We start from the raw sequence: 144179 nt of genomic DNA on the forward strand, positions 1-144179 counted from the left end.
GCACCTTCCTCTTTTAGCCTTAGCTGGAGGCAGCCTGTGTGTGTGTGTGTGTGTGTGTGTGTGTGTGTGTGTGTGTGTGTGTGTGCATGCGTGTGTATGTGTGTGATTTCCAAGTGTAAGACAGAGGGAGCTGGAGGAGGCTCTCCTTCCTGTGCAAGAGAGGCTAAGTGGCTGCAAGTCTGCACTCTGGAGTCAGTCTGTGGACGTGGCCACTGTACAAAAGCCAGCTCGTCAGCTTACCCCTCGGCCTACAATCCTTCAGGGACTTCCTGCTTCGGTCAACGTAAAACCCAGCACCCTCGCCACAGCCTACCAGCCCCTGCCTGCATGGCTGCCCTCCCCAGCTCTTCCAGCCCTGTCTCTGCACAGACTCACTCTCCAAATGTGGACATTCTCCTTGTCCACCCGCCCTACCCAGGAAGCCCCTTGCTACCTCAGGACCTCGGCACATGCCAGACCCTCTTCCTGGAATAATCTCTCCTACCACTCTCCACCCCTCCCCCCATATCACTTCCTTTTCATTTGTCTTCTCTCATGTAAAACGTCATCCCCTTTGGGGAAATGTTCCCTTAGCAGCCACCACCCCCATCTAGGCCAGGCCAGGCCAGGCTTACCTCTTCACGCTCCCGTTACGCATGGTACCCTCTCGTCTGCAGCACACACACGGTGACAATTTCACACAGACTGGCCTGTTTCACTTGCTTCTGCCCTGGAGACTGCTCAGCGTTACATCACGGCACCCAGCAAAGTGCCTGGTACACAGGAGACACTCCCAGCTCCTTGCGAACCCACCAACAAACAAGATTTCCTTGTGACCTGTGTGGAGTCCACACACCAGTGAGTGTACTCACTACTCACTTGTTGGCTCCTGACACAGCTGGCCCAAACTGAGGCTGCATTCGAGAACTCTAGTGACAAAGTTAATAGAAGTGATCATTGTAAGCGTAACTGAGGTGTTTTAAAAACAGGTAGCAGTGTGGCATTGGGTGCCAGGCACTGAACTTTGCAGAGGGACGTTCCCTCAACTGGAGGTGCTTTGAAAACAACTGAAATGTTGAGGAGACTCACAGCCAGGCCAGGGGAAGAACACCTGAGGGACGTGACAGGTACTACAGTGAATACCGCAGGTTCGGGGCGCCACGTCTGGCCGCCTAACGGTCTGTCCACTGGGATAGGGCAGGCATTTGCACAGTGCTTCCAATTGAGGCGCCTGGATCATGGTGAAAGTTTGCAAATGAAGATCTCAACCCAACAGAAGGAGAGAAAATTCCAGAGGCTGAAATGCTAACCCACATCACCTGTGCTGTGTGGAGCACCAGAGCTCCACTGGGCCTCATTTGCACATCTGTGAAATGGGGTGAAGGTGTTTTCAACCTTATAAATTATTATGAAGATAAAATTAGAAGTGATGTTCTCTTGGGCGCCTGGGTGGCTCAGTCGGTTGAGCATCCGACTTCGGCTCAGGTCATGATCTCACGGTTCATGAGTTCGAGCCCCGTGTCGGGCTCTGTGCTGACAGCTCGAAGCCTGGAACCTGCTTTTGATTCCGTGTCTCCCCCTCTCTCTCTCTGCCCCTCCCCTGACCCCCCTCCCTCTCTCTCTCTAAAAAAATAAATAACATGAAAAACAAAAGAAGTGATGCTGTCTTAGTCCCTTCGGGCTGCTATAACAAAAAAACACCTAGACTAGACAGCTTACAAACAACAGAAAGTGTATCTCTCACAGTTCTAGACACTGGGAAACTCAGATCATAGTACCAGTGTACTTTTTGGGAAAGTCTTCCTGGCTCCAAGAGTCTTGTACTGTGTCCTGACATGGCAGAGGGGGGGAAGGAACTCTCTGAGGTCTCTTTTATAAGGAAGCGCACTGGACCCATTCATGACAGCCCTACTCTCATGACTAATCACCTCCCAGAGGCTCACCTTCTTTTTTTTTTAATTATTATTTTTTAGGTTTATTTTTGAGAGAGAGAGAGACAGAGAGAGACACAGAGAGAAACAGAGAGAGACAGAGAGACAGAGAGTAAGCAGGGGAGGGGCAGAGAGAGGGAGACACAGAATCCGAAGCAGGCCCCAGGCTATGACCTGTCAGCACAGATCCCGATGAGGGGCTCGAACCCATAAACCATGAGATCATGACCTGAGCCGAAGTTGGATGCTTAACCGACTGAGCCACTCAGGTGCCGTCACCTTCTTTTCAAATTTGTTTTTAATATGTAATTATTTTGGGTAGAGACAGAAAGAGACAGACCACAAGCAGGGGAGGGGCAGACAGCGAGGGAGACAGAATCTGAAGCAGGCTCCAGGCTCTGAGCTCTCAGCACACAGTTCGATGCGGAGCTCGAACTCACAAACCTCAAGAACATGACCTCAGCTGAAGTCAGACGCTTAACTGACTGAGCCACCCAGGTGCCCCCCAAAGCTCACCTTCTAAGACCAGCACGTTGGGAATTATGTTTCAACACATGAATTTTTGTGATACGTACATCCAGACCATCGCAGAGGCAAACAGAATCTCTCTGCAAAGCACCTTGTGCAGGAAGGGCTGGCTCACAGCTATGGTCTTACCATCACTTGTGTCCCATCAGGGACCTCAGATGCTTCTGAGACCCAGGCCTGGCCCTTGCTCATTGGGGATCAAAGTCGCAGCAGCAATAGTGGCATAATGCACAGCACTGGGGTTGGGGACAGGTGGTGAGCCAAACGCTCACCAACCGCCAAACCTCTGAGTGCTTTCTCTTTGCTTATTAGTTTTCGGACTTTTCTTTCCATAACGACTGAATCAAGCTCAGTCAACAGTTATGCTTTTTCAGGATATTTATCTCAAAACAGCCAGAGAGAAAAGGCACGGGGTCTGCACCACACGCTTAAGTCTTTGCACAGATGGCGGGGGGCTCCAGTCTGAGCTGCTGTCATGCTGCCTCCATTGCTTTCTCAGTAAATTTGCTTCCAGGGGAGTAGGTGTGAGAGCCAGGGGTCCCACTCCGAGCGAAATGTCCCTAAGTGTGCTCTTTGCTCTCATCTCGTGTTCACAGACACCTGTTGTTCTCATGTGAATATTCAAGGTCACGCACCCACCCCTCTGCATTTTTGGTGGATGTGTGCCAACAGCTGAGAGCCTCCTGATGGCTGCAGGAATGAACGGCAGGTCTGTTGATTGCAAAGATACATCTTTTTGTGAAACCAGGTCTGGTTCTTTTAAGGCCGTTACTGAATGGAAATGTGTTTGCCGTTCACCAGGGTGTCAGGCGTGGAACGTGCGACAGCAATCAGTTAATATGTTTATCTCACTTTAGAGTACACAATAGAATTAAGAACGGCAATTTTTTCAGGAGGAACAAATGGCATTAGTGCTCCTAAATACAATCATAAGGGTGGCCCCTGGGTGGCTCAATAGGCTAAGCGTCTGACTCTTGATCTCAGCTCAGGTCGTGGTCTCATGGTTGTGACACGGAGTCCGTGTGGGGCGTTACGCTGAGCGTGAATCCTGCCTGGGATTCCCTCTCTCTCTCTCTGCCCCTCCTCTGCTCACATGCCTGTGTGCTCTCTCTCCCTCTCTCAAATACATACATACATACATACATACATACATACATACATACATACATACGTACATACATAAAGTAACATAAAATAATTAAGTAAAATGAAGTAAAAAAGTAAAATAAAAACTCCAGTAATAAGAGTTACAATGTCTGGGGTACACTAAGTCCTCGGTTGGTGCCGGACGCTGTGCACACAGCTCCTCAGCTCCTCTTGTGAAACCACAGTCCAAGGAGCCGCTGTATCTGCCTGGGTCGCCTGCTCACAGACATGGCCTGGGTCCACGGGCCCAGCTTGGGCTGACCCATGGTCAACTCTCCCATGCCTGCTGCACCATCTGGCTGTTTTCAGACATGGTCAAATGTGATTGAACGGAACACCCTACATAAATACTTAGTCATGGGACTTTAAGTTCAATTTTTGTTGGTGATTTTCCCCTGCTTGATGCATTTTTCAGAATTTTGCCCTTAGACAAGTGTACGCCTTGTTGTTGAACAATTAAATGTGCTTACGAATTTATGACTCCTCGCAGGAACATGTGTTGAGAGCCGTGTGTGTGCGTGCTATTTCTAGAGGGTGAGTGCAGCATGCCAAACCCGCGTGCTTCTCTCCAACAAGATTCTTGTGACCAAAGTCCAGAGACTCAGACGCAGGACAGCGCAGCCAGAGAGGAATCCCGTCGGGCCAGCGTGCTGGCCCCAGGGCTCTCCTCTGTGCCTGAGCCAGCCCGGCCTTCCTGCAGCTCAGGAAACTGCCCGCTGGGGTAACAGGAGGAACATGCTCATGGGCTCACCGAGCTCCCCCTGTGCACCCCTTCCTGGGAGGGCTCTGGGGGCATAAACAGCTCCTGAGTCACGGCCCCTTCCGCAGAGGGCACACACAGCAGCTGAGGGGTAAGACGCAGACAGAGGGTAGGGCTGAGCCATGCGGGGCTAGGAGATCAATGACACAAAGACCTGTTAGCCTCCAATTGTTTGCTGCGTGATGAGCCCCGCACCCCATGTCACCTCCCTTTATCTCACTTTGATCTCAGAACAACCTCATTAGGAGGTGATTAGTTGTGCCCCTTTCACAGCTGAGGACACAAGGCATAGAGAGCTAAGCAACCTGCTCCAGAAATGCCATCCAGCTTCCCCGCCGCATAGCCAAATTCAGACCGGGGCCTGAGCAAAGGGGCCACATACGGCCCACAACACGCCATGCAGCCAAGGGGTCACACGGCCACGCGGGGCAGTGCAGAGAGACGCGGTCCCTCTGGGTCTGGCAGAGCATCTCAGCGAACACCGGAGAAGATGGGGTGAGTGACCCTGAGCGACAATACCGCACACCCGTCCTCTCCCCACTCACGGGCTGTCTAGCCCTTGCCTTGCGGCTGCCCTCAAAGTCCTTCATCATTTCTCTGTCAACCGGCCACCCCAGATAACGCCATAATCCTCCCTAGGCAGGGTGCCCAGCTCTCCCCTGGATCTCTCTGACTCTAGTTCTCCAAGAGCAAACCTTCCCCAAGCCTGCTTTTCAACCATGTGGCTTATGCAGACCTTTCTGGGTCCTTCTAGGCCTCTGCACCCACAGTCCTTGTTCCCACACCCAGGCTGGGGCCCCAGGAGGCAGAGGTCACCCTCAGAAGCCTGAGCAGGGGCCTGTCAGGTCCACAAACAGATTTCTTGTGAGGGATCCAGCAGAAAATGGGTGTCAAACTCAGCACCCGCCTTCCCTTTCTGCCTGTCCTGTCCTGAGCACAGAGCTCGGAGCAGCGGACAAGGGGCCTGAAGGGCAGTTGTGGCCAGAGGCGCAATCACTGAAGCCCAGGACCAGCTGTGGACACTTCCCAGAGGAGGGAGCCTGGAGTTCACGTGCACAGGGTGGGCAGCATTTAGGTACGAATAATAAATAAAGGCAGCAAGGCAGGGAGCCAGGGAACAGGCTGGCACACTGCACTCTGCCTTTAACTAACCAGGGTCTGGCCAATGAGATTTTCATCACTGACCCGAGCCTGGAGAGAACTTACTGGTGAGACTGCGTTGGCGTTTCCATCAGAGGCTGCTGTTGTTATCAGAAGTACCTATTACCCATCGTGAAACAGCAAGCTCAAATTGGATGGGAAAATGAGTTTCTACTTCACAAATGCATAATGTGAGCAGCTTCTTTTCTTTTTTTTCAAATTGACTTATCTCAGCAAATTTTGTCTCCTTTCATGTTAAAAAACCTATGAGCTGATTTTAATTTAATGTTTGCAAGTTCTTATTAGACTTATTGACAGGATTCATAAGCAGAAGGTGAAACACCTGTTTAATCCTGCGTGGGGTGTGGAACCAGGGGCCACATCTATCACCACACGAGCCTTTCACCCCCACGTGCACGCGGTTTACCGTAACTGCAGGCGGCGGATGACTTCAGGTAACACAAGGACAGGAGGCTGCCTGCCGATTCCAGGTGCTAAGAAATTTTACTGCCTCCACCAAAATGTGTAATGTCTAGGGACCCGGAGGCCAGGGCTGTGGCAGAGAAGCCAGCCCCTGGAGGACGGCGCAGGTTACCGCAAGCCACCGGGACAGGGGCACCAGGTGCTGCCAGCAACGAGGTGAGGACGAGACCAGCAGGGGAACCCAGGCCCCAAGCTGCTGAAACATATTAAGATTCAAGGACTGGATAAAAGATAGAACTGTCATATCCGGGCCAGAAGCAGGGGCCAGGCTGGGGGACACAGATGCCAGAAGTCAGAGATAGCACAATGGCGACAGAGGTGGTGAGAGGTGGGGACACGGCGGGCTTGAGGAAGACCGAGGGCAGTCAAGCAGCCAGCGCCCAGGAAGGTGGGCGAGCGGCCGCCAAAGCCCATCACACAGTGGCAGCCATGCATGCTTCCTTTTCCTCTCTCCCTCTATCCCTCCTCTTCCCTCCTCCTCTTTCCCTCCTTTTGCCCCCTCCCTCTCCTTCTCCTTCTGCCTCTGTCAGTTCTCCTACCCCTCCTTCCTTCTCAATGAGGCCCCTCATGGGGACCCCATGTCTCACCCCACACCCCCGCCCTGTGACTTCCCCCATTCCCTCAGCACCTGAAAGTGCCTGTCTGTTCGCTGACCTGCCTCTGTCTCCCCACCGCCACATGCGGACCCTGGAGAGCAGGACCCGTGTCTTGACCAGCCCTGCTTCCCCAACGCTGAGCTCAGAAGCACAGATGCTCAGAAAAAGAGGGTAAGAAAGACAAGGAGTGTGTCCTACCCCTGCCCCACACCAGAACAGAACAAGACACCTATACATCAAGTTCATGTCTATTGTGAAAATCCAGGCTTTTTCCACCTGGTATCCTGCTTGGAATTCTTTCTCACAGGAAGGTGCCCAGGACCCTGAGTTGGGCACAGCTGACCTGACACTGTCCCAGGCAGCTTACTAGGGTGGCTGGAGCTCAAAATGCCTGTGGTTCTGGGGCGCTTGGGTGGCTCAATCGGTTAAGCACTGGACTTTGGCTCAGGTCATGATCTCACAGTTTGTGGGTTCGAGCCCCGCGTCGGGCTCTGTGCTGACAGCTCAGAGCCTGGAGCCTGCCTTTGTTTCTGTGTCTCCCTCTCTCTCTGCCTCTCCTCTCTCTCTCTCTCTCTCTCTCTCTCTCTCTCTCTCTCTCTCTGCCTCTCCTCTCTCTCTCTCTCTCTCTCTCTGTCTCTCTCTCTGTCTCCCCCTCCCTCCCACCCTCCCCCCTCCCTCCCTCTCCCTCTCTCTCTCTCTCTCTCTCTCTCTCTCTCTCTCTCTCTCCTTCTCTCTCTCAAAAATAAATAAACATTAAATTTTATTTTTTTTTTAATGCCTGTGGTTCTGATACAGTGAAGCTGATAGTCTGACTGGGTCCCCAGTTAGGTCAAACAGACGTTAAATGCAATGCGCCCACAATAATATATTCTGGGTAAAATGCACACCCCATTTAACGTCCTCACACGTGCCTCCTCATGTCCTCTCATCACCTGAACAAACCAGGAAACGTGCCTTCGCTGTCCTCCCCACGAAGGGTGAAATATGGCCCCACGGCGCCTGTGCTTCCTGTGGCTGATTTTTTGTTCCTGCCATGTCACCTTGACTCTTCTGTCCCTTGTGATTTAGAAGCGTGTGCTTGGCTCAGCACAAACGAATTTTCAAGGCAGACGCAGTTTTCTGTGCTGTGAGGGCCAGGTGGGGTTTTTATTGACTTGTGCCACCGTTGAGCATGTTTAGGCACAGGCAAGAAACAATAGCCACCGAGGAGGCCAGGCTGGAATTGTGGCGACCGGGGCTGGCCCGCCCCAGAGAGAGGGCCTCGTGGATGTCCTGAGCTGAGGCCAGGCAAGTCTGCACACCCACATGTACCCTCAGTTGCAGGGGGCAGCAAGCGAAGGCAGGAAAGCCCAATGGCCACTCTGTTAGGGCCACTCCCAGACACTGTGCTGAAGCTGAACCAAGAGCCCCCAGCTGTTCCCTCCTTGGTGACCATCACCCAGGCATCCGGGTGGGTGGGGTGGGGGGGTGTGGGGAGGGGAGTCCAGCATTGGGCAGCTCCTGAACATCCAGCCACTCAGGCTGCAGAATCCCTCCTGGTGTGGTCGTCCGTGGAACAGCCATCATGGGAGAAGCATCACAAAGCATCTGCATGTCCTTGCTCGACAGCCCATGCTGCTCTCCGGGTGGTCCTGCCACCAGAGCTGCGACCACTCAGCCCCCTAGGTCTCTTCCCAGCATCCTCAAAGCCCCACTGCCTCCCTTGTCTCCAATCCAGATTTGTGTGCATTAATTTCAAATACAGGGAAACATACAGAATAATAATATGAACGTCCCAAAATCATCATCGGTAATTAAAAAATGTTCTCAGTTTGTCATTTTGGCTTTCTCATCCTGACCCTGGAAGCAGGTTGGTTAAGAAACTGGTGTGTATCTCTCCAGTTCCAAACTATAATGCTTTGCATATACATAGAAATGAGTAAGTATACATATTTATACATAAACCATATACATTTACCTATGCACTTCACACGCATGAAAATATGGGTTATATGTGCGTGTGTATATATGTTAGTAAACAACCTATGGCATTGCTTTATTTTATTTTTTTATTTTTTTTAACAGTTATTTCTTTTTCAGACAGAGAGACAGAACATGAACGGGGGAGGGTCAGAGAGAGAGGGAGACACAGAATCCGAAACAGGCTCCAGGCTCTGAGGGGTCAGCACAGAGCCCGATGCGGGGCCTGAACTCACGGACCGTGAGATCATGACCTGAGCTGAAGTCGGACGCTTAACCGACTGAGCCACCTAGGCACACCGGCATCGCTTTATTCTTTCTAAAACTGGCATCAATGTTGTCACGCTGTATATCATTGTATGGAACTTGTTTCTTTCTCTCCACCTTGTGTTTCTCATGCTTGTCCAGGCTGAAGCACATTGCAGAAGGATTGGCCATGCTCCAGGAGAGGGCACAGCCCTCCAGACTGCCAAGTAGGCCCAAGACTTCAGATGCCAGCCACACACTCGGGGTCCCCATGGCCACCATCACGTCTAACCCCCTGGCTGCAAATCCTGGGGTCCCCAAGATTCCCTCAGGTTTGATAATTCACTAGAACACCTCTCAGAATGCAGGAAACACTGTATTTACGATTACAGGTTTATCATGAGTACAAGGATACAAGTAAGAGCCGACCACAGGACAGAGGCAAAGTCTGGGAGGGTCCACGTATGAATTTCCAGTGCCAAAAACCTCCAGCCACCCCCGTGGAGTCCTGGACGGTATTACTTCCTCCTGGCTTCCGTGCGCGACAGCACTGCAGAGCATGGCTCATCCGGGAAGCTCACCCAAGCCTTTGTTTTCCAGAATCTTAACTGGGGCTTGACCGCGTCCTGCCCACTTGGCTGACCTTTAGTCTCCTACCCCAGATCAGAACTGATATGATGGGTCCTAAAGACCCCGTCATAAATCACACTGCTGGACTGTCGAGTGGCCAAAGTCCCCATAAAATGAGGATGCTCCTGCTGGCTAGAACCTTCCAGGGGCCTTGAGATGACATCCCTGAGGCTGAGGGTGGGGACTGGACCTGCCTGGGTACAGCTGATTCCTCACACGCATGTAGAGACCCAGCCCCTTCGCTCTACCTTCCTCGTGGAGCCCCATCACCCACACCTCCCCTTGATGCTGGATTGAATCGCACCCCTGGAAAACCTCTCCAGGCCTCAGTGTGATGGCGACATCCAAATGTCCCCAGTTCAGATTCCTGGTCCTACTCCAGCCCTATGGGAGATGATGCCCAAAAATCTGTGTTTCTTTCCTTTCTTTTTTTTTTTAATTTTTCTTTTGAGAGACAGAAAGAACACGAGCTGGGGAGGGGCAGAGAGAGAGAGAGAGAGAATCCGAAGCAGGCTCTGCTCTCAATGCAGAACCCAACACGGGGCTGGATCCCACAACTCCAGGATCATGACCTGAGCTGTAATCAAGAGTGGGGCACTTAACTGACTGAGCCACCCAGGCGGCCCCCAGCAAGAGAAATAGTCTATTTTCCCCTCTTAGAATCCCCCCCAAAGGGATCTGCCGCCTCAGCAGTCACCAGGGAGAGCTTGAGAAGTCTGGAGAAGGAAGAGAGACAGTCCCTCCTCTCGGTAAGAGGGAAACCAGGCAGGACGGAGGCGGGGGACATCATGGTAAGCCCAACCGTACCTACTGATGTGTGTCCCCGCAGCCACTCCAATGACCAGGAGCGACACCAGAACATCAACATCCTTCCTTATGGATCCCAGCACGTCTCCCATCAAGAAACACGCTCCAAAAATACAACTGCTGAAGAAAAATCACAGGGAAGAGTTGCATTCTTCAGAGAAGGCCTGCGGAAGGGCTGTATTTCCAAGGTGAGCTCTGTCAGCACCACCGAGTCAGGGTGCGTCCAACAGACGCATGTCTGGTGTCCCCAAGTCCAGGAACTACCTGCAGGGCATTCCCCCTCCGTCTGAAAATGGAGGGCATCGCTGGGCCAAAGGTGCCTTGACACAAGGAGAAGAGGGCCATCTTGGCGGGCTCTCCCAGCAAGTGACTTCCTGTGCCTCTTATGTCTGCCAGGAGCATGGGAGTGTTCAGAGGTCACTCTGGTCTAGGCTTTATTTTGCCAACCACTGGGGAGCCCCACCACTGAAAGCTTCTTAAGTCTCTGTTCTAGTGAGATGTGAACTAACTGCTCCCAAGCACACCCCGGGCTTGTAGAAGGGGGTCGGCCACAGGACCAGACCCTGGCATTCCTCTCCAAGAAGCACTATTTTTTAGTTATTCCATACAATCCCGAGATATGACACCATTCCTTCCATTTTTAATAGAGGTGATTAAGCAGGTGTGACCCAACATGCCGGGCCACTGCCACAGAATCTGTTAATGAACAGGAGGGGGAGGAACTCTTTGGACTTCCTCATCCTGAAGCCTGAGTACCTGCACAGCAACACGTTAAAACCCTCCCAGCAAATGCTACCTGTTCAAGAGCTACGCTCTGAAAAAGAATGGACTACAGAGTCTGCTTCCAAAGTGTCTAAAAGTGCTGTTACCAAACTGAGAAAATGAAGGTTATTCTGGAAGCACATGCATTTAAAGGGCCAATTTCAAAAGCAAGCGTTTAATCGACGAAAAGCTCTCATTAAAAAACAGTAAGTGCGAAAATACATGCCAAGGACGTGAGCGAGAACATTCCTTCTTTCCGTTCATTCTTGTCCTTCTGCAGCACACATCTAGCCTGTGCTGGTGTTCCCCAAGGAAGCATCCTAGCAGAAGCAGGAAGGTGAGACCAACAGGGACAAAGGTGTTCCGAATGGTCTCCGTGATTGAAACTCTGCTGTTTGATTCTTGGCCGTGACTCCCCCACCACCCAGTCACAGGTGCCTGTATTTGAATTTCCATAGTTACCTTCATCCCACACTTAAAATTATAGACTTTTTCCCAGCTTGCTTTTTAAATGCGACATCACAATGTTGAGGAAGCATCATACATAATTACATTTAATAGACAGAGAATTGATGGAAACACTTAGCCAGAAGAAAAAGCCCAGACTTAATTCTGTAAACATGCTATTGTACAGTAACCCCCAAAGAGTTTGCTCTTAAACCTCCTAATTAATTTTTCACTACAAAGATCAAAGATGCTATTATACTTGTTGTTTTAAATGGTGGTCTCAGGCAAGTGGAAACGACTGAGTGCTGGGGACAAATATCTCCCATTAAAATCTGTGTTAACGAAAACAGCTGTGTTCGGGGTTTCCGAGATCCAAACAGAAACAGACGCCACCATTTAAGGGAGCCATTGGATGAAGGCTTCCTTCCCTCAGCTTGTAGGGATATGTGTACCTGGAGGGTGATGGGTTTTGGTATACAAGCTGTCCAAACTTTTATTTAAATACATCCTTTCCTACCCTTTCCAAAACCAAGCTAAATATAGCTTGCCTGTTCCATGGAGAATTGTATGTCACACTTTTGCAAGCCATAGGTGGCTTCTGCTTCCAGAGATGCTCAGTCTCTCTCCTGTTCCAACGCTTCCTGATGAGCAATGAAACCAGTCCCCTCTTCACTGCCCAGGCAGACACTTCCAGCCTCCCCACCTCACCATCTCCATCCCTCCTCCCGATCCAGCAGGAGCTCTGTGGTGATGCAGTCGGAAACTCTGTTTCTCTGGCCACATGGGTGATGTCACCAGGGGAGAATTATTAATAGCACCACAAACAGCAAGGGTCTCTTTTCAACAACGCAACCTCTTTATAACAGAAGGGAAAGTGTTTCAGAAAGACCAACGGAATGCTTGCCTGTCCCTCAACCACTGTCAGGACGCCATCAGATGGGTACCCTCTGCTGGTCTGACTGCGCAGGGAATGAGCCACTTGGAGGGGACTGTAACTGAGAAATCGTGGTGCCATGCTCACTGGCTGTACTCTTTAATTAAAAGGGGAAGTTTCCGTGCCTGCCACTGCCATTGCTGTGTCTAAAATGCCTGTGTATCACTGTGCGTGTGACGGGTTTCCCCTCTTCCAGTTTTCCAAGGAAAGTTCCCAGTGCTAGCGAGCCACAAATTCTGGGCCAGGGTCCCTCATTAGGATGAACTGTTATCTCACGTTTATGCTGCGTTCCCCCCTATGACCCAGGATTCCTCTTCCCTGGCACTCCTGACATTTGGGGTAGACAGCTCTCTGCTGTGGGGCTGTTCTTTGCACCGTAGCATGTTAAGCAGCATCCTTCGGGTCTCCCTACTACATTGCCGGTAGCGAGCCCCCAACGTTGAGACAAGCAAAAATGTCTCCAAACATCGCCAGGTGTCTTCAGGGGAGGGGCAAAATCACCGCCAGCCGGAAACGACTACTCCAGATTTAACAAAGGTAGACTCTCGGTTACGGAAACCATCCAGAGAGAAGCGAGAGGATGAATATTGATGTGGCAGGGATGATTATTGACACAACGATTCTCCATAAGGCTCTCGGATTGGCTCAGGCAATTAGGAGGAAGGCTTGGTGTTTGTTTGTTTACCTGAAGCAAGCCTGTGTGCATGTGTGTGTACGGAGGTACACCAGCGCATGTTTGTAGAGAGACTGGCAGGAAGTAACGGGTGTTGGGCAGCAAGAGAACCCTTCAGCTAAACGTGGAGAGTTCATTTATGCCCAGACTGCCAGGAGCACACCTGTCTGTCTGGTTTTCTCAGAGAGCTGCTGAAACCCAGGACGAGAGCTGAGAGACCACATTAGAGTTCACCAGTGAGGCAACTGGGGATGCACGCGGGTGTGTCGTGTGGGATGGTGTGTGCCTGCACCTGCCGTGGGGGGCGCGGGCCGCCAATCACACAGACCGACCCTTAAACCCACACAGGCACCCTGGAGTGGTTAAAAGGCTGAGGGCACATTCAGGAATTCCCTGAGAGGCATGAGTTCTGTTCTCTTGTGTCTCACTCTACCAAACGGACGTGCTCTGAAAAGCTATGCCACGTTTTTTTGCAAATCGAAGGACAATGTGCAACATTTTTTTCAATGTAAAGAAAGCACAAATTCTTTCGAGAAAGGGAGAAAATCTTTCGGGTAAGTGGAACATCTCTCTCAATTTACCTTTTTTTCCTAAATTTAGACTTTGGAAGATTCGCCAACAAGGACGATGGAAGACACAGTGTAGTATTTCCATAGCACGTGGAAAACAGAAATCGATTATACACGAGAGGAAGAAGGTTTCAGGCATTTGACAGATAGGAGAGGCAGGTTTGAGTTCTGGCTCAACCAGACAGCCACATCACGCCTTCCTTCTTGATCTTCCCAGGGCAATAAAACCTGTCCTCTTTACCTCCCAGGGTGCGTGGCGGACACACGTGCAGGAAGGGCTGGGAAAAAAACAGTCGATATTTGCAAATGCTGGTGACTTTTTAGCAAGAAAACATTTCTTCCGGTGGAAGTTAGAGAAATAGCAGTGTAGATAACTGAAGACCTCTGTAGAATTAACTTCTTGGAAACTCCTCGCAGGTTCCCAGCTGCCTCAGCCCACAGCAAAGCTTATCTCCCTAGGTTTTGAGGTCACCTCCAGCCCTTAGCTTTCCCAGCTGATGACTTCTCTCTCTCTAGAAGACCCTATTTTTAGCTGTTTTCACAGGGGAACCCAGAGGCAAATATTATACAGAAACCACCTACATTCGGACTGTGATAATCCCTACCTGCCAGTTGGGAAGTTAACCTCTGTATAAAGAAAGGAACTGGCTAAGGAATATGGCATGTGCAATTTGGGCAAAGCCATGCTGTGTCAACTGAAATCGTTTTCCAACCATCCTCAAGCATTCCAGAAGCCCTTGACAATATGTGAATTACAAACCATTCTTATCTATTCAGAAAACCAGGGGAGACTCCTTGGCTTGAGGAAAGGCACTGTGTTGGGAGAAATAGAGCCACTTTCCTTCCCAACATCCTGTCCCACAGTGTGCTCCCATTCCTAAACAGAGGGCCCCAACCTCATTCACAATTCCCAAGTGATGACTGTATTTCCTTTCTTCTGTGACAAATAAAATCACCAGGAAATGGGCAAGCAATACCTTGATCTCCGGCCCCTTCCAAAGCCAACTTCGAGCATACGTCAGATCTCTTCAATGGTAAATGTCAGTCACTCACATATTCACCCACCTCCATCACCAATTCTCCCACATTCTGGAATTCTCCACCCTTTGGAACTGCCTTGCAGCTATGTGAACCCAGCAGCCCTGTGATCGTGGGCCATGAGCCACGGCTTTGCAATTGGAGTAGCACATCAGTGAATCTCTGCAGAGTCCCTGCCACCAAGCAGAAGTGAGCATTGGACAAGTTTCCCCCAAGACCGGCTGGCCCTCTGCAATGCCTCGCATCGCACGCAGCTAGAATCTCGGGTCTTGAGGAAGGTGTGTTTGAGTTTGTTTTTGTTTCCAAACTTCACTGTGCACCAGCCTTTTCCCTCCAGGGAGACAGACTGGTTCTGCACATCATTACCAGCCCCAAGGGGCATTCTGGAACCTCTCTGAGAGGAGGTTCCCTACCGCAGCTGTTATCAAATCCAGCATCCTAGATTCTAATAAACCACTGTGTTTATGAGCAGATCACCAAGACTGCAAACGTCTACAACATTCACTCACTCTTCACCCTCTTGACTCTGCCCACGAATGAAGTTGGGTTGGGGTAGATTAATAATTTCTCAGCATTACTGTCTCCCTAGGGCAAGCACCCACGTATGAAGAGGACCCCAATTTATGTAAATGGACTATTCCTAACGAGTTGGGGGCCTCGCGAGATCTGGATGCACTAAGTGGTAATTTTCCACAGGTGTGCCTCCTCATTGGAGGTATAATGAACATTCATTTTTAGTGTCTATCATCAATGGTAAGGTTCTTTTTTTTATTTTTAACATTTATTCATTTTTTGAGAGAGAGAGAAAGAGACAGAATGAGAGCAGGGGAGGGGCAGAGAGAGAGGGAGACAGAATCCAAGCAGGCTCCAGGCTCAGCCGTCAGCACAGAGCCCAACGCAGGGCTCGAACCCACAGACTGCGGGATCATGACCTGTGCTGAAATCGGACGCTTAAATACCTGAGCCACCCAGGCCCCCAACATGGTAAGCTTCTTAATACATTAATGTTTTTTTTCCTCTTCTGTCAAGATTGCAATTCCATATTTCAGTCCATGAGCTATGAAAAATAAAGCTTGGCATTTCTGACTGTGTGCCATGCACTCACTGCACAGCTTACATGTGTTACATTCCCGGCTCTCACAGCAAGTCCAAGAGTTAGACAGTATCGTCACTTCATTCACAGATGAGAAACAGAGACAGGGAGTCAGCAACTTTCCCAGGTGCTGCGGGCTGAATGTTTTTGTCCCCCCAAATGACTCCCACAAATGCATACACAGAAATGCTAATGCGTAAGGTGACTGTGTTAGGAGGTGGGGACTCCAGGAGGTGGTTAGGTCAGGGGGATGGGGCCCTCAAAATGGGCCCAGTGCCATCATAAAAGAGACCCCAGAGAGGTGTCTGACACCCTCCACCATGTGAGACACAGCAAGAAGACAGCCCTCTAGGAACCAGGAAGCAGGTGCTCATCAAACACCAAACACGCTGGTGCTACGATCTCGGACCTCACAAATTACACAACCTTTCAAAGTGTCTGCTTCTTATCTGTAACTCATCCTGTGGCATTTGGTTAGAGCACACTGAATGTACTGAGACACCCAAGTCACTCCTAGTGAGAAACAGAGGCAGACAAGACCCCAGCCCGTCTGAGCGGGGCCTCTGTGTTCCTCAGCACACGGTCCACGACACCCAAGCACCTCCACTGCTCTTCCTAAGACACGCCGCCCAGGACGTGCTTAATCTGTCCCTGACACAACACTCAGCCAGGATAAATGCCTGAGACTTCCATTCACACACCGAGACAACTAGGAGTAACAGGAGACACACTCAGCATTGAGTGGCCACAGAAGGTTTAGACTAAAGACAAGACCCATGGGTCAGGCCAGCCCAGTCGTGGCCAGGCTCCCAGGCTCTTGCCTGTACCTACGAGTGGAGCTCCAATGTGCTCCCCACTATGACCTAGGAGAGGTGCTCTTGGCTGGCCAGTCTCTGACGTCTTTCATCAGCAGTCATGAGACTTCAGGGAAATCACAAGCAGTGGCTGCCTGGAAAAGATTGGAGGCTATCTTCCAGCAAGGAGTCTGTGAGGATGCAAACACGCAGAGCTGATGAACCGAGGAGAGACGCATCGGATTTGCTTCCTTCGGCTCCGTCTACAGTGACCTCCAAGCGTTTTCATCGCTCTGGGGATAACTGATTTGGGAGCTATTTGATTGGAAACAGTCCATTTTCACCAGGTGGAGGCAGCGCTCTCTGGGGGCAGAAGAACATGTTATCTCATGGGCTCTGCAGAGCCATGCTGGAATAAATAAGACACCGCTGAGTGATGAGGTAATGACAGATGGTGCCTTAGTCTGGAAGGGCGTCATTATGTAGGAAGGGCTCATGTCTTGGGACCGTCAGCTATGGGATGTTCGACTGGCAAGCTCCAGGAAGCACGACCACGGAAGCCTGTGTGTGCCTACTCCATCTACTTAGGTTCCTGAAATTCTGAGAGATTACGGATGGTCACTTACTCAACAAGGGGCTTAACTAGCTTGACTTTTGTTTAGCTCGTCAGAAAGATGGCTCCTGCCCCCAACACCAACGCTCGTGGGGGGACTCGATACACTCCGACCCTAAAACGCTGACTCAAGTTACATCAAGATGTAGTCACAGTCACACACATATGAGTAGTGAAGTCTCTTTGCTACAGAGGCAAAGCCTCTCTTTGCCTGCAATCCATGGATAAAACACCCTCCTTTCTGTTGCTGAAAAGGAATGAATTACACGAGGAATTGGCAATGAGAGTGCGTTTTCATTAGCATCTATTGGGTGCTAGGGAATTACCAATCAGAAAGAAAGCTCTCTCAGAGCAGCACTAAAGAAATGCATTTTCCTTCAGTTAACAGGCTGAGCACTGAGGGCTAGCAATAGGCACCTTTTGTTTCCTCCGGACGTCTCAGAAGGTGGTGGTCTTCTCGACGGACGTGAAGGACCCTTGCGCCCATCCACAGCCAGCTGCTGCTTGTCCGGCAGGGGAGCAGGAAACTACTGGTTTGTCTCCCCAGAGCCTGGGGGCGACTCCCGTCTTGAAACACCCAACATCTGCTCTGTGCCAGGCACTGGGCACCTGTTGTCAGTGGTCAGTTACAGGAACTCTCCCACTAGCATGGGTGAAATGGAAATAAACTTCACATACACCCAGAAATCTCCCAGATTCCTGCTCATGGAAGGCTATGTGCTCTAAGAATTGCCCAAGGGTATAGCCTCCCTCCTGGGATGGAGAGTGACTGATCACTCACGGGGAGATAGGACCACCCGGTCAGGTGTGCATCCTGGAGCTGAAGTGAGTGTCCCTGGTCATGTATGTTTTTCCCTGAGCTGATTGTCTAGTCTGGGTCATCTGAGTTACCCTTTGCTGATCTGGTCACACCTGGTCACGTATGCTTGCCTCCCTGAGCTGACTGATTAGTCCTGGCTGTGTGTGTGTTTGTATGTGTGTGCACGTGTGTGTGTGTGTGTGTGTGTGTGTGTATGTGTGTGCCCGTGTGCGTGTGTGTGTGTGTGTGTGTGTGTGTGTGTGTGTGTTTGCCAAGCTGGTTTGGTAGTCTAGGTCATGTGAGCATCCTGAGCTTGGTTGGCCAAGGTGCCTGTCCCCAAAGGGAGATGGGGAGATTGATCCCGATGAAATGCACTCTACACAGGAACGAGAGGGCCCTACTAGCAGCGATGGAAGCAATGCTGGGCAGGCAAGACCCAGCCTCAGCCATGTGGCTTGCATTCTAAGAGCTGTGTGCAATACTGGTATTATCTGCATCTTACAGGTGGAAACACTTGCCCAATGAAGGGAAATGATTGGCCCGGCCACGGAGCTGGTGAATGGTGGTCCAGGATTCAAACCAGGGCTGTGAAAGCCCAAAGTCTGCAGCGTTTTCTGTAGCCTGCTCCACACGTCACCTCTTGGCTCTGGACTTCAAACCCTGCTAATGCCATTAACACACGAGCCTCAAGAACAGGGTGCAGATACCGAGGGGTCACCCAGGGAAGGCACGTTATGAGCCTATTTACAATCCCACATGGACAAACTATCTTCTATAAATGCCCCATCCAGGCCAACGGAGAGCAGGAGAGCAGGTTGTGGCTCATACAACCATGACAGGGCAGGTGGGCACCGGCAACCAGGACACAGCACAGGTGCAGGGATCTGAATAGCACTAAAGGTCAGCTAAAGAGCAAGGAAGTGCAGGGCAGGGAAATCCGTGGGGCAGGGTCCTGGGGCAGCTCATAGGCTGAGGCGTCAGGAGGCAGAAAATGAACAACGAATGTGGACATCCTTATCAAAGCTGAGATCCCTACAGGTAGGTTGCTGGGACTCATCTTGCACTACGAATGACAGGGATCTTTCTAGCTACCCACCTAATAAATGATCCCACGGAGGAGCTTGGGTCCGATGCAAACAGAGCCCCATGCTTGCGGCCATGTTCTGTGTCCCTTACCACTTCCCACAGACTGTCACGCGTGGCCGCCATTTTTCCAACTTCGTTCTCCTCCTGACAGCCCACCAGGTCTGCTCCTTGTGACCGTGGTCCAGGGCCTTGCACAGCAGGTGCTCAGCCCAGGGCCGGGGAATAATGTCCACACATACTGAGCAGGGAATGGCTCCACGGACCCAACCACATTTTTATTATTTGTGGCCTTCAGAGTCGTGGCTACAGAGACCACTGGTCTGTAGAATCCAAGAAGAATACCATTGACATGGAAGGTGTCACCATGCTGCCCTGGTCCAAGTCTGCATCAAGGGGAACCCTCAGGAAGGCATGACGATGCCACATCTCGCTGCCTTTCCCCGTTCCCTCCTTCTCCATGGGCAGAAGGAGAACCTCCCATCCACTCATGCCAGGCACTCACTAAATAGTTCCTGAGCGCCTACTGGGTGCCAGAGACTCAGCTATGTCCTTTGGCTACACCGATGAATGAACAGGATACACAGACCTGCCTCCATGGCAGAGCTCGCAGAGAATACGAGTGGACAGATCAACAAGGTATTTGAAGATGGCAACAATGTCCTAACCAGAACCAGGGTGATTGAAAACAGGCGCCTTTCTATAAGATGCTCAGGTAAGCCTGTGACAGGAGGTGACAGGTGAGCGGAGACCGAGGAGCTGCTGGAATGCACCAGAGCAAGAGGGTCCTGAGGACAGTCAGAGGGCAGGGGCAGAGGCATCTGAGGCCCACCTGCTGGGCCAAATGGAAGCCCTCAGCACAAAGGAAAGGACTTCCTGCAAGTGTATGGCCTTTGACTCTCACTCTAAGTACCAGGTAACAGAAACAGCTTTTCTGCCCCTGATTTCATTTCCAAGTATGGGGCAACATTAGACATTCGAGGGTCATTAATATCATTTAAAAAGTGCCCCTGAAATTGCCCTGATGTGTCTTTCCACCAGGTGAGAAGCCTCTGCCTTGGGGAAGACTCAGAAGAAGGGAAGAGGGACCCTCGTGCTCCTCGCACACCCCTACATCCTGTTCCCGAGACCCTCGAACACGGATGTGAGAAGGTCAGGCCCCGTCCCAGTGCCCGGGTCAGGCTTAGTGGGCATTCAGGAGAGGGATCAGCAGGTGGCCTCTGGCTCTGCACGCTAAACCCCTTCCCACACCAGCCCTCCACCTCCCCTGTACTAACCTCGGTAGAGAGGCTGGCCTGGGTGAGGGAGGTCCTGAGGAACATGGCCACATCCCTGGGGACGAGAGACAGAGGCACACACTCAGGGAAGGGCCCAAACAGCAGAGCGCTGGTGCAGATGATGGCAGTGCGGGCCGGACTCCCGGGGCCCCGACCGGGGGCACAGTACAGTCCTGGTGTGAAGCAGGGTAGCGCAAGGAGCCAAGCAAGGGCTTTTGGCCAGCCCTCGGGAGAGGTTAGGGTGTGGGGCTTGGGTTTTACGAAGCCCAGGAAAATCAGCAACAGCACCCGGGACTTGCGTGTTTCCACGTGCCAGGAATAACTTTGCCAGACACTTTATGAACATGACTTCCTTTAATCCCTGTGGAAGCACTCAAGGTAAGAGCTTTAGGGGTTTGTTTTCTGGCCGACGTCATATTGCCAGGAGAAGGCAAACCCTGACCACCGCTGTGTTACGACCTAAGGTTCCTCTGCCTAGGCACGACAGACTTCTAGCCTGAATGATTCTCTGTGATGGGGGCTGTGCACCGTGGGATGGTCAGCAGCCTCCCTGGCCTCCACCCCCTAGATGCCTGCAGACATCCCCAGGTGTCCCGTGGGGAGGGCACAGCCCCCTGGTCGAGAACCACTTGTCTAAACCAGTGCTATGTGTTTGTCGGCCCCAGCGAGAGAGTCTGGGACAGGGTGAATGAAGAGCTGAGACCATACTTACTTGAAGGCTCTCGGAGGCTGGGGAGGAAATTAACTCAGCAGGGAGCAGATTCCCCACATCAGGTGGGTTGAGGCATCTACAGCACTGTCAAAGATCTCTGGAGGCTGCGGGAGGCTTGCGTCCACGCTGATGTGACACGCTCTAAAACAAAAAGATGTCAAGGGAGTGAGCGGTGACTCTGAACATTGGGATGCAAATGAAGTCTGCTGGCCGCAAGGAAAGGAGAGAAGGATGTGACATGTCAGAAGACACTAAGTCAGAGACCTAGAGAAGGAAAGGTTGGGAAGAGACTGATGTCCAACCACAGACAGAGAGAAGCACGGTGCTGTGCCAACAAGGGGAAGGGCAGGATCGTCTGCATACAGCCCACTGCATGTGACCTCAAAACCAGAACCAAGGTATAGCTGACTTCCACAGGTACTTACCTGAGAGACACTCGTGCTTATAAATACCTGTGGCCGAGTGGCCTCACACGGAGCTCTCAGGATGAGAAGTGTGGTGTCCTAAACTTACCTGCGGCCACCCAGGGCTGATGGCAAGCACTAGCCCAGCACCTCACCTTGACCGGAGAGGGGCCCAGAGGAGCAGGTGGTCAGGACTCCCCATGAGCTGACACCCTTGACCCGCCACCTGGCCCTGGGCCACCCACCCCACCCACACACCCGGACCAGCGGCTCTGAGCTCTGGAAGCACCAGCTTCTTGCCCCCTGGGAGCCCCGTGCTCAGCCACCTGCCCAGCCCTCAAGTTTAGCCTGCACCTGGCTTCCGGAGGAACAGCGGTCAAGCCCAGCACCCCAGCATCGGCCACTCTCCCTGAATGTTTTCTTTCAGTGTCAAAGTGAAAGGGACTCCTTCTTTTCCAGTGAATTTTCCAGGAAAGAGTCACCATTTTCCTGGCTCCTCTCTCCTCTGTGGAAGCCTGAGAGCTCTTTACCTTTCTTGGCGGAACCCAGTGCTATTTATTCCTTCCAAGCAAGTGTTACACAAACAGTTCCCTCCAGCTGTATTTATGTGCTCACAAGCCCTTGCTTGGACTGGGGAAATCTGAACCTGTGAATTGGCTTTGCAAAGCAGACGAGTGTAATAGTTACACTGTTCCTGCCTCTGATGGAAATGTTTAGCTTACATAAGAGAATGAGGCTGGCAGAGTTTCCACGTGAATGGACCAGGACCACCACCTGGTTTTTGGTGGAAAGGAAGCCACCGCTGTTAAGAGCTGGTGTCACCAGGACAGGGTGCCGTGTTTGAGTTAAGAGGGACAGATGTCGGAGGAAATCTTCCAGGGGGAGAAAGAGCTGTGACTTGGGCCCTTCTCTGCAGTCCCTACAAGGCCGCACTTCCATCTGCCGTGACCGCACCACTGACTCAGGGCAGACGCAACTCAATGAACACGGTGCAATCATACCCCTATTATTTTTCTGTATCTCCAATTTATTCAGGGAGCAGGAGAGATATTTAACAATTACTTAGCAGCCTTCTTTACAAAACGAGAGGACGAATACAGATAACACTGGAAAAGATTGTTGAGAGCAGAATATTGAATTATCTGCAGATGGGAGCGAGTGCATGAATAATGCATTCACCGCACCTCAGGGTATCAGGGGCATCAGCCCCTCGCGGGTGTCCGAGGACAGGCTGCTGGGCGGAGCATGGGCAGGGGACAGCAGGGCAAAATGCTGACATCTCGGCTCTCCCCGTTTTGCAAAGAGCGCAGAGCTGCACACAGAACGTGCCGCGCAGAAGCGGTTGCACGTCAACCTCTGGGCTTCTCTGCAGAGCATATTTAATTTCTGCATGACTGTGGATGGTACTCAGTAATGAAGTCATTCAATGCAAGAGGGGTGGAGAGAGATCTGTCTTCCAACCTTCTCCATTAAATTCAGGTACTTTGGCACATCTCTAATTAAGATCGGGAGGCTTGAGTTCCAACTGATGAAGCACTCCAACCCCATGAGACGCAGTCAAGAGTGCTCTAGGGCATAGCTAATACAGTGAGCATGTAATGTCTTGGGTAATTCCAATAAAGATTTCCAGTTACACTAGATTCTGGAGGTTAACCGGCACTACCCACAGAAGGAGCCCATTTCTGGGTGTGTGGCCAGGTGCCTCCCAGACTTCATGGCTCAGAAAGCTGCCTGGAACCCGAGGACACTGCGCTAGAACCCTTGCACTCAGGACCCCCTGTTTCCAAAGGGGCAGTGTCTCTCCTCAGAGCTCAGAGATCTGCAGCATAAAATATTCCCAACTGGATTCACTCAGGGGAACAGAAGATAGCCTTGTCAAATCTGTGGCAAAACGGTGGCCAGGTAATTCCTGAGGGAGGGGGAATTACGTTGTTTTATTTTCCATTCATTTAGAAATTTGGAGAAAACATTTTGACATTTGCTGATTATCCCACTTTTCCCTGAGGAACTGAGCTCGAGAGCATTAATTTTAGATCCGTGTCTAAGAAACACATGTGACATATGAGTGGGGGATCCGGGGGTGGGGACGAGGCAGAGGACATGGGGGTGTTCTGACTATTGTAGCTTCAAGAAAGCACTCCTATTTGGGACCAGGAGAGGCACAGGGCCCTGGAGAAGGGGGGGTGGGGAAGCCTGTGAACACAGGAAGGTTCCTCCACCACCAGGCTTCACTCTCCACACCCACTGGCTTCCACCCATAGGTGCCCTGCCTCCCAAGGCCAGCAAGCCAACTTACCTGCCCACCTGCAAGAGGCAGACACCTGTCCAGGTGAGAAACTAACTCATGGTGGGCACCAAATAAGTCCTGCCCTGACAGTCCTTTTTCAAAAGACCAGGCACCATGTAAGTCACAAAAGGCCGGGTTTTCATAAATTGTCCTTCCAGATGGTTTCCGGTGATGGCCGACATGGAAGTCATTTGCTGGCATTAAGTCTCGCTCCACAGTGTGAATGCAGCTTATCTATCTCTGCACCTTTGGATACTCCAACAGAATCCAGACAGATTGTCACTTGGGCTGTAAACTGCAGTTAGGCCAAGTGGCCTTAAAAATCTCCATTAACGCATGTTCCTGAATTCTGTGCAACTTTGATAGCCACATTATTCTCACTGGAGGGATTGCCATCTGTCAATTTTTTAAAGGTGGAGTCCTTGAAGTGTATTTCACAAAAGACTTGTTACATTTCTCTATCTGCTGACTGCTTTTAACATAAATTTATAAGACAATTTAAAAATTAACATTACCACGTCCAGAAGTCTTTATTCACTGCTTAAAGCAATTCAGTGAAATAGTCTGTGATGAGTATCAATAGTGAAAACCATGCACAAACGTTTAGAGCGAACAGGTGAGAGCCTTCCCTGACCCATGTCCCCAGCAGGCCCTGTCCCACCCCAGGGGGCAGGGGGAAGGGGCAGGAAGCACCTGGTTTGCAAATTTTTTCAAGCCAAGTTTAAAAGTTATACTTATGTCATGAGAAAAGAAGTGGTTTTAATAAGACATTTTAGAATTTAATAAAGTAACCAAGAAAGCAAGTAATAAAAGCAACAGAAAGAAAATCTTGATGAAATTATCCCAATGAACATGACCACAGCAGGAATTAATCTCAAACCTACAAAGGAGGCACCGAATCCACAGACCCTCTCCGGCAAAGACTAATGAATCCCCACTCCAAGGAACAATGGATGGCAGTTTCTGCGAGAAGCATCGGTATGTTAAATAGACAGTCAAATGAAAATCTTAACACATGGGGGAGAAAGCATTATGGGGATAGAAGAAAATGCAAAATGAACAAGAAGGAAATAAAAATGGATCGGCGGCTGGTTCTGCCATTCTGGAAAACCGAGTCCTCTCTGCTTTCGGTGGCGGCTGAATTTACAAGGAACTGCCTCCTTTAGGCACAATTTCCCAAGAAGGTTCTGGGGGAAACACCAGGCACATTCTTTGTCTGACGGCAAAAATGGATGCTGCTGGGCCCTCCTCGGGACACACCTGCTGTGTGTGTGAGGACCCTGGCTCACGCGGAGATGGACACGGAGATGGACACGGAGCCCAGGCCTCCAGCCCCCGCACCTCAGCGCTGCTCTGCAACCTGGCACTGGTCATGAGACAGAACTGGAGGTCAGCCAGATTTGGGTTCAAATCCCAGCTATTCCTCACAGAAGCTACAACACTCGGCAACATACTTAAAGTCTATGACACTTGATTTACACACACACACACACACACACACACACACACACACACACACACACACTAAGGATTAAGTATGGCATTCTCGGGAAGGTGCCTAGAATAAATACCCAACAACTAGTAGATAATGTAGTCAAGGAAGAACACTGAGGTATGAAAATATGGTAGAACAGAGATTCTTAAAAGAAAATCCCAAACGCTATTCTCCCCTGTGCCTATACACTGGCTAAGCACTAAGGAACAGTCTGGCTTTATGGTTTAGTGATTGATTCATCAGTTGATTGCTAATGAGCAAGGTGATGCCAGCCTAACAGCCAAGCATTAACTGAGCACTTGCTGTGAGCTAGACTGTGTCCTCCACACCTGACAAGCATTACCTCCAACCCAATGGGACAGGCACCTTCATCAATCCTACCTCCTGACAAGAAAGCCAAGGGTAAGAGAGGTCAGTTTATCCAAGTTAAGCTGCTTCGGGGATTCCAGGGCGCAAATGCTTCCCCCTGACCCCAAACCACCCCATGTACGTACCAACTTTATCCAAGGACAGCCATGAGCTTGAGCCAGGCACACGGGCCTTGATCCTGGCAATGCGGATATCAGAGCCGGCACACTTGGCTGTGGCCAGATGGCAGGAGCGGCCACAGGTGAGCTTAGCGGGAACCACCGCAGGGAAGTGCCCTGGACCCCGTCTGGGGAAGGCCCATCACTACCTCCATTTTTTTCCCTTCCAGCAAAATTACTGTGATGTTTCTGTTCCCCTGGTTTGGCCCATCTTTCCCACGAGCCCACGCCTACCCCTGCCCCCGGTGCTCCCATCCTGTGGCACACTGCAGGTCTCCACTGATGACCATGAGACAGACCAGTGGCTGCCTGAGCCCCTTCTCAGTCCATGGCTCTGCCCTGCTCCTCAGCCCCGGTCTTGGGTCCTCACCTCACGTTGGATTTGCGGGGCAGCATCTGTCCTACCTGCAGGACGTGTGACCTGGGCCCAATCCATGGCAGTAGCATGGCCCACAGTAGCTGGGGGAGGTGGCATCGCCAGGCCTGGGTGGGCTCCTGTGTGCATGACCTGTGATCGCAAGTCTCAGACTGTCCCAGGGGATTCTGTGAGCTCACCAGATTCCTTCAACGGGCTCTGTCCACATTGAAACGAGCCACGAGCTAGAGCGGGGTCTGTTGTTTGCAACCAAGAACCATGAGCAAGATGGGGAAGGAAAGGAGATGTTTCTTAAAGATAACAGGGAACTAGTTGGGGTGGAGAAGGAGGGAGGGAGGGAGGGAAAGTAGCCAGTCTTTGTCAGAAAAAATCTAGTTGTTAAACCTTTCCTGTGATCCTGTGTGTGTGATTCCTTTTACCAAACCCTCACATCTTTCCTGGTATATTTTTCATAGGAGGCTGCTGTCTAGGCATAACCCTGATTTTTGTCCTCTACAAAAACAGCAGTTTACAATGAATGCATGGACTTTCTTGGCAATAAGAATTCTTGGCAATGGCAAGAAAGAGGTTTTATTTTTCCCCTGGGCTGTGCTTGGGCATGTAGGAAAGAAGCAAGTGGGTCTCCCAGGGATACTGAGCAAGGAAAAGGGATGATTTCAGCATCACTGGAGGGTGCCCTTTGACCCCACATCACATAACGCACCTGCCACTCTGGCTTAGCGGGTCCTGGCCTTCCCGCTCCAGGGACAGAATCTGTTGGAATCAAGTTGCCCTATTTAAGGAAATGGTGTTTGACTACAGAGACCTCCACGTGACAAAGAGGTGGCTGTGGCGGGGGCTGTTCAGCAGGGATGAGGGCAAGGGCTGAAGCAGATGAGGGGGATAAGGAGGGCACAGAGGTCGACACCCCTTCCAGGGTGGCCCTTCTGACCCAGCCATGGGAAGGGTGAGAGGTAAAACCTTCCACACAGCCTGCTGGTGGCACAAGGAAGCTGTCACTCCGAAGGTGAGGCTGTGCCCCACTGAGCTTCCAGAATCACAGCAAGAGCATGGAGTCCTGCCTTCAGGACTGAAGACTAATTTGTTAATGGAGCACCACGCATGGGGTCTGCCCTCTGGATGGGTGCACACAATTAGTCACTGTGCAGGTAGCAACTATCAAACACTTATTAAAATGTGGCTCTGCACCACACCCGCCCCAAGCGCCCCCGACTCCACGTGCCCAGCAGGCCAGCTCTCAGGGACACCCCAGCTCATTTATCCTCCAAGTCAAAGCAGCAGGTGGGGGCAGGAGGCAGGATGACCTGGGGCAACGCGATTGTGGGTCGGGGAGACGACACTGGACGTGGTAAAAACACATTAGTTCCAGGTTTCATTTTTGTCGCTGCAGAAAATCTTCATTATCCTCTTGTCCAAGGCCCTGGTGGTTTCCAGAAGGATCCTGAGTTGGGGAGGTTTTCTCCCCTTAGGCAGGAGGACGAGTGTATGTTGAGTGGCTGAAAATCCCAACAATGAGCCTTGGGGTCCACACTTGGCTCTTGACACTGTAACCTGCCCACGTGCACTGCAGACTCATGGCAACAAGGTCTTGCCCCTGAGCCTCTGATGTGGGTGAGGCCAATGCCCAGATACCCGGGATCAGTGCCTTCTGCAGGAAAGGCTGCTGTACACAGACCCGTGGTTTCCCTCCACACCCTGCACTTGCCCCGCACACCACACCAGGCCTTCCTCTGCCCCTCAGCACACAGCCCCAGGCCTGCAGCACAGAAGGGCCCACCCACAGCCAGCTCACATCCAGGCTGAGGAGCACATCCAGAGGCCTCTACCCAGAGGGCAGGGCATGGAGGCCCCAGGGAAAAGGATGGGTGGTGGGTGCAGAAAGGGCTCTGGAGGCCAGGCGCCTGGAGGTCAGACCTACCAGTAATATTCAGCTGAGGGCAAGAGAGGGGACGGGAGCAGCCAAGAGTAGCCCTGGAAGGCGGTCAGGTGAACAGGGCAGTGACAGGAGCCAGGGGGCCCTGCACTGATGTACTTATTGTACATGGGGCTCTTTTAACAGACCAAATGCTCACGGAGGGCAGGCCTTGTAGGATTCATTTAAATGAATAGCTCCCATGCCTGGAGAAGGGCCTGCCCAGCTCAGTGAGAAAGCTGAACTTGAAAAACTAGCAGGGGTCCCCATGAGCCATCTGTATACTCCTAATGAATGCTGTCTTGTCCCCACCGTCCCCATCAGCCCATCCACCAATGGCCCCGAGGGTTAGGGAAGTGGGTGAGAGACACTGAGACGCAGGGCTCCTGGGGCATCTGGGTGGCTCAAGTCCATTAAGCCAGTGACTCTTGATTTCTGCTTAAGTCGTCATCTCATGTTTCGAGCCCCAAGTCAGGTGCTCTGCTCACAGCTCGGAGTCTGCTTGGGACTCTCTCTCTCTCTGCCCCTCTCTCTCTCTCTCTCTCTCTCTCTCTCTCTCTCTCTCTCTCTCTCTCCCTCCCCCCAAATAAGTAAACTTAAAAAAAAAATAAATAAAAGAAGCAGGTCTCTCGTAAATTGATGCCATTCAGAGCCCACCTACCCACTGCTCTGGCTCAGGCTGGTTCAGAACCTGTAGGCCCAAGGAATCACAGCTGAGGGGATGATATGAACAGGAGCCCCTGGGGCAGCCGGCGGGAGGGGCAGGGAGGGAGTGTGATTAGGAACCATGCTCATGGATCTCACATTTGGGTCCTTCATTGCCCCTGCTGAGGCGTCCCCTGGGATCGCCGTCAAGGCACTGAGGAAGTCCCCAGGGCAAGCGTGCACACGGGCCCACCACAGACATCCGTCACAGTGGATCCACAGGAACAGCAATTGAATCAGATGCCCCCCCCTCCTCTCACCGTGGTGGGTAATCAGGCCCCCTCCCTTGCCGTGTAGTGGGTCCAGGAACCTCCCTAAGGTGTCGGGGCCTCCTAAGAAAGTGACCTGAGGCTGACGGGCACTCGTCAGCACACTTTACAAACCCAAGACTCAGGGCGGGCGGCACTGGTAATATAACCCCTCATTCCCATGTACAGATTGTAAGACTTGGCTGCCCAATCTAGGTCTCCTTGACTCCAACATCAAGACATCGTTAACTCCCCACTTGCCAGTGTCCGATGAGTGCTGGGCAGTGGTGTGAATGATCTGGATGATTTCCGAGGGAGTGAACAAATCAAGGGGGTGACCAGGGAATGTCTGGGGCAAAAGCAAACTGGCAGCAACACCCAGAGAACTTTCAAGTCAAAAGAAAGAGGTTTCTTCGCTCTCCAGGCACGTGCTGAGTGCCCCTTACCTGCCTGGTCCCCGCACAACGTCCTTCATCGACTAAAAGACAACCTGCAGGGTCAGATCCCAGGTTCCAATCCCAGCTCCACAACTAACCAGCACTGTCACTTGGGAAATGGCTCACCATCCCCAATGTCACTTTCCCCAAATATAAAAAGGGAACCGCATTCTTAATAGGATTCCTATAAAGATTAAATGAAGCAAAGAACATGCCATGTTTAGCTGGGGTCTAGAGTCAGCAATGGGGTCATCTGGGGCCAGAAGAGCCTGTTTGGAGCATCTGACCTGGGACTGAGGGATGTTTGAAACATCCTTGGCCTGTACCCAGTAGATGCCAGGAGTGCACACACGTGCACACGCATGTACCCATACACACACGTGCAGGCACGTGTGCGCACACACACAGTGGTGACAACCACAAATGTCCCCAGACATTGTTGACTGTCAGGCGGGGGGCAGAATCACCTCTGCTTGAGAAGCATGGCCTCTTTAAGTGTTATTTCTTGCTGGTCCTCATTCAGCATCCAATCAGAAGCACAGATGCGGGGCACAGACACTCGGGCCACAGCTCCCTCAGGAGGGGTAACACAGAAGCTGAAGTCGGTGGGAGTTAATCTGACCCCCTGGATGACTGTGCTACATATCACTCTCCTAGCCCCAAAACCCGCTTCTCACATCAGTGTGGCTACAGCCAAGCCCCTGCCTGTGTTGCCAGGCGGTGCTCTTCCTGCTGCCTCCAACATGCAGGCCTGTCCCTGCCACTCCTGCCCCGTCCCCCCACGGCCCTCCACTCCTCCCCAGAGATGCCTCACAACCATGCCTGTAGCCCTGCCTTCTGACGGGAGCTCGCAGGACACAGGGCTTGTCCCTACTTCCTTCTGGGCTCTGCTCACCCCATGACCTTCCAGGAAGATGTTTCTGACCTAATCTAGAGCTCCTCTCTCCAGCCCTAGGCTTCTTTATTTTTACAGCATGAATCCTGCTGCATGGATCTCAGGATTCTGCTTACTGGTCTCCTGTCATCTCGAACCTGGAACAGGGGCCCCCGTGGGCTGCCGTTTTATTTGTAGCTCCAGCCTAACTGCCTGGCTCTTTTTTTTTAATTTTTTTAAATGTTTATTTATTTTTGAGACAGAGAGAGACAGAGCATGAACAGGGGAGGGGCAGAGAGAGAGGGAGACAGAATCCGAAACAGGCTCCAGGCTCTGAGCGGTCAGCACAGAGCCAGACGCGGGGCTCAAACTCACAGGCTGTGAGATCATGACCTGAGCTGAAGTCGGATGCTGAACAGACCAAGCCACCCAGGTGCCCCATGCCTGGCTCTTAAAAAGCAGCTCAACAATATTTGCAGAACAGATCGAGGATTAGGATTGGCCCGAGTCCACTGGGGCCAGAAAAGGGAGTGTGGGCCACCCAGACACACTCACAGGATTGATTTGATTCTATAGACAGTGGGTGGGCTCATTATTGATTTGCCCAAAGCCAGTGAATGAGATGGAAGAGGCTGTGACCCCCCCTGCAAGGAGAGGACCCCGAGTTGCCCCCCCCTGCCAAAACAAAGCCTTTCCCCACATGAACAAAAGACCTGACTTCACAGATCGAAAGGAACAGTACAAATACAAAACCCTAGTATAGAGTGGTCATACCCTGCTCACCCTCCCCTAGTGCTCTTGAGATACTTTTACATCAATCCACTTAAGTGCAGCGCCTACCAGACCTTCCCCACAAATACCTTCCCTGAAGCCCGAGAAGCTCCCCACTGGCGGGCCTTGAAGACGACCCCAAGGGGCGGGCCCCATCAGCTTGTTTATGGATCCCTAAGAGTCTTCATTATGCTTTTATTTTCTGTGTCTCTAGCTGCCTTTCAACTCCTATAGACCTCCTGTGGCCACACAAAAGCACCCCCTTCCCCCTTCCCTACCTTCCCCTTTCCCCTCCTTCCCCCTTCCTGGGGACTGTGGACTCCCCACCCCACACAAACCCAGCTTCCAATGGGACCCAGCTCCTTCCTGACCGCAGCCTCAAAGGGACACGAAGAAAGAAAGAAAGAAAGAAAGTTTCCAGCATGATGTGGTCACAACGGACAGGACACTTTGCTCCGGTATAGTTCTACCTCCTGTCATTTCTGACACGGGCCTGCCGGCAGCACCACAATCCCTGGGTGAACACCTGGCCCACGCCTACCCACCTCCCCCCCCAATGAAAGCAGCAGTGAGGTGTCCCTCTCCTCCCTCAGACCATCTTCCCAAGGGTCTGGGAGCACACCACCCTCCCCCTGCCTGGCCTGCTCATTCGACCCAGAAAATGAAGTATGTGCCACACATCATGCCATAGGGCTGGACAGACCAGATCTGGACAATACGGCTTGGAAAATATGGCTTACAAGATGGTAGGGCGGGACACTCCTGATCTGTCTGGGGACCCTGGGGGTGCACCAAGGGTCAGCGTTGGCACAGCTAGCGGAAAACAAGGCCATGTGAATGAAGAGAAACAAAAGCCTGTGCATGGTTCCAAGCATGAGTCCCAAGGGGGTGGAGCTCAAGGCGGGTGTTGGAGACTGAGCTTCGTGGACAATCTAAGGGCTCTGCCAGGTTGGGGTGGGGGAGCAGACTGGGCAGGAGGGGTGGAGGATCTGGTCTCCCATGGGATGCAGTGGACACTGTGTGTGTGTGTTCCCGGGCCTCACTAACTGGTCACTAACTTCCTTTACCTTTTATCTTGCAATCACTGTCGAAGCTACAAAAGACTGTGAGAATAGTAAAGGAACCCCCATATACCTTTTAGCCCGTTTCACTAATACTTCGCTTGGCCAGGTTTTACATATGTACATACATATGTGCGCGCACTCGTACATAAAGTAAAACCTTGGTTTTTGAGCATATCTCATTCCAGAAACATGCTTGTAATCCAAAACACTCATGTATCAAAGCAAATTTCAAGAACCACTGGCTCAATTGTGACCACATGACGTTTGGCATCACGTACGACTCATACTACAAGACATCGCTCCTTCATCAAGTTAAAGTTTATTAGAAATGTTTGCTCGTCTCGTGGAACACTCGCGGAGCAGATTACTCACAATCCAAGGTTTTACTGTATTTCTAAATCATTTCCAAGTCGGTTGCACATACCATGCCCCTTTGTCGGTTGTGCTCAGGGTCTACACCCTGAGGACAAAACCATCCTCTCACATATTCACAAGTCAGTGACCAGCCTCAGGAAATTGAACACCAGTACAACACCGTAATCTAAACCATGGGTCATATTCCAATGTCATCAACTGTCCCAAAAATGTCCGTATTAAACTTTGTTCCTGCACAGAATGCATTCCAAGGTCACTAACTGTATTCTGTGGTCACATCTGTTTATTTACCTTCTATTCTGGAACATTCCTCGGCCTTGGTCATTCATGCCACAGAAATTTCAAGGAACAGAGGCCTGTGTGTTACTTTCAGGCTGTGCATCAGTTTGGGTTTCCCTGTTGTTCCTTCATGTTCACATGATGGTGCATAGACATCCCTCCAGTGGCCTTAGTGACCGAGTCAAAACCCCCCAAAACACCCAGGCATTTCTGAGTCTCAAAAGGGCTTCTTCCCGTGTGCCCGTCTACCACGTCCTGCCACTGCTGGACTTCCGTCCGTCTTGGAACCCCCCTGACCATGCTGGTGGCCTAGGAATCCACTTGGAGAAGCCACAAAGGGCTGCCATGACCCCTGAGAGGATGCGGAGACCTGCTCTCTTCCATCAGCCTCTTTGGGCAGGCTCAGCTCCTGACAGAGCTGAGGCAGTGAGGGTAGAGTCTTGCCCTTGCCAGTGTCTGGGTCTGAAGCTCCAACGCTTGGCCTGAACGGAGGGTAGGATCCCCTGGGCTTGATCCCACTGGCTGCTCCCACAGAGGCTCCTGGCTGGTCTGAGGGCTGCGGCCAGCTCACAGACAGAGCCCTCTTCTTCCCTCCCGTGCTCTCCCAAGTGGTCAGCTTTTATAGGACACTCTCATACTCCTCCTCCAGGGCTCCCCTTAGGGGGCGCAGACATTCCACTATCAACACTATGGTCAGGACTTCTGGTCCCCAAGTGGCAGGGAGGCCGGGAAGCGAGGCAGGAGCAGCCCACAGGGTGCCCCACCCACACCCCCTCCTGCCAAGGCTGCTGCCTGCAAGGCATCTCTGCCCCAGCATCAACCATGGACGGTGGGCTCACTGCACGCCCATGCCCCAGTCCTCTGCCCCCACTAGGCAACGCTGACACGTTTCCTACACTGTCTCCACACTGTCCCCACGGTCTCTCAGAGGAACCGCACACCCATTATTGACCCCCATCCTGCCCTGCTCCCTTACGAGCATTAACATCACTCAAATCTTGTCTCAAGATAAGTCCCAAACTCAGACGCCTCCATCCCAAGAAAGGTCCCTCAGGGTCTTCGGTGGCCATGCCTGACGTGGCCTAAGCCTCAGAGAGACACTGGCTGAGCCTTCTTGCGCAGACTGCCAGACAACAAAAATGCAACTGAGCAGATTTTAAAAATCTGATTGGCTTTAGGACTCATGAATTGGGTAGCACCCCAAGAAGCAAGCAGAAGGGGCTCCAAGGAGCTGGACAAAAAGGAAGGTCCATCTAGAAGGAGGGCCACGTAAGAAACTTACTAGCAACAGCGAAGGGCTGTTGCAGGGAGGCTGCTGTCCAGGGGGAAACAAAGGGTCCCTGGATCCAGGAGACGTCTTCTTTCTTTGGGGGGTGGGTGGAGAGGCCCCTGTAGCAGAGTCACTGGCACTGATGGAACATTCCTGGTTGGTTCAGACTACATCTCTAGGGGGGCTGAAATGCAGTTGGATTAGGCATTAAGCCCCCATTTGGGAACTTCAGGGAAGTGATACTATTTGGGGCCTGTGGTTTTCTTTCTAAAGACACCCACAGCACCCCCACCGCCACCCCACCACCCTGCTCACCTCCAGCTCACTGACCTTGCGGCTGACCCCGCCCTTCAGAAGGGAGGCAGTGTCAGGCCAAACAAAACTTGCAGGCAGGTCTGAGATGCCTGAGAATTTTCAGAGGCCACAGGACAGGAGGGAGGGGGCAGTTTAAGGGTCAAACTGAAACTGACAAGGGTGTCATCAAGGACACCCACACCCTGAATGGGGTCAGAGGAGGGGCCCCTGAACTCACGTCAGTCCCCCAAATGCTCCTGCCGTACTGCTGTATGTGGATGACCCAGGGCTCATCGGAGTGGATGACAAGCATCCCTCATGAGTTATTAACAGCATCGGTAATGGTGAGACAAAACGATCACTGGAACACTGTGAGGCGCCTCAAATTGTGATTCAATAGGAATAATCATTGTTATTGTAACAGTGAGTTAGAAAATGATTTTATGTTAAGAAACCAATGAGCGGAAACTGATTATATGGGCGCACACGCGAGCCTGGCCCGGGTGAGTGATATGAGGTTGAAGGTTTGTCCTGGATGTTCAGCGTGTGGGGAGGAGGGCAGGGCAGGGTGGAGGAAGACGGATATTTTCAAAGCACACACATCTAGCACTACAGCAGCAAATCAAGGGGCAGTACCCCAGGTGTCAGAACGTAAAGGACGGGCTGGTAAGAACCTGGGTCCCTGAACTTTCATTAACCTAGGAGATGCTGGAATTGAAAAACACCAGCTTGGATAAGACACCAGGCTCTCAGGACTGCTGTGGAGGCAGTGTAGACAAGAAGAGTAGGGGCATTTACTCTGCTAAGTGCATTTCCGGAATCCTGTGTTCACCCTGCAGCAACCCCATCAGTCAAGCGGCTAGCCAGGCTCGGGGACACAGCCCTGAACAGCCCTGTACGTGGTGGAGCAGGGGCTCAAACCCCAGACTCCAAGCTTCCCTGTCCTTCTAGAGAGACAGGGCAAGAATAAATGAGTGGGGAAAAAAACTGGGTGTTTGGGAGGGGAAAACAGTGCAGAGGAGAAACCACATATCCAGCCATGTGCAGCGGGGAAGCACACAGATGAGCTCCTATAAGGTGAACCTTTTAATTCAGAAACAACCCAGGGCTAACGGGCTTGGCTATCCACTTGCTGCCACACCGTAACCAAGGCATTGGACTCTGACTGCTATTGCAAATGTCACAGAATGGATGCACATGGAGTGGAATTTTAAACTGATGTGTTCCTTGTTTCCCCCCTCGCATCCCTCTCCTGTCCAGAAAAAGGAGGTGTGGCCTCATGCATTACCTTCTAATGAAATTTGAACATACTTTCAGTACACTACAATTTTATAGAGATGAAAACATGAAAGCTGCCAAAACCCTTCAAAATGGAATTAGCCCGCAACGTCTATTCAGGCTGCATTTCTTTGTGACCTAGTTGGGCTACTTAACAAAGGAAGGAGAATCTCAAAGTATGTATGGGGATGTCTCTCCCTCTCCTGTGTTCATCTGCATCAATCGAGCAGTTACTGAGCACGGAGTCGGGTAGGTGCTCTGCTAACTGCCGTAAAAGAACAATCTTAACCAACAAGCACAGGCCCCGGGAGGCACTGGCACTTTTCCTTCTACATGAAAGGCCAGGAGCAGAGCCTCTGGGAGGCCAGGTCCCCGTGTGGCTGGCGCGCACTGAGCCAGTCTGCAGGGCACCGCCTCTGTCCTGATTTGATAGCATGTGGGTCTTTTTCTACACTAATTTTCTGTTGCTACTGCAAAAAGTTATCTCAAATCGTGGCTTAGATGACCTCAGTGGATTCTGGAGGTCAGAAGTGGCTGACACCAAGTATGGGCAGGTTGTGCCCCACCCCCCTGGGGGCCTGTGGGGTGGGGCCTCTCCTGTTCCATCACTCTGTGGGCACAGCGCACCGCTGGCCGGGTGGCCGCAGAAGCCCGTCCTGGCTGCAGGGTCCCCTGCATTCCACGAATCTGCACCCTTCCTGCATCTTCAAGGTGCATTGAGTCCGTCTTGCCCCTCTCACCCCCTCTTTCCCTTTAGCCTCATCACTCCCACCTCTCTTGTGCCTCCTTCTTCCATGTTTAAGGGTCCGTGAGGCAATGGTGCACCTGTCCAGACAGTCCAGGAGGGCTTCCCATCCCCAGGCCCTTATTTAATCCATCCTCGGTGTTCCTTGGGCCACAGCAGAGGACGTGTCCACAGGCCCAATGGGTTACGGTGGACATCTTTGGGGGCCATTTCTCCGCCTCCCATAGGCTTCTCACTGGCCTGTTCTTTACCACCCTTTCAACTCCTTTTCTGAAACATCCAAGCTGCTGGGATAACATTGAAATCCATTCGTCTCTTCTCTGATGATCCATCCACCCCTTGCTACTCTGCCCGGTGCTCATTTTACAACAGGAGTCCGCAGAAAACGCTTCCCCTTTGGAAGTAACAACTGTTTCCTGGCTTTCTCGCATGTTTTTCAAGCTCTCTCCTTTTATTTCTGGTAACAGACCCACCTCACCCCACACCAGCACTACTGAGATTGGCTCACGCCCAAGGACTGCTCCTTCAGAACCTCCATACTGGTTCCTGTCTGTTGGAAGTTTGCAGGAAGACTGTCTCTCCCCATGACATGGGATGGGGCACGGCATGAATCTTATGGTTCTGACCTCCAAGGAGGAGACCTGGTCACTACCCTCCCCAATGACGTCACAGAAAGACTCCTGGTCTGGTCACATAGCCAGTTGGGAGTCACGTGCCCAGCAGGAAACAAGGCACTGTGTCCACATCCCCCACCCTGCCCCATGGTAAGGGAAGGGGGCAGTTAGCCTCACTCACCTCAAACCCACAAATGGCTTTCTAACAGAACTGGGCAGATTATGGTAAATAAAAGAGACCTGATATGTGTCACATTTTTCAGCACATGAGTCCATCGCTACGATGTCACTGCCATCATCACTGCTACTCATTCTCAGTACTAAATGGAACCGGAAATCTCTAAAATTTCTGATAAGGAAAATTTCTTTTTTGGAGGGATGGAGGGACAACAGTCTTTTGCAAAGGCATGCCGATGAATAAAGCTCATGCCTGAGGTGAGAACTGGACAAATAACAGAAAAAAAAAAAACAAAAACACAAAACCCACGGCATCTGGAGGACTTTTCCCCAGGGGTTGAGGACCTTGGTTAAGCCTACACCAAAACAGAGTGACGAGGCCAAATACATTTTTAGTCATTTTAAAAAATAATAAATGATAAATCAACAAAAGGGCTCGAGCAACAGAGGAGCTTCCTTTCCCCTCCTCCTCCTGGAGAAGGCAGATGTGCAGGTAAAGACTGGAGTGTGTGTGTGTGTGTGTGTGTGTGTGTGTGTGTTTGCGCGCGTGTGCTCACACACAGATTGGTTACTCTGTCCCAAACACCATGACTCAAAATTCTGAGAATCTGAATTCTTGTGTTCTATGTCCTGCTCATCCCCATAAATGTGTTCTGAGAAGAAAAACACTTAAAACTCATCAATGTATGTTAAACTGAGATCACTACCCTAGAAAAATAGTCTGGGGAAATTAGTGTCAAAAAATAATAATTTAGGTTCAATGCCTTATGGTCTTCAAAGGTGCAGAGTTCAACCCCAAGCTCACTGCAAGTAGTCAGGGTAAAAGAAAGGAATTTGTTCGAAACCCATTCTGCATTCAAATACGAACTGTCCGAAATGTGAGTAACTTGGCAGAAGGCCGAAATGTGTCTCTTCCTAAGCGGCGCTGGGCTATTTTTTCCAGGAAGTCATGTTCTGCAGGAACTTCGTGGCCGGCTCCTTGTATCTAACATCAGCCCTGAAGCTGATGTGCAAGAATTTGGAGTACAGCCCCTCCTCCTACTCGAGAACATTTCCGGCATTGCTCCTTTGTACCTCCCCTTTACGACTAACATTTCTGGCAGTAATGGAGTGGGTTTGCCTCTAAGAGAACTGACTTCATCTACACAGGTGCCAAATGCAGTGGATGTTCTTCCCACCTCCGTTTTTTAGACAACCAAGATGGGACTCAGGAAGATGTCTGTATTGAGTGTTCCGATTCCCACCTGTCCAGCATCACCTACCTGACTCTGGTGCCAATCTCAGCAACCTCCCAAGATCACGTGGCGACTAGGTGGGAGACAACCAGGTCTGGCTGGCTCTAGAGCACACATTCCACTCCACCGAGGAATCTGGGGTACATAACGGTCAAAATTTTACAACCGATATGACAGCTACTATTTGTCGCTGGAGCACACGTGGACCTTTTGTTACCCTTTCCTCCGCTGCAAGAAGAGAGGTGGCTTCTAGTCTGCCTAGTATCCCATCCTGGCTTTCTGGCCTCCTCACCAATACAGCCAACATGCACCCCACCAGATTCCTCCAACTCTCCGCCCCTGACAGGGTGCCGCGTGTCCTAACGGGATCTGTGAGTGTGTCCCCTTCACAGATCCCATCGCGCTATCTGAAAAAACAGTGTGAAATCTACCAGACTCTTTGCAAGAAAAGTGAAACGTGGTTCACTGTTGGCTGTTCCCTGCAAGTCAGGCCATTTCACATTTGACTCTGGGGCCGACGGGAGGTGGAGGCGTCCCCTTGTTTCCTGCCCACTCACCCTCACCACCTCAGGCGTGGCTCAGAATTACTCCCCTCTGTGTGTCTTCCACCACAGCGGAGATGCTGCTAAGACACCGCCTTCTCCAGAACAGCATGTCCTTCGTCAGACCCTGTGACCTGCCAGGTCGGCACCTTGCCCCTGCTGGGACCCCATCACATCAGCTCTCCTCTCCCACTCCACACTCTCCTCCACACCAGGGACAAACCTCAACTACGCACGTCGGGTGCATTCTGTGGCTCCCCCTTTCATCCCGAATGACGTCCCAGCTCCACGCTTCTGGCCCTCACTTCAGCCGCATCTCACGCGACCTCTCCTTTACACACCTGGACTGTTTTCCAAACGGCACGCCTGACACTTACCCCCACGGACACCATTCTGCCTCATGTCCAGTGTCACTCTGAGGATGCCACTTAACTTTCTGGATGTTAGCTTCAAACTAGAAAAAAACGGAGGTCTCCTCAACTCCCTCACAAGGTTGCTTTGAAGATGAAGTCACATTATATATGCGGTGCAGACCTCAAAATACGTGCTACTTGGAGATGTTAACAATGAGGAGCCCAGGGCAGCTCATGACTGCATAAGACAGGGCCAGTTATGTGATCCCCTAGTGCCTCCTCCCCCTGCCTGGAACACGGGAACAAGAGTAGGACCTACATCATAGCGTTGCAGTGAGAACTGAGTGGTTCAGACCCTTCGCCGAGCATCTGATGCGTGACGGACAACGAGGAAGCTTAGCCGCCATCATCATCCTTGACAAGGAGAACAAAGGCAAAAGACAGGAAGGTAAAATTAAACTGCCTTAGAACTCGCAACCTCCTTGAGGCAGGCAGAGCACAGGAACTCAGGACCGCATGAAGTATAATGCGTAAAGCATTACCGTTAATGCTTTGCTAGAGGCAAAAAGCCACCTTAGCTTGACAAAAGCCAGACCTCCAGGATCCCGCAAGACCTCTTCGACATGCAAACACCGTCATTTTTCAAAATGCCTTGATTTCTACCTGCCCCCAAGTTGAAAGCTCCTCACAATCCCAGTGCATCTCTTTCTGCCCAGGGGTCCTGTCCCTGTGCCTTTGATAAAACCACCTTTTCGCACTGAAAATGTGTCAAGAATTCTTTCATGACTGCTCACTGTGAGCCCATATCACGTCACATCACACCACCCTCCACCCACCACCACCAGCACCATCATCAAGATCATCCCTGGTGCACCAGGGGGACGTGTGACCCCCTTGAAGCTCCCTGGGCTCAGCCTCATGAGCAGCCACGTCAGCGCTTGTCCAATCTGTGTTCCAGCACAGTCCTCGCACCCATCTGCTGTACAAAACCAGTAAGTAACTGCGGCCACTACTTTTACCACTCCCCATGAACCAAGCACTGCCCTGTGACTCTGACACACACGAAGCAGACTAATCTCTCCCCCCCCAGGCAAGTAGGAGACTTGGAGTCGCCTTGTCTCCTCCCAGACAGCGGCAAAGCCTTTCTGTTCTCTGCATCACCAAGCAGCTACCTCCATCCCGGGAGCGTGGCGGTGTCTACAGGAGGTGGGCTGGAAGGAGGTCTGTGCAGAGTCCCAGGCACAGATGAGTGACCTTGCAGCTGGATGACCAATGGTCAACTTCCTGACCCCAGCCGAGAGGCAGTTCCTACCACAGAGAAACAAGTTATTGGTGCTACAGTTCCTACTGCTCCCTAATAATGAACCCTGAGACTTAGCTCTTCAAAGATAGTAACACCTGTTATCCCTGTTTTGGGGAGAGGGAGTCATGGGAAGGGGACTCGGGAGCAGCTGTGCCTGGCAGTTCTCACTCAGGATCTCTCGCAAGACTGCAGTCAGATGGCGGCTGCCATGAGAGTCGCCTTCCCTCACATACCTGGAGTCTGCACTGGGGAGACTCAGAGACAGCTGGGGCTTCGGCAACATCTCCTTTCCTATGCACCTCCCCCAGCATAGTGACTTCATGCTCCCTGGTGTGGCAGTTCTGAGCCCCCAAAGGGGTATGTTCAGTGAGAGACACAACCAAGAAGACACTGCCTTTTGGACACCTTTTCCAAACGAGTCCCAGAAGCCATGCATCATCACTTCTGCCACATTCCCCACCCGGCTGTCACAGAGGCCGACCCAATTTCAAAAGGAAGGGACATAAGACTGACTTTATTTTTTTTTCTTTTAAAGTCTACCTATTTTAGGGGCAACCCGGGTGGCTCAGTCAGTTGAGAATCTGACTTTGGCTCAGGTCATGAGCTCACAGTTTGTGAGTTTGAGCCCTGCGTTGGGCTCTGTGTTGATAGCTGGGAGCCTAGAGCCTGCTTTGGATTCTGTGTCTCCCTGTCTCTCTGCCCATCCCCCACTAATCTCTCTCAAGTTTATGTATTTTTGAGAGAGAGCTTGAGGGAGGGAAGGGAAGGGAAGGGAAGGGAAGGGAAGGGAGGAAGGGAAGGGAAGGGAAAGAGAGAGAAAGAGAGAAAGAGAGAGAGAGAGAGAGAGAGAGAGAGAGAGAGAGAGAGAGAGAGTCCCAAGCAGGCTCTGTGTTATCAGCACAGAGCCTGACACAACCTCAAACCCAGTAACCATGAGATCATGACGTGATCTGAAATCAAGAGTTGGACGCTTAACCGACCGAGCCCTCCAGGAGCCCCAAGACTGACTTTCAGTGAGGCAGGGGCAGAGTTCCGTAAGAACACATGGACAAAGGGGCGTCTGGGTGGCTCAGTTGGTTAAGCGGCCCACTTTGGCTCAGGTCATGATCTCACGGTCCATGAGTTTGAGCCCCGCGTTGGGCTCTGTGCTGACAGCTCAGAGCCTGAAGACTGTTTCAGATTCTGTGTCTCCCTCTGTCTGACCCTCCCCCATTCATGCTCTGTCTCTCTCTGTCTCAAAAATAAATAAATGTTAAAAAAAAATTTAAAGGACACGTGGGACAGGGAATATCAGCATGGCCATTTGTGGAATACACAATCTGCCATAATCTGGCTCCCAGACTGCCTCCTGAACCTCATTCCCAAGAAGCCTCACATCACTTCCCCTCTCTCTTGCCTGACTTTGAGACCTATCCATTCCTCCATTCTTGCTGAGGATTTGATCCGGTTTCTGGGGCAGTAAACTCACTCTGCGAACAGTCATCCACATCTCTCATTTACACTTAGGCCAACAGCTTCTGAACGTTATTTGCCCACATGTGAAAACAGTGGTTTTCTTTGCCTGGAATGTATGTCAGATCTGTCTGGCTGGGTGGGGTGCTGGGAAGGGGAGCCCTCTGGGTTAAATGAAGAATGGGTTGTGTGTCCAAGAGCAATTGAAAATGCTCCCCCCACACACACACCCGACCCTCACTATAAACATGCTCCTATTTTAAGGTTTACTCTGTGGTCACAGAGCAAAGAGATAGAGGCGTTGAATCTGGGGTTTGATTCCAGGCAATCTGAGTCCAAACAATGTTTTAACCCCTATCCAACTGTGACCCTAACAAGGAAGTGACCTCTGCATCTCTAAAGCCCTCATCAATCACCAGGATGACGAGCATGGTTAACACAGGTTACTGGTCCCAGACACTCAGGTCCAGGGAGGGGATAAGAATGTGCATTTCTTATGTTTTTAAAAAGATTTCATTTTGGGTTGCCTGGGTGGCTCAGTCGGTTCAGTCTCTGACTTCGGCTCGGGTCATGATCTCACCATTTGTGAGTTCAAGCCACATGTTGGGCTCTGTGCTGACAGCTGAGGGCCTGGAGCCTCTTTTGGGTTCTGTGTCTTCCTCTCCCTCTGCCCCACCCCTGCTCACTCCTACTATCTCTCTCTCCCTCCCTCCCTCTCTCTCTGTCTCTCTGTCTCTCTCAAAAATGAATAAACATTAAAAAAAGACTCTATTTTTAAGTAATCTCTACATCCAACATGTTGTTGAGATCAAGAGTCACGTGCTCTACCTACAGAGCCCCAGCCAGGCACCCCAAGAATCTTCATTTCCAGTGAGCTCCCGAGTGCCTGCCTAGGTAAGCTGGTCGACAGGCCTTACTGACAACACTGCTGAACTGTTATACCTGAACAGCAACGCTGAGAATTAAAAAAGAAAATGTATTTCTTCTTACTCTGATTGCAGCAGGAAATAACTGCAAGAAGAATGAATATAAGAAACCCACACCTTTGTTAATACTTAAAACTCCAGATGTTTTATGTATGCCTATGTTCAAGTGTATATTTCTTCAGTTCACAAAATTAGTTTCCCTTTTCATAAAAATTGCATGCGATTTTAAATAATCCAAGGATGTAGACTATGATTCTGAAAAGTAATCAGCTTTATGAAAAAGTAAAAGATGAATCATCCCTGTTATTAACATCACATCACCTTAGCGGTCTGTCCAGGGGTCGTCTTCTCTCAGAAGTTGGCCAGGATCCCTGCACAACAAGCTGGAAACCAAAGTGAAGGAGTCCCAGGCCACATCTTTCTGGGAGCCTGTTCTCACCATTATTATTGTAATAAGAAATGCTAACTGGCATCAAACGGAAATCACGTGAACGGTCTGTGCAAAAGGACTACAAAAAAAGTTTTTATTATTGTTATTTCAATTTCTAGATATTTCATTGTAATGAGAGAAATCACAGGCCTGGCTGAGAGTTACTCTGGTATTTTGTGGTGCCGTGAGGAATATTTTTCCCTCCTAATCTCTGCTTAAAGTGTAAGTAAGAGTGCCTCTATCCACTGCCGTGAACAAAAAGCACAAAAGGATTCAGAAAGTAATAACAAAGATAAACAACTTTGCAATAAAATTTCAGCTCCAGTAATTTCCCATCTATGTCTTCTCACTGAATCATGTAGTCCTGAGCTTTGCACTTTGCACGTGCGTGCTGCACTGTGCAGCCGTTTCATATCCGACGCTTCCCAGTGAGCCCAGTCGACACCTGCTCGGTGTGCCCGTGCAGTCACTGAGTTCGACAGTTGCCCCATCACAGGCCTTCCTGTGGGATTTCCTGGTCTTTCTCAGGCAATCAATCTCAGTGTCTGAGACAGAATGAGTTGTCAGTCAACTCCTTCCAGCAAAGGGGGCTTCAGATAGGATTACTTAAGGCCGCTCACCCTTGGAAGCAAATGCTGAATGTGGTTTTCCCAGCTGAAACCACTGACGTGGTTTTCAGCCAGCGAGTGTGGGCCTCTCCAGCAGAGCGACCGCCAAGTGCATCAGGGCACCTCAGGGAACGTTCCAGAGACAGAAAGGAGGTAGAAGGAGGGAGGGTGGGGGCCAAGAGCAGGGGGAGAGGGCTCCTCAGGTGGCGTATAGGAACAACACTTCTGTTCTGTTGAAACAATGCCGTCAAACCCAAGATAGATTTCACCATGTATTATCACATTATATTATTTGCAATTCCCATTCATAAGTTGATGGACATTGGAGGTATGTCCACTTCTATGCAACGCTGCTCTGAACAATCTACGGGTTAAGTTTCATCAGCCTTGGAGAATGGCGGTGGTGGGGGGGGAGGCTGTGGAAAACAAACCTCCCAGGACAGAGGGGCAGCATGGACGCACCACGGCCTTCAGCAGAACCCCAGAGCTGAAGGAACCCGGCCTGGCCTGAGCAAGGCCACTGTGCACCGAGCTCTCTGCACGGGTGACCCCACTCACTCCCCCCACAACTTGTGATGATTTCCTCATTTCACAGATGGAGAAATTGAGGCTTGCCCAAGGTCACATGCTCAGACTCAAATCCAAGCTTTCCAGCCACAAAGACTAGGTTTTCAGCTAGGATGCTATGGAGATCCCGGGGTGGCTCATGGGGGCGAGGGGTTGTGTGGACCCCTCAGTGCTCCTCTCTAGCTAGCCACCCTCTGCGGGATCACCCACCCAGTGGCTCTGTCCCCCGACACCCACCATCCAGTGTAGCCCAAATACCTGACAACAGCTGCCGAGTCCCTTGTCACCGAGCCCCAGCCAGCTCTTCAAACTGCCTTCCAAGGCAGAGTTTTCATTCCCCCACATGATCTCCCTGAACCAAATCTCATTAAAAAAAGACGAGAAATACGTTTTAACAAAGGTCTTGCCGAGATGCCTCTGCAGAAGCAGACGCTGTCAAAAACTTCCCCCTGCTCCTTGAGCAAGAAGGATTTTTCTCCACAGGGCAAAGCAATCTCCCTTCCTTCCAGCAGGTCCTTGGATCGCCAGCCCGGAAGAAGCCTGAGTGTGAACGCCTAGTTGTATGTGTGCTGTTACTTCACTCTGAAGATGTTCTGGGCAACATGGAAGGAATTCACTGGAGTATGACTGGCTGTCACCAGGAGCCGGCTGGTGAGAGTGGCCTCGAGTGCCACACAGCAGAACGCTGCAGCCTTGGGAAGTATAGCTCCCAAGCCTTGGAAGCCTTGGGAGGCGTGGCTCCCAAGCCTTGGAAGCCTTGGGAGGCGTGGCTACCAAGATTTGGAAGCCTTGGGAGGGCAGAGATGCTGCCCCTGCTCAAGGAGACCTTGGGTGGGCCCTCAGGAAGCGGCTTTGTTTGACCTCGTGGTCTGAAAACCTGCAGGGCCCAGCTCACTCTGCACATGTCCAGCAGGGGACACAGGGGTCTTCTCTGGCAGAAGAGGCAATAAGACAACTCCCTCTAAGCCAAACCTTCAAAGAGGCGCCTCGTGTTCTCCCGCTCAAAGGTCTGCAATGGGCCTGCCTTGCGCACGTCCTCCTCTAGAGTCTCCTGCTTTCCATTCAAGTTTACTTATGCTTGTTTCCCATGTCATCATGCTCAACAGACAGGAGGGCTGGCTAGGAGCCCTCCAGCACTGGATCAGAGACCACAACAGGAAGGCATGTGTCCTGGCTGCACCGCGTGGGCTGACGTTTTCAAAGGCCAGGGAAGGTGCCCGGGCCCCAGCCACGCATGGCAGGTAGTCGCAGGCTGCTTCTAGTCCTCTCCACTGCCTTTGTGTTTTGCATCTCAGGAGCCCGAGTTCTGTGCAGTGCCCTGCAAAGCCAGGCTTGGACTCAGCCCCTTGGAGCGCTCAGGAAGAGAGGGAAGCGGAGGAAAGAGAACCCGCGGCTCCCTGCCAACAGCTCTGAACAATGGCGTGGAGCAGCGTGGGCCCCACGCAGCTTAGATCCAGTAGAAGCCGTGTTCTTGCTCCTCCTCCATCAAGACAGCAGCCTGCGCATCCCTGGCTATCAAGCTTTGACTCTGGGCCGAGTGACCATCCTCCAGGGACGGCGTGCTGTGTCCACGGGGCAGAGGCTGTTGGCAGAGGTCGCTTTTGCGCCACCACCTGGAGCAGTGGAAACCCGAGTAAAGGGATAAGGGCCCACAGTGGCCACCCCCCACTTCCTGGCTGAACACAAACAGGTCCATCGGGCGACCTGCCTCAAAACAGCCATGAGCCCTGCCTGCTCACCTTCCTCCTGGAAGACAGCCCCGCACCTCCACTGCATGACAGATGGCCTCTCCCTCCCCCATTGTCCAGACCCAAGACTCCAATAAACTTCTGTCTCCTTTTTTCTGCCTCTGGGGAATCTGTCACCATATACATACATTTATATGTAGTATGTATATGTATATGTATATGTATATGTATATGTATATGTATATGTATATGTATATGTATATGTATATGTATATGTATATGTATATGTATATATTTACGTGTATGTGTATGTATATGTATATGTGTATGTGAATGTGTATATGTGTATATGTATATATGTATATACATATACATATACATATACATATACATATACATATGTATATATATGTATATATATATATGTTTTTTATACACACACACACACACACACACACACACACACACACACACACACTACACCTTTATCCATTCACGCATCGATGGACGTTTGGACTCTTTCCATACTTTGGCTATTGTTGATAGTGCTGCTATAAACATTGGGGAGCATGTGCCCCTTCGAAACAGCATATCCGTATCCCTTGGATATCGTTAATTGGTGGCTCACAGGGTAGTTCTACTTTAGTTTTTGAGGAACCTCCATACTGTTCTCCAGAATGGCTGCACCATCTTGCATTCTCACCAATGATGCAACAGAGATCCTCTTTCTCTGCATCCTCACCAACATCTGTTGTTGCCTGACTTGCGAATGTTAGCCATTCTGACAGGTGTAAGGTGGTGTCTCATTGTGGTTTTGACTTGTATTTCACTGATGATGAATGAAATTGAGCATTTTTTCATGTGTCAGTTGGCCATCTGGATGTCTTCTTTGGAGAAGAGTCTATTCATGTCTTTTGCCCACTTCTTCAGTGGATCATTTGCTTTTTGGGGGTTTGAGTTCGATAAGTTCTTTATAGATTTTGGATACGAACCCTTTATCTGATATGTCGCTTGCAAATATCTTCTCCCATTCTTTCACTAGCCTTTTAGTTTTGCTGATTGTTTCCTATGCTGTACAGACGTTTTTATTTTGATGAGGTCCCAGAAGTTCTTTTTTGTTGTTTCCCTTCTCTCTAGAGGACACGTTGAGTAAGCAGTTGTTGGGGCCAAGATCAAAGAGACTTTTGCCTGCTGCTCCTCGAGGATTTGGTGGCTTCCTGTCTTGCATTTAGGTGTTTCATCATTTTGAGTTTATTTTTGTGTATGGAGTAAGAAAGTGGTCTAAGTTCATTCTTCTGCATGTCGCTGTCCACTTTTCCCAGCAACACTTGCTGAAGAGACGGTCTTTATTCCATTGGATATTCTTTCGTCTTTGTCAAAGATTAGTTGGACATATGTTTGCTGGTCCATTTCTGGTTCTCCATTCTGTTCCATTGATCTGAGTGTCTGTTGTTGTGCCAGTATCATACTGTCGTGATGATGATTACAGCTTTGTATCATCAACTATAGCTTGAAGTCTGGGATTGTGAGGCGTCCTGCTTTGTTTTTTGTTTTTCAAGATTGCTTTGGGTATTCGGGGTCTTTTCTGGTTCCAAACAAATTTTAGGGTTATTTGTTCTAGCTCTGTGAAGAATGTTGGTGTTACTTTGATAGGGATTACTTTGAATATGTAGATTGCTTTGGGTGGTATCGACATTTTAACAATAGATGTTCTTCCTATCCAGGAGCATGGAATCTTTTTCCATTTCTTTGTGTGTCTTCTTCAATTGCTTTCATAAGCTTTTTATGGTTTTCAGTGTATGGATTTTCCACCTCTTTGGTTAGATTTATTCCTACGTATCTTAGGGGTTTTTGTGCAACTGTAAATGGGATCAATTCCTTGATTTCTCTTTCTGTGGCTTCGTTGTTGGTGTATAGGAATGCAACCTATTTCTGCGCATTGATTTTATATCCTGCAACTTTGTTGGATCCATGGATCAGTTCTAGCAGTTTTTGGGTAGAATCTTTTGGGTTTTCCATATCAAGTATCATGTCATCTGTGAAGAGTGAAAGTTTGACCTCCTCCTGGCTGATTTGGATGCCTTTTATTTCTTTGTGTTGCCTGATTGCAGAGGCTAAGACTTCCAATTAATTCTCTGTTGAATAATCGTGGAGATAGAGAACATCTCTGTCTTGTACCTGACCTTAGGGGGAACGTTCTCAGTTTTTCCCTTTTGAGGATGATATTAGCGTTGGGTCGTTCAATATGGCTTTTATGATCTCGAGTTAGGCTCCTTCTATCCCGACTTTCTTGAGTGCTTTTATCAAGAAACGTTGCTGTATTTATTCAAATGCTTTCTCTGCACCTATTGAGAAGATCATATGGTTCTTGTCCTTTCTTTTATTGATGTGATGAATCACGTTAATTATTTTGTGGATATTGAACCAGCCTTGCATCCCAGGTATAAATCACACTTGGTTGTGGTGAATAATTTTTTTTTTTTAATATTGTTGGATCCGTTTGGCTAATACCTTGTTGAGGAACTTTGCATCCATGTCCATCAGGGAATTTGGTCTATAGTTCTCTTTGTTAGTGGGGTCTCTGTCTGGTTTTGGAATCAAGGTAACGCTGGCTTCATAGAAAGAGTTTGGAAGTTTTCTGTCCATTTCTATTTTTTTGGAACAGTTTCAAGAGAATAGGTGTTAACTCTTCTTTAAGTGTTTGGTAGAATTCCTCTGGAAAACCATCTGGCCCTGGAATCGTGTTTTTTTGGCAGATTTTTTTATTGCTAATTCGATTTCCTTACTGATTATGGGTTTGTTTACATTTTCTATTTATTCCTGTTTCAGCTTTGGTAGTGTATATATTTCTAGGAATTTGTCCATTTCTTCCATATAGTCCATTTTAGTGGCATATAAATGTTCATAATATTCTCTTATTATTGTTTGTATTTCTGTTGTGTTGGTTGTGATTTCACCTCTTTCATTCTTCATTTTGCTTATTTGGTTCCTTTCCTTTTTCTTCTTGATCAAACTGACTAGTGGTTTATCAATTTTGTTAATTCTTTCAAAGAACCAGCTTCTGGTTTCATTGATCTGTTCTACTGTTTTGTTTGTTTGTTTGTTTGTTTGTTTTTGGTTTTGATAACATTAATTTCTGCTCTAATGTTTGTCATTTCCTGTCTTCTGGTGTTTTTGGGTTTTATTTGCTGTTGTTTTCCAGCTCGTAAGGCATAAGGTTAGGTTGTGTCTCTGAGATCTTTCTTCCTTTTTTAGGAAGCCCTGCGTTGCTATATACGTTCCTCTTATGACCACCTTTGCTGCATCTCAGATGTTTCGGTTGTGGTGCTATCATTTTCTTTGACTTCCGTATACTTAATTTCCTCTTTCCCTTCTGTGTTAGCCCATTCAATGTTTGGTAGGATGTTCTTCAGTCTCCAAGAATGTGTTACCTTTACAAATTGTTTCTTGTGGTTGATTTGAGTTTCATAGCATTGTGGTCTGAGAATATGCACGGTATGATCTTGATCATTTTGTACTTACTTAGGGCAGATTTGTTTCCCAGTATATGGTCTATTCTGGAGAATGTTCCATGCGCACTGGACAAGAATGTATATTCTGATGCTTTAGGATGAGCTATTCTGAATATATCTGTGAAGTCCATCTGGTCCAGTGTGTCATTCAAAGCCTTTGTTTCTGTGTTGATTTTTTGATTAGATGATCTGTCCATTGCTGCTAGTGGGGTGTTAAAGACTCCTCCTATTGTGGTATTACTATTGATGTGTTTCTTTATGTTTGTTTTTAACTGATTTATATATTTGGCTGGTCCCCACATTTGACACATAACTGTTTACAATTTTTAGGTCTTGTTGGTGGATAGACCCCTTGATTATGATATATGCCCTTCTGCATCTCTTGATACAGTTTTTATTTTAAAGTCTAGATTGTCTGATGGACGTATGGCTATTCCTGCCTTCTCCACCTCCTTATTTTAAATCTGAAGGGATCTTTCGGTCTAAATGGGGTCCTTTGTAAATAACATATAGATAGATCTTGTTTTCTTATCCACCATATATTTTGATTGGAGTATTGAGTCCATTGACGTTTAGAGTGAGTACTGAAAGATATGCATTTACTGCCATTATGATGCTTGTAGAGTTGGAGTATCTGGTGGTGTTCTATGGTCCTTTCTAGTCTTTGGTTCCTTTTGGTGTGTGTATATATATGTAAACACACACATATATATGTGTATATACATATATATGTACATATGTATGTATATGTATACATATTTTTGCATTTATATTATATTATATTATATTATATTATATTATATTATATTATATTATAATCATTCATATCATATTATTATATTTTATTATATTATATAGTATAATTTATAGGTATGTATATGTAATTTTCATCTTTTCTCCCCTCAGAGAGCCACCCTTAAGATTTCTTGCAGGGCTGGTTTACTGGTCACAAACTCCTTTAATTTTTGTTTGTATGGGAAACTTTTTCTCTCTCCTTCTATTTTTGAATGACAACCTTGCTGGGTAAAGACTTCCTGGCTGTGTATTTTTCTATTTCAGCCGTATTCAGTTCAGCCAACGGAATATATTTCGCCACTCCTTTGTGGCCTGCCAAGTTTCTGTGGATATGTGTGCTGAAAACCTGATCTGTCTTCCCTTCTAGGTTAGCGACTTTTTTTCCCCACCTTGCTGCTTTCATTATTCTCTCCTTGCCTGAGTATTTTGTGAATTTGACTATGATATGGCTTGTTGATGGTCAGTTTTTGTTGAATCTAATGGGAGTCCTCTGTGATTCCTGGATTTTGATGTCTGTATCTTTCCACAGTTTAGGAAAGTTTCTGCCATGATTTGCTCACATAACTTTACTACCCCTATTTCTCTCTCTTCCTCCTCTGGGTCCTCTATGACTCTGATGTTTTTCCTTTTTAATGAGTCACTGATTTCTCTACTTCTTAAATCATGCTCTTTTGTCTTAATCTCCCTCTTTGTTTCTGCTTCTGTATTCTCTATAAGCTTGTGCACTATGTTCTCAGAAAACTGATTCTCTGTTCTGCCTTGTTCATCCTTACCTCCACTGCATCCATCTGTGATTGCAGCACCGTTATAGCATTTTAAATTTAATTCTGGATATTTTTTACTTCTCTTATCCCTGCAGAAGGGGATTCTAATCTATGTTTGACTCCAGCTAGTATTCTTGTTATCATGATTCTAAATTCTGGTTCAGACATGGTTCTTGTATCTGTGTTGGTTAAATCCCTGGCTGTCATTTCTTTGACTTTCTTTGGGGTGAAATCCTTTATTTTGTCATTTGAAGGGAGAAAAGGAATTAAAGAAGTAGGAAAATTGAAATTAAAAAAAATTAAAATTAAATAACATAAAAATCAAAAATTACACACACACACACACACACACACACACACACACACACACACACACACACACTTCGAATAGATGATGCTAGACCCTAGGTGTGTTTTGGTCTGGGTGTTAACGTGGTTTGACAGATTAGAGAAATGAAAACAAAGGGGGGGAGGGTGAAAAAAGATGGAAATCGTTTGAGATTTTGAGAAAATGATTACACTTAAGTAGACTAAAATGAAAAGATGTGGGTAAAATAGAATTTGAAAAAACTATACACAATAGTAGAGAATATAGTATAAAAATTATAGAAAAATAATTTTAATTAAAGTTAATAAGAAATATGAATGTTTTAGTTTTCTGTATTTAAGAAAAAAGAAAGAAATGAATAAGAGTAAAAGGATAAAAAAAAAGAAATAGTTTGAAAATTTGTAAAAGTGAATACACTGTAGTAGTTGAAATAAAATGATGGGAGTAAGATAGAATTTGAAAAAGAAAATATAAAAGCAAAAAATATAGTAATAAAATTAAATAAAATATTTTAAAAGAATTTTAAAGTACCAATGAAGTTTTTCTGTTTTTCTGCATTCAAGAAAAAAAGACATGAAAAAGAGAAAAAAGAAAAAGAAAGAAAAAAAGGAAATTGCTTGAAAATTTGAAAAGGTGAGTACACTGAAGTAGATTAAAATAAAATGATGGAAGTAAAGTAGAATTTGAAAAAAATTACACAAGGAAAAAAATTTACTAATAAAAACTAAAGACAGATATATTTAATAAAAATTGAAAATAAAATGAATTTTTTTCTTTCTGTATTGAAGAAAAAGAAAAGAATTCTAAAAAAGAAAAAGGAAAAGAGAGAAAAAAAGAAAAAAAATGAATAGATAAAACTGTTCACAGATTGAAGTAGGACTGAAATGGCTTCATTTTCCCCTACAGATCAGTCCATGTAGCTCTTTGTAGTCCATAAATTAAGCTGGGGATGAGGTTTTTGTTTTTGAAGAGGAAAGTTGGCCCAGTTGGGCGGGGCTTCGTGTAACACCTCTGCTCTCCGCTAGATGGCGTTGCTAGGCTACTGTGGTTGATTGTTCCAGGGCTGTTAGGTGCGCATAGGCATCCTACTAGTGGTGAAAAAGGCGCCACCCAGTTACCCAGTCTGTACTCATGGATCTTCAATCGCTCACCGGTCCTCCATCTTCAGCTCTCATCCACTCCCCACTTTTGCACTCTCCGTGACCAGGCCCCAGGCAGTACTCTGTCCCAAGTTTTGTCTAAGATGCAGCTGTTTTCCCCAGCCCCTTACTTCTGACAGACCGTGGTTTTGATCTGTTGCACCCCTCTGTGGGAGGGTCTCACAGAGCAATGGCCAAATGAGCAATGGCGGAGGGTGGCTGCACCCAGGAATTCCCGCCAGACTCTGCTGTTGCCAGTGTCCCGACACTGCGGCCAGGTACCAGCCCGCCCCCGAAAAAGATCGCGAGACAGTGTAGCATCAGCTTTTCAGGGATTACGGAAAATCGCAACACAGATCTGGCACCAGGCATCACCCACAACAACCTTGCCCCAGCACCAGCAAATGTGGCTGTCTTCCAGGGTCACCTGGGAACATGTGATGTCAACAGTCTCTACCAAATGGTCTTCCAGCAGTGAAACCAGTTTTCCCCATGTGGCCCAAGAACCTCTCAGACCCCACTCTGTTCCTGGGCATTCACCTTTCCCACCAGAGCACTGCCAGGTATCGAGCTGAGGAGTTGCAGCCTTTGCAACTCCCCTTGTCTACAGTCTTCATGGAATTTAAACCCTCTGCTTTCTCCTTGGTCCTTTCTCCCTTTTTACTTTAGTTCCTGTGGGTGTTTCCAATTTTCTACTTTCTCTCCAGCTGCTTTTGGGGGGCATCCTTTTCCCGTATGTTTTCTCCCTGCCCCAGTCTGTCCTCTCTCTGACCACAAAATGGGTTCCCTACCTTTTGGGGCTTCTTGCTGCCCAAGTTCAGCTCTTTGTGCCGCATACTTGCTGAATTCTGTGGTTCAGGTTGTGCAGACTGTTGTGTTAAACTTCAATCAGTTTCTAGGTGTGTAGGATGGTTTACTGTGGGTCTGGCTGTATTTCATGGATGTGAGACACACAAAAAGCTTCCATGCTGTTCTGCCCTTCTGGCTCCTCCCCCAGGATATCATTTATCTTAGCTGAGAGTGCAGTATCCTTCATTATACCTGGGAGTGTGAATACATTCAATCTGCCTGGATATGCTGTCAACATTTTCCTGCCCTGGAGAGCAATATTCATTACATTCCCTTCGTTGCTGTGTCTCTTATACTGCCTGAGAGTATGATCTGTTTAATTATGTCTAGAGTAAGATTTCTGATTTATTGCCTTGAGGAGGAATCCCAGTCTCCTAACATGGGAGTGTCACCTTTTTCTCCTTTTGGGAAAATGGTTTCCATCATTTCCATAAATTTTCCTGGGAGCATGATCTCCAACATTTCTCCCTATAGGGCAGTCTACAATTCCTGCCTGGACGTGTCATCTCTGTCATACTTAGTGGGTGTGAGACACCATAATTCTGCATAGGAAGGCCAACTCTTTCATCCTGCCATTGAGCACAGTCTGCATAATCCTGACTACAGGTGACTCTCCCTCTTCCAGCCTGGGAGAGTGATGTACTTCATCATGCTTAGCAACACGAACTATCTCATTCTGTCTGGAATTCAAGTTCTCAGACATACCGTCGGGAACATGATGTTGGTCAACCTGCCTGGGATTGCTGTTTTATTCATCCTACCTGGTAGCACATATCTTGCATCCTGCTTCAGAGAACCCTATGGTCATTTACCTTGCTAGAACAGTCATCGTCATCCTGCTTGGGAGCATCATCTCTTTCATCCTATATCAGGGTCTGGAAGAAGCACCTCTTTCATCAGTACGCTGGAGTACCATCTACAAATTCTACTTGGGACTGCATATCTGTCACCCTTCCTCAGAGCACAATCTCCAGCATCCTGCCTATGAAGACTGTCTTCATCATCCAACCAGGGAGCATCTTCTCCAACATTTTCCCTGGAGCACATCTCCTTATCCTGCCTGGAAGAGTGGTTACCTTCATCCTGCATGGGACATCCATCTCCGTCGTCCTGTCTTGGTGCCTGGGAGAATGGTTTTTCTTTTCATCCTGCACTGGAGTGCCGTCTAAGAAACCTGCCTGGTAGCACTTATTTGTCATCCATCATGGGGACATGATCTTCACCATCCTGCCTCATAAGACCATATCCTTCATCAGGCCAGGGAGCATGTTCTCCAACATCTTGCCTATGAACATGTCTCTCTCATCATGCCTGGAATAGTGGTCCCCTTCATCTCTAGGACCTCTACCTCTGTCATGCTTCCCAGGAGCGCCAACTCTGTCATCGTGGCAGGAAGCACAAACTCACTTTTGTCATGGGGAACCATTTCTCTCATCTTCTCTGGTAGTGCAGTATCCCTCATCCTGTCATGGAGGGCCTTATCTCTCTTTTTGTCTGGGAGCACCATATCCATCATCCTGCCTAGGTGTGTGGTCTCCCTGTCCCTCTTTTCCTGAAAAAGGATGGTATCCTTCTTCATGCCTTGGATCATGATCTCTGTCATGCTGCCTGGGTGCGGATCCACGTCATCCTGTTTAGATGGCCATCTCAGAAATTCAGTCTGGGAGCATGTTTTCAGACATTCTACCTGGGAGTGAGATGTACTTCATCCTACATGGGAGAGGACTTCCATCATCCACATGTGGAATGCAATTTCTATTGTTTTGCCTGAGTAGCGAGCTCTGTCACCCTGCCTGGGGACATGGTCTCCTTCCGTCAAGGTGGAAACACCATGTGTCATTGTGGCAGGGAACGTGGAAGCCACATAGTTCCTGGTTATACTATATCCACCATCACCTGGGGACATGAACTCCATCTCCCTGAAAAAAAGTGCTCTTATGTCAACCTGTCTAGGAGCACAATATGCCGTATCTTGCGTGGGAAAGCCTCCTCTTCATCTTTTTTGCAGGCACAGTCTCAGTCATCATGTCTTGAAGCATGATATTACTCACTCTACTTGAGAGTGCCCCGCCCTTCATTGTACCTGAATGTGTGATTACCTTCAAACAGACTGGGAGTGCCTTCTCAATTATCTCATCTCAGAGCACGATCTCCATCATGCTCTTGTGGTGTATCATGTCTACCGTACGGCCAGGGAAGGCCATGTCTCTCATCATGCCTGGATGCACAATATCCTTCAACCTACCTGGATACCCAGTATATGACATCCCAGGCAGGTTTAAGGAGATTGTGCTCCCAGATAGGATGAAGGAAGGGTACAGCACTCAGAGGCAGTACAGCAGAGACAGCAATGCAGGGGAGAATGATGTGGATCATGATCAGAGGCTGGCTAAGGTAGATGGTGCTCCCAGGAAAATTGAAGCAAATCACACTGCAAAGTATAATGAAGGGAAGGCACTTTTAGGTACGATGAATGATTTCATGCTCTCAGGCAGGATAATAAGGATGAGCTCACAGAAAGAATGTTGGAGAATGCACCGCCACACAGGATAAGAGATTTTGCACTCCTACACAGGATGACAACATGGTGATTTCAGGCAGGATGAGGTAGTTCATATCCCCAGGCAATGGTGGATAACGTGATCTCAGGCAGGTTGAAGATACCATGCGCGCCACCATTATGATGTACATGGCGCTTCCAACATGAAAGACAGAGATCATAGCTGCAGGCATGGTGACAGAGATGGCACCCCAAGGTAAAACAACAAAAATCGCATTCAAAAAAAAAAAAAAAAAAAAAAAAAAAAAGACTAGGGACAGGAAGCTCCCAATTAGGATGAAAGAAATCAGGCTACCAGGCTGTATGCCAGACTTCATCCCCTATAGAAGATATCATAGGTTGTACTCCCAGGAAGTATGACAGAGATCACACTGGAAAACAGAATGAAGGAGACTGTCCTCCCAGGAGGATCAGGGATACCTCACATTCATGCAGGATGAAGGATACAGTGCTCCCAGGATGATGACGTAGACAGTGCCAGCAAACATGACAACCAAAATGCTGCTCCCAGGAAAAATGGTGGAAATGGCCTTCAAGGCCATTCAACGTGAGTGATGGATACTGTGCTACCAGGCAGAATGAGAGAAACAGTGGCTGAGAGCAGAATGAGGGAGGCCTTGCTTCCTCTCTGAATGATGGAGTTGGCACTCCCAGGCAGGATGACAGAAATTTAGGTCCCAGGAAAGATGTAGGGGACCACTATTCCAGGAAGGATTAGGGAGTTGCATTCCTAGGCAAAATGCTGGAGAAGATGCTTTCTGGAAGGATGTCCCAAGGTGTCCTTCCTAGGCAGGATGATGGAGATCGGGCTCCCAGGGAGATGGAAAGATAAATATCCCCAGCAAGATTTGGTAGACGATGCTCCAGGGGAAGATGAAAGAGAATCTTCTTGCAGGTACCAAGGCAGGAATAGGGAGATGGTGGTCCGATGTAAGATAAAGGATTTAAATTACGTGTTTCTCATTCAATTAGCAGATATGGATTTTCCACAGATTGCCAGATGCACAGATGGCTACCAACGTGTGACAGGTGAGTTGGGGTGATTCATTATTTCCAGCTGGGCTCATTTCAGTAGGAGTGTCTCTATTATTGCCTAATAACTAAGAATCAGAACACCCAAATCAAGCAAACATAAATAAAATTCTATGGCCAGTCACATCAGTGGTGTTACCCACGTTCATCATTTGTTTCAAGCTTGCATTGGTCTTCACTCCCTACCTCTTTTGTACTGTTCATGCAGTATCCTTCTAAGACAGAACACTGATTTGATTCAAGAGCAAGGAACACTTTGTATTCAATAATTAATTCAAAATAAACAGTTTTAAGCACGGTATAAAGAGTATACTGGAATTGTGTTTTCTCTGTAAAACAACATTTGACAATTTCCCTGTCACTTATAAATTAATGAGACCAGAAGTTTTTTTTTTTTTTTTAGAAGACTTTTATTTCCTTTTAGAGAGACACAGACAGCGTGTGTGTGGAAAAGGCAGAGAGGGAAGAGAAAGAGAGAATCCCAAGCAGGCGCTATGCTGTGAGCACAGAGCCTGATGCAGGTCTTGAACTCATGAAACCATGATCTCATGACCTGATCCAAAATCAAAAGTTGGAGGCCTAACCAACTGAACGACCCAGGAGCCCAATACCAGAGTTTTTTGTTTTTTGTTTTTTGTTTTTTCTCGCTTGTATGTAAACTTCACGTTAAGTAACACTCAGTAACCAATTTATATGGACTTTGACTCTAATATGTACTATCAGTATGTGCTAGTGCAGCTTTGGGGAAACAAATTTTGTAAGACTAATCTAATTCTCCCCAGTACTGTACCATTCAAAACCACAAACAAACCTTGGAGGAGCCATGAAACTTGTCTAATCTCCATGAACTTGAGGTAATATGATGTGAAAGATTTCATCAGCATGGTTGGAAGCATGGCATCAAAGACAAGATACTCAGTTTTGCCAATGCTAGAAATGTAGAGAAAAACTCAAATAAGGCCAGATGGCAAAAAAAAAAAAAAAAAAAAAAAAAAAAGGTCGCAGGACAAAATAATGGTTCCATAGGAAGAATCTAGTGGAGGGTTGCTATAAAGATAATTGATCAGATGAGAAAATAATCTATTTACTTTTATTGATTGAGAGCTAAACAAGGGCAAAGTGAGAACATTTTAAGAAAGTAAACCGGATACTGTAAAAATCCATTCTAACTTTGATACGGTGGTGATTAGTTCAAAACATTCTGATGGACAAATTTATTCATCACACATATGTGTGAAGATTAGATTGCCATCTCTCTGTTAATTTGGCTTGTTTGAAAGCAGATAGATAAATACACTTATTTGAGGATGCTTCCTGCATGGTTAAGCTTTCATCTTCAGCTCAAATCATGATCTCATGGTCCATGAGTTCAAGCCCCATATCTGACCCTTGCTGACAGGTCAAAGTCTGGACCTTACTTTAGATTATGTATTTCCTGCTCTTCTGCCCTTCCCCCATTCATTCTGTCTCGCTCCACTGTCTCTCTCTCTTTCTCTCTCCCTGTCTCCCGCAATCTCTCCCCCTCTCTCTCTCTCTCTCTCTCTCTCTCTCTCTCTCTCTCTCACACACACACACACACACACACACACACACACACACACACACACAGATGGAGACACACACGCACACGCACACACACACACACCAAAAATTAATTTTAAAAATAAATAAATAAATAAATAAATAAATAAATAAATAAATAAATAAACATTTAAAAAAGAAAGAAAGAAACTAGGTGCAAGTTTGGCTGGGTCAGTTAAGCATCTAACTTCAGCTCAGGTTATGATCTTATGGTTCATGAGTTCTAGATCAGCATCAGGGTCTGCGTTGCAGCTCAGGGTTTGAATCTTGCTTGGGTTCTGTGTATCCATGTCTCTCTGCACCATCCGACCTTGTGCTCTCTTACTCTCTCTCTCCCTCTTTCTATCTTTCTATATTTCAAAAATAAATAAGCATAAAACTCTCTTAAAATGTTTTTATTGTTTATTCATTTTGCACAGAGAGACAGAGACACAGCATGAGCAGGGAAGGGGCAGAGAGAGAGACAGAGAGAGAGAGAGAGAGAGAGAGAGAGAGAGAGAGAGAGAGAGAGAGGGAATCTGAGGTAGGCTTCATGCTCTGAGCTGTCAACACAGAGCCTGACGTGGGGCTCGAATTCACAGACCATATGATCATGACCTGAGCCAAAGTCGGACACTCAACCACTGAGCCACCCAGGCTCCCCAAAACAGAAAACCCTTTTAACAATAAATAATTTAAGACAGGAAACATAAAACAATCTTCTGTTTTTTACTTGATTTCACAGGGCAGTGACTGGATATACATTGGATTTTCATGGTTTTATCTATGGCCAGTATCAGCAGCTCATTTCGGGGAAACTAAAAATTTCAGGCACAAAATATTTTTTAAGAGTAAAAGGGAAACTTGCAAACCTAAAGTTGTTTTCCTAAAGTTGTATATTTGCTTAAAATTCGTGGATATCAAATAATATTACGTGATAGCCATAGTAACACATGTAAAGTTCACCATTTCTACCTTTGCTCTTCTAAATGTGGAATAATAAGTTATCGGGCCTTACAGAACAACTGCTGTTTATTTGGGGTGCTTTCCCTTATCTGTCTTCCATATCACTGATATGTCCTTCCACATGCAGTCTTCTACAGGTGATTCCCTCTAGTGTTTTTTTTTTTTTTACTTTTCAGCTATTATCTTCTTGAACTCTGATTTTGTGTGTGTTTGCTATCTCTTAATTAAGGGTCTCACTTATTTCTTCCCTTTTCTCTGCAGCCCGGCAAGCATCTTGACCATCATTAATTTATATTCTTTATTTAATTGAGGCACAATGCTTACCTCTGTTTCAGCTCTTTTCTGGGTTTTTTATTGTTCTTTCTTTTGGAGCATATTTCCCTGTCTCTCCATTTTGCTTACCTTTCTGCATTTGTTTCTATAGATGAGGCAGAGCAGCTACTCCTCCTACACTTGAAGGAATTGTCTTATATATGATTGTCCCCCTAGGTAGACTCTGTGTGCTAGTTGGTGACATTGGCTGGCTGGCTGAAGCCGTGGCTTGCATGGACTGGGGATCCTGGGGCTTTCTACATAGCAGGTGCCCTGTCAGGATAGTTAAAGCTGAAGTAAATGCAGACTGGGGTGTCCCAGGATTCTGTGTGTTGAGGGTACCCTGGCAGGACAGTTGAAGCTGAAATGATTGCAAGGTGAGGCATGCTGGGGTGCTGTGTATAGGTGCCCTGTACAGGGTGGCTAGAACGTAAGCAGTCTGGGGGTCAGGTTGTCCTTGATCTCTCTATGCAGATGGTTCCTGGGCAAGATAGGTGAAGCTAAAGTGGGTACAAGCTGAAGGCACTGGGGGCTGTACATGCAGAGGATACCTTGCCAATATAGTTGAAGCTGAAGTGAATATAAACTAGGGTGTACCAGGACTTTCCACTGAGAGGGTGCCGTGAAGGGGCCGTGGGAGCTGAGGTGGGTTACAGTCCAGGAATGGCTCTTTTTATATGCTAGTTCCTCTTTAAAGTGTATTGTTTAAGGGGGGAAAGCATGTCATGGGTTTGTGTGTGTCCAGTGCAATTGGGGCTGGTGTGTATTGTGTGCCTGGAACTTACTGAGGCAGCAGGCCAGCTACAGCAACTGGACCCTGCTGTGGTCTATGCTTTTAAGGTGGATGGAGAATGTGGACAGCTGGGTGGCTCAGTGGATGGAGTATATGACTTCAGCTCAGGTCATGATTTCACAGTTCATGAATTTGAGAACCACATTGGGCTTGATGCTGTCAGTGTAGAGCCTTTCCTGAATCTTCTGTCCCTCTCTTTCTGCCCCTGCACTGCTTGTATTCTCTGCTTCTCAAAAAGAAGTAAACATTAAAAAATGTGGATGTAAAATGTAACCCTGCCTTTCTCCAGTCTCTATGACCCAGAGAGAACTCCTGTGGCTCCTCTGTCGTTGACAGAGTTCTAATGCTCTCTTTATTATGACAGTTGCTCTTTTCAAACTGCAGTGTTGTGTTTGTTTTTTTTTTTTTCTTTCTTTCTTTGTTCTGCCCAAAGACAGAGTAGTCTGTTCCTGGTCCTTCCCCAACTGTCCTTGGCAACGTTAGGGGTGAGTGTTCCCTTTGTTACTGTCTCTCTGTCTTGCTGTTTTCTTTCTTGTCTGTCTTTCAATTTTCTATGTTTTGTTAGGCACAATCTGTGCAGTCAATCCTCAGCTCCTCAGGAGGAATTGTTATATCAATGGGTGCAATCCCTAGGGAGCTGGACAAACTGGAAGTACACCTTCTGGCTGGTTCAACAGAAACGTAGTCAGGGAGTTCAGGAACAAGAGCCCCTAGCTCCAGGGGACCCAAAAAAGGTGAGGTTTGGCTACCCATTACTGACAAGATCGCAATTCAAAGGAACTAGTGGAGGTGAAACAAATGGGAAATTTATTCAGAAGCTGACACAAGAAATGCAGCAGACTCACATCAAAGACTCTCTCTAACGTGCTGAAAATACTTCCAGGTTTATGGAAGGAAAATGTGGGACAAAAAGAGGTAGGTATACACAGGTGGTCACTAAGGTCAGGTTGGTCATTGTCTTGGGCTTGAGGGTGGAGTCTTATTGGCTCAGGCAGTCCTTATTGCTAGAGCGGTAGATTCAGTTCCCATTAAGTGATACTTTGCTTTCAGGATCCTGAATTAAGAGATAAGCTGAGGGTGGGGAGGGGGCGCCTGGGTGGCTTGGCTAATTACGCATCCTACTTCAGTTCAAGTCATGATATCATGGTTCATGGGTTCATGCCCCGCATTGGGCTCTGTGCTGACAGCTCAGAGCCTGGAGCCTGTTTCAGATTCTATGTCCCCTGCTATCCCTGCCCGTCCCCCCCTTGTGCTCTGTCTCCCTCTGTCTCAAAAATAAAGAATCATAAAGAAGGAGAGAAGCTGGAAAGAAAAAGTTAATCAATTGGAAAGTTTAAGGTCAATCTGGAGGTAGTTGGAATCTTCTTTCACCTTGGAGGAGTTGAGTTCAAGGCCTTCCTACACAGCCATCTTGAACCGAAACTAGAATAGGGTCCCTCTGAATCCTATTTTGATTGGGGAAAGTTTGGGAGAAATCCAAGGAAGGAGACAATACAAGCAAGGAATCTGCCAGTTCTGTGTACAAATCGACATAAACACCAGTACCTCCCCTGATTACAAGTGTGGCATGTTCACAAAAAGGCATAGAAAAGGCCTTCAGGTTGGAAAAAGTAAAAATAAAAACTATCTTGATTCTTTTATTTATTTATTTTTCAATTTGTATTTTGGAAAGAGAGAATGAGCAGAGACGGGGAGAGAAAGAGACAGAGAGAAAGACAGAGAGAGAAGCTTAAGCAGGCTCCATGCTTAGCACAGAGTCCCACACGGGGCTCAATCCCCTGACCATGGGACCATGACCTGAGCTGTTGAGCACAGCAGTCTGGTAGTCAACTGATGGAGCCATCAAGATGCCCTGAAAACTGCCGCGACTCTTAAATCATGGGGTTATCAACATGAAACAAATTCTAAGGGGTATACATCAGGTTTCTAGAACTCAAACATAATTAAATAAGCCCCAGAATACACGCTCAATATATACAACTCAGTTGTATTTTTATACATAAGCCATGAACAATTAGAATAGGAAATGCTTTTGAAGAACCATTTATTATCACACCAAACATTGAAATACTTACATTTAAATCTAACAGCCATGCACAGGATCTGTATGCTAAAAGCCACAGAAGGCTGATTGGATCAATCAAGGAAGATATAAATAAATGGAGAGATATGCCATATCTACCCATGGAAGCCTCGCTAGTAAGATGTCAATTATCAACTTGATCTAGAGATTCAACATAATCCCAGTCGAAATCCCAGGATTGTTTTGTGGATATCAGCAAGCTGATTCTAAAATGTGTGTGAAAAGACAAAGGAACTAGAACAGCCAAACAGCTCTGAAAAATAACCAAGTTGGAGAACTCATGTTGCACAATTTTAAGACTCAATATAAACCTCCCGTAATCAAGGCAGTGTGATATTGAAGAAAGATGGAGACACAGGTCACAAGATAGAACAGAGAATCCAGAAACTGACCCCATACACAGGCATCCTCACCCAACTTCTGATAATGACATATAGCCAACCTAACAGAAAAAGGGATATAGTCTTTCATCCAGTGTTACTGGAACAATTAAGTGTTCGTATGCAATAGTAATCAATGAACTAAGTGATTAATTGTTTAATTAATCGGTTCATTGTTTAATTAATTAAGAGAAGCCTTGACCTAAATTCATAACTTATACAAAAATTCACTCAAATGGATCATAGATATAAGTGTAAAGTACAAAATTATAAAAGTTTCATAAGAAAGAAGGAGTGATGTTGATTCATTGAATCATTCAATAAAAACTTTTGGAGCATGTAGAGTGAGACAACACAGTCTACGCCCTGAGGATCCACTAGTGAACAAAAGGAGCCAGGATCACTGTGATCTTGGTGCTTAATAGTCCAGTGGGGGGACTGGCAAAGATAATGGAAATAGAAACTATGGTAGAGAATAATGAATGGGGAAAAAAAGGAAATACATCTTGGAGAGGATATAAGAATTGGGGGAAGGGGTGTGAAATACTAGACAGGGTGAAATACTAGACACAGAGGGTCCTGCTGAAAAAGGTGTCAGTTCAATAAATACCTCAAAGAAATGAGAGAACTACCTGCTGACAGGAAGGTGATCTAGGCAGAGAGACCCATGAATTCCCCAAGGCAGGATTGTGAACGTGTGTACTGATGGGAAGCAAGGAGGCCAGTATAGACAGAGAAAGGAGGATGAGAAGAAGGAGCAATAAAGAGGTGAGGGTTGTGGGTCAAGGAGGAGAAAAAGAGGATGAGGGAGAGAAGGATGTAAAGACTGCCACCAATAGACAAGGTGAAGCCAAATCTGGTCATACCTGTTCCTCCGCCTCACATTACCGGCTGCAGATCTTTTTATTTTTTAATTGACATTTACTAAACTGTGTCTAGACCATGAAAAGCTAATTCTACTTGTAGCAACTAATTGAAGCAGGAAAATGGAACACCCTCAATGATCAATAGCAGTGTTTAAATAGGTTATGGCATGCTATGTGGCCTTTAAAATTCATAGCCCTGCAGAACATTTATGACCTAGTGAAATGCTCGTATCACTAGATGACCAGAAATGGGATTCACAGCTACGTAGCTAATTTTGGTTAATGCATGTACATATACCTCTTCCCTGGCGATTATACCACAGTGTTAGAGGTGCTTACCTCCAGGGGCACCTGAATGGCTCAGTCGGTTAAGCATCTGGCTCTAGATTCCAGCTCAGTTATGATTCCACAGTCTATGGGACCAAGCTGCATATTAGGCTCTGCACTGACAGCGTGGAGCCTGCTTATGATTCTATCTCTCTCTCTCCTCCCATCCCTCACTCTTGCTCATCTGTCTCTCATTCTCTCTCTCTCTGCCAAAAATACATAAACATAAAAAAAGGTGTTTAGATATGCTTATCACCAGGTGTTTGACTTATGACCATTTTTCTTTCTTTTTTATTTTTAATTTTCTAACTTTTCTGCAATACACTTTAAGACTACCATAATCATAAAATCACGTTTCAAATAAATGATTCAGTCTAGTATCATTTAAATAAATAAAATATTTCAATTCATAAATTTATTAGGTACATTAAACATATCAAGGATAGTTTCAAATAGTCCAGTGTTAACATTGCTAAGGTCTAGATTACAATGGGAGTCAAGGGATACCTGGGTAGCTGAGTCAGCTGAGTGTCCAACCTCTGCTCAGGTCATGATCTCACAATTTGTGAATACAAGCACCACACCAGACTCAGTGCTATCAGCATAAAACTCACTTTGGATCATCTGTGTCCTCTGTTTGCCCCTTTTCTGTTTGTGCTCTCTCTGTCTCAAAATCAACATTATTTTTTTATTTTTTATTGTTTTAATTTTTTTAATGTTGATCTATTTTTAAGAGAGAGACAAAGTTTAAAAGCTGGGCCAGAGAGAGAGAGAGAGAGAGAGAGAGAGAGAGAGAGAGAGAGAGAGACAGAGAGAGAATCCAAAATCTAAATCCGATTCCGGGCTCAAACTGACAGACTGTGAGATCATGACCTGACCTGAAGTCAGAAGCTTGACCAATTGAGCCACACAGGAGTCCATAAAAACTGTGAGTTTATAAGATATTACATTTGTTTGAAAATCATACAATTGGCTTTACACCATATGCTATTGGCTTTAGGAAAGACTTTAGTGAACAGATCATCAACCCACTTACTCTAATTAATATATTAACTTCCAAAATATCATCTTCAGTGGGTCTGCTCCAGGACCACATCATATTAAACACGAACAAACAAGCAAGCAAGCAAACAAACAGACAGACAAAGAAACAAACAAAACAAGAACTAGTAGCAAATCATGACGCATAATGATCCATCCCACTGTCAACTTTGTTACTATTTTTTTGGCCAAAGAGCTTATTTCAAAGGATTCTATTGCTTTTAATACAGATGAACTTCTGCAATTAGTTCAGCATATAGGTTTGAGGACATACTGAAAATGTAAAGGAAATACATAATTTTATATTGTATAACCTTAGGCCTCTAACTTCCATGAAACTCCAAAAGGAGGACATTACCAGCACCATGAATTCTCTCCCTGCAATCACTCCCCATTCCTGCTCCATCACCCTTCCCCAACGTAATCAATATCCTGACTTTGAGCAACAGAGATTAAATTAATCCATGTTTGAATTTTATAAAAATATAATGGAATAATATGTATTTCTTTAGATCTGGCTTCTTCTGTTCAACATTATAACTCTCATCGAAGTTGTTTTGGATAGGTGTAACTCAGGGATTGGTACTTCCACATTGTATTCCATTACATGATTATTTAACAATTTGCTTATCCCTTCTACTGTTGATTCAGGTTTGGAATGTATGTTTCCATACTGTACTTATTATATGGAAGACTGCTATGAACATTTCCCTATTACTGTGCTCAGCATGAAGCATATCTACTACAGCGCGTTAATGTTTAGTTAGCTGCCTTAGCCTTAAACCCTGGCTGTACATCAGAATCACCCTGATGTCTGGATGTCAGTTCCACAGATCATTCTAATTTGAGCTTGGATTAAGAACCACTAGGGTAGATGTTGAAATCCCCAGACAAAAGGAGGAGATGAATCCAGTTTAAGGAATTCTCAATGGGTTCCTCTTTCTGGACAATAAAATGCAATGTAAAAATTATTTTGTGGCCATATTGACATCTCTTTCCTCCCCCTCCCCCTCCCCCTCCCCCTCCTCCTCCTCCTCCTCCTCCTCCTTCTTCTTCTTCTTCTTCTTCTTCTTCTTCTTCTTCTTCTTCTTCTTCTTCTTCTTCTTCTTCTTTTTTCATAAAGCTCCTACACAAAAAGACTACCTATAGGCTTTAAGAGACTCTGCATGGCTTCCATAATATGTGGAAAATTCCCCAAATTCTCAAAGGAAATGTCTTTAGACATGTTTTAAAAATATGTGTTCCATGATACGGCACACTTGAGTGGGAGATTAGGGTATCAGATATCTAGACATACCCTAGTTTGGTATACCAGCTCCATAAATACTGAGACTGGAAAAGGCAAGAGTTAATTTTCCATGGTCCAGATAAAGAAAGAATTAAATGAGATCTCCTTAGTAGTAACTGTTACAACTGAAAATTTAGTTGGTGCTCTTTAATTTTCTAGTTTCCTGAAACTGCTTTTTGGATTCATGCCCAGAATCTGTCTCGATGAATATATGTCAGAGAATGAAAGCCAAAAACGAACAATGTGACTCTAGAAAGTACTGCAACAGTTAACATTGAGGTATCACAAAACTCTGAAAACACGTTCTTCAAGTTCAGTCTCCAATATGCATTGAGAGGTAGGAGAAAACCGAGGTCATGATACAACTCTTTTGTGAAACGTGAAGATATGTGCAGTAACTTATTATTTTTGTGAAGTTAGGTAATTGCCTCTGGTTTGTGATGTAAACGTTGTTTCAAGGTTGCACTTGAATCCGAAAATTCCTTCAGCAGACTCCCCTCCCACCTGATTTGACGTTGACTCAACCACTTCACCTAGAAAGATTTCTAAACTTTGACCATGTTTGAGTGTTTATAAAAGTTTCTGGAAGCATGGAAGACCTCACCTTTGCCTCCAAGAAACTTATAATATTTGAGGGTAGAAAAAACCCAAATACCATACAAAGCACAGTAAGACTTCAAGGTCAAGTTTCATGTATCAGGAGAAGTCCACTGAGCGAGTGGATCAGTAAAGGCATCTCAGAGTCATACCACAAAGAATCTTAAAGGATGACCAAGTTTCTAGCTGTCAGGCAGAAAGGAGAAGGACAAAGGAAACAAAAGCAAATGTGTGGGACAAAAGGAGGGGCAGGCATTCCAAGAACAGTGAGAACAACCCTGTTGGAGTTTGAGGTTCTTCTACAACAGTGGCCATTAAGTATTTTTGAGGATGACCAAGACTGGGTAGAAGATGAGGTACCTACATAACCCATCAATTCCATAATCTTATGAAAGAAGGTCTTGTTGACAGAGAAGAATTGGAGACCATCAGTTAGAACCTGAAGATGGTAATAACAAAGCAATTTGGTAGACACAAAACAACGAAAAGTTAAAATTCTAAGCAAACTTCTGTAAGTATGTGAATTAATACCCAATCAATAAACAATTGAAATCCATGACCAACTTAACCCCTGTTGTGTTTCTCTGTTAATGGGACATTGTCTTCAGTTGCTCAAGAGGGAAAGAGACTCATTGTCAGTCATTCCCTCCTCAACGTCTTTGTCGTGATCCATTCAGCAGCAGGGGTTCTCAACTCCACCTCCAACGTATGCCAAGCCAGCTATTTTCTCACCACCTTCTGCCTACTCTCCATTTTCGTTCTTAGCCCCATGCTGTCTTTCCCTTCCCACCAAAATCCCAGTCCATTCTTTTCACTGCATCAGGAATGCAATCCAAAAATCCTGAATCTGAGCAGTTCATTCCTCTGCTTAAAACAACCCTCTAATCTCCACTGTACTCAAAATGACACACAGAATCTGTAACGTGACCACCAGACGTTGGCAGTCCTGACTTGCACCCCTCTAATGCCATCTTTCCTCATTCTCCTTTCTTTAGGTGATTGGGACCGTCTCTTCTCCTGGTTTCTCAAACTAGACCCACGTAGGTGCCGCTTAGAATGCATTTTGTGTTTGCTAGTTTTCTTACCGTTCTTGCTACGGGTCCAAGTTTGAATAAAGGACTTTTCTCCCCAAGAAACCTTTGTTGGCCAATCCTCTAATCGACATTTTGTCCCCTGTGTCATTCCTTCTCATAATATTTAGTCTTTTATTTAACAGCATTTTGCCACAAGTTGTAATTACACATGTACCTTTTGTAGCTAAGGTTTGAAACATCCTGAATATATGGAGCGTGCATGTTTGATTATCACTGTGTACTTGAACCTAATAGCACCTGACACCTAAGGTGCTCGATATGTATATCCACAGTGCCTGAAATAGGGCACTTTTAACTATCTCCCGGTGTGCTGGACTGCAATATACATTCAAGTCTTCAATAATCTCTACCACCAAAGTTAATATTCATATTCAAAAAAAGGGATGGGTCACCTCCTCAAGAATAGGAAAAAGAGTTTGCCTTGTTGATAGCTTCTATGGTGTAGCTTACATTTTGACCTACGAAAGACCCCACCCTGGAGATACAGTTTGCATGGATGTAGTGACAACTATGAGGAAATCAAAAAAATACAGTGTTTATTGAGTGTAATGTGCCAGGATTTTTTCCACACGTTTTACAGCATTACCAATAATCTCACAACTATACTGAACATAGGCGTTATACTTCCCCTTTACAAATTGGAAAGCAAACTGTGAGGTATCATTTGCATACAATCTAAGATCTGGCTGGTAGAAGAAATTGATGGGGCCAGGTAATTTAAAAAATCCACAATTTTGTCCAAGGTAACCTCTGGGAAATCAGAAAATGAGCGGCTTTCATAAGTGCAGCTGCCCAGAGCCTTTCAGGGGAGCCGTCTGTGTGGGGCCCGGGCTTTGGCGCCATCACATCTCCAGGATCTCACTACCAGGAGAAACCCCCATTGTTGGGAAGGGCAAGAACATCCATCCATGGCAACTTAAGGTGTTTTAACCCCTGTCAAGAGAGTGCAAACCTCCAATTACTTCATTCGGTACTTCAAGGAGCAAATCAAAGCACACCTCATGGGATTATCAAAACTCACTCTGAGATGAGAAATCAAACAACGAAAGTCATAGCAACGCAAAGCAAGTAACACTTTCCAAAACACACCCCCAGAAGGGCCAGGCCATGGAGAGGGGATGAGCCCACTTTAATGTAGCAGTGCTCTCAGGTGCAGAGCACGTAAAACAAAACAAAACAAAACAAAACAACAACAGCAACAGCAACAACAACAACAACAACAACAACAACAACAACAACAACAACAACGTTGAAACACATAAGGAATAGAAAACTATCCACAATGATGAAACGGAAGAATTACCGTCAGACGAAATTCCAGGAGAAGTGACCGTTAAAGAATTGATCAAAATAGATAAAAGCAGTATAACAGCAAGAATTTAGAATAATTGTCATAAGATTAATCACTGGGCTTGAAAAAAGGCATAGAAGACAGCAGAAAATTTAGTATTGCAGTGATAAAAGAACTAAAAAAAATAGCCATGGTTAATTAAAAAGGCAATAACATAGGGATTGACTTTAATCACTGATACAAAAACAGATAAGCTGGAAACTTGGATGTCTATTACCCAAGTTAATAGTTATGCGATTGTAGCAAAAGGTAATTCTAAAAAACTATTAAATAATGAAAAGCAGAAAGCTAAAATATGTCAAGTTTTAAATACCTAGCATGAGTCGTGCAGCTGTATAGTTGTTTAAAATTCTAGGATATCAAATAATATCATGTAATAGCCTTTGTAACACATGCAAAGTTCACCATTTCTGCCTTTGCTCTTCTACATGTGGAGTAAGATGTGATTGGGCCTTATAGAATATCTGAAAAGATTAATACTAAAAATTAAAAAGTTTTTGAAAGTATATGTTGCTAGTGAGTTTGTCATGTCAAACAAAGTTATAAATAGGTGTTATTTCCAAACCTTATTCACGTGCACTCTTATTATGGCTAGAGTCCATAAAAAGTTATTGCACAATTGCATAAACATGATTACCAGTGCAATCTTTTTTTTTAAGTCCATTTGTTCATTTATTTGAAAGCCAGGATAGAGCATGGAGAATGTACCCTGTAGGTTCTGGATTCTCTCCTTGCTTCCAAATATCTTATTTGGGCTGCTACTATAAAGATGGTAAAACAATATTACCTGTACCATGAACGTGTAAAATATGGTACAACTCACTAGTATCACAATTTTGCTGATTAGCATATGTGTTTACAAATACACACGTGTGCACTGGGTGAAGTTAGATGTTTCATACTTCTATCCATAACATGAGGAATTCAATATATTTTAAAGAGTTAGATTCCAGTTACCAAATCTAATGTGGGATAACATGCACAGTTCTTATTTCTCACTTATTGTGCAATTATGAAGTAAACATAGAGCCCAAAGAGTAAATTCTTTTTATCTACACTTAACTGAACATATATCACTCAAAGTCAAACTTTGGCCTTTCAAAGATGACGTGAGACTGAACGCGGAAAACCCAAAAGACTCCATGAAAACGCTGCTAGATCTGATACATGAATTGACCAAACTCACAGGATACAAAATCAGTGTAAAGAAACTGGTTGCATTTCTATACACCAATAAGGAAGCAACAGAAAGAGAAGTCAAGAAATCACTGCCAGTTACAATTTCACCAAGAACCGTAAAATACCTAGCAAGAAACCTAACCAAAGATGTAAAAGATCTGTACAGTGAAAAGTATAGAAAATGTATGAAGGAAAATGATGAAGACACAACAAAATCAGGAAAAAACAAACAAACAAACAAACAATCCATGCCTATAGAGTGGAAGAATGAATAGTGTTAAAATGTAAATACTACCCAAAGAAATCTACACATTTAATGCAATACCAATCAAAATTGTACCAACATTCTTCTCCAGACTGGAGCAAGCAATCTGAAAATTGGCACGGAACAACTAAAGACCCTGAGTAGCCAAAGTTATGTTGAAAAAAGAAAGCCAAAGTGGGAGGCATGCCAGACTTTCGACTCTCCTACGAAGCTGTAATCAAGATAGTATGACATTGGCACAGAAACAGGCACATTAACCAATGAAACAGAATAGTTAACCCAGAAGAGGCCCCACAAATGTATGGTGAACTAATCTTTGACAAAGCTGGAAAGAGAATCCAATGGATAGAAGACAGTCTCTTTACAAGTGGTGCTGGGAGAACTGAACAGCAACATGATGAAGAATCAACTAGATGACTTTCTTACACCGTGCACAAAAATAAATGCAAAATGGATGAAAGACTTAAATGTAGACAGGAAACCATCAAAACACTAGAGGAGAAAAGAGGAAAAAAAAAAAACCTTTGACCTCAACTGCAGCAATTTCTTCCTTGGCATGTCTCAAAAGCCAAGGGAACGAAAAGCAAAAATTAATTATCAGGACCTGGTGAAGATAAAAATCTTCTGCACTGCAAAGGAAACAATCAGCCAAATTAAAAGGCAACCGATGGAAGGAGTGAAGATATTTGCGAATGACATATTGGTAAAGGGTTAGTGTACAAAATGTATAAAGAACTTACCCAAGTCACACCTGGAAAATGTAATACAGTGAAAAAATGGGCAGAAGACATGAATAGACACTTTTCCAAAGGAGACATCCAGATGGCCCACAGACACATGAAAAGATGCTCAACATCACTCATCATCAGGAAAATACAAATCAAAGCCACACTGAGACACCACCTCACACTAGTCAGTGTGGCTAAAATGAGCAACTCAGGAAACCACAGATGCTGCCGAGCATATGGAGAAAGAGTAACCCTCTCTCACTGTTGGTGGGAAAGGAAACTGGTGCACCACGGTAAGCATGAAACCTACGGACATCACAATGACTCTAAACGCATATCTTTCCCTAATAACACTGAATTTCAATGACTAAATGCTCCAACCAAACAACATAGCGTATCAGAATGGATAGAAAAAACAAAAACAAAAAACAAAACAAGACCCATGTCTTTGCTGTCTACAAGAGACTGATTTTAGACATGAGGACACCTTCAGATTGAAAGGGAGGGGATGGAGAACTATCTATCATGCTACTGGAGGTCAAAAGAAACCTGGAGTAGCCAACTTATATCATACAAAGTAGAGTTTAAATTAAAGGCTGTAACAAGAGATGACGAAGAGCTTTTTATTTTAATTTCAGGGTCTCTCCATCAGGAAGTGCTCAACATTTTAAATGTCTACACACCAAATTCGGAGACACACACATATATAAAACAATTAATTAAAAACATACAGAAACTTGTTGATAAGAATGAGGTTATTGAAGGGACATTAAATTAACCACAGAAAAAAGGATGGAAAATCTCCAAAAGCATGGAGGTTAAAAAACATCCCACTAATGAATAAATGGGTCAACCAGGCAATTTGAGAAGAAATTAAAAGATATAAGGAAACAAATGGAAACGAAATACAACAATGCAAACCCTTCGGGATGCAGCAAGGGCAGTCCTGACAGGGAACAACAAAACAAAACAAAACAAAACAACAATAGCAATAACAACAAACATTGCTATCCAGGCCTATCTCAAGAAACAAGAAAAATCCCCAATACAAAATCTAACAGCACACCTAAAGGAACTGGCAGCAGAACAGCAAGGCACCTCAAACCGAGCAGAAGAAGAGAAATAATAAAGATCAGAGCAGAAATAAACAATATGGAGTCTAAAGGAAAACAGTAGAGCACATCAATGAAACCAAGAGTTGTGTTTTTGAGAATATACACAAAAGTGATAAACGTCTAGCCTAGCTTCTCAACAAGAAAAGAGAGGGGACCCATATAGGTAAAATCACGAATGAAAATGGAATTATTACAACGAATCCCTCAGAAATTCAAGCAATCATCAGGAAACACTATAAAATCTTCCAAGGCAACAAACTGCACAACCTGGAAGAAATGGACAAATGCCTCCATACCCACACACTTGCAAAACTCAAACCGGAAGAAATAGAAAATGTGTACAGACCCATACTAGTGAGGAAATTGAATCAGTTATCAAAAATATCGCAATAAACAAGAGTCCTAGACCAGGTGGCTTTCCTGGCGAATTCTAGCAGACATTTAAAGTAGAGATAATAGCTATCCTTCCCAAGCTGTTCCAAAAAATGGAAATGAAAGGAAAACTTCCAGACTCATTGTATGAAGCCAGCATTACTTTGCTTCCCAAACGGGAAACACAGAAAAAAAGGAGAATTACAGGCCAATATCCCTGATGAATAGGGGTGCAAAAATTCTCAACAAGATACTAACAAATCACATTCAATAGCATATAGAGAGTATTATTCAACACGATCAAGCGGGATTCATTCCTGGCCTGCAGGGCTAGTGCAATATTCACAAATCAATCAATGTGCTACATCACATTAATAAAAGAAAAGATAAGAACCATAGTGCACTGTCAATAGATGCAGAAAATGTATTTGAGAAAATACTGCTTCCTTACTTAATACAAACCCTCAAGAAAGTTAGGATAGAAGGAACATACCTTAAACATCATAAAAGCCATTTATGAGAAGCCCACAGTAAATATCGTCCTCAATGGGGAAAAAGTGAAACCATTCCCCCTGAGATCAGGAACAAGACAGAGATGTCCACTCTCACTCCGGTTGTTGAACATAGTGTTGGAAGTTTTAGCATCAGTAATCAGACAGTAAATGAAATTGAATGTATCATCATTTGCAAAGATGAAGTCAAACTTCCACTTTTTGCAGATGACATGACACTATACATGGAATATCGGACAAACTCCGCCAAAAGTCCTCTAGCACTGATACAGGAATTTAGCAATGTTGCAGGGTACAAAATCAATGTACAGAAATTGGTTGCGTTTTATACACCAATAATGAAGCAACAGAAAGAGAAATAAAGAAACGGATCCAATTTACAATGCTCCAAGAGTCAAAAAATACCTAGGAATAAACCTAACCAAAGATGTAAAAGATCTGTATGCTGAAAACTACAGAAAGCTCGTGAAGGAAATTGAAGAAGATACAGAGAAAGCGAAAAACATCCCATGCTCGTGGATTGGAAGAATAAATATTGACGACATGTCAATATGACCCAAGGCAGTCCTCACATTATATGCAGCCCCAATCACATTGCACCAGCATTCTTCTCCAAGCTGGAACAAGCAATCATAAAATGTGTATGGAAACACAAAAAACCCTGAATAGCCAAAGTAATACTGAAGAAGAAAACCAAAGTGAGAGGCACCACAATGCCAGACTTTAGCCACTACCACAAAGCTATAACCATCAAGACAGCATGGTATTTGCACAGAAACAAATACGTAGACTTAATGGCATAGAATAGAGATCCCAGAATTGGACCCACATACCTATGGCCAACTAACCTTTGAAAGAGCAGGAAAGAATATCCAATGGAAAAAAAGACAGTCTCTTTAACAAATGGTGCTGAGAGAAGTGGACAGCAACATGCAGAAGAATGAAACTAGACCACTTTCTTACACCACTCTCAAAAATAAACTCACAATAGATGAAGGACATGAATGTGAGACAGGAAACCATCAAACACTTGAGGAGAAAGCAGGAAAAATCATCTCTGACCTCAGCATCACCAAGTTCTTAGTAGACACATCTCTGAAGGCAAGGGAACTAAAAGCAAAAATGAACCATTGGACGTCATCGAAATAAAAATCTTCTCCACAGTGAAGGAAACAATCAACAAAACTAAAAGGCAACTGACCGAATGGGAAAGGATGTGTGCAAAAGTCATACTGGATAATTGGCTAGTATCCAAAACCTATCAAAAGAACTCACCAACTCCACACCCGGGAAACAAATAATCCAGTGAAGAAACGGGCAGAAGACTTGAACAGACACTGTTCTAAAAAAGACATCCAGATTGTCAAGAGACACATGAAAAGATGCTCAACAGCACTCCCCGTCAGGGAAATCCAAATCAAAACCGCACTGAGATACCACCTCATGCCAGTCAGAGTGCCTACAATGAGCAAATTAGAAGACTATAGATGCTGGTGAGGGTGTGGAGAAACAGGAACCCTCTTGCACTGTTGGTGGGAATGCAACCTGGTGCAGCCTCTCTGGAAAACATTGTGGAGGTTCCTCAAATCATTAAAAATAGACCTACCCGAAGACCCAGCAACAGCACTGCTAGGAATTTACCCAAGGAGTACAGGAGTGCTGACACATAGGGGCACATGTACCCCAATGTTTATAGCACTACTTTCAACAACAGCCAAACTATGGAAAGAGCCTAGCTGTCCATCAACTGACAAGTGGATAAAGAAGTTGTGGTTTATGTATATACAATGGAATACTACTTGGCCATGAGAAAGAATGAAATCTGGCCATTTGTGGCAACGTGGATGGAACTGGGGGGTATTATGCTACGTGAAATAAGGCAGGCAGAGAAAGACAGATACCATATGTTTTCATCCATGTGTGGATCCGGAGAAACTCAGCAGAAGACCATGGGGAAGGTGATGGGGGGAAAAAGTTATAGAGAGGGAGGGAGGCAAACCATAAGAGACTCTTCAATACTGATAACAGACTGAGGGTTGACCTGGGGTTGGGGAGAGGGGAAAGTGGGGGACGGGCATTGAGGAGGGCAACTGTTTGGATGAACACTGAGTGTTGCGTGAAAACCAATTTGAAAATAAATTACATTTAATAAAAAAAAATCCAGGGGTTGCTCTTACTGAATATGAGGATAGCTTTCCATTTTCAGCACTTTATGAGCGTGAGGTAGTAGTAGCTTAAGCTGCGTAGATGAAAGTTTTGTTTGTGTGTTTAAGAAAAGGAGCTGAATAAAGACAGAGGCCTCTCACATGTATCACGTTGACCTTGGCAAGTTTCTCTTCTGATTGTTACCATGACTTATCGCTCTTAGTGATTCACATAGTTTGGAGTCATCCTTTCATGGGGAAGTGGATTTCAGTTGATCATGGTAGGTGGTCTTTGTAGTATTTTGTGAATGAATTGTGTATGTGGTGATGATGGATGGACTATGCTGGTTGGTTTCAAAAGCACTTACACGGACGGTGTAACACGTTTTCTACCCTTGGAATCCCATACGGTCTCTTACTACTTTGTGTATGACTTACCTGAAATATCAAGAATTGGTAGGTAGTGAATAGGTTTTAGTGGCACTGAATGCCCTACTGGCCACTCACACAGAATTCGTTGACGCTTTGTTCTTAAGCACACAATGACTCGGTCTTCCCTAAGCTGCATGAAAGTGAGCATGGATACTAACTAGGCAAACTGTTTGCTGCTGCTGTGAAGAACAGCTTCCTGAACTGTGAGCTGTAGCAACACACGTATGGAACCCTAAGCAAGGCACAGTACATCGGTATTGTTTGAAAGGGTAGAGTAGTTATTTCAATTTGCCTTTCAGTGCGTTGCATGACAAGGCATTTAATTAGCTAAAACCCTCTTAGAGTCATGTTTGATTGCAAGTTGTGTGTACTGTCCACCGCTAAGTGTCATTTCATGTTAGATGGAATTAATGGAGGCTGAAGCACCCGTGCATTCACCTCTAAGACAACCCTCTTGAACTCGTGAAGAATTATGGGCCTTCTCAGGTAAGACTAGGTACAGGTCTTTCTCAAGAGCATAATCTTAAACACAGCCAAACCTAAGGCAGCTTTGGGCAGCCCACCGTGATAAGATATGCAGACATTGTGACCTCACAAAGCGCCTGGTCTCCTAGCAACTGCGGTGTAACTCTCACAGCCTGCCGCCTGATTTGGCTTCATGGTAGGAAATTCATCAGGGCCCTGCGGCGGCCGCGAGACCTGGCAAGCGCGGGCGGCCCCTAGCGGCCTCACATCCTGAGCAGCATGAAGAGGAGATGGCGCTGGCCCAGGGAGGCCCTGGCCCCGGCCGCCGGGGGAGGAGCCTCTAGCGCTGCAGGAGGGGCCGCGCTGGAGGCGCCTGTGGAGAAGGTGGTGTACATGCGGTGGCAACCGTCGCGACTGTCGCTGGCCAACAGCACCAAGGCGCTGATCGACGCTTTCAAGCTATTCCTGCCCCGCAGCACGGAGTTCATGAGCTCAGACGCGGAGCTCCGGAGCTACCTCTGCAGCCTCAAGCACCAGTTCTCCCCCCACATCCTGCGCAGCAAGGACGTCTACGGCTACTCCTCCCTCCTGGCCCTGGTCCCGGACCCCTGGCACCAGCCCCCCGAGGTCCGCCTCCAGACGCGCCGGCCAGCTGCCAGGCGGAGGCGCCACGGAGCCCGGACGGTGGCGGTCGGCCAGAGGAAGGTGCCGCCCCCGCCGCCACCGTCCCGCGAGGACAGCAGCCCCCGTAAGCCCGCGGCACCCGGGCCCTGCTCCAGGGGCCGCACCCTGGAGGAGAGTGGGAGGGCGGCCACCCCGACGTTGACCACCTTCCCCACCATTCGCGTACCGGGCGACGTGTGGGTCGAGAGCAGCCTGGCAGAAGCGCGGCGCCAGGCGCGCCAAGTCCCGGGAGTTAACCTGGAACCCGTGGTGAGACTCCGCCGCTTCCCAGTGCCTGGGCGTGAGATGCAGGCCACCGCCGCGCGACCTCTCAGCCCCGGGACGGGTTGTGCCTGGAGGGATGAACCAGGGACAGCCTGGACCGCGTCCCCTAGTGTACTTTATGGGCGAAGAAGCACCAGATGGTCCAGGCCCGCGCCCCCGGGATGCGGCGCCGTCTTCTTGGACTCCCGGGCAGCAGTGCCCTCTGCTGCCTCCCAGCACCGGGTCTGCGGAGGGAGGAGACCCCTGGACCGCAAGGGAGGTCCCCTTTCTTCCTAACCCCAGATTGAGATGTCTCCAGGACTGTAGGGGCAGATCCATGTTCTTTCTTGTTCCCTCGTTGGTCTGAAGTCGTCAGACTTCCACCCCCACCCCCTCCAAAGGAATTTGGTTCCATGCTTGTGTAATAAAGCTAGAATTTCCTTGCTGTTCACCCACCTCCCGGCTCCTCCCGCCCCATTTGTTTTTTCTCTTTCTTTCTTTCTTTCTTTCTTTCTTTCTTTCTTTCTTTCTTTCTTTCTTTCTTTCTTTCTTTCTTTCTTTCTTTCTTTCTTTCTTTCCTTTTTTGACTGCCACTCTTTCTGGACGAATATGTGTGGAATATTCCATATATTCTGTGGAATATGTGTGGAAGATCGAATATGTGTGGAAAGTTGTTGTAATAGTTGGTATTCTCAATACCAATTGCAATAGTGGGTATTCTCAATCCCACACCTTTCTGAGTTTTAACTGGATTCCAAAGCTTTGACCAAGGATATTGTCTAAGAAATTCAAGCGTATCACTGTTAATAATGTAAGGATTTGTATGGCTTTGAATGTCATGGGCTCGGTGATTACAAACCAAAAGATTCAAAGTTCAACTGTGTACACATTCTTAAGACGTTTCTAAAGATTTTATATTGAAATGTAATGTTTATGTTTACTGAGCTCCTAAAGGAAATGTTAGACACTTGGAAGGTTTTGTTTAGTAAAATTAACTTGGGAAATTCTTTATAAGTGGGTAAAATTGAAAGTGCATTGAGAAACTACACGGTTTCTATTACAAACCAATGAGTGAATTTCAAAAAATAAATGAATAAAAAACTGGTGCTGGTTATGGACATGGATGGAATCCACTCGGAAATGACTTGGCCTTGTACCAATCTCACATACTGATCTGGGAATCTTTCCAGGATAATTTATTTTAAAATAGAAATCACATAGTGTAAATGAGTATGGGTAAGCGTGGTGACTAAACCTGCATACATAATAGCCGTTGGAATTCTCTGAAGTATTACTGATCTAGAGCGGTGGTACATTTTTTTTTTGGCACAAAATAACTGGTTGAGGTTATCTTTGGGCAAAATAGATTTTCCTCACTTGTTTTTGTCGTTGTTGGATAACAGGAAATATCCACATTACCATGCATTACTCTTATCAATATCATGGCAGTTGGTTAACAGTTTTGCTCCAGGATTTCCTTTATTATCTTATGTCGATGCACAGTTATGTTAGCAGGTATTGGTCTTTTGTTTGACAATCAAAGACCACAGGGATCAAACAGGAGAGCCACACAGAGTACTTTTCACTTTTATGATAGTGTTTATATCCTGTGGCCCAGCATGGAATTCTTGATTATCCAAGTGACCTCAGTTATTGGTGGCAGCAAGACTTAATGGTGTTTAGTCAGTGGTGCCGCAGCCAGATTTTACTGCGATATCGGAAAGGCCAAGGAGTGATTTTGTACCATTATTCTTTCAAGTTTAAGTATTTTGCAATAGAACCATCCATCCCAGGCTGAAACATGACCTATTAAATCTTCAATACTACGGTTTCTCTCTGCTTGGCAGCTTTTTAGGGGAATAATGAGAGTTGTGGTTTTTTTTTAAATTTTCTTTTAATGTTTATTTATTTTTGAGACAGAGAGAGACAGAGCATGAATGGGGGAGGGTCAGAGAGAGAGGGAGACACAGAATCTGAAGCAGGCTCCAGGCTCCGAGCTGTCAGCACAGAGCCCGACGCGGAGCTCGAACCCACGGACCGTGAGATCATGACCTGAGCCGAAGTCGGACGCTTAACCGACTGAGCCACCAAGGCGCCCCGAGAGTTGTGATTTTGACTCTTGAGCTTGTAGGGTTCAAATGGCATAGCTTCCTAATATACAGTTTCCCAGTAAGCCTCATATTCTTTTTTTCACTACTCAATGATAATGTGTTGTTACAAATACTGCCACATGAGTAAACAAAAGTGAATAATTATTTAAAAGATGCAGAGGGTTAAATTATACTCGTTTCATAGGAAGCTTATATAAATTTTCGTTACTAGCTTCCATGGCCAATGGTATTTCAAATACAGAGGTTTTTCTCCCCCACCATTCCCAAAGTAACTGTTTTAGCTAATTAGCCCCTGAGGAAAAGATACATATTTGTACAACTTCCCTATTGTATATAATTGTATAATAATTAAAAATGAATCCAATGACCATATTAGAATGTAATTTCAACATACAGCTTATCGAGGTAGCTTCCCAGAGGGTTTTGAAATTAGATGTAGCTGGGAGGATAACTTTGCTCAGCACAGCTTTGAAACACAACCATTGACACCATGCAGTTATTTGAAGTTAACTGAGAATCTTAGTTTTTCCCTGCTATACCTTGTTACTTTATTGCACTTGAACTTGCATTCATGCTTTGGGTTATCTGGGCTATCTGATTTCGGTTTGGATCTGAATGTCCATCCTGAATTCAATATGTTGTTTAGCTGGTCCCTTAAAAAATATTGCCATTTCTAATTTAAAAAACAGGATGTTAAAAAAAAATCTTTGTTTTTGCTAAGTTTTTAGCAAAACCTTGCTGAAGTTTTGTTTGACAACTTATAAAATGTGAAGAAACAACTAATATAGTTGATTCATATATTAATAGGAAAATGAAAGTATTTTATGTATCCTTTTGGGCAGACCGTGAAAAGGAACTTGACACGGTGGCCTTTCTGGTGAGGCATTCATTTACTGTCTTGTAAAAGGAGTCTGTGCTTAGGTTGTACAGATTTTTGAAATAAATCCCATAGTCTTTATTCATTCTCGTACCTTTATATCTCATATGGCACAAGTAAGGAGGAAGTTTATGACCTTGCTAAGCTTGAGTGCCTATATGTGGTGACTGGCACCTCAAATAAGCTTTTGAATTCCTGATGTCATTTTTATCCCCCTTCTACTTGTCACCCAGCAACTTAATTTTCCTTACAGAACCAGTAATGTTATAATTGTGGAGAGCAAGCTTCATTGTTGTTTACTGTCACTGTTGTGCTGTGTGTTTTGTCCAAGTTTGAGTACACAATTTTTCCAGTATAATTTAAACCGGTGGCTGACACATATTGATTTGCTGTGGGCAAACAATAGTACTAGTGTTCTGAACACTGTTGAATAAAAATGCATGAAACATATTTGAATACAAAGAAATCTGAGCAATTTTCAACTCATAGTTTTTTGGTGTTCCAAGGATTGCCACGGAGCTCGTAAAATGAGTGTTTTTAGTGCATATATAATTTATATATATAATATTTATATTATTTAGTGGATCTATATATAAAATTTGCTTTATTGGTGTGTTTAAAATATTTTTGGTAGATAGTCATGTCTTATGGGAATTAGAACTCAGTTGTTTGTCATGGAATTGAATTGTGTTCTGGGACAGTTTAATGTGCACATATGATTAAGAATAAAAATCTGCTTGTACTTTTCTTTTTAATGTATTAACTGTACATACGTGTTAGAGAATATGCAGTATCTGTCTATTTTCATGATGTTAGAAAGTTTTTGAAATGGAATCTTATGTTTGCATGTGAATCGCAAAACAATGTGAGAAATTTTTATTTCTTTTGTTAACGTCAACACCCTGGAAGCCTGGAGATATGATTTTTATGCTATTTTGGGAGTCAACAGTTTGTCAATATCAAGTCTGATGATCTAGTGAATCTCTGAGACAATGCTTCATGCCAGAGTCCAAACCAGTACCCAGTTTGCCACAATAAAGACTTTAAAACTGCATCAAAGTTCATTTTGAGTCCTGACTCCAACCCCCTTGTAGTAGCGATAGAAAGCCTAACACTCACGTATTTTTATATTATAAAAGAACGTAAGTGTGCTGCATAAGAGTAGCAGCAGTAAAGGCTGTCCTAGAGAATAAAGTAAAGCCAGAATTTTCATTACAGCCTAGCGGGTAGACGTAGAGTGCTAGCAAGGGCAGGATTCATAGTATTATGTGCCCTGGATTTGTCTTTGTGTCTGAGTTCCTATTAATAATTGGAGGCAGCAGCGTACTAACTGTGGATCACATTGCCTGCAGTGGGATGAAAGATTGACCACTGGAAACCATTAGAACTGTACGTAAGTTACAGAAATACTCTGTGCTTTAGCTTCCTGAAGAATCAGATGTGGTTAGTAAAATAAACTATTGGACAACTATAAGGATTAAAAAAGTATGTTAATGGGTGAACACATAGAAAATGCTTCATAAATGCTATTAATTGGAGGCATATGGGCTGAAAATAAATATATATATATGCTGAGAGGTACTTGCGAGTTTAACATCTTGAAAATAGAGTGTGGTCTGAGAAAGCCAAAAGACAAATGATGAGAAGGTAATGTATGAGTGGGTTTAGTTGAAGAAAGAGACAGCAGGTGGTGAGGTTAAGTTGATTTATTAGGTAGTTTTCACTGTTGGAGGTTTTCTAGACTTCCTTAGATATTTGGGGTCTTTTTGTCTTTTGTTCCAAAATATATTTAAAAGATACTGTTATGTATATTAAATTATCTGAGAATTTATACAAATAATAAGAGTTACCGATCACGAACTTGCCAAATGTCAACACGAAATTTTCATTTTGGGTAAGCTCGGTATTGTTTGCTTTAAATCCGTGTGAGTTTACATGTACAAAACTAAATTTGAAGCAATATGTGTGAGTTTTGTACTTCCTGTGTTAAAGGAAACAAGTAAGTGCAGTAGTTAGATTTGAAATAGCAGAACGTTGTTACCATAGGGAATAGATAGCCTCACAGTTGAAGCATGGACACACTCATCTTTAGATTTGGGTCTAATGCCTGTGACTTAGCTCTCTTTCCACTCCCACCTGCAGAAGGAATAACAACATATTCTAGGTTGGGGAGCAAGTCAAAGTTACAGTAGCTGAAATTAACAATAAAAGAATTTCCCTAGATGGAATTTCTCCGGTGGCAAGAAGATCAAAACTGAGCCTGGCTGGAGATTTTGCAAGAGCAATGACTTATCGTCAGCACTCCCTGTCTGGGCAATGTCACCTTACACTGAAATTTATAACATGCGGGACATATCCAGAGCCCAAAAGGAAAGCAGTGCTCAGAAAAGATGGGACAGTATGGCTCCCAAGCAAATTTGAATAAATATTCTAGGGGACTCAAAACTGAACTTCTCTTACTTTGAAAGGTATTCATAGAAATGTTAATGTTGAGATTCTTCCAACTACTGAAATAAGTTATGTAAAATGTGTATGTATATATATGTGTATATAATATATATATACATACATACATATATATATATACACACATATATACACATATGTATATATACATATACAAATATATATACATATATGTTTATATACATATACACATATACATATACACATATGTATATATACATACATACACATATACATATACGTATATGTATATATACATATATATAAATATATATATACATACATACACATATACATATACGTATATGTATATATACATATATATAAATATATATATACATATATATACATACATATATTTCTCTCTTCTAGGATGTTTTAAAGTACATATTCTTTAAATGTTTAGTAGAGACAGTAGAGAAAAAAAGGGTGTGATTTAGGGGTCTGCACTCAGATTAAAATAAGATTACGGAAGTATAGTATACATTCAAAAGGACATATATTATTTTTTTCATGTTTGTTTATTTTTGAGAGAGAGACACCGTGTGAGCAGGGGAGGGCCAGATAGGAAGCCACAGGATCGAAGCAGGCTCCAGGCTCTGAGCTGTCAGCACACAACCTGATGTGGGGCTCGAACTCACAAACCGTGAGATCATGACCTGAGCCAAAGTTGGACACTTAACGACTGAGCCACCCAGGCACCCAAAAAGGACATGTATTATTAAAAGTATTCTGAGCACAGCTTGATGAAGTTAAGTTCAATATACTTGTGGAACCTGCACTCATTAAACAAGGTACCAGTACCCCAAGAGACCACCTGTGCCTCTTTCAGTCACGGTCTATCTCTCCTTTGGGACAGGAATTATTCTGACTTCTTACAAAATATACAACTTTTGCTTGTTTTTGGACTATATAGAAATAGAATTATGTGTCCTACACCTAGCTTCTTTCACTCAAACTTATGTTAGTGATATTCATGTTATTGTGTGTGTAGATCCTTTATGCTCATTGGTGTATAGAATTTCCTTATATGAATAGTTTACAATATTTCTGCAACGCTTGGTGGACATTTAGGTAGGTTCTGGCTTAGGGTAATTATGCATAAAGCTTCAGTGAACATTATAGGACATGTCGTTTGGTGAACATGTTTTAGAATAGTATTTATTTATCTAGGAGGGAATTTGCTGGGTCGCATGTCATCCACCTTATCAGCTTTGGTAAGATTCCTCCAAACTGTTTCCAAAATGGTTATACCAATGTACATGAACTTCTTTCTATAGTAGTGCCTGCATAGTGTCTGTGAGCTCTGAATACTTGATAGCCTTGCCAACACTTGCTAATATGGTCTTTTTCATGTTATCTATGCTGGCAGGTGTACAGATTTTTTTTTTTATTTGAGAAATTTCAATCAAAGTATTGTCTACAAATAGTTAAAACAAAACAAAACAAAAAAAAAAAAAACCCACAACATCCAAATTGCAGATCAGGACTTGCAATAAACAAAACAAAAGCTTTGTTTCCCCCACGAACACCTCTTCCCCAGGGACAACACTCTCTTTTGTTTTCTTTTTTCTTTTTTTTTTTAATCAGGGTTTTTTTTAAACAGACCATTTTGTATGAACAATTTTAGATTTAGAGACAAACTGCACAAAAAGTACAGTTTCCTCACCCCCACTAGTTTCTATAGTACCTTGCACTAATGTGGATACATTAATTATAAGTGGTGGATGAGCCATCAGTGATTGACACAATATCATTAGACACATTATCATTAACAGTTAGGGTTTATTTTGCGTTATATAGATGCATAAGTTTTGAGAAATGTAGAATGGTATGTACCTACTATTGCAGTATCATACAGAATAGTTACACCACCCTAAAGTGCCCTGTACTCCACCTACTACCACTTCCTCTCTCCCCCTAAACCCTAATAGCCACTGGTCTTTTTACTGTCTCCGAAGGTGTTTTGTTGTTGCTGTTGTTGTTGTTGTCATTGTTGCTGTCGTTTTGTTTGGTTTTGTTTTGTTTTTCCAGAATGTTATCATAGTTGGAAATGTAAAGCATATGACTTTTTCGGATTGGATCCCTTCACTTTGTAATCCACATTTAAGTTTCCTCCATGACTTTTAAGTAGCTCCCTTTCTCCCTCTTTTCTTCCCTCCTCTTCTGTCTCTCTGCCTTCCTTTCATTAAGGGAGTTTATTTTTTAAAACAGCTTTTGGTTTACAGAAGAAGACTGGAAAGGGCAGAGTTCCCCTGTTCTCCCTCCTACCCCCCAAAACATAGTGTTGCCTATTGTAAACTTCTTGTGTCAGTGTAGTGCATTTGTTACAACGGATGAGCCAATATGGAAACTATTATTAACGAAAGTCCCAAGTTTACCTTAGCATTCACTGTGGTGTGCAGTTCTGTGAGTTATGACAAATGCACAATGCCATGATTCAAAGCATTTCACTGTCTTACAAGATGTTTCACTGCCGTAAATATTCCCTGTGCTTCATCTATTATTCATCTGTCCCTTCCCCCCTGAGTTCCTGGCAACCACAGGTCTCTTTACTGCCTCCATTATTTGAGGCAACCCTTTTAACTGTTCCAGGTTTATATTCTTTTCTTAGGTATCTTCATGAATATAAGTAATGTAGCATACTGCTGCTTATTGATTTGCCAGTTTTAAGCACCGTCTACTGGCTTCCTATGTGAAGATGACATATATAGGTCGCTTAAGCCACCTGTCTTCTCTCTCCTCACCTTCCCATATATTCCTGAACTTCTATCTTTGTACTGTTTCAGTCAGGTCCCGCCAGCCGGTGAGTCACTATCGGTATTTTAAAGAGTTACACACGTGATGGGAAATCCCAGAAGCCAAACAAAGGATGGCGAAGCAATCAGGAATTAGTATCATCAGAAAGCTGTTTCCACCCCCAGGGCTAGAGAAACTCAGAACCATACCTAGCAGGAACTGAGAACATGGGAGAAGAGGCTCTTGGAAAGAAGCTAGAATTTGGAGGAGATAAAATCACTGGTAGCAAGTGGAGCGGGAGAGAGAAAAACCTCTGGGCTTATACCTTCCTCCCTTTCTCCCATCAAACACCCATTGATCAAACCCCTCTGGAAGCCAGGTGGCAAGGAACCAGGAAACACAGTCTGTGGGAGAAGTGCAGGAACTGGATCTGAGGGCAAAAAGACATAATGGATGAAGTTACATATATGTACCAGTTAGGGTTCTCCAGAGACTCAGTATCAATAGGAATTGGTTCACAGGATTACGGAGGCTGAGAAGGGCAGACCCAGGAGATCCTGTAGTTTAGTTCCAGGCAGACTCCAAAACCCTAAGAATCAGGAGAGCTGATGATGTATGTTCCACTCCAAGTCTGAGTCTGAAGTCAGGAGACCAATATCGCAGCTTGAAGACACTCAGATACACAACAGTGGATTCTCTCTTACTCTGCCTTTTGTTCGATTCAGGTCTTCAATCGATTGGTTGAGCCCACCCAGTGTTTGTCAAGGCAATATGTTTTGCTTAGTCTCCTGATATACAGATGTTCATTGTACTAAGAAATGTCCTCAGAGACTCACTAGAAATAATGTTTAACCATATATCTGGGTACCCTGTGGCTTAGCCCAGTTAAAACATGAAATTAACCATCATAAGATATAATTTTATGTGTGTATGTATGTATGTATGTATGTATGTATGCATGTGTGAATGAATATATGTTATTTGAGAGAGCGAGAGAGCGAGCATATGCTCAAGCAGGATAGGGGCAGAGAGAGAGAATTCTGAGAATTCTGTCAGTGCAGAACCTAATGTTCATCCTAGTCTTATGAACTGTGAGATCATAATCTGAGCCAAAATCAAGAGTTGGATTCTGAACTCACCGAGCCACTCAGGTTCCCCACAAGATGTAATTTTAAAATAGAGACTTATTTCCCTTGCCTGTACTGTCATTTTTCATTCCTTACATTGTAAGATAAATGTCTTCCTTAACCTTGCTGCACTTTTTCTCGGTCTCCCATCAGCTTTGGACTTCTGTTTGTCATTGTTGTTAACACTGGTATTATGCTCTGCAATCAAGTCTCTTTAGATCGTTCAAGGTTGATTCTAAAACTTGAAAACTAATAAATGGTTTAAATTTTTGGGATTATTAAATAATATGCAAACATTAGAATTACTACTCTTTTCCTGGAGTCCTTGGACCTGCTGAATGAGGACATCTCTGGGATCAAGGTGAAATGGGTCCTTTTTCTTTGTATTCCATCAGTGCTTTAAACCACGCCATGTTTCACTTGGCTCATTCAGACTAAGACCATCTTACGGATATTTTCTCGCTCTCCTTAGTTTTCTAATTGCACTTCTTTGTTTTCTTGCACTGTTTCAGTGTTCTCAAATCATGCCACTTATGACATCTTCCTGTTAACCTCTTAGAGGTCACTTATGGACCCTTCTCTTTTCCTGCCTCATTTAGTTGGTGACTCAGTAGGTCCGCTTCATAGCTTCCTTCCTGTGATTTTCCTCTGCTACAGTCCCCGTTTGTTTCCATGGTTTCATGGTAATATGGCTATCTGGGGAGTGAGGGAGCATTTAAAAGCCTGGACTCTAGAGCCAGACGGCCTGGGGTTAGTCTTTACTTGTTCCACTTACCAACTGTGTAACTTGGATGTTGGATGAGTTATTTGACTTCTTTATAACCCTATTTCCTCCTCTAGAAGATAATAATCGTAATTGTATGTACTTTATAAGTTTGTTGTGTGGTTAATATGTAATAATATGTGAAAATAACCCATAACAGTGTCTGGCACAAAAATAAACACTGTTAATGTTGGCTATTAAGTATAATTTTTCTTTATTTTTTTCTCTCCTTGTTTTGCTGGAATACACCTTCAGATAACTTCCTAATGAAGAATGAATAGAATCAAATGTTCTGAGTCTTTGCACATCTGAAGATATCTTGAGTCCACTCTCAAATTTAATTGATAATTTTGATAGGTGTACAATTCTAGCTTCTTTTTTTATTTTATTTATTTTTAATTTTTAAAGTTTACCTCCACATTAGTTAGCATGTAGTGCAACAATGATTTCAGGAGTAGATTCCTGAGTTCCCCTTACCCATTTAGCCCATCCCCCCTCCCACAACCCCTCCAGTGACCCTCAGTTTGTTCTCCATATTTATGAGTCTCTTATGTTTTGCCCCTCCCTGATTTTATATTATTTTTGTTTCTCTTCCCTTATGTTCATCTCTTCCACTCATAGAATTCTAGCGTCTAATGGCCAGTTGCCCCTTCCATCCATTATCCCCTGATCACAACACCATTGGAAATACAATATCTGCTTTTTAGAGTGTTTTTGACTCACCGTCACTTTCACCTTCTTGTATTTTCAAAACCATTCAGTACGTCTGGCGTATGCTTAAGGAAAAGGGAATGGAGGTCCACCTTTTGAAGGGCTTAAAAGAGAATTTATGAACATATGTTAGACTGCCACAGCCTGTCTGCTGGCCTCCTATTATTCACTTTCATCCTGCATGAAAAATATCCTCACCCTACCCCAAGAATCCTCCCTCTTAAAGACCCAACCCTTGTAACATCAGCTCAAAGTCCAGGATATTTTTATCCAAATTAGGTCCAGGTGTGAATGAGTCTCCTTGTGTGCCCTGGTCCTCGATTCCACTTTCAATCTGAAGTCCTATCAATGAAGACCTATGAATTAAGCATACAACCAACACGGGCAGGTGATAACCAGAAAACACACACACACACACACACACACACACACACACACACACACACACACAGAAAAAACAAACAAACCAACAAAACACAAACATTTCTGTTCCCAGAAAAAGGAAGGAGGTTTTCATGAGTCACTGGTCCATAGCAATTCTGAAGTTCAGCTGGCACAGATAGGCAGTCCTTTCATTGGGTCTTAAGGCCTGGGAATGATTTTCCATGGCTCTAGCTCCTCCGGGGTTCTGGCTTTCAACCTCCAAGTCATTCTTCCCTTCTCATGAAAGGTAGCCTGTGTCTACAGCCTTATGGTTGTCTCGGCCTACTTACTGATTTTAGGAGTTTGTGGGTCCAAAGCCTTCTTTCATTTTACTCTCTGGGATTAAGTAAACTCTTCTCTACCATGGACTTTTTCAAACCTTTATAAGGAAAAACACTCCTAAACTTCAAGTTATGTTGTAACAGAGAGAACCCTGTGCCCCACCGTTCAGTCTGCGAGGGTATGCTTAAGAGAGAGAACACTGGTATTCTCCAAGACCCTTCTTCATTTAGGACACTTTTTTAGCATCTTTTCCCCAACGTCATCTGCTGAGTGAGGTTGGTAATAATTTCACCTTCAATAAGAGTGACATTATTGATGTTATCTGTGCTAACAAAACATGAAATTGTATTTGAATGGCATTGAGTAAGGGCAAGTAGTATCGGTTAGGGACGTGTTCAGCTGTCACCGAAAGGCGGCCACCAGTGGCATGAACAAAGAGAGTTTTACTCACAAAGAGGCTGTAGGCTGTGTCCCATTAAGGCAGCAATGTCATCTGCAGCAGGCTGCATGGAATGGCAGAGCTGCCAATTTCTTTACGACCTACTACACAATTTTGGAAAAAAGGGTAGCAGCCATTAATATAATAATACCAATATTTTTACCACTTACCATCATCAAGATGCATCACATGTGTGAGCATTTCAAGCTCACAGCACATCTGTGAGGTAGAATTGTTGATGTCTTTTGGAGGTCATTCGTTTTCTTCTTAAGTCAAAAATTAGCTGTCATATTTCTAGGGCATGTGGCTTCACCAAATCCCCTCCTAGGTTTCCTTTGCTTATCAATGCATCAAGAAAACTCATAGGAATTCTAGAATTTAATACTTGTGAGTCATGGAGAAACCAGTTCTGCCTTATCAAATCACATTAAATAATCATGCCATTCAGTATACTCTCAGATGAACCATTGGAAGGTGCTCCTGTATTAGCGTTGTATTTCTGTTGGCAAGAACCTTGCCTCCTAGGAGGCACTATAACTTTCATATCTATTAGTAATTGCCAATGAAGTAAAAACCAAGAGTGTTCTTTGTCTTCTTGTTGACACGTTAAAATGTATACTAAGTTACCCCGTTTCCTTGTTTAATTTCTTCGCATCATATACCAACTGCAATATCATCACGGAACAATGGTGGCCCCGAATGTAGCATCATCAGCTCTGGAAACTTCAGATATGGCCACAGTAACAGGTATGGCCACGGTAACAGTTAGGGTGGACCCCATCCAGTTCTTGGCCTCTTCGGCTTGTCTGATTCTCTCCGTTTATCTACCTCCCCCCCATACCCCCAGCCCCAGCAGCAGTGAGAATATGGTTATTCAGTGAATCTCCAGCAGATACAGATGCAGATCACTTCTCTGGATAATCTTTATGGTTGACTGTGGCCTGGGTAGCAGGACTGGTTCAGACAGAAACACCTGATTTGGGTGCCATCAAGCAGTATATGTGCCCTCCCTCAGAAATGGGACAGTATGCATTTCAAACCCTTCAAGTCTCCACTTCTCCCTGCAGACTTCTGTGTTTTGTTGCTTTCATCCACCTACCAAAGCAATCCAAACTTTATGCTAAAGAGAGTGGGCCTCGTGTGTCCTTTGCAGATTGGAATGCTGTTACTCGTTTGGGTTATCTTAACAACAACTGGCAAATTATCTAAAAATGTAGAATTCGGTGTGAATTCGGAATCCGTACCTGTAGTAAGCCCTCCATGGTTCCGTTGATTAAGGAGAGGTATCAGACCATATTGTAAGAAACCCTGCCTTCGAATGCTACAGCTCTATGGACTTTCAAAGCACTATTTCTAACCTGGTTATCAAAAGTCGTTAAGTCTTTGTGAGTATACATTCAGAGCTTATTTAAGATCTGGATCATAGTCTCCAATTTTTCATTACCTTCCTAACCCATTTATTCCCAGAGTTCTCTTCATTTATGAATCTTTCTGTTGGGCCTTTGACACCTGTCAAATAAAAAATTTCCTCAAATTGAATATATGAATATTTAAGAGCAGTCACATGTTCAGTGCCCAAATATTTTATGATTTCCGTTAGGAGTTTATTCGGTCTGTGGACGGTGAATAAACAAATGTCTTTTTTTTCTTTATTCCCCACATAAGTAAGTAGATGTGCAAGGCAGGATGCTAGGTACCTGTCAAGGGTAATAGGACGTTCAGGAGTGTAAATAAGATTTCTGTCATCAAAAAAAGAAAAATAAACATTATTTGATGAACTCAGATAAGCTAAAAAGCTTAAAGAACTCGATGAACTAAGATAAGCTAAAAAGCTTGATGAACTAAGATAAGCTAAAAAGCTCTACTGACACGATGATAAAGCTCATCTTTAAAGCTTGCTTAGTGTACTGATATTATTCCTTTTTTCTTGAAATCTAAAGAAGCTTTTCTCTCTGGCTCTTAACATGAAAGGAAAAGACATTTTCCCCCTATATGTTCTTCTGCCGTTTTTAGGCTGAGCTTTTCCAAAAGGCTTTTATATATTCATTGCTTTTTCTCTTCATCCTTTGTCCAAAACAAGCCTTGAGATGGGGAATGATGTGGACTATTTCTAACCCAAGCTCAGAGGACTTAACTTCGCATAAAACCCATTAATTGAGGAGGCATTGAACTCATATCATGGAGTTCCTTGTGCAGCCCATGGGCAGGATTCCACTGAAGTAATCGATAGCATCGTGGAGACCCTGTCTCTGGAAGGAACTACCAACAAATAAGGATTTGACCTTATAGGCAGATTTTCCTAGAAATCTAGGAATCAAGAGGGCCAGAAGTGGGATGGTGGGAGAGGGACACTGGAGAAGTGCTGAATACCCAGGTTCACTTGAAGCCAACTGAGCAGAGGAAGGTTCTGTCCTGGAGGAGCTTGGATCAGCAGGGATCAGCTCCCAGTTGTTATGGATTTAGTGAAAAATACACTCATGAGAGCCTACATGAAGAATGCCTCCAGAAATGTAAGAGGATTCATTCCTTTCTCATGTCTTTTTTTATGGAAAGTGTCTTGGCGGTGCTATAACCATCAAGACAGCATGGTATTGGCACAGAAACAAATACATAGACTTAATGGCATAGAATAGAGACCCCAGAATTGGATCCACATACCTATGGCCAACTAATCTTTGACAGAGCAGGAAAGAATATCCAATGGATAAAAAGACAGTCTCTTTAACAAATGGTGCTGAGAGAAGTGGACAGCAACATGCACAAGAATGAAACTAGACCACTTTCTTACACCACTCACAAAAATAAACTCACAATGGATGAAGGACGTGAATGTGAGACAGAAAAGCATCAAACCCTTGAGGAGAAAGCAGGAAAAATCGTCTTTGACCTCAGCGTCAGCAAGTTCTCAGTTGACACATCTCCAAAGGCAAGGGAACTAAAAGAAAAATGAACCATCGAGACCTCATCGAAATAAAAATCTTCTCCACAGTGAAGGAAACAATCAACAAAACTAAAAGGCAACTGACCGAATGGGAAAAGATGTGTGCAAAAGTCATACTGGATAATTGGCGAGTATCCAAAACCTATCAAAAGAACTCACCAACTCCACACCCGGGAAGCAAATAATCCAGTGAAGAAACAGGCAGAAGACTTGAACAGACACTGTTCTAAAAAAGACATCCAGGGGCGCCTGGGTGGCGCAGTCGGTTGAGCGTCCGACTTCAGCCAGGTCACGATCTCGCGGTCCTTGAGTTCAAGCCCCGCGTCAGGCTCTGGGCTGAGTTCGAGCCCCGCGTCAGGCTCTGGGCTGAAGGCTCGGAGCCTGGAGCCTGTTTCCGATTCTGTGTCTCCCTCTTTCTCTGCCCCTCCGCCGTTCATGCTCTGTCTCTCTCTGTCACAAAAATAAATAAAAAATGTTGAAAAAAAAAATTAAAAAAAAAAAAAAAAGACATCCTGACTGTCAAGAGACACATGAAAAGATGCTCAACAGCACTCCTCTTCAGGGAAATCCAAATCAAAACCGCACTGAGATACCACCTCATGCCAGTCAGAGTGGCTACAATGAGCAAATTAGAAGACTATAGATGCAGGTGAGGATGTGGAGGAATAGGAACCCTCTTGCACTGTTGGTGGGAATGCAACCTGGTGTAGCCACTCTGGAAAACAGTGTGGAGGTTCCTCAAATCATTAAAAATAGATCTACCCGAAGACCCAGCAACAGCACTGCTAGGAATTTACCCACGGAGTACCGGAGTGCTGATACATAGGGGCACATGTACCCCAATGTTTATAGCTCTACTTTCAACAACAGCCAAACTATGGAAAAAGCCTAGCTGTCCATCAACTGACAAGTGGATAAAGAAGTTGTGGTTTATGTGTATACAATGGAATACTACTTGGCCATGAGAAAGAATGAAATCTGGCCATTTGTGGCAACATGGATGGAACTGGGGGGGGGGGTATTATGCTACGTGAAATAAGTCAGGCAGAGAAAGACAGATACCATATGTTTTCATCTATGTGTGGATCCTGAGAAACTTAGCAGAAGACCATGGTGGAGGTGATGGGGGAAAAATTATAGAGAGGGAGGGAGGCAAACCATAAGAGACTCTTCAATACTGATAACAGACTGAGGGTTGACGTGGGGTTGGGGAGAGGGGAAAGTGGGTGACGGGCATTGAGGAGGGCACCTGTTGGGATGAACACTGGGTGTTGCTTGGAAACCAATTTGAAAATAAATTACATTGAATGAAAACGGAAATCCAGGGGTGGCTCTTACTGAATATGAGGATAGCTTTCCATTTTCAGCACTTTATGAGCGTGAGGTAGTAGTAGCTTAAGCTGCGTAGATGAAAGTTTTGTTTGTGTGTTTAAGAAAAGGAGTTGAATAAAGACAGAGGCCTGTCACGTGTATCACGTTGACCTTGGCAAGTTTCTCTTCTGATTGTTACCATGACTTATCACTCTTAGTGATTCACATAGTTTGGAGTCATCCTTTCATGCGGAAGTGGATTTCAGTTGATCATGGTAGGTGGTCCTTGTAGTATTTTGTGAATGAATTGTGTATGTGGTGATGATGGATGGACTATGCTGGTTGCTTTCAAAAGCACTTACACGGACGGTGTAACACGTTTTCTACCCTTGGAATCCCATACGGTCTCTTACTACTTTGTGTATGACTTAACTGAAATATCATGAATTGGTAGATAGTGAATAGGTTTTAGTGGCACTGAATGCCCTACTGGCCACTCACACAGAATTCGTTGACGCTTTGCTCTTAAGCACACAATGACTCGGTCTTCCCTACGCTGCATGAAAGTGAGCATGGATACTAACTAGGCAAAGTGTTAACAATATGTTGTTTAGCTGGTCCCTTAAAAAATATTGCCATTTCTGGTTTAAAAAACAGGATGTTAAAAAAAAAAATCTTTGTTTTTGCCAAGTTTTGACAAAACCTTGCTGAAGTTTTGTTTTACAACTTATAAAATGTGAAGAAAAACTAATACAGTTGATTCATATATTAATAGGAAAATGAAAGTATTTTATATATCCTTTTGGGCAGACCGTGAAAAGGAACCTGACACGGTGGCCTTTCTGGTGAGGCATTCATTTACTGTCTTGTAAAAGGAGTCTGTGCTTAGGTTGTACAGATTTTTGAAATAAATCCCACAGTCTTTATTCATTCTCATACCTTTATATCTCATATGGCACAAGTAAGGAGGAAGTTTGTGACCTTGCTATGCTTAAGTGCCTATATGTGGTGACTGGCACCTCAAGTAAGCTTTTGAATTCCTGATGTCATTTTTATCCCCCTTCTACTTGCCACCCAGCAACTTAATTTTCCTTACAGAACCAGTAATGTTATAATTGTGGAGAGCAAGCTTCATTGTTGTTTACTGTACTGACCATGGAGTTGGGCGGACACCTTAGAGAGATTCCCGACAGTCTGTGGGAAGTGTGTGTGTGTGTGTGTGTGTGTGTGTGTGTGTGTGTGTGTGTGTGTTTGTGTGTGTGCATGTGTGTGTGTGTGTGTGTGTGTCAAAGAGAGAGAGAGAGTGAGAGAGAGAAAGAGAGAGAGAGAGAGAGAGAGAGAGAGAGAGAGAGAGAGAGATGGAGAGAGAGAAGTCCCAGTAAGGAAATGTGATATTTATTCGGATTGCCTCTTCAATTCATTTTCAAAGGATTCAAATCACAGGGAATTTTTCTTAAAATGAAAAGTATGTACTGAGGTTAATCCTAATAACCTTAATCAGAAAATAAGATCTAGAATTTGATGTCCAACAAATTATAAATAAATCCTACTGAGGCAAAGGGGTCAACATGGTGGAGAAGGAGGGGGATCTGTACATCCCATGTCTCTCAAACAAAGTGCTGAGCCAAAGTATTTTGAATCCCAAAAGTCTGTGAGGAAAACACACTGAATACTCCTGAAGGAAATGAGACAACTTAAGAAATGACAGGTGGCTGATTTTGAACTGGGGTACATAAATTGGGCCAAGTAGGAATGGAGGGAAGAGATCCCCTTCTGCGGAGAGACAAAAGTAAGAGAAAGAGTGGCTCCAGAAGTGTAGGGCTGTATGTGGATAAGAGGAGAACCTCGGACTGGGACCAAGAGGGATCTTATCTCTAACTGTGGGGCTTTCTTGGGTCTGGGGCTAGGCTCCCTGTTTGCGCACCTGGGGAGGAGAGGAGCCAGCGCTGGTTTCAGGGGTAGATCAGGGGCACAGTCCACAGAAGGAGACAGTAGCCCCTCCCTGGAGGGCTGTGCAATAGAACAAAGCCTGTCTGCATCCACCACCCCCCGGATCAGTGGCTGGGTCTAGGGCGCAGTCTGCAGTAGGAGAAAGTGGCCCCCTCCCTGGGGGCGTCGCTGTGGGACAAAACAATGCCTGCCTGCATCCACCATGCCCAAGCTCAGCAGTGAGGTCAGCAGGGCAGTCCAAGGCAGGAAAAGGCAGGGGTCCCTGAAGCACAGCAGCACAAAGATAGCCAGGAAGACATTTGTAGCAGCACAGAGAGGCACTTCCCCAGTGCCAGAGCACATGGAACGGGTCTGCGAATCCTAGACAAGCGCTATGCCAAAGGAGTTAGCGGAGCAAGAAGGACCACCCTGCGTGTGCCCTCGGCACAATGAGGACAACTGGAACGGCGTGCACCAGGTCATGGAGAAGAGGCTGGGCATCACCACGTAAACTGCGAGATTGTGACCCAAGATGAGATCAAGAGTTGGACACCCAACCGAGTGATCCACCCTTTCTTACATTTATTTTATTTGTAGTGTCCAGAGTTTTAGTTATATTTAGTGGGAGGAAGAGGGAAATGTATGTTTACTCCACTTTCCCAGAACCAGAAGAGAAACCTCCTTCATCTTCATTTTTAAAGGAGAGTTTTGTTGGACAGAGAATTCTTAGTTGATGGTTTTTTCAGCACTTGAGATCTATCACTACACCATCTTCGGGCTTCCATTGTTTCTGATGAGAATTCAGCCATTAGTCACATTATTCTTGACATATATGTGATAAGGAGCTTCCTCTTTCTACTTTCAAAATAATATCTTTATTTTCCAATAGTGTAACTATGATATCTCTAGGTGTGTTCTTCTTTGTGTTCATCCAAATTGAAGTTATTTCAAGTTTTTGGATCTTTCAGATAATTTTCATCAAATCTGGTATTTAAACAATTTCTTCAGTAATATTTTGTCCCATTTTCTCCCTCCTCTCCATCTGGGACTCCTATTATACACGTGTTACATAATTATGTTGGAGCACCTGATATTGTCACACAGTGCTCTACTGATTTGTGTCCAATTTCCCCCCCATCTCTATTCTTTGGCTTGGGACATTTCTCTTGATTTACCTTCAGGTTCACTGATTCCTTCTTCTATTTCTAACCTACTGAGTTAATCTAGTGAAATTTTATTTGAGTTATTGTGTTTTTCAATTCCATAAATTTCACTTTTTTAAAAATCACTTCCATTTGTCTATTGTGATTCTCGGTGGACTCACATCATGTTTCCTACTGTATCTTTGAATACATGTTCCTTTAGTTCCTTAAATATAGTAGCTGCTGGAAGTCTTTAAGTCCAAATACATTTTCCTTTAGTTCTTTAAATATAGTAGCTGCTTGAAGTCTTTGTTAAATCCAAAGGTGGGCCTAGTCAGTTTCTATTTAATCTTTTTCCTTAGTATAGGTTAAACGTTGTTAATGTACATGTTTCTTTTTTTATGGTGAAAAGTAAACACTTGTTTAGATTATCTGCTCATTTGCTCGTGTGCACATGCATGCATGCAGGCACACACACACACACAAACACACACACACACTGGTTGCTATCATGACTGGCAAGAGATAACATTCTCTCTATTCTTACTAATTAGCATTTCCATAACAAAATCCTAGAAACAATAACACACTCATACATGCTAATACAAGCATAGACTCCGTTTATAAAAGGGGCCACTAAAGAACAATTAAAGTTGCTTGAGGAGGAAAGAAGGGATTTGAGATACAGGATGAACACGTGTAGCTTTTGAAACTCACATCCACAAACTACTTATTCATTTAAAAAACAAAAAACAGGGGCGCCTGGGTGGCGCAGTCGGTTAAGCGTCCGACTTCAGCCAGGTCACGATCTCGCGGTCCGTGAGTTCGAGCCCCGCGTCGGGCTCTGGGCTGATGGCTCGGAGCCTGGAGCCTGTTTCCGATTCTGTGTCTCCCTCTCTCTCTGCCCCTCCCCCGTTCATGCTCTGTCTCTCTCTGTCCCAAAAATAAATAAAAAAAAAAAAAAAAAAAAAAAAAAAACGTTGAAAAAAAAAAAAAACAAAAAACAAAAACAAAAACAAAAACAAATCTGTTTCACTGATACTCAGCAACAGCACTGTGCATTAAAACCTAAAAGCACCTTTTATTTTGTATTTGCTACCTTCTCAGCTAGAATCCTCAGGAGAAATTTTGGATGCCACCCCCACCCCCACCCCCGCCCTAATCCCTAAATCCAGCCGATCTGATCAGCTCTACCTCCAAAGCAGATCTCTAATTGTGGCAGCTATCATCTCCATGGTAACCACGCTGGTCCAAACCACCATTTCTCACCGGGACTACTATAATATCTGCTAAAGGGTCGTGCACCTTCCTAAATGCTACCTAGTCACAGCATGACGATATTGGTAGAATAGACAAAGACTATGCCTCTGCGGGGGGTGGGGGGATCTGGTGGGGGGATCTGGATCAAAAAAAAAGTACTTACTTTATGATCTCACTCATCAAGAACTCTAAAAAATAGAAACTAATATATTGTGACAGAAGGCAGATCAGTAATGGGTGGCAGAGAGGGGCAAGAGGAAAGGATGACCAAGGGACACAAGGAAACTTTTCAGTGATGGATATGGTCACTGTCTAGACTAGTGGTTTCATGGATATGTGTGTGTATATACTTTATGATCTGTGTGTATACTCATCCACACTGATGTATAAACTTATCAAATAGCACACTTTAGTTTCCTGCAAGTTATGCCAATTATACGACAATAAAACTTTTTAAAAATAAAAACAAACAGGATGATATTTTAAATAAAGTGCAACGTGTGGGATTTGTCTCAAATAAACCAGGGGAAGACGGGAGCAAGGACAAAACGGGTAGAAAGACAGATGAAACAAGATTAGACATGAGTTTTTGATAATTTTTAAAACTACATCCTAAGCACATGGGGGTATAATATACTATTTTCTTGACTTTTACATATTTGACATTTTCTATAATAAAAACAATTTTTCAGTTGAAGGGGAGCAAATCATAAACCAGGATAAACTAAAATAAGAAAAATACTATGCTGGCTCCAGAGCCCAGACTGCTAGTAGCCAAAGACTTTCTTAGAAGTTGAAGAGCAGGGGAATGTGGAGTTTAAAGGGACACATTTTATTCTCTACTCTATCACCTGAGAAACGTGCACGCTCCTTTGAGAGCGAAGCCATCCTTTCCCTGGTTGGCTCAAAGCTGGGCTCCCTTGCACACTTGACTTCTCATGGAGCCTTCAAGCTGTCAGATCACACAGGCTTCCACAGATATGCTTCCAACAGCCTGAAGTTTAGGATAAAAGAAAAACCATCTTGTCGCCCATTTGAAGTATTTCATGCATGCTGAAGCAGCACCTGGTTAGATAGCCAAGTACTACAGCCACAGGCAACTCAAAACACACAAACAGAAGCAGCATTTTTCTCTTCTTTTCCTCCAAGCCTCTGCTCATGCATCTTACAAAAGGAGTCCCAATCACATCAACCAATTTTTTTTTTCTTTTTTTTTTTTCTTTTTTTCTTTTTTTTTTTTTAATTTTATTTTTTAATATATGAAATTTACTGTCAAATTGGTTTCCATACAACACCCAGTGCTCATCCCAAAAGGTGCCCTCCTCAATACCCATCACCCACCCTGCCCTCCCTCCCACCCCCCATCAACCCTCAGTTTGTTCTCAGTTTTTAACAGTCTCTAATGCTTTGGCTCTCTCCCACTCTAACCTCTTTTTTTTTTTTTTTCCTTCCCCTCCCCCATGGGTTTCTGTTATGTTTCTCAGGATCCACATAAGAGTGAAACCATATGGTATCTGTCTTTCTCTGTATGGCTTATTTCACTTAGCATCACACTCTCCAGTTCCATCCATGTTGCTACAAAAGGCCATATTTCATTTTTTCTCATTGCCACGTAGTATTCCATTGTGTATATAAACCACAATTTCTTTATCCATTCATCAGTTGATGGACATTTAGGCTCTTTCCATAATTTGGCTATTGTTGAGAGTGCCGCTATAAACATTGGGGTACAGGTGCCCCTATGCATCAGTACTCCTGTATCCCTTGGATAAATTCCTAGCAGTGCTATTGCTGGGTCATAGCGTAGGTCTATTTTTAATTTTCTGAGGAACCTCCACACTGCTTTCCAGAGCGGCTGCACCAATTTGCATTCCCACCAACAGTGCAAGAGGGTTCCTGTTTCTCCACATCCTCTCCAGCATCTATAGTCTCCTGATTTCTTCATTTTGGCCACTCTGACTGGCGTGAGGTGGTATCTGAGTGTGGTTTTGATTTGTATTTCCCTGATAAGGAGCGACGTTGAACATCTTTTCATGTGCCTGTTGGCCATCCGGATGTCTTCTTTAGAGAAGTGTCTATTCATGTTTTCTGCCCATTTCTTCACTGGGTTATTTGTTTTTCGGGTGTGGAGTTTGATGAGCTCTTTATAGATTTTGGATACTAGCCCTTTGTCCGATGTGTCATTTGCAAATATCTTTTCCCATTCCGTTGGTTGCTTTTTAGTTTTGTTGGTTGTTTCCTTTGCTGTGCAGAAGCTTTTTATCTTCATAAGGTCCCAGTAATTCACTTTTGCTTTTAATTCCCTTGCCTTTGGGGATGTGCCGAGTAAGAGATTGCTACGGCTGAGGTCAGAGAGGTCTTTTCCTGCTTTCTCCTCTAAGGTTTTGATGGTTTCCTGTCTCACATTCAGGTCCTTTATCCATTTTGAGTTTATTTTTGTGAATGGTGTGAGAAAGTGGTCTAGTTTCAACCTTCTGCATGTTGCTGTCCAGTTCTCCCAGCACCATTTGTTGAAGAGACTGTCTTTTTTCCATTGGATGTTCTTTCCTGCTTTGTCAAAGATGAGTTGGCCATACGTTTGTGGGTCTAGTTCTGGGGTTTCTATTCTATTCCATTGGTCTATGTGTCTGTTTTTATGCCAATACCATGCTGTCTTGATGATGACAGCTTTGTAGTAGAGGCTAAAGTCTGGGATTGTGATGCCTCCTGTTTTGGTCTTCTTCTTCATAATTACTTTGGCTATTCGGGGCCTTTTGTGGTTCCATATGAATTTTAGGATGGCTTGTTCTAGTTTCGAGAAGAATGCTGGTGCAATTTTGATTGGGATTGCATTGAATGTGTAGATAGCTTTGGGTAGTATTGACATTTTGACAATATTTATTCTTCCAATCCATGAGCAGGGAATGTCTTTCCATTTCTTTATATCTTCTTCAATTACCTGCATAAGCTTTCGATAGTTTTCAGCATACAGATCTTTTACATCTTTGGTTAGATTTATTCCTAGGTATTTTATGCTTCTTGGTGCCACTGTGAATGGGATCAGTTTCTTCATTTGTCTTTCTGTTGCTTCATTGTTAGTGTATAAGAATGCAACTGATTTCTGCACATTGATTTTGTATCCTGCAACTTTGCTGAATTCATGTATCAGTTCTAGCAGACTTTTGGTGGAGTCTATCGGATTTTCCATGTATAATATCATGTCATCTGCAAAAAGCGAAAGCTTGACTTCGTCTTTGCCAATTTTGATGCCTTTGATTTCCTTTTGTTGTCTGATTGCTGATGCTAGAACTTCCAGCACTATATTAAACAACAGCGGTGACAGTGGGCATCCCTGTCGTGTTCCTGATCTCAGGGAAAAAGCTCTCAGTTTTTCCCCGTTGAGGATGATGTTAGCTGTGGGCTTTTCATAAATGGCCTTTATGATCTTTAAGTATGTTCCTTCTATCCCGACTTTCTCAAGGGTTTTTATTAAGAAAGGGTGCTGGATTTTGTCAAAGGCCTTTTCTGCATCGATTGACAGGATCATATGGTTCTTCTCTTTTTTTTTGTTAATGTGATGTATCACGTTGATCGATTTGCGAATGTTGAACCAGGAGCCCTGGGAATGAATCCCACTTGATCATGGTGAATAATTCTTTTTATATGTTGTTGAATTCGATTTGCTAGTATCTTATTGAGAATTTTTGCATCCATATTCATCAGAGATATTGGCCTGTAGTTCTCTTTTTTTACTGGGTCTCTGTCTGGTTTAGGAATCAAAGTAATACTGGCTTCATAGAATGAGTCTGGAAGTTTTCCTTCCCTTTCTAGTTCTTGGAATAGCTTGAGAAGGATAGGTATTATCTCTGCTTTAAACGTCTGGTAGAACTCCCCTGGGAAGCCATCTGGTCCTGGACTCTTATTTGTTGGGAGATTTTTGATAACCGATTCCATTTCTTCGCTGGTTATGGGTCTGTTCAAGCTTTCTATTTCCTCCTGATTGAGTTTTGGAAGAGTGTGGGTGTTTAGGAATTTGTCCATTTCTTCCAGGTTGTCCAATTTGTTGGCATATAATTTTTCATAGTATTCCCTGATAATTGTTTGTATCTCTGAGGGATTGGTTGTAATAATTCCATTTTCATTCATGATTTTATCTATTGGGTCATCTCCCTTTGCTTTTTGAGAAGCCTGGCTAGAGGTTTGTCAATTTTGTTTATTTTTTCAAAAAACCAACTCTTGGTTTCGTTGATCTGCTCTACAGTTTTTTTAGATTCTATATTGTTTATTTCTGCTCTGATCTTTATTATTTCTCTTCTTCTGCTGGGTTTAGGCTGTCTTTGCTGTTCTGCTTCTATTTCCTTTAGGTGTGCTGTTAGATTTTGTATTTGGGATTTTTCTTGTTTCTTGAGATAGGCCTGGATTGCAATGTATTTTCCTCTCAGGACTGCCTTCGCTGCGTCCCAAAGCGTTTGGATTGTTGTATTTTCATTTTCGTTTTTTTCCATATATGTTTTAATTTCTTCTCTAATTGCCTGGTTGACCCACTCATTCGTTAGTAGGGTGTTCTTTAACCTCCATGCTTTTGGAGGTTTTCCAGACTTTTTCCTGTGGTTGATTTCAAGCTTCATAGCATTGTGGTCTGAAAGTATGCATGGTATAATTTCAAGTCTTGTAAACTTATGAAGGGCTGTTTTGTGACCCAGTATATGATCTATCTTGGAGAATGTTCCATGTGCACTCGAGAAGAAAGTATATTCTGTTGCTTTGGGATGCAGAGTTCTAAATATATCTGTCAAGTCCATCTGATCCAATGTATCATTCAGGGCCCTTGTTTCTTTATTGACTGTGTGTCTAGATGATCTATCCATTTCTGTAAGTGGGGTGTTAAAGTCCCCTGCAATGACCACATTCTTATCAATGAGGTTGCTTATGTTTATGAGTAATTGTTTTATATATCTGGGGGCTCGGGTATTTGGCGCATAGACATTTATAATAGTTAGCTCTTCCTGGTGGATAGACCCTGTGATTATTATATAATGCCCTTCTTCATCTCTTGTTACAGCCTTTAATTTAAAGTCTAGTTTGTCTGATATAAGTATGGCTACTCCAGCTTTCTTTTGGCTTCCAGGAGCATGATAAATAGTTCTCCATCCCCTCACTCTCAATCTAAAGGTGTCCTCAGATCTAAAATGAGTCTCTTGTAGACAGCAAATAGATGGGTCTTGTTTTTTTATCCATTCTGATACCCTATGTCTTTTAGTTGGCGCATTTAATCCATTTACATTCAGTGTTATTATAGAAAGATATGGGTTTAGAGTCATTGTGATGTCTGTATGTTTTATGCTCGTAGTGATGTCTCTGGTACTTTGTCTCACAGGATCCCCCTTAGGATCTCTTGTAGGGCTGGTTTCGTGGTGACAAATTCCTTCAGTTTTTGTTTGTTTGGGAAGACCTTTATCTCTCCTTCTATTCTAAATGACAGACTTGCTGGATAAAGGATTCTCGGCTGCATATTTTTTCTGTTTAGCACACTGTAGATATCGTGCCAAGCCTTTCTGGCCTGCCAAGTTTCAAAGGAGAGATCAGTCACGAGTCTTATAGGTCTCCCTTTATATGTGAGGGCACGTTTATCCCTTGCTGCTTTCAGAATTTTCTCTTTATCCTTGTATTTTGCCAGTTTCACTATGATATGTCGTGCAGAAGATCGATTCAAGTTACGTCTGAAGGGAGTTCTCTGTGCCTCTTGGATTTCAATGCCTTTTTCCTTCCCCAGTTCAGGGAAGTTCTCAGCTATAATTTGTTCAAGTACCCCTTCAGCACCCTTCCCTCTCTCTTCCTCCTCTGGGATACCAATTATGCGTATATTATTTTTTTTTTAGTGTATCACTTAGTTCTCTAATTTTCCCCTCATACTCCTGGATTTTTTTATCCCTCTTTCTTTCAGCTTCCTCTTTCTCCATAACTTTATCTTCTAGTTCACCTATTCTCTCCTCTGCCTCTTCAAGCCGAGCCATCGTGGATTCCATTTTGTTTTGCAATTCGTTTAAAGCGTTTTTCAACTCCTCGTGACTGTTCCTTAGTCCCTCGATCTTTGTGGCAAGAGATTCTCTGCTCTCCTGTATACTGTTTTCAAGCCCAGCGATTAATTTTATGACTATTATTCTAAATTCACTTTCTGTTATATTATTTAAATCCTTTTTGATCAGTTCATTAGCTGTTGTTATTTCCTGGAGATTCTTCTGAGGGGAATTCTTCCGTTTGGTCATTTTGGAGAGTCCCTGGCGTGGTGAGGACCTGCAGGGCACTTCCCCTGTGCTGTGGTGTATAACTGGAGTTAGTGGGCGGGGCCGCAGTCCGACCCGATGTCTGCCCCCAGCCCACTGCTGGGGCCACAGTCAGACTGGTGTGTGCCTTCTCTTCCCCTCTCCTAGGGGCGGGATTCACTGTGGGGTGGCGTGGCCCGTCTGGGCTACTTGCACACTGCCAGGCTTGTGTTGGTGGGGATCTGGCGTATTAGCTGGGGTGGGTAGGCAAGGTGCACGGGGGCTGGAGGGGCAGGCTTAGCTCGCTTCTCCTTAGGTGATCCACTTCAGGAGGAGCCCTGTGGCAGCGGGAGGGAGTCAGATCCGCTGCCGGAGGTTTGGCTCCGCAGAAGCACAGAGTTGGGTGTTTGCGCGGAGCGAGCAAGTTCCCTGGCAGGAACTGGTTCCCTTTGGGAATTTTGGCTGGGGGATGGGCGGAGGAGATGGCGCTGGCACCTTTGTTCCCCGCCAAGCTGAGCTCTGCAGTCCGGGGGCTCAGCAGCTCTCCCTCCCTTTGTCCTCCAGCCTTCCCGCTTTCCGAGCAGAGCTGTTAACTTTTGACCTCCCAGACGCTAAGTCGCGCTTGCTGTCGGATCACAGTCTGTCCGGCCCCTCCGCTTTTGCCAGCCAGACTCGGGGGCTCTGCTTGGCCGGCGAGCCGCCCCTCCGCCCCGGCTCCCTCCCTCCAGTCCGTGGAGCGCGCACCGCCTCGCCGCCCTTCCTACCCTCTTCCGTGGGCCTCTAGTCTGCGCTTGACTCCGGAGACTCTGTTCTGCTAATCCTCTGGCGGTTTTCTAGGTTCTTTAGGCAGGTGTAGGTGGAATCTAAGTGATTGGCAGGACGCGCTGTGAGCCCCGCGTCCTCCTACGCTGCCATCTTCCGGCACTCCCCACATCAACCAATTTTTAAAGAAAGGAACTCTTTGCCAACATTTGCTTAGAGCACACTAACTCATCATCTCATTTGAGCCTCATGTTTAACCTTGGGAAGCAGCACATGTCTTTACCCCCCTTTTTAAGCATGCTAAATACTGAAACTCAGAGAGATGAAACAAATGGAGTGCCCAAGCTCACACAACTAGCCTGTGGCAGGGCCAGGAGTCGAGGTCCATCCCACCTCTGTGCCTGACTAGCGTGACTACCTCACAAGCTTAGCAGAAACTCTCATCAAGATGCCTATGTGAGGTCATATCCCAATTAACCCACTTTTTTCTACCCAATCTCAAACACGTCAAAGGATTTTAAGAGTAGGCACATGAAACCATTACTGCAAATAAAGCTTTTTCAGTTATATATAATTTCTTTATCCCCTAGCACAAGGATGTAAGAAGAAGGGACAGCAATTGACTTTAGACATTACATGAGGGGAGGAAAAGGAAGGTATTGCACAAAGAATGATCAAAGAAAGAAAACTAGGGATCAGACTGGAAAGAACAGCACATTAAACACAAAACCCAAATTAACAACCCCCATGGTATTTTCTCTGTAACACCAGCATGTCCTGGGTGGTGATTACCCGGTTAGTGAAATGAAAGAAAACGGCCATTTTTTTCAAGCTACTGGTTTCACCATGCTAGGTTAAACTGGAAGAGAATTTTTCAAAACTGTATTAAATTTGCTCACACTGTGGTGATTCTCCATTTTCCAACAAAACATGTCACTTTCAGAGTTCAAGGTCTACAGTAACAATCCTTGCCTCTGGGGTAATGCATGAAACTGGATAGTTAAAACGTGTATTCTGGTTGTCACAGCTAATAATAGCAACTAGAACTTACTGAGCACATATTATGAGCAGGTGTTGTTTTTAATGCTTTTAATCTTCAAAATGGATCTTCTGACACAGGTTCGCTTATTGTTAGGGCAACAATATAATATATTGTCCAAATAAAGATACTTTGGGGAATCAAAGCAGAAAGCCATTAACAATTGTGCCAGGCACGACCACAATCCAGGAACATTTGGACATAGAATCACTAGCCTCATTTTGCAAATGGAGACTTAAGGAACAGAAAGGTTAAATAGCCTACCCAAGGTCACACATCTAGTCAGCCAGGGTTCAAGCCCAGGTCATCCGGCTCCAGGCTCATATTCAGCCATTCTGCCATGTGCCCCCTCTGAGCTGACATACTACCTTAAAAAAAAATACATCACCCCACTGTTCACTTTGAAGCACACAAACCTCTCTGTATTTCAGAATACATTTGCTACAAGAAAATGGCTAAAACCCAAGGAGAACTATGACTCAAGAGTTCATATGTTTAAAAAATAAAGACAGGGCGCCTGAGTGGCTCAGTCAGTTACTATCGGACACTTGATTTCAGCTCAGGTCATGATCTCATGGTTAGTGACATAGAGCCCTGCGACAGGCTCTGCACTGCAAGGTTCTCTCTCTTCCTCTCTCTCTCTCTCTCTCTCTCTCTCTCTCTCTCTCTCTCTCTCTCTCTCTCTCTCTCTCTCTCTCTCTCTCTCTCTCCCTCTCTCCCCCCTTCCCCTGCTTGCATTCTTTCTCTCTGTCTCTGTCTCACACAGAATAAATAAAAACTTTAAACACACACACTCACACACACACACACACACACACACACACACACACACACACACATACATACACACATACATACATTTGCTATTGGATATGCAACTGAAACATGTCCCTTGTTACACATGTTTTTCTTAATTACTTTTCTCCACATACAGTATCCCCTCATTTCATTCAGGAATAAATCCACAGCTAAAGTAGCAACAGCTACCATTCAGACATGCATACTTAGATTGATACCACAGATACATTCAGTGGTTTCACTGGCTCAAACCACACTGGGCTTTGGGGCCTTCACCTTATACCATAGAAGCAAAGTCTCACCTTCCCTTGAGTAGTACTGGATGGTTTTCAAAAACTTCCAAGAAAAAATGATGTCCCAGAAATGAGTTTGGAAACTAGAGTATTCAACATTTTCCTTTCATTACTAAAAAAAAAAAAAAAAAAAAAAAAGAAAACTACAGGCATCATAAAACTTCAGAGAGCCACAATGCCAGGTAGGTAGAAAGTGTTTTTGTGAATATACAAGACTGCTTGCAGATGTGCTTTTTGAGGCAACACAATACTGGCGTGTTTCACATCATCCCCTTTCTCAAATACCTCAGTGATACCACTGTCCTTTTACACTTACAGCTCTTCCTGCATCTTCCCTCAGATGACTGCACGTTTGCTTCAATGCTCCATTTAGTGTGTCTGTCAGACAGCAATTCACCAGCCAGGCTAAGATCATGCCCTTCCACCAGCCAGCATCACTCTCCCTCCTCTTACCCCATCTATCCCTTTCTTCGTAACCAGGGTAGAAGAACAAATAAAAATAAAATAAATAAAAATAAAAATAAAAAAATAAAAATAAAAATAAAAATAGTGTTGAAAGGGAAAAAAAATACCCATTGAAAATTCTATATCCAGCAAAAGTGTATTTCAAACTGAAGAAAAAAGACTTTTTGGGGTGCCTGTGTGGCTCAGTCGGTTGAGCATCCGACCTTCGTTTCTGCTCAAGTCATGATCTCAGGTTTAATGAGATTGAGCACCACATAGGGCTCTCTGCTATCAAAATGGAGTCTGCTTGGAATTCTCTCTCTCTCCACCCCCCTCTCTCTCTGCCCCTTTCTCCCTCAACATAAATGTATAAACATTAAAAAAGATGTTAGGCATGGAGTGCGTTACTCTTCCCAAAAGCATCTGAAGTTTACAATCCCTCACCTTTGGAAACAACAAGAACAACAACAAGAAAAACAACAACCACCCAAAAACAAGTAATACGTTGTGAAACAAAAAAGGAAGGACTTTATCACTAGTAGATCTGCCTTGCAAGACATAAAAATAAAAAAAAAAAGTTCCTTGGAGGATACCTCAGTGGTTAAATACCTGACTTTAGCTCAGGTCATGATCTCATCATTCATGAGTTCAAGTCCCACAGTTTGTGAGTTCAAGTGCCACATCAAGTGAGCTCCAGCCCCACTGCAAGTGAGCATGAGCCATGCTTTGAGTGAGATCCCATTATCTCTCCCTCTCTCTCTGCCTGTCGTGAGATTCTCTCTCTGCCCCTTGCTCATTTGTGCCCCCTGTCTCTCTCTTGAGAAATGTCTTTAGAGAAAGGAATATGGATATAGGTTATAGATAAGGAATTCAGATCTATGTTTAAAAAAGAAGAGGATTAGAGTAGGAATAAGGAAGGTAAGATAAAATATTTTATTTTTCTCATTCCCAACTTATCTGATAGATAACAATTTGTTTAAAGTGATAACAGCAGCAATATACTCAGTTGTTCATAGCATATGGATAAGGAGGTAGATGACCTCAATATTAGAAGGCATTGGTTGGAGGAATTGAGAAAGTTTTATGAGGTAGCTGCACTACCTGTGAAGTGGTACAGTGTGATTTGAAAGAGGAATTTGACTAGTTATAAATGAGTAATGCAAATGCAAATCAAGGAGAAACCACTCCAACTTTTTAAAATAAAAAAGTATAATGAATATGTTAAGAGAAAGAAGAAAATGGAATATACCCACTGCTGCATTAACATCCAGAAGGCAGAAAAAGGTGAAGATAGAAAGGAAGCAAAGTATAAATGCAGTGAATAGAAAACAGTTACAAACATGGTAGATATTATTCCAACTATATCAATACTCACATCAAATGTGAATAGTCTAAATATACCAATTAAACCTCAGAGATTGTCACAGGAGATCCAAAAACAAGATGCAACTCTATATTGTCTATAAGAAATTCACATGAGATATAAAGGTACAGATAGATTAAAAGTAAAAGGATGAAGAAAGATTTATCATGCTAATGCTTATCAAAAGAGAGTTGGAGTAATTGCATTAATTCCAGACAAAGCAAACTTCCAAACAAGGAAACTCTAGAGAGATAAAGAGTGCCATTATATAAAGAGATTATCTAGAGCGATAAAAGTGTCAGTTCTGTAAGAAAACATAACAATCCCTAATTTTCTATGTCTCACAACAGAGAATGAAAATACATGGTGGAAAAACTTTTCGCATTTCAAGGAGAAAGGGAAAAATTCATTATTATAGTGGAGACTTCAATACCTTTCTGTCAGTGACTGACAGGTCTAGAAGGATATAGGTAAGGCTACAGCTGGACTAAGCAGTAGCAGTAATCACCTAGATCTAACTGATACGTATGGAATATTTTATCCAACAGTAGTTGAATAAACATGTTTCTCAAGTTCACACAGAACATGCACCAAGTCAGAACATGTTCTGGGCCATAAAACACATCCTACCAAATTTCAAAGACTAGAAGCCATACAAAGTATGCTGTCAGGCCACACTGGAATTGAACTGGATGGAAAGCAATAATAAAAAGATAGCAGAAAAAATCCCCAAATGTTTAGAGATTTAAGAACATACTTCTAAATAACACATCAAAGAAGGAATCTTGAGAGAAATTTCAAAGTAGTTTGGACTCAATGAAAATTAAATACAACCTACCAAAATGTGCAGGGAGGGGTGAGGGGGGCACTGAAGACATGGCTTCCAGTAAAATGAACAGCACTGAGTGCATTTATTAGAAAAGTAGAAAGATCTTCGGGCATCTGGGTGCTCAGTCGTTTTAGCATGCAACTCTTAGTTTCCGCTCAGGTCATGCTATCATGGTCATGAGATCAATCCCCTGTATTGGGTTCCTGCTTGGGATTCTCTCTCTCCCTCTCTCTGCCATGCCGCTGCTCAGGTACATGCTTTCTCTCTCTCTCTCTCAAAGTAAGTAAATAAATGTAACAAAATCGAAAAGGAGAAAGACCTTAAATTAGTAGCCTAAACTTCCACCTTAGGAAAATAGGGGAGGAGGTACAGTTGAAGGCTGCGTAGAAGAAAAGAAATAATAATAATTAAAAAAATAATAATTAGAACAGATATCAATAAAATAAAAGATAGTAAAATACTGGAGATAATCAATAGAGAAATCAAAAGATGGTTCTTTGAAAATATCAATAAAGGCAATGAACCCCTAACTAGGTTATCCAAGGAAAAAAGTAGGCACAAATGGCTAATATCAAAAATGAAAGAGACATAACCGCTACCGATTCCATGAACATCAAGAGGATAATGGAAAATATTATGAATGACTCTATGCCCCCAAATTTCATAACTTATATGAAACAGATCAATTATTTAAAAGATGCACACGATGGGGCACATGGGTGGCTCAGTCAGTAAATGTTTGACTTCAGCTCAGGTCATAATCTCCTGGCCCGTGAGTTTGAGCCCTGTGTCAGGCTCTGTGCTAACATCTCAGAGCCTGGGGCCTGCTTCAGATTCTGCGTCTCCCTCTCTCTCTGCCCCTTCCCACCTCCCACTCTACAGATCTCTCTCAGAAATAAATGAAAACGTTTTAGAAAAATATAGAAAACAAATAAAAGACACACACTCCTAAAACCCACATAAGGAAACATAGATTATCTGGATAGGCCTATATTTATTAAGTAAATAGAGTCAAGGACGAATAACCTTCCCAAAAGAAAGCATCAGGCCCACATGGTTTCACTGAAGAATTCTAGCAAACATTTACAGGAAAAAATGATGCTAATGTCTTATAATCTCTTCCCGAAAATAAAAACAGAGGGAAAACTTCCTCATTCTAGGAGGCCAGCATTGACAAAACAAGGTAAAGTCATTATAAGAAATTAAAACTGGAGACCAGTGTCTTGCATTTTCATAGACACAAAATACCCAATACATGTTAGCAAATCAAATCCAACAATGTGTAAAAAGAATTATACATCCATAACCAAGAGGGATTTAGTACCAGTATGGAGACTGGTTCAATATTAAAAAATCAATTAGTTTAACCCCTCACAACAATAGGCTAAAGAAGAAAGACAGGACAATGATCAGATGGTCTTAAAAACAGATGCAGACAAGGCAATTGTTACCTCCATTCAAAATAAATAAAACATTCTCTCCGCAAACTATGAGTCCAGGGAGACTTCATCAACTTGATAAAGGACTTTTATAAAACAAACAAAAACAAATCCCCACCAAAAAAGCCTACAACTAGCATCACAAAAGTTTCACCATTTCATGGGGTGCCTGGGTGGCTCAGTCAGTTGAGTGTCCGACTTCAGCTCAGGTCATGGTCTCACAGTTCATGGGTTTGAGCCCTGCATCAGGCTCTGTGCTGACCACTTGCTCAGAGCCTGGAGCCTGCTTCGTATTCTGTCTCCTTCTCTCTCTGCCTCTCCCCCACTCACACTTTGTCTCACTGTTTCTCAAAAATAAATAAATGTAGACACAAAAATTAAAAAAAAATGTTTCACCATTTCAGTGGGGAAGAATGGGATGCTTTCTGAAATGCTACTGTAGCTGATTACGAAGAGGCCAGGTAGGTGAAGTCACCTGTAGTAATAATGGACATAATTATATAATTCTATAAGAACACACCCAGAACAGGCCTGTTCTGTTGAATTGTTCCTGATTCTGCTACAACACTAACTGTTGATCAGTTAATACTTTGTGATTCCATCTTTAGAGGAACTAAGTATTGACAAACAAACATCTCATAACACTGAATGTATATTTATATTGTCAGAGGGACGTCATACACCAACTTAGAGCTACTCAGAGTAAATAAAGAATTACATGGAGCCAAAGTATTCCCTGCAAATGATATTTTTGTTTTTATATTATATTCTGTTGATTTTTTCCAGTTTTTTTTATATTGTTCCTTTTTTTTTTTTCAAATCCCGATGATTCTACAAATATTAAAGTTTTAGTCATTTGTTTAGAGGTGAATTTTAAAATCATCGGTATCTAGCTAAAACTGGCTGGCTGAAGAGAGTTTCCAGTTTCCATGAATGCAAATTAATAGATTCAATTAAGGGAACAAGCTTGAAAGCCAGATGTTGCTGTACCCCAAGGATAGGCCCCAGCTAGTTGAGAATCAGTGAGAATATATTACCTTTAGATAGCTCACAAACAGGAGCTTCTTAAATTTGGCTTTAGTATACACTCCACATAATAAATAAATGACAAGGAAAGTAAAACAGAACCACAGCAATGACTGCAATCTGTACAGTAGAAAAGACCCTCCAGGAGATAATACATGTGTGTACAAGTTGTACATTTTACAGATTTGAGGGTTAACATTCGCACTATAGTTCATATAAATCATGCCTCCTAGAACTGTGCAGTATACAGCTTGTGCGACCAATAGCAACAAACTGAAAACATTCTGATGCTGGTATAGAATAGCAAATATATGAACAAGGAGTACAAATTACATCTGAAGTTATAAGGTGTATAAATTGGATTCATATAAAAGAAAAAAAATCTCTAAATTGCCCTTCATTAGTACTAAAACTTTTGCTTGGTAAAAGACTCTGTGAAAAGAACAAAAAGACAATCTATGGACTTGGAGAAAATATTCCCAAATCATATATCCAGCAAAGGTCTTGTGTCCAGAATATCATATATTGAAGTGCGCAAAACGATGGTCCACAACACTAGGCTTCAGGGAAACACATTAAAACTGCCCTGAGATACTGCTATACACATATTGAAACCGTTTTTTTCAATCTTTACTTATTTTTGAGGGATAAAGAGAGACAGAGTGTGAGCAGGGAGGGACAGAGAGAGAGGAGATACAGAATCCAAAGCAGGCTCCAGGTTCCGAGTTGTCAGCATAGAGCCAAACATGGGGCTTGAACTCACAAACCGTGAGATCATGACCCGAGCTGAAGTCAGCTACTCAATCTACTGAGCCAACTAGGAGCCCATGAAATATATCTATTTTTAAAGACAATACCTAATACTTGCATGTGACCCATAAATCTGACTCCTAGACATTTGCTCTAGAGAAGTGAAAACTTATGTTTATAAAACAAAAACAAAAACAAAAAAAACATGCACACAAATGTTTACAGCAACTCTAATCATAACTGACAAAAATGGAAAAACACAAATTTCCTTCAGGAAATGAATGGTTAAATAAACGCTGGTATATCCGTACAGGGAAACACTAAGAAACAGATGTATTGTAAAGGCATGATGTTGAATGAAAGAAACCAGTCTCATATAGTTACCTACAATAAGGATCCATTTATATGATATTAAAGTTGGAGATAGATGGTTGCCAGGCCTCAGGGGTGGGGTGACAGTGATTCAACATGAGGGAATTCTGGGAGCTGATGGAATTGTTCTCTTTGTGTCTAATTTTTTTGGGGGGCAGGCAGAGAGTGAGAGTGGGGGAGGCACAGAAAGAGAGGTAGAGAGGGATAATCGCAAGTAGGCTCCGGGAAGTTCGTGAGCAGGGGCTCAAACTCAAGAACAGTGAGATCATGACCTTAGCCGAAATCAAGAGTGGGATGCTTACGTGACTAAGCCACCTATGTGCCCCAGGAACAGAACTCTTCTGTATTATCACTGGGGTGACATTTACATGAGTATATACAATCTGTAAAACTCAAAGCACTATGCACCAAAAGAGTTATTTTATATGATGTTAATTACACAACAAAAAGCATTTTCAAAAAAATACCACATCTGTCCTCATCTCTCCATTTCCTGCATCCATCCTAATTTCTGTCATGTTCACCTCTCCTGGTCAACTGCAATGACTCCTTACCTGATTTCCTCCCAATTACCTTCTTCAATCTGTCTTTCTAATAAACTTATGAAATATTACTCCTGAATAAAGTGTTAAAAGGAAAAAAAAATAAGCCAGATCTAAATAGCTGCACCTTCCTTAGATCATGCATGTACACCACTCCCTATTGTATTTCTAACACGAAGACCCAATGTGCAAATACAATAAGCAGCCAAGGGGAGCCTAGTGGCTCAGTTAGTTGAGTGACCTAATCTTAGTTTCAGTTTAGGTCATGATTTTGCCATTTGTGGTTTCAAGCCCCAGGTCACACTCTGCACAGAGCCTGCTTGGAATTTTCTCTTCCCCTTCTCTCATCCCCTCCCCTTCCTCACACACACTGTAAATCAACCACCCACCCACCCACGCAACCAACCAACAAACATTAAAATAAAAATAAGCAGCCCAAATAGTAAGGGTTTGTAGTCTGTTACACATTTCTCCCATAGTTCAAATAAAAGCAAAGAAAACTTGACTATCGTGCTGGAATTATTTTTCTTTCTTATACCCAACTCATTTTGCTCACTTGTGGTTCATTTCTGTGTCTCCTCCTCTAAATGCAGTGCCCACTTCCTCCGGCAGTCCTAGGTGAAGTGAATTTCTAACTGCTTCAGCTCAGTACCTTCTTCATTCTGTTGCCTTTGTCATGAAGACCTGGAACAAAAATCCTTGAAAGAATGAACACCCCAGGCCTGGCATGCCAATACTAATACCTGGCAAACAGCAACAACGTCCCAGAGACAGCAACTAGCAAACAATCCGTTGTCTATGTAGGAAACATGAGCGAGAAGATGGAAGAAATAGAACTTCCCAAAGGGAGCCTGAAAAAGAAAACCAAAAACAAAATCCACTGGCGTTAAAAAGTGAAAACAGGTAACACCAAGGTTTATCTCAATGTTATTGCAGGTGTTCCTGGATAGACTAGATGAACCTGAAGCAAATGATTTCTAAACAACAAAAACAACAACAGCAGTAGCAGCAGCAACAACAACAACGAAAGAGTCTTCTAAAATATGCATTGGTGTAATTTAGCAGATAATCAGAGCTGCAGAAACTAGCTTTATGTGGGAATAATCAGAATACCATAGCTACTCAGAGGAGTCACGCTTATTGAGAATAATTGATGCTCAGGTGGTGTGATCACTGTATCACACAAAACCAAGTAAGGGTGTTAAAAAGGAGGAGGGAACCCACGCAGGGCAGCAGATGCCAGAACACATGGGGTGAATCAAGGGCTCAGTGAAACGGAAGACTTAATCACAAAGTGAACAATTTGCCTGAAAATGCTGCAGATTCAGGCCAGCACACAGGCCTCCAGGCTCCCTGGTATGAGTCCTGGGAATACCAGGGGCAAAGCAATGAACTTACAGCTACCAATCACTTCCCTTTGGCAAGCACGTTACCTGATAAAGCATCTCAATTGACCCTGTGTACAGAAGAAGGAATTGAGGCTGAAGGAGATGTTATAATTGCTCAAGGTCACAGAACTAAGAAAGTTATGGAAATGGCCGTTACCCCAAGCACTCTGACTTCTTAGTGCATTACATGCTGTCCCAAGTATGAAAAACTCAGCTTCAGTAACCCTTTTACCATCTTTTTAAGTAAATATGTTTTCAAAAAGTTTTGATTGTTGTATTTTCATTTTTATTTGTTTCCTTATGTCTTTTAATTTCTTTTCTAATTGTCTGGTTGACTGATTTGTTCTTTAGTAGGATGTTTTTTAACCTGTATGCTTTTAGAGGTTTAGCAGACTTTTTCCAGTAGTTTATTTCAAGTTCTAAACATTGTGATCTGAAAGTTTGCATGGTGTCTTCTCAATTCTGTTATATATATTGAAGGCTTTTTGTGACCCAGTGTATGGTCTCTCTTGTAGAATGTTCCACGTGCACTCCAGAAGAAAGTATGCTCTGCTGCTTTGGGATGTAGAGTTCTAAAATATCTGACACGTCCTTCTGGTCCAATGTATCATTCAGGACCATTGTTTCTTTCCTGATTCTGTCTAGATTTTCTGTCCGTTGTTGTAAGTTGAGTCTTAAAGCCCCCTGCAATTACCACATTCTTATGAATGAGATTGTTAATGTTTGTGATTAAATGTTTTAAATCTTTGTGTGCTTCCGAATTCACTGCATAGTCATTATAATTGTTAGCTCCTCCTGATGGACAGACACAGTAATTATTTAATAATCCCCTTAAACATCTCTTGCTACAAACTTTAATTTAAAGTCAAGTTTGTCTGATATAAGTATGGCTAACACAGCTTCCTCTTGACTCCCAGTAGCATGAAAGGTAGTTCTCCATTCCCCCACTTTCAATAGTAATGTGTCCTCAGGTCTGAAAGGAGTCTCTTGTAAGACAGCAAATAGATGGGTCTTGTTTTGTATTATCCATTATGATACCCTATGTCTTTTGGTTGGAGCATTTATTCCACTTCCATGCAGTGTTATTATGGAGAGCTATGGTTCCGAGGCAGTGTGATGTCTGTAATTTTCATGCTTGTACTGGTGTCTGTGGCACTTTGTGATACTTGTGACATTTCCCTCATAGAATCCCTCTTAGGATCTCTTGCAGGGATGGTTTAGCGGTGATGAATTCCTTCAGTTTTGGTTTGTTTGGGAAGACCTTTACCTCTTCTTCGATTCTGAATGGCAGGCTGGCTGGATAAAAGTTTCTTGGTTGCATATTTTTCCTATTCATCACATTGAAGATTCTCTATTCCTTTATGGCTTGTCTGATTTCAGTAGATGGGTCTGCTCATATCCCAATACTTCTACCTTTGTACGTTAAGGTCCACTCATCCCTAGCTGCTTTCAGAATTCTTTCTTCATGCTTGTATTTTGCCAGTTTCACTATTATATGTTGTACAGGAGATCAACTCAAGTTACATCTGAAGGGAGTTATCTGTGCCCGTTTGGTTTCAATGCCGGTTTCCTTCCCCAGATTGTGGAAGTTCTCAGCTATTATTTGTTCAAGGTCATCTTCACACCCCTTTTTGTTCTCTTCTGGAAATCCTGTGCTATGGATATTGTTCCATTTGATTGCATCACTTAGTTCTAATTCTCCCCTCTTGATCCTCAATTTTTTCTCTATCTTTTTCTCACCTCCTTTCCCCCATGTTTTTATCTTCTAACTCATTTAGTCTCCCCTCTGTCTCTTCAATCCGCGCTGTGGCTGCCTCCATTTTAAATTGCCCCTCATTTATACCGTTTGAATTCATCATGACTACTTTTTATTTCCTTGATCTGTGCAATAATGGATTCCATGCTGTCTTCTATGCCTTTGCCAATCCCAACGATTCATCCTTTGACTGTTATGCTAAATTCTGATATGTAGCTTATATCTGTTTTGATCAAGTCGTTAGCTTTCCACTTCTTCCTGGAACTTCTTTTGAGGGGAATGCTTCTGTTTCATTATTTTGGCTAGTTTTCTCTCTCTTATGAGATTTACAAGCTTGTTATTTGCTCTGCACTTGCAAGAATTGTTATATGAAATGGGGGTCACGCCCTGTGCAGGTTCTAGCCCTGCAGGTAGCGTTTCCTGGAGAGTGGTACTGGCTCTCTGTTGTTGTGGCATTGGCTCTTTGAGTTCTCTACTCGTCATGATGTTTTTGACCCTCCACAAGGTGTGCTTTTATTTGTCCCTGGAAGTAGCCCTGGAAAGGAAAACAAACAAAGCAACACATAGGAAACAGAGACATGGAAGGAAACGTGCAACTAAAATAAATAAATGGACACACACGCTCACACACACAGAAAAACAGTCAGAAATCAAAAACGAAACAAAACAAACAAACCAGAAAAACCAGCTACAAGTAAAGAACAAGGTAGAGGCGTTGCTGTTGGAAGAACACATATAAAGAGGGAAATGACAGGAGTGGGGAAAAGGAAAAAATATATATATTGATCAGACTAGGAGGCTAAATGGCTTAATGCAGAGAGAGAGAGAGAAAGGAAAATAAGGAAGGAGGTGTGGGAACAAAAGGAAGATAAGTTTACCCAGGCAGAGAAACTAGATGGCTTGATTATTCCAGAGAAAGAGAAAGGAAAGTATACAAATATAGGTAGGAAATGTATCAAGGGAGTGGATTATAAATGTCCGCTTAAACGAACCAACAAGCAGAGTTATCAACCTAAAAGAGGGAAGAGATAGGGAGGGAGAATATGTCTAACTAACAAGAGTTGTCCCGGAATTAATCCAGTCTATGCAGCATCATTGGTCCGGATGATGGACCTGCCTGGTTCCACAGCGCTTACCCTGCTCCATCAGATAAGCAGGTACCTAGCACAGAGGGGCGTGGTTTGGGGTAGGCTGGTCCCACCTCCGCTATGGACCCTCGACTGATCCCTGAGGCCCCGCCTTGGTGGTGGTGGTGGTGGTGGTGATGGTGGTGGGGAAATGGTGATGTCCAGCCTCGTCTCCATGACCTGGTGTACTCCGTTCCAGTTGTCCTCATTGTGCCCAGGGCACACGCAGGGTGGTCCTTCTTGCTCCGCTGACTCCTTTGGCATAGCGCTTGTCTAGGATTCGCAGACCCGTTCCGTGTGCTCTGGCACTGGGGAAGTGCCTCTCTGTACTGCTACAAATGTCTTCCTGGCTATCTTTGTGCTGCTGTGCTTCAGGGACCCCTGCCTTTTCCTGCCGTGGACTGCGCTGCTGAACTCACTGCTGAGCTTGGGCATGGTGGATGCAGGCAGGCATTGTTTTGTCCCACAGCGACGCCCCCAGGGAGGGGGCCACTTTCTCCTACTGCAGACTGCGCCCTAGACCCAGCCACTGATCCGGAGGGTGGTGGATGCAGGCAGGCTTTGTTCTATTGCACAGCCCTCCAGGGAGGGGCTACTGTCTCCTTCTGTGGACTGTGCCCCTGATCTACCCCTGAAACCAGCGCTGGCTCCTCTCCTCCCCAGGTGCGCAAACAGGGAGCCTAGCCCCAGACCCAAGAAAGCCCCACAGTTAGAGATAAGATCCCTCTCAGTCCCAGTCCGAGGTTCTCCTCTTATCCATATACAGCCCTACACTTCCGGAGCCACTCTTTCTCTTACTTTTGTCTCTCCTCAGAAGGGAATTTCTTCCCTCCATTCCTACTTGGCCCAATTTATGTACCCCAGTTCAAAATCAGCCACCTGTCATTTCTTAAGTTGTCTCATTTCCTTCAGGAGTATTCAGTGTGTTTTCCTCACAGACTTTTGGGGTTGAAAATACTTTGGCTTCAGCACTTTGTTTGAGAGACATGGGATGTACAGATCCCCCTACTTCTCCACCATGTTGACCCCTCTGCCCCAGAAGGATTTATTTATAAATTGATGGACATCAAATTCTAGATCTTATTTTCTGATTAATGTTATTAGGATTAACCTCAGTACATACTTTTCGTTTTAAGAAAAATTCCCTGTGATTTGAATCCTTTGAAAATGAATTGAAGAGGCAATCCGATAAAATATCACATTCCCATACTGGGACTTCTCTCTCTCCATCTCTCTCCCTCTCTCTCTCTCTCTCTCTCTCTCTCTCTCTCTCTCTCTCTCTCTGACACACACACACACACACACACACACACACACACACACACACACACACACTTCCCACAGACTGTCAGAATCTCTCTAAGGTGCCCGCCCAACTCCATGGCCAGTACAGAAATTTCACCAGTACTCAGGAATAGACATCCTCACTAAGGTCTGCCCAGAACAAAATGGAAGAAAACAGCCTCTGTCAGTCCCACTCTCCTGCCTGTTCAGTTTCCTCCCTCCTGCCAGGTCTCGCTGACCCCCACCCCACCTTGCTGTCAAAGCCCATTCTATAACTACCTGACAAACCTAGCTAGTGTTTGATTCTGCAGCAAAACGCAACAAAGTTTCAAAAGGTCTCAGCCCTCCCAGGCCAATGAGTCAGCAGGAAAACACCAGGCCAAGAATCACACTAGGAGAATTCTCATTCCAGCTGTACCACTTCCTGGCTGAAGATGCACAGTGAAGCTGTCTTCCAACAGCAGTCTAGCTCCACATCTATAGGCCTCTAGCCCACCTGCATTGCTACCAGGCTCGGGGACACATCCAACAATTTTGTTTCTTGAGCCCCTTCTGGACTGTGTTTGCTTTGTTTAAAATGTCTACCTCTAGGATAAACTACATTTTGAGATACAAATATGCACAAATATGCAAATTCCCCAAGGGAAAAGACACGTCCAGGAGTCTGTTCTTGCAGTCATTCATGTTCCCAAAGCACTGATTTCTACCGTGTACATAATTAGAGAGAAGAAGCAGGCAGACACCTGCCCAATGACAATGAAAAAGCAACAGAAGGTGATGGAGAGCCCCCCTGATGTAGTAGCTGGAAGCCCAGAAGTCAAGAATTACCCACAACCACCACGGAGGCAGGGGTATACCTCGAGAACAGAGCCTGGCACACAGAGTCCCTCAGTAAGTTTTCGGTTTAGTGGTGAATAAAGCCACAGGTGGACCAATAAACCGACAAGCAAGCGAGCAAAGTCTGCCAAGGGAAAATCCACCTGTTCTATGGTGGTATAGACAAAGTAGGTGCTTTTAGCAATGTCAGTAAGAGGATAAACATTATAGAACAGGCCAATTAGTGAAAACTGTGGGTGGAATGTTTTCTCCTAATTACAATGGGCAGCTTATCCATCCTCCATCTCTGAAGCATATGGTAAGTGGACACCACATGCTGGGGACAACAAGTTCTGGAGTAAAGGAGTGGAAGTAACAAGTCTCCACCTTTGCTAGCATGCCAGTTTCCATTTACAGACCCTCCATTTGGCCCCTGGCCCTTTCTTCCTCCCACCCACCCCGATTACTCCCACATATTATGTCCTTACTGCAATCTTGCAATCCTTGGTTTTGAACCATCCTTCTAATCTGTTTATTGTTGTTTGTAAGATCTGTCATTTATCTACGTAAAAACCTGGGAATTTTAAACAACTATACAGCTGCACGGCTCATGCTAGGTATTTAAACCTTGACATATTTTAGCTTTCTGTTTTTCATTATTTAATATAGTTTTGAGAATTACCTTTTGCTACAATCACATAACTATTAACTTGGGTAATGGACATCCAAGTTTCCTGCTTATCTGTTTTTGTATCAGTGATTAAAATCAATCCCTATGTCATTGCCTTTTTAATTAACCATGGCTATGTTTTAGTTCTTTTATCACTGAAATACTAAATTCTCTGTTGTCTTCTATGCCTTTTTTCAAGCCCAGTGATTAATCTTATGACAATTATTCTAAATTCTTGCTGTTATACTGCTTTTATCTATGTTGATCAATTCTTTAATGGTCACTTCTCCTGGAATTTCGTCTGAGGGGAATTCTTCCGTTTCATCATTGTGGATAGTTTTCTATTCCTTATGTGTTTTAACTTTGTTGTTGTTGTTGTTGTTGTTGTTTGGTTCTGTTTTGTTTTGTTTTGTTTTGTTTTATGTGCTCTGCACCTGAGAGCACTGCTACATTAAAGTGGGCTCATCTCCTCTCCATGGCCTGGCCCTTCTGGGGGTGTGTTTTGGAAAGTGTTACTTGCTTTGCATTGCTATGACTTTCGTTGTTTGATTTCTCATCTCAGAGTGAGTTTTGAAAATTTTGAAAATCAAAACACTCAGAGGTGTGCTGTGATTTGCTCCTTGAAGTACCGAATGAAGTAATTGGAGGTTTGCACTACCTTGACAGGGGTTAAAACACCTTAATTTGCCATGGATGGATGTTCTTGCCCTTCCCAACAATGGGGGTTTCTCCTGGTAGTGAGATCCTGGAGATGTGATGGCGCCAAAGCCCCAGCTCCACACAGATGGCTCCTCCGAAAGGCTCTGTGCAGCTGCACTTATGAAAGCCACTCATTTTCTGATTTCCCAGAGGTTACCTTGGGCAAAATTGTGGATTTTTTTAATTACCTGGCCCCATCAATTTCTTCTACCAGCCAGGTCTTTGATTGTAGGCAAATGATACCTCAGAGTTTGCTTTTCCAATTTGTAAAGGGCAAGTATACTGCCTATGTTCAGTATAGTTGTGAGATTATTGGTAATGCCTGTAAAACGTGTGGAAAAAATCCTGGCACATTACACTCAATAAACATTGTATTGTGTTTTGATTTCTTCATAGTTGTCACTACATCCATGCAAACTGTATCTCCAGGGTGGGGTCTTTTGTAGGTCAAAATGTAAGCTACACCATAGAAGCTATCAACGAGGCAAACTCTTTTTCCTATTCTTGAGGAGGTGACCCTTCCCTTTCTTGTATATGAATATTAACTTTGGTGGTAGAGATTATTGAAGACTTGAATGTATATTGCAGTCCAGCACACCAGGAGATAGTTAAAAGTGCCCTATTTCAGGCACTGTGGATATACATATCGAGCACCTTAGGTGTCAGGTGCTATTAGGTTCAAGTACACAGTGATAATCAAACATGCACACTCCATATATTCAGGATGTTTCAAACCTTAGCTACAAAAGGTACATGTGTAATTACAACTTGTGGCAAATGCTGTTAAATAAAAGACTAAATATTATGAGAAGGAATGACACAGGGGACAAAATGTCGATTAGAGGATTGGCCAACAAAGGTTTCTTGGGGAGAAAAGTCCTTTATTCAAACTTGGACCCGTAGCAAGAACAGTAAGGAAACTAGCAAACACAAAATGCATTCTAAGCGGCACCTACGTGGGTCTAGTTTGAGAAACCAGGAGAAGAGACGGTCCCAATCACCTAAAGAAAGGAGAATGAGGAAAGATGGCATTAGAGGGGTGACAAGGCAGGACTGCCAACGTCTGGTGGTCACGTTACAGATTCTGTGTGTCATTTTGAGTACAGTGGAGATTAGAGGGTTGTTTTAAGCAGAGGAATGAACTGCTCAGATTCAGGATTTTTGGATTGCATTCCTGATGCAGTGAAAAGAATGGACTGGGATTTTGGTGGGAAGGGAAAGACAGCATGGGGCTAAGAACGAAAATGGAGAGTAGGCAGAAGGTGGTGAGAAAATAGCTGGCTTGGCATACGTTGGAGGTGGAGTTGAGAACCCCTGCTGCTGAATGGATCACAGGAAAGACGTTGAGGAGGAGACGACTGACAATGAGTCTCTTTCCCTCCTGAGCAACTGAAGACAATGTCCCATTAACAGAGAGACACAAGAAGGGTCTTAAGTTGGTCATGGATTTCAATTGCTTATTGATTAGGTATTAATTCACATACTTACAGAAGTTTGCTTAGAATTTTAACTTTTCGTTGTTTTGTGTCTACCAAATTGCTTTGTTATTACCATCTTGAGGTTCTAACTGATGGTCTCCAATTCTTCGCTGTCAACAAGACCTTCTTACATAAGATTATGGAATTGATGGGTGATGTAGGTACCTCATCTTCTACCCAGTCTTGGTCATCGTCACAAATACTTAATGGCCACTGTTGTAGAAGAACCTCAAACTCCAACAGGGTTGTTCTCACTGTTCTTGGAATGCCTGCCCCTCCTTTTGTCCCACACATTTGCTTTTGTCTCCTTTGTCCTTCTCCTTTCTGCCTGCCAGCTAGAAATTTGGTCATCCTTTAAGGTTCTTTGTGCTATGCCTCTGAGATGCCTTTACTGATCAACTCAGCTCAGTGGACTTCTCCTGATACATGAAACTTGACCTTGAAGTCTTACTGTGCTTTGTATGGTGTTTGGGTTTTTTCTACCCTCAAATATTGTAAGTTTCTTGAAGGCAAAGATGAGATCTTCCATGCTTCCAGAAACTTTTATAAACACTCAAACATGGTCATACTTTAGAAATCATTCTTGGTGAAGTGGTGGAGTCAATGTCATATCAGGTGGGAGGGGAGTCTGCTGAAGGAATTTTCGGATTCAAGCGCAACCTTGAAACAACGTTTACATCACAAACTAAAGGCAATTACCTAACTTCACAAAAATAATAAGTTACTGCACATATCTTCACGTTTCACAAAAGAGTTCTATCATGACCTCGGTTTTCTCCTACCTCTCAATGCATATTGGAGACTGAACTTGAAGAATGTGCTTTCAGAGTTTTGTGATACCTCAATATTAACTGTTGCAGTACTTTCTAGAGTCACATTGTTTGTTTTTGGCTTTCATTCTCTGACATATATTCATCAAGACAGACTCTGGGCATGAATCCAAAAAGCAGTTTCAGGAAACTAGAAAATTAAAGAGCACCAACTAAATTTTCAGTTGTAACAGTTACTACTAAGGAGATCTCATTTCATTCTGTCTTTATCTGGACCATGGAAAATTAACTCTTGCCTTTTCCAGTCTCAGTATTTATGGAGCTGGGATACCAAACTAGGTCATGTCTAGATATTTGATACCCTAATCTCCCACTCAAGTGTGCTGTATCATGGAACACATATTTGTCAAACATGTCTAAAGACGTTTCTTTTGAGAATTTGGGGAAATTTCAACATATTATGGAAGCCATGCAGATTCTCTTAAAGCCAATAGGTAGTCTTTTTGTGTAGGAGCTTTATGAAAAAGAGGAAGAAGAAGAAGAAGAAGAAGAAGAAGAAGAAGAAGAAGAAGAAGAAGAAGAAGAAGAAGAAGAAGAAGAAGAAAGGGGAGGGGGAGGGGGAGGGGGGAGGGCGAAGGCGAGGGCGAGGGCGAGGGCGAGGGCGAGGAAAGTGATGTCAATATGGCCACAAAATATTTTTTGCATTGCATTTTATTGTCCAGAAAGAGGAACCCATTGAGAATTCCTTAAACTGGATTCATCTCCTCCTTTTGTCTGGGGATTTCAACATCTACCCTAGTGGTTCTTACTCCAAGCTCAAATTAGAATGATCTGTGGAACTGACATCCAGACATCAGGGTGATTCTGATGTACAGCTAGGGTTTAAGGCTAAGGCAGCTAACTAAACATTAACGCGCTGTAGTAGATACGCTTCATGCTGAGCACAGTAAAAGGGAAATGTTCATAGCAGTCTTCCATATAATAAGTACAGTATGGAAACATACATTCCAAACCTGAATCAACAGTAGAAGGGATAAGCAAATTGTTAAATAATCATGTAAGAGAATACAATGTGGAAGTACCAATCCCTGAGTTACACCTATGCAAAACAACATCGATGAGCGTTATAATGTTGAACGGAAGAAGCCAGATCTAAAGAAATACATATTATTCCATTATATTTTTATAAAATTCAAACATGGATTAATTTAATCTCTGTTGCTCAAAGTCAGGATATTGATTACGTTGGGGAAGGGAGATGGAGCAGGAATGGGGAGTGATTGCAGGGAGAGAATTCATGGTGCTGGTAATGTCCTCCTTTTGGAGTTTCATGGAAGTTAGAGGCCTAAGGTTATACAATATAAAATTATGTATTTCCTTTACATTTTCAGTATGTCCTCAAACCTATATGCTGAACTAATTGCAGAAGTTCATCTGTATTAAAAGCAATAGAATCCTTTGAAATAAGCTCTTTGGCCAAAAAAATAGTAACAAAGTTGACAGTGGGATGGATCATTATGCGTCATGATTTGCTACTAGTTCTTGTTTTGTTTGTTTCTTTGTCTGTCTGTTTGTTTGCTTGCTTGCTTGTTTGTTCGTGTTTAATATGATGTGGTCCTGGAGCAGACCCACTGAAGATTATATTTTGGAAGTTAATATATTAATTAGAGTAAGTGGGTTGATGATCTGTTCACTAAAGTCTTTCCTAAAGCCAATAGCATATGGTGTAAAGCCAATTGTATGATTTTCAAACAAATGTAATATCTTATAAACTCACAGTTTTTATGGACTCCTGTGTGGCTCAATTGGTCAAGCTTCTGACTTCAGGTCAGGTCATGATCTCACAGTCTGTCAGTTTGAGCCCGGAATCGGATTTAGATTTTGGATTCTCTCTCTGTCTCTCTCTCTCTCTCTCTCTCTCTCTCTCTCTCTCTCTCTCTGGCCCAGCTTTTAAACTTTGTCTCTCTCTTAAAAATAGATCAACATTAAAAAAATTAAAACAATAAAAAATAAAAAAATAATGTTGATTTTGAGACAGAGAGAGCACAAACAGAAAAGGGGCAAACAGAGGACACAGATGATCCAAAGTGAGTTTTATGCTGATAGCACTGAGTCTGGTGTGGTGCTTGTATTCACAAATTGTGAGATCATGACCTGAGCAGAGGTTGGACACTCAGCTGACTCAGCTACCCAGGTATCCCTTGACTCCCATTGTAATCTAGACCTTAGCAATGTTAACACTGGACTATTTGAAACTATCCTTGATATGTTTAATGTACCTAATAAATTTATGAATTGAAATATTTTATTTATTTAAATGATACTAGACTGAATCATTTATTTGAAACGTGATTTTATGATTATGGTAGTCTTAAAGTGTATTGCAGAAAAGTTAGAAAATTAAAAATAAAAAAGAAAGAAAAATGGTCATAAGTCAAACACCTGGTGATAAGCATATCTAAACACCTTTTTTTATGTTTATGTATTTTTGGCAGAGAGAGAGAGAATGAGAGACAGATGAGCAAGAGTGAGGGATGGGAGGAGAGAGAGAGATAGAATCATAAGCAGGCTCCACGCTGTCAGTGCAGAGCCTAATATGCAGCTTGGTCCCATAGACTGTGGAATCATAACTGAGCTGGAATCTAGAGCCAGATGCTTAACCGACTGAGCCATTCAGGTGCCCCTGGAGGTAAGCACCTCTAACACTGTGGTATAATCGCCAGGGAAGAGGTATATGTACATGCATTAACCAAAATTAGCTACGTAGCTGTGAATCCCATTTCTGGTCATCTAGTGATACGAGCATTTCACTAGGTCATAAATGTTCTGCAGGGCTATGAATTTTAAAGGCCACATAGCATGCCATAACCTATTTAAACACTGCTATTGATCATTGAGGGTGTTCCATTTTCCTGCTTCAATTAGTTGCTACAAGTAGAATTAGCTTTTCATGGTCTAGACACAGTTTAGTAAATGTCAATTAAAAAATAAAAAGATCTGCAGCCGGTAATGTGAGGCGGAGGAACAGGTATGACCAGATTTGGCTTCACCTTGTCTATTGGTGGCAGTCTTTACATCCTTCTCTCCCTCATCCTCTTTTTCTCCTCCTTGACCCACAACCCTCACCTCTTTATTGCTCCTTCTTCTCATCCTCCTTTCTCTGTCTATACTGGCCTCCTTGCTTCCCATCAGTACACACGTTCACAATCCTGCCTTGGGGAATTCATGGGTCTCTCTGCCTAGATCACCTTCCTGTCAGCAGGTAGTTCTCTCATTTCTTTGAGGTATTTATTGAACTGACACCTTTTTCAGCAGGACCCTCTGTGTCTAGTATTTCACCCTGTCTAGTATTTCACACCCCTTCCCCCAATTCTTATATCCTCTCCAAGATGTATTTCCTTTTTTTCCCCATTCATTATTCTCTACCATAGTTTCTATTTCCATTATCTTTGCCAGTCCCCCCACTGGACTATTAAGCACCAAGATCACAGTGATCCTGGCTCCTTTTGTTCACTAGTGGATCCTCAGGGCGTAGACTGTGTTGTCTCACTCTACATGCTCCAAAAGTTTTTATTGAATGATTCAATGAATCAACATCACTCCTTCTTTCTTATGAAACTTTTATAATTTTGTACTTTACACTTATATCTATGATCCATTTGAGTGAATTTTTGTATAAGTTATGAATTTAGGTCAAGGCTTCTCTTAATTAATTAAACAATGAACCGATTAATTAAACAATTAATCACTTAGTTCATTGATTACTATTGCATACGAACACTTAATTGTTCCAGTAACACTGGATGAAAGACTATATCCCTTTTTCTGTTAGGTTGGCTATATGTCATTATCAGAAGTTGGGTGAGGATGCCTGTGTATGGGGTCAGTTTCTGGATTCTCTGTTCTATCTTGTGACCTGTGTCTCCATCTTTCTTCAATATCACACTGCCTTGATTACGGGAGGTTTATATTGAGTCTTAAAATTGTGCAACATGAGTTCTCCAACTTGGTTATTTTTCAGAGCTGTTTGGCTGTTCTAGTTCCTTTGTCTTTTCACACACATTTTAGAATCAGCTTGCTGATATCCACAAAACAATCCTGGGATTTCGACTGGGATTATGTTGAATCTCTAGATCAAGTTGATAATTGACATCTTACTAGCGAGGCTTCCATGGGTAGATATGGCATATCTCTCCATTTATTTATATCTTCCTTGATTGATCCAATCAGCCTTCTGTGGCTTTTAGCATACAGATCCTGTGCATGGCTGTTAGATTTAAATGTAAGTATTTCAATGTTTGGTGTGATAATAAATGGTTCTTCAAAAGCATTTCCTATTCTAATTGTTCATGGCTTATGTATAAAAATACAACTGAGTTGTATATATTGAGCGTGTATTCTGGGGCTTATTTAATTATGTTTGAGTTCTAGAAACCTGATGTATACCCCTTAGAATTTGTTTCATGTTGATAACCCCATGATTTAAGAGTCGCGGCAGTTTTCAGGGCATCTTGATGGCTCCATCAGTTGACTACCAGACTGCTGTGCTCAACAGCTCAGGTCATGGTCCCATGGTCAGGGGATTGAGCCCCGTGTGGGACTCTGTGCTAAGCATGGAGCCTGCTTAAGCTTCTCTCTCTGTCTTTCTCTCTGTCTCTTTCTCTCCCCGTCTCTGCTCATTCTCTCTTTCCAAAATACAAATTGAAAAATAAATAAATAAAAGAATCGAGATAGTTTTTATTTTTACTTTTTCCAACCTGAAGGCCTTTTCTATGCCTTTTTGTGAACATGCCACACTTGTAATCAGGGGAGGTACTGGTGTTTATGTCGATTTGTACACAGAACTGGCAGATTCCTTGCTTGTATTGTCTCCTTCCTTGGATTTCTCCCAAACTTTCCCCAATCAAAATAGGATTCAGAGGGACCCTATTCTAGTTTCGGTTCAAGATGGCTGTGTAGGAAGGCCTTGAACTCAACTCCTCCAAGGTGAAAGAAGATTCCAACTACCTCCAGATTGACCTTAAACTTTCCAATTGATTAACTTTTTCTTTCCAGCTTCTCTCCTTCTTTATGATTCTTTATTTTTGAGACAGAGGGAGACAGAGCACAAGGGGGGGACGGGCAGGGATAGCAGGGGACATAGAATCTGAAACAGGCTCCAGGCTCTGAGCTGTCAGCACAGAGCCCAATGCGGGGCATGAACCCATGAACCATGATATCATGACTTGAACTGAAGTAGGATGCGTAATTAGCCAAGCCACCCAGGCGCCCCCTCCCCACCCTCAGCTTATCTCTTAATTCAGGATCCTGAAAGCAAAGTATCACTTAATGGGAACTGAATCTACCGCTCTAGCAATAAGGACTGCCTGAGCCAATAAGACTCCACCCTCAAGCCCAAGACAATGACCAACCTGACCTTAGTGACCACCTGTGTATACCTACCTCTTTTTGTCCCACATTTTCCTTCCATAAACCTGGAAGTATTTTCAGCACGTTAGAGAGAGTCTTTGATGTGAGTCTGCTGCATTTCTTGTGTCAGCTTCTGAATAAATTTCCCATTTGTTTCACCTCCACTAGTTCCTTTGAATTGCGATCTTGTCAGTAATGGGTAGCCAAACCTCACCTTTTTTGGGTCCCCTGGAGCTAGGGGCTCTTGTTCCTGAACTCCCTGACTACGTTTCTGTTGAACCAGCCAGAAGGTGTACTTCCAGTTTGTCCAGCTCCCTAGGGATTGCACCCATTGATATAACAATTCCTCCTGAGGAGCTGAGGATTGACTGCACAGATTGTGCCTAACAAAACATAGAAAATTGAAAGACAGACAAGAAAGAAAACAGCAAGACAGAGAGACAGTAACAAAGGGAACACTCACCCCTAACGTTGCCAAGGACAGTTGGGGAAGGACCAGGAACAGACTACTCTGTCTTTGGGCAGAACAAAGAAAGAAAGAAAAAAAAAAAAAAACAAACACAACACTGCAGTTTGAAAAGAGCAACTGTCATAGAAAAGAAAGCATTAGAACTCTGTCAACGACAGAGGAGCCACAGGAGTTCTCTCTGGGTCATAGAGACTGGAGAAAGGCAGGGTTACATTTTACATCCACATTTTTTAATGTTTACTTCTTTTTGAGAAGCAGAGAATACAAGCAGTGCAGGGGCAGAAAGAGAGGGACAGAAGATTCAGGAAAGGCTCTACACTGACAGCATCAAGCCCAATGTGGTTCTCAAATTCATGAACTGTGAAATCATGACCTGAGCTGAAGTCATATACTCCATCCACTGAGCCACCCAGCTGTCCACATTCTCCATCCACCTTAAAAGCATAGACCACAGCAGGGTCCAGTTGCTGTAGCTGGCCTGCTGCCTCAGTAAGTTCCAGGCACACAATACACACCAGCCCCAATTGCACTGGACACACACAAACCCATGACATGCTTTCCCCCCTTAAACAATACACTTTAAAGAGGAACTAGCATATAAAAAGAGCCATTCCTGGACTGTAACCCACCTCAGCTCCCACGGCCCCTTCACGGCACCCTCTCAGTGGAAAGTCCTGGTACACCCTAGTTTATATTCACTTCAGCTTCAACTATATTGGCAAGGTATCCTCTGCATGTACAGCCCCCAGTGCCTTCAGCTTGTACCCACTTTAGCTTCACCTATCTTGCCCAGGAACCGTCTGCATAGAGAGATCAAGGACAACCTGACCCCCAGACTGCTTACGTTCTAGCCACCCTGTACAGGGCACCTATACACAGCACCCCAGCATGCCTCACCTTGCAATCATTTCAGCTTCAACTGTCCTGCCAGGGTACCCTCAACACACAGAATCCTGGGACACCCCAGTCTGCATTTACTTCAGCTTTAACTATCCTGACAGGGCACCTGCTATGTAGAAAGCCCCAGGATCCCCAGTCCATGCAAGCCACGGCTTCAGCCAGCCAGCCAATGTCACCAACTAGCACACAGAGTCTACCTAGGGGGACAATCATATATAAGACAATTCCTTCAAGTGTAGGAGGAGTAGCTGCTCTGCCTCATCTATAGAAACAAATGCAGAAAGGTAAGCAAAATGGAGAGACAGGGAAATATGCTCCAAAAGAAAGAACAATAAAAAACCCAGAAAAGAGCTGAAACAGAGGTAAGCATTGTGCCTCAATTAAATAAAGAATATAAATTAATGATGGTCAAGATGCTTGCCGGGCTGCAGAGAAAAGGGAAGAAATAAGTGAGACCCTTAATTAAGAGATAGCAAACACACACAAAATCAGAGTTCAAGAAGATAATAGCTGAAAAGTAAAAAAAAAAAAAACACTAGAGGGAATCACCTGTAGAAGACTGCATGTGGAAGGACATATCAGTGATATGGAAGACAGATAAGGGAAAGCACCCCAAATAAACAGCAGTTGTTCTGTAAGGCCCGATAACTTATTATTCCACATTTAGAAGAGCAAAGGTAGAAATGGTGAACTTTACATGTGTTACTATGGCTATCACGTAATATTATTTGATATCCACGAATTTTAAGCAAATATACAACTTTAGGAAAACAACTTTAGGTTTGCAAGTTTCCCTTTTACTCTTAAAAAATATTTTGTGCCTGAAATTTTTAGTTTCCCCGAAATGAGCTGCTGATACTGGCCATAGATAAAACCATGAAAATCCAATGTATATCCAGTCACTGCCCTGTGAAATCAAGTAAAAAACAGAAGATTGTTTTATGTTTCCTGTCTTAAATTATTTATTGTTAAAAGGGTTTTCTGTTTTGGGGAGCCTGGGTGGCTCAGTGGTTGAGTGTCCGACTTTGGCTCAGGTCATGATCATATGGTCTGTGAATTCGAGCCCCACGTCAGGCTCTGTGTTGACAGCTCAGAGCATGAAGCCTACCTCAGATTCCCTCTCTCTCTCTCTCTCTCTCTCTCTCTCTCTCTCTCTCTCTCTCTCTCTCTGTCTGTCTCTCTCTCTGCCCCTTCCCTGCTCATGCTGTGTCTCTGTCTCTCTGTGCAAAATGAATAAACAATAAAAACATTTTAAGAGAGTTTTATGCTTATTTATTTTTGAAATATAGAAAGATAGAAAGAGGGAGAGAGAGAGTAAGAGAGCACAAGGTCGGATGGTGCAGAGAGACATGGATACACAGAACCCAAGCAAGATTCAAACCCTGAGCTGCAACGCAGACCCTGATGCTGATCTAGAACTCATGAACCATAAGATCATAACCTGAGCTGAAGTTAGATGCTTAACTGACCCAGCCAAACTTGCACCTAGTTTCTTTCTTTCTTTTTTAAATGTTTATTTATTTATTTATTTATTTATTTATTTATTTATTTATTTTTAAAATTAATTTTTGGTGTGTGTGTGTGTGCGTGTGCGTGTGTGTCTCCATCTGTGTGTGTGTGTGTGTGTGTGTGTGTGTGTGTGTGTGTGTGTGTGTGAGAGAGAGAGAGAGAGAGAGAGAGAGAGAGAGAGAGAGAGGGGGAGAGATTGCGGGAGACAGGGAGAGAGAAAGAGAGAGAGACAGTGGAGCGAGACAGAATGAATGGGGGAAGGGCAGAAGAGCAGGAAATACATAATCTAAAGTAAGGTCCAGACTTTGACCTGTCAGCAAGGGTCAGATATGGGGCTTGAACTCATGGACCATGAGATCATGATTTGAGCTGAAGATGAAAGCTTAACCATGCAGGAAGCATCCTCAAATAAGTGTATTTATCTATCTGCTTTCAAACAAGCCAAATTAACAGAGAGATGGCAATCTAATCTTCACACATATGTGTGATGAATAAATTTGTCCATCAGAATGTTTTGAACTAATCACCACCGTATCAAAGTTAGAATGGATTTTTACAGTATCCGGTTTACTTTCTTAAAATGTTCTCACTTTGCCCTTGTTTAGCTCTCAATCAATAAAAGTAAATAGATTATTTTCTCATCTGATCAATTATCTTTATAGCAACCCTCCACTAGATTCTTCCTATGGAACCATTATTTTGTCCTGCGACCTTTTTTTTTTTTTTTTTTTTTTTTTTTTTTTTTTTTGCCATCTGGCCTTATTTGAGTTTTTCTCTACATTTCTAGCATTGGCAAAACTGAGTATCTTGTCTTTGATGCCATGCTTCCAACCATGCTGATGAAATCTTTCACATCATATTACCTCAAGTTCATGGAGATTAGACAAGTTTCATGGCTCCTCCAAGGTTTGTTTGTGGTTTTGAATGGTACAGTACTGGGGAGAATTAGATTAGTCTTACAAAATTTGTTTCCCCAAAGCTGCACTAGCACATACTGATAGTACATATTAGAGTCAAAGTCCATATAAATTGGTTACTGAGTGTTACTTAACGTGAAGTTTACATACAAGCGAGAAAAAACAAAAAACAAAAAACAAAAAACTCTGGTATTGGGCTCCTGGGTGGTTCAGTTGGTTAGGCCTCCAACTTTTGATTTTGGACCAGGTCATGAGATCATGGTTTCATGAGTTCAAGACCTGCATCAGGCTCTGTGCTCACAGCATAGCGCCTGCTTGGGATTCTCTCTTTCTCTTCCCTCTCTGCCTTTTCCACACACACGCTGTCTGTGTCTCTCTAAAAGGAAATAAAAGTCTTCTAAAAAAAAAAAAAAACTTCTGGTCTCATTAATTTATAAGTGACAGGGAAATTGTCAAATGTTGTTTTACAGAGAAAACACAATTCCAGTATACTCTTTATACCGTGCTTAAAACTGTTTATTTTGAATTAATTATTGAATACAAAGTGTTCCTTGCTCTTGAATCAAATCAGTGTTCTGTCTTAGAAGGATACTGCATGAACAGTACAAAAGAGGTAGGGAGTGAAGACCAATGCAAGCTTGAAACAAATGATGAACGTGGGTAACACCACTGATGTGACTGGCCATAGAATTTTATTTATGTTTGCTTGATTTGGGTGTTCTGATTCTTAGTTATTAGGCAATAATAGAGACACTCCTACTGAAATGAGCCCAGCTGGAAATAATGAATCACCCCAACTCACCTGTCACACGTTGGTAGCCATCTGTGCATCTGGCAATCTGTGGAAAATCCATATCTGCTAATTGAATGAGAAACACGTAATTTAAATCCTTTATCTTACATCGGACCACCATCTCCCTATTCCTGCCTTGGTACCTGCAAGAAGATTCTCTTTCATCTTCCCCTGGAGCATCGTCTACCAAATCTTGCTGGGAATATTTATCTTTCCATCTCCCTGGGAGCCCGATCTCCATCCTCCTGCCTAGGAAGGACACCTTGGGACATCCTTCCAGAAAGCATCTTCTCCAGCATTTTGCCTAGGAATGCAACTCCCTAATCCTTCCTGGAATAGTGGTCCCCTACATCTTTCCTGGGACCTAAATTTCTGTCATCCTGCCTGGGAGTGCCAACTCCATCATTCAGAGAGGAAGCAAGGCCTCCCTCATTCTGCTCTCAGCCACTGTTTCTCTCATTCTGCCTGGTAGCACAGTATCCATCACTCACGTTGAATGGCCTTGAAGGCCATTTCCACCATTTTTCCTGGGAGCAGCATTTTGGTTGTCATGTTTGCTGGCACTGTCTACGTCATCATCCTGGGAGCACTGTATCCTTCATCCTGCATGAATGTGAGGTATCCCTGATCCTCCTGGGAGGACAGTCTCCTTCATTCTGCTTTCCAGTGTGATCTCTGTCATACTTCCTGGGAGTACAACCTATGATATCTTCTATAGGGGATGAAGTCTGGCATACAGCCTGGTAGCCTGATTTCTTTCATCCTAATTGGGAGCTTCCTGTCCCTAGTCTTTTTTTTTTTTTTTTTTTTTTTTTTTTTTTTTTTTTGAATGCGATTTTTGTTGTTTTACCTTGGGGTGCCATCTCTGTCACCATGCCTGCAGCTATGATCTCTGTCTTTCATGTTGGAAGCGCCATGTACATCATAATGGTGGCGCGCATGGTATCTTCAACCTGCCTGAGATCACGTTATCCACCATTGCCTGGGGATATGAACTACCTCATCCTGCCTGAAATCACCATGTTGTCATCCTGTGTAGGAGTGCAAAATCTCTTATCCTGTGTGGCGGTGCATTCTCCAACATTCTTTCTGTGAGCTCATCCTTATTATCCTGCCTGAGAGCATGAAATCATTCATCGTACCTAAAAGTGCCTTGCCCTTCATTATACTTTGCAGTGTGATTTGCTTCAATTTTCCTGGGAGCACCATCTACCTTAGCCAGCCTCTGATCATGATCCACATCATTCTCCCCTGCATTGCTGTCTCTGCTGTACTGCCTCTGAGTGCTGTACCCTTCCTTCATCCTATCTGGGAGCACAATCTCCTTAAACCTGCCTGGGAAGTCAGTCGCTGACATCCTGCCTGGGAGTGTCTTCTACGTCATATTTGCTGGTATCATGTTCCCCATCATCACGGCTTGGGATACAGTCTCCATCATCTTTCCATGGAGCACCATGTCTATACTCTGGTCTGGCAGCACAATATCTGACATCCTGCCTGCCTAGGAGTCCTGTATCCAACCTCCTGCCTTGAAGGGTCCTCTCCTTCATGATGCCTGGGAATGCAATCCCATAATCCTTCTTACAAGCACGATCTCTGTAATTCTGTCTGAAGGAATACCTCCAATTTATTATCTTGGAGAGCATTCTTGGTCGTCCTGAATGGGATCATTGTCTCCTTTATCCTTTTGGGAACAGATCTCCATCATCTTGCCTTGGAGCTCCCTCTTTCTAATCGTACCTAGTAGCATGTTCTCCTCATTCCCACCCTGGAGCACAGTCCACAATTCCTACCTGAAAGTGCCATCTCCTTAATACTGACCGAGAGCAAGAAACCATCGTTATGCCTAGAAAGGCTGCCTCTGTCATCCTGACAGGGAACACAGTCTCCACCAGCCTGCCTAGGAGCAGTTCTACCTCATTCTGCTTGAGATAGCAATGCCCGTCATAATTAAGAGCTCCAAATGCATCATCCTATCTGAAAGCAAGTTCTGAGACATACTGTCTGGAACACAATCCTTATCATCCTGCCCAGGAGCTCCATTTCAGTCGTCCTACCTGGTAACACAATACCTTTCATCTTGCCTCAAAGCGCCTTATGGTCGTTTACACTGCTAGAGCAATCATCCTCATACTGCCTGGGAGATCTGCCTCCATCATCCTGTCTGGGTGCCAGGGAGAAGGATGTGTTTCATCCTGACCTGGAGTTCTGTCTATGGTTCCTGCCTGGGAGTTCTTTTGTCATCCTTCCTTGGAGGTTTATCCCCACATCTTGCCTAGGAAGGTCATCTCTGACATCCTGCCAGGGAGCATCTTCTCCAGCATCTTGCCTGGGAGCACATCTGTCTCATTCTGCCTTGGTTGAATTTAGGATAATCTCTTTCTTCTTGCCCTGGGACATTTTCTTACAGCCCAGCCTGGAGCACGTATCCCTCACCCTTCCTGGGAGTGTGATCTCCATCATCTTGCCTCAGAATGCCAACTCTGTCATCCTTCCAGCGAACATTTCTGCCAACATCTTCCCTGGGAGCCTGTCTCCCTCATCGTGCCTGGAAGAAGAGTCGCCTCCATCTTTCCTGGGACCTCCAACTCTGTCATCCTGTCCAGGAGCGCCAAATATGTCATGCTGGCAGGAAGCTGAATCTCATTTGGAGCACCGTTTCTTTCATCTTGCCTTGTAGTGCAATATACTCATCCTGCTTGGAAGTCCTTATATGCCTTTTTGCCTGACAGCACCATATCCATCAATCTTCCTGGTTGTGTGGCCACGAGTGAGGGTAGTCACCTTCATCCTGTTTTTCGGCATGCTCTCTGTCTCCCTTCCTGGGAGCAAAATGTACATCATCCTATTTATAGGATCATCTCCAACTTCCAGTCTGGGAGCCTCTTTTCAGTCATCCTACCTGAGAGCATGATTTCCTTTATCGTATTTTGGAGTGCCCTCTCCATCGTCTTTTTTTTTTTTTTTTTTTTTTTTTTTTTTTTTTTTTTTTTTTTTTTTTTTGGCGGGGGAGAGGCACATGATTTGTTTTGTTTTACCTGGGAGTGCCATCTCCACTAGCCTGCATGGGGCACGATCTCCATCCTTCAGGGTGGAAATGCCATTCTGTCATTGTGACAGGGTGTTTGGTCTCTGCATCCTGCCAGGGAACAGGATATCCACCAACAACTTGGGACACAAACTCCACCATCCTTCCTGAAAGCGCCCTTTTGCTACATGCATAGTAGAGCAATATCCCTTATCCTGTGTAGGAGCACCTTGTCCATCATCCTTTTTGTGAGTGTCATCCGCATAATCCTGCCTAGAGAAGCATATCCTTCATCCTACCTGAGAGAGCAGTGTCCTCATGATCCTGAGAGTGTGATTTCCTTCCACCTGCCTGGGAGTGCCTTCTACCTTTTCCTGCCTCAGAGCCCAATCTCTGTCATGCTCCCTTGGTGCACCATGTCCTTTATCTTGCCTGGTCATATGATCTCCTTCAACCTGCCTTGGTCTCAGTCATCAACATCCTGCCTAGGAGCACCTTTTAAGTCATCCTTCCTGGTATGCTGTTCCCTGTCATCCTGCCTCAGAACGCCATCTCCATCTGTTGCCAGGGATCACCGGTTGCCCCATCACCTTCCCCTGTCTTGGACTCAGTCTCTGACATCCTGTGTGGGAGCACCTTCTACATCATCCCTCCTAGTATCCTTTTCTCCATCATGCTGCCGTGGAATGCCATCTCCATCATCCTGCCATTAAGTCTGTATGCGTCCTACTGCCTTGGGAGCAGTATGCCTGTCATCCTGTCTTCCTAAAAGTGCTGAGTACGTCCTCCTTCTGGGAAAGGCCATATCCTTTATCATGCCATGGAAATCAATGTCCCTCTCATGATTGGAAGCATGTGTTCTGTCATTGTGGCCTGAGGAAGATCTCTGACATAGTTCTGGGAGAGTGATCTCAGTCTTTTGCCTGGGAGAATATCATCTCTGTTCTCCTTTTGGAAATCTAATTCACGTCATTTTGTCTGGGAACATCATCATGGTCATCCTTTATGGGCGTATAAACTCCCAATCCGCACCATGCAGCACAGTCCAGTTCCTGCCGGAGAGTCACTTCGGTGTCATAGTGACTGGGAGTGATAAACCCTTGTCCTGCCTTGAAAGGCTGTATATGGCATCCGCTCAGGAAGCACTATCTCTGTCATCTCGCCTAGGAGAATTTCCCCCTCATCTTGCCTGTTATAGTGATTGTCTTTCACATGCCTGGGGACTCCAAGTCCATCATCCCGCCTAGAAGCATGTTCTCTGACATGCTTCCTGGAACATGGTCTCTTTCATCCTTCCTGGGATCACTGTTTCAGTAATTCTCCCTGGTAGCACAATATCACTCAGCCTGTCTTGGAACAAACACCTTATGGTCTCTTACCCTGGTAGAGTAATCGTCGTTGTCCTGCCTGTGAGCAATGTTACCATCACCCTGCCTAGGACGACCACCTCTGTCATCCTGCCAGAGATCATCTTCTCCACCACCTTGCCTGGGAGCACATCTCTCTCATCCTGCCTGGACGTGTGATCCCCTTCTTCTTGCCTGGCACCCCCATCTCTGTCATCAGGTCTGGTAGCACCAACTCTGTCATCCTGGTAGGAAACACAACCTATCTCTTTCTTCCTTGGAGCGGTGTTTCTCTCATCATGCCTGGGAGTGCATTATCCCTTATCCTGGCTTGGATAAGGGATATTTTCTGTCCTTTTGTCTGGGAGCTCCATTACCATCATCCTCACTGGGAGCACCTTCTTTGTCATCCTTCTGGGGGTGACAAATCCATCATCCTCCCTGTGTGTGTGGTCCCTCTGATCCTCCTGGGAGGGCAGTCTCCACCATCCTGCTTTACAGCGTGTTCTCTGTCACCCTGCCTTGGAGCACGATGTACGTTATCCTGTTTACAGGAAGATCTCTGACATCCAGTCTGGGAGTGTTATTTTGATCATAATACCTAGAAGTGAGACTTCCTTAATCCTACATGGGAGCGTCTCCTCCATAAGTCTTTTCGGAATGTGATATGTATTGTTGTATCTTGCAGTTCCATCCCCATCACCCTGGATTTGGACACCATCTCCGCCTGACAGGTTGGAAGTGCCATCTCCATCATCCTGGCAAGGTGCCAGGTATCCGCATTCTGCCAGGGAACATGATATCCAACGTTGCCTGGGGACAATACCTCCATCATCCTGCCCAGGAACACAATTTTGTCATCCTTCCTTAGAGCTCACTATCCCTTTTCCTGTGTTGGAGCGCTTTCTTCATCATCCTGGCTGGCAGCACAATTTCATTCACTCTACTTCAGGGTGCTGTGTCTTCCATCATGCTTGGCTGGATGATTTCCTTAGAGCTGCTTGGAGGGCAGTCTACCATATCCTGCCTTGGAGCAGGCTCTTCATCATGCTCTCTTGGTCTGCTGTGTCTGTTGCGCTTCCTGGGAGCACAGTATGCTTCAGCCTACCTCCGAGCAAAACCTCCGTCAACCTTCCTGGGAACCAAGCATCCGATGTCCTGCCTCGGGGTGCATTTCACCTCACCTTTATTGCTATCGTGTTCCCCACCACACTGACTTTGAACACTGCCCCATCATCTTGCCATGGACCAGGATCTCCATCCTCCTCCTCCCTGGGAGCATTATCTCCTTCAACATGACTGGGCCACCTTCTCTTTCATCATACCTGGGAGATTTGTGTCATTTACCTTGCCGAGGAGTGCAATCCTCATCCTCCTTTGGAGCACAGAATCCATCATTCCTGGGAGCATGATCTCCTTCAATTGGCTTGGGAACCCAGTCTCTGATCTCCTGCCTGCCTGGGCATGCCCCCTACATCATTCTCCTGATATCATATTTGCCATCACCCTGCCTTGGAAAACCATCTCCATCATTTTAGCATGGAGCGCCATCTCGGTACACCTGCCTGGCAGTACTGTATCTGTCATCACGCCTGCCTGGGAGTGCTTTGTATGTCTTCCTGCCTGGAGGCTTGATGTTACTCATCCTGCTGTAAGTACTGCCTCGGTCCTCCTGACTAGAAGACGCATCTCCTTCAGGATGCCTGAGAACACAGTCTCTCTCATCACGTCCAGTAGCACAGTCTCTGCTGTTCTGACGAGAGGAAGATCTCTGACAAATGTCTGAGAGAGCCATCTCAGTCTTCCTTCCTGGGATAGTCATGTCCATTCTACTTTAGGGAAGGTGATTTCCAATATCTTGACTGGGAGTGCCCTCTTTTCATGCCCTCTTTTCGCAACATGAATTCCTAGTTTCCTTTCTGGAGTGCAGTCGATGCTTCTTACCTGAGAGGACTTTCTCCCTCATACTGACTGGGGTCAAGAAACCATCACACTGCCTAGAAAGGCTGTGTTGTTATCCTGTCAGCAAGCACTATCTTTGTCATCCTGCTAGGAGGGCTTCTACCTCCTCCTGCCTCGGGGAACGATGGCCTGCTTCATGCTTTGGAGCACCAGCTGCATCATCCTGCCTGGAAACAAGTTCTCAAGCATACTGCCTGGAACATGATGTAAGCGACCCTGCCTTGGAAACACCATTTCAGCCATCCTACCTACCTGGTAGTGAAATATCCCTCATTTTCCTCAGAGCACCTTACAGTCATTCACGCTGTTAGAACAATCATCCTCATCCTGCCTGGGAGCACCATCTCCTACACCCTACTTCAGTGCCTGGGAGATTGCTCTTTTAATCCTGCCTTTGAGTGCCATCTACGAATCCTACCTGGAAGTGCGTATCTGTAATTCCTCCTAGTAGTGAAATCTCCATATCATGTCACAGAGAGCCATGTCCGTTATCCTTCCAGCGAGCATCTTTTCCAACATCTTCCCTAGGAGCGTGTATCCCTCATCCTGCCTTGAGTGGATAACTCCACTTTATCTTGCCTGTGACTGCCATCTTAATCACCCTACCTGGCAGCACCATATCTGTCATCCTGGCAGGAGGCACCATCCCTCTTCTTTTCCTTGGAGAAAATCTTCTCTTATCCTGGCTTTTAGCACAATACCCCTCATCCTGCCTTGGAGGGTATTTTCTGTCATTTTGCCTTGGAATGCGGCATCCTTCATCTTGCATGAGTATGTGATCTTGATCTTCCTGCCTTGCAGACTCCTTCTTCCTGCCACGCTGTGTGGGCTCTATCACCCTTCCTGGAAGCATGATCTACATCAGTCCGTTGAGACGATTTTTGACATCCGGCCTGGGAGCGTGACTTCAGGCAATCCTATCTGAGAGCGTCATGTACTTCATCGTACCTGGGAGCATCCTGACCCACCATTCTTTTGGGGAGTGCAATTTCTGTTGTTTTACCTTGGAGGGACTTTTCCTTCATCTTTCCTGGTGACACGATCTCCATCTCTCAGGTTGGAGGAGTCATTTCTGTCATCGTGGTGGGGAGCATGGTATCTGAATCCTGTTCAGGACCATGATATCCACCATTTCCTGGGGTCACAACCTCTGCCACCCGACCTCCAAGTGTCGTTTTTTGGCATCCTGCCTAGGAGCGCAATATCCCTTATCCTCTGTGGGAATGCCTTTACCGTCCTGTATCCTGCATGTGCAGTCTCTGTTACCCTGCCTGGGAGCATATCATTCATCCTACTTGAAAGCGCTGTGTCCTTCATTTTGCCTGGGTGGGTGATTTCCTCCTACCTGCCTGGGAGTGCCATCTAACTTAGTTTGTCAGAGTGTGAACCTATCGTGTTCCCTTAGTGTGCCATGTCTGTCCTGTTGTCTGGGAACACCACGTACCTCCTCCTGTCTAAGAATATGATTTCCTTCAACCAGCCTGGGAATTCTGCTTTTGACATTCTGGCTGTGAGAGCCTTCTATGTCATCCTTCCTGTTATCATAGTCCCTGTAATTCTATCTTGGAACGACTTCTCCATGAACATGCCACGGAGGACCATCTCAGTAACCCGACCTGGAAGCACTATATCTGTCATCCTGTATGCCTAGAAATCATTTGTACGTCATCCTTCCTCCATGGGTGATGTCTCATCCTCCTTCAAAGTGCCCTCTCCATCTGCCTTCCTGGATTGGTGATCTCCTTCCTCGTGCCTGGGATTGCAACCTCCCTCATCATGCCTGGGAGCACAATCTTGTCATTCTGCCTCAGGGAAGATTTCCAACGTAGTTCCTGGGCATGGATCTCAGTGTCCCTGTAGGGAAAGTCATTTCTCTTATCCTTTTGGGAAATTGACTTCCGTTATTTTGCCTGGTAGTGCCCTCTTTGTCATCCCATCTGGGAGCAGAATCTCCTACTTCCTGTTGTGTAACACACTATGATTCCTGCCTGAAAGTCCCTACTCCATCATACTTACTGGGAGTGCAAAACCATCTCCATACCTAGAAACACTGTCTCTGTCCTCTTTACGGGGGCACCAATGCATGTCTTCTTGCCTGGGAGCATTCTCCTTCTTCCTGCCTGGGAGAAATATGACCAGTCATCATGCTTAGGAGCACCAACAATCATCGTGCCTGGTAGTAATTCTCCGATGTACTGTATGTAACACAATCTCCATCAACCTTCCTGGGAGTGCTGTTGTGGCCACCCTACCTGGTAGCATAAAATCCCTAATCATGCCTCAGAGTGTCTTGTGGTCATTGATCCTGGTAGAGCAATCACCATCATCCTGCCTGGGAACACCATCAGCCTCTTCTTGCCTCTGTACCTGGGACAATGATCTCTTTCATCCTGCCATGGAGAGTCATCTACGAATCCTGCATGGGGGTGCTTATTCGTCCTTCCAGAAAATGCAGTCTCCACCATCCTGCCTCAGATTGCCGTCTGCATCATCCCACCAGAGGGCATCTTCCCCAACACCTTGCCTGGGAACACGTCTCCTTGAACTTGCCTGGAAGAATGGTCCCCTTCATCTTGCAAGGAACCGCCAACTCTGTCATTCTGCCCAGGAGGACCAAATCCTTTTCATCCTGGCAGAAACCACCATCTCCCGCGTTCTACCTTAGGGCACCATTTCTCTCATCTTGCCTGGCAGTGCAATGTCCCTCATCCTGCTTCAGAGGTCTTTATCGACATTTCGCCCTGGGAGAGCCATATCTGTCATCCTGCCTGGGTGGATGGTCTCCCTCTCCCTCTTGACCTGAAGGAGTTCAGTGTCCTTCATCATGCCTTATAGCATGATCTGTCATCCTGTCTGGAAGCATGCTCTTCATCCTGTTCAGATGACGATCCCCAACATCCACCATGGAACTGTGTTTTTTGTCATCCTTCCTAGGAGTGCTATTTCTTTCATCTACTTGGGAGCATCCTCTCCCTCATACTTTGTGGGAACATGTTTTCTGTTCTTTTACCTGGGAGTGCTTACTGGGGCATGACCTCCATCCTTCAGGGTAGGAGCTCAAGCTCCGTCATTGTGGTGGGGAGCATGGCATCTGCATACTGAATGGAAACACGATATCCACTCTTACCTAGGGACACAAACCCCATCATCCTGTCTGAAAGTGCCATTCTGTTATTTTGCCTAGGAGCGCAATGTCACTGTAGGGACCATTTCTCCACCATCCTTTTTGAGATTTAGTCTCCATCATCCCTTCTGAGAGCAAGGTATCATTCACCCTACCTGAGAGCTACAAGTTCTTCATTAGGCCTGGGAGTCCTATTTCCTTCAAACTGACTAGGAGCACTGACTATCTTCTCCTGTCAGTTGTGAACTCCATCATGCTCCCTTGGTGTGTCGTTTCTTTCATACTTCCCAGAAGCCCTATGTC

The 144179-nt window shown here is 44.6% G+C and overlaps 1 protein-coding gene across 1 annotated transcript; it reads left to right on the forward strand.

Moving 5' to 3' along the window:
* Positions 1-6273: 6273 nt before the first annotated feature.
* Positions 6274-90811, forward strand: LOC145715043 (coiled-coil domain-containing protein 71L-like). The gene is made up of 3 exons (XM_081794626.1): positions 6274-6288; positions 77343-78143; positions 90797-90811. The coding sequence occupies exons 1-3, from the start codon at positions 6274-6276 to the stop codon at positions 90809-90811; spliced, it is 831 nt and encodes a 276-aa protein (XP_081650752.1).
* The last annotated feature ends 53368 nt before the right edge of the window (positions 90812-144179 follow it).

This window comes from Panthera onca, chromosome Y (assembly GCF_046562875.1).
Source record: "Panthera onca isolate mPanOnc1 chromosome Y, mPanOnc1 haplotype 2, whole genome shotgun sequence".
Classification (NCBI taxonomy): Eukaryota; Metazoa; Chordata; class Mammalia; order Carnivora; family Felidae; genus Panthera; species Panthera onca.